The 120,730-nt window shown below is 41.8% G+C and overlaps 9 protein-coding genes and 4 pseudogenes across 35 annotated transcripts; 9 read left to right on the forward strand and 4 right to left on the reverse strand.

The window, feature by feature from the left end:
* Nucleotides 1-2,246: 2,246 nt before the first annotated feature.
* Nucleotides 2,247-3,903, reverse strand: LOC116249955 (GDSL esterase/lipase At5g14450-like). Its single transcript, XM_050076591.1, has 4 exons — nucleotides 3,672-3,903; nucleotides 3,332-3,518; nucleotides 3,081-3,187; nucleotides 2,247-2,524 (listed from the first exon to the last, which is right to left on the reverse strand). Exons 1-4 carry the CDS (start codon nucleotides 3,901-3,903, stop codon nucleotides 2,247-2,249), a joined length of 804 nt encoding a protein of 267 aa, XP_049932548.1.
* A 1,639-nt stretch (nucleotides 3,904-5,542) lies between these two features.
* On the forward strand, nucleotides 5,543-8,277 carry LOC116249966 (uncharacterized). The gene is made up of 3 exons (XM_050076530.1): nucleotides 5,543-5,581; nucleotides 7,222-7,338; nucleotides 7,486-8,277. The coding sequence occupies exons 1-3, from the start codon at nucleotides 5,579-5,581 to the stop codon at nucleotides 7,765-7,767; spliced, it is 402 nt and encodes a 133-aa protein (XP_049932487.1). The 5' UTR covers nucleotides 5,543-5,578; the 3' UTR covers nucleotides 7,768-8,277.
* Nucleotides 8,278-26,556: 18,279 nt separating this feature from the next.
* On the forward strand, nucleotides 26,557-28,384 carry LOC116249960 (uncharacterized). Its single transcript, XM_031623278.1, has 4 exons — nucleotides 26,557-26,890; nucleotides 26,976-27,274; nucleotides 27,366-27,504; nucleotides 27,591-28,384. Exons 1-4 carry the CDS (start codon nucleotides 26,557-26,559, stop codon nucleotides 28,382-28,384), a joined length of 1,566 nt encoding a protein of 521 aa, XP_031479138.1.
* On the forward strand, nucleotides 27,676-59,191 carry LOC116249967 (uncharacterized). 12 transcript variants are annotated; one of them, XM_050076518.1, is made up of 14 exons: nucleotides 27,676-31,968; nucleotides 32,088-32,182; nucleotides 32,278-32,443; nucleotides 32,787-33,364; nucleotides 34,593-34,728; nucleotides 34,865-35,249; nucleotides 40,610-40,724; nucleotides 40,822-40,972; nucleotides 41,083-41,197; nucleotides 41,317-41,444; nucleotides 41,604-41,718; nucleotides 41,850-41,951; nucleotides 42,047-42,221; nucleotides 58,595-59,191. In XM_050076518.1, the coding sequence occupies exon 1, from the start codon at nucleotides 28,409-28,411 to the stop codon at nucleotides 29,411-29,413; it is 1,005 nt and encodes a 334-aa protein (XP_049932475.1). In that variant the 5' UTR covers nucleotides 27,676-28,408; the 3' UTR covers nucleotides 29,414-31,968; nucleotides 32,088-32,182; nucleotides 32,278-32,443; nucleotides 32,787-33,364; nucleotides 34,593-34,728; nucleotides 34,865-35,249; nucleotides 40,610-40,724; nucleotides 40,822-40,972; nucleotides 41,083-41,197; nucleotides 41,317-41,444; nucleotides 41,604-41,718; nucleotides 41,850-41,951; nucleotides 42,047-42,221; nucleotides 58,595-59,191. The 12 variants fall into 12 exon arrangements, with proteins under 12 accessions (XP_049932475.1, XP_049932479.1, XP_049932478.1 ...); XM_050076522.1 differs by having other exon boundaries at nucleotides 40,822-40,953; XM_050076521.1 differs by having other exon boundaries at nucleotides 34,593-34,709.
* Nucleotides 35,259-37,484, forward strand: LOC126409868 (uncharacterized). The gene is made up of 2 exons (XM_050076517.1): nucleotides 35,259-37,013; nucleotides 37,307-37,484. Exons 1-2 carry the CDS (start codon nucleotides 35,978-35,980, stop codon nucleotides 37,348-37,350), a joined length of 1,080 nt encoding a protein of 359 aa, XP_049932474.1. The 5' UTR covers nucleotides 35,259-35,977; the 3' UTR covers nucleotides 37,351-37,484.
* Nucleotides 42,108-49,674, forward strand: LOC116249963 (chaperone protein dnaJ 49-like; annotated as a pseudogene).
* Nucleotides 59,192-62,243: 3,052 nt separating the features above from the next.
* LOC116251626 (U3 small nucleolar RNA-associated protein 18 homolog) lies at nucleotides 62,244-66,922 on the forward strand. The gene is made up of 2 exons (XM_031625996.2): nucleotides 62,244-62,455; nucleotides 64,969-66,922. Exon 2 carries the CDS (start codon nucleotides 65,004-65,006, stop codon nucleotides 66,711-66,713), a length of 1,710 nt encoding a protein of 569 aa, XP_031481856.1. The 5' UTR covers nucleotides 62,244-62,455; nucleotides 64,969-65,003; the 3' UTR covers nucleotides 66,714-66,922.
* Nucleotides 66,923-69,586: 2,664 nt separating this feature from the next.
* Nucleotides 69,587-71,990, reverse strand: LOC116249886 (pentatricopeptide repeat-containing protein At2g02980, chloroplastic-like; annotated as a pseudogene).
* Nucleotides 71,991-75,953: 3,963 nt separating this feature from the next.
* Nucleotides 75,954-79,865, forward strand: LOC116250869 (pentatricopeptide repeat-containing protein At2g02980, chloroplastic-like; annotated as a pseudogene).
* Nucleotides 79,866-79,974: 109 nt separating this feature from the next.
* On the forward strand, nucleotides 79,975-82,982 carry LOC116249964 (uncharacterized). Its single transcript, XM_050076593.1, has 5 exons — nucleotides 79,975-79,998; nucleotides 80,129-80,395; nucleotides 82,197-82,395; nucleotides 82,708-82,868; nucleotides 82,944-82,982. The coding sequence occupies exons 1-5, from the start codon at nucleotides 79,975-79,977 to the stop codon at nucleotides 82,980-82,982; spliced, it is 690 nt and encodes a 229-aa protein (XP_049932550.1).
* A 1,242-nt stretch (nucleotides 82,983-84,224) lies between these two features.
* LOC116250870 (U3 small nucleolar RNA-associated protein 18 homolog) lies at nucleotides 84,225-89,178 on the reverse strand (annotated as a pseudogene).
* Nucleotides 89,179-90,899: 1,721 nt separating this feature from the next.
* LOC116249727 (U3 small nucleolar RNA-associated protein 18 homolog) lies at nucleotides 90,900-99,078 on the reverse strand. 16 transcript variants are annotated; one of them, XM_031622958.2, is made up of 6 exons: nucleotides 98,874-99,074; nucleotides 97,707-97,856; nucleotides 97,318-97,467; nucleotides 96,929-97,078; nucleotides 92,555-94,170; nucleotides 90,900-91,067 (listed from the first exon to the last, which is right to left on the reverse strand). In XM_031622958.2, the coding sequence occupies exons 5-6, from the start codon at nucleotides 94,133-94,135 to the stop codon at nucleotides 91,041-91,043; spliced, it is 1,608 nt and encodes a 535-aa protein (XP_031478818.1). In that variant the 5' UTR covers nucleotides 94,136-94,170; nucleotides 96,929-97,078; nucleotides 97,318-97,467; nucleotides 97,707-97,856; nucleotides 98,874-99,074; the 3' UTR covers nucleotides 90,900-91,040. The 16 variants fall into 16 exon arrangements, with proteins under 16 accessions (XP_031478818.1, XP_049932733.1, XP_049932730.1 ...); XM_050076776.1 differs by having other exon boundaries at nucleotides 90,901-91,061; XM_031622955.2 differs by lacking the exon at nucleotides 90,900-91,067 and adding an exon at nucleotides 91,263-91,690 and having other exon boundaries at nucleotides 98,874-99,076.
* A 1,783-nt stretch (nucleotides 99,079-100,861) lies between these two features.
* LOC116250817 (protein PECTIC ARABINOGALACTAN SYNTHESIS-RELATED) lies at nucleotides 100,862-114,718 on the forward strand. Its single transcript, XM_031624760.2, has 11 exons — nucleotides 100,862-101,305; nucleotides 101,963-102,013; nucleotides 102,154-102,244; nucleotides 103,188-103,264; nucleotides 104,640-104,728; nucleotides 105,331-105,450; nucleotides 112,580-112,696; nucleotides 112,896-113,039; nucleotides 113,153-113,276; nucleotides 113,366-113,557; nucleotides 114,179-114,718. Exons 1-11 carry the CDS (start codon nucleotides 100,988-100,990, stop codon nucleotides 114,536-114,538), a joined length of 1,683 nt encoding a protein of 560 aa, XP_031480620.1. The 5' UTR covers nucleotides 100,862-100,987; the 3' UTR covers nucleotides 114,539-114,718.
* Nucleotides 114,719-120,730: the final 6,012 nt, after the last annotated feature.

The following is a 120,730-nucleotide window of genomic DNA, read 5'->3' on the forward strand; positions in this document are numbered from 1 at the left end:
TCACTTATTGGAGCTATCTTTTTCCTTATCAGGCATGATTTGATCGCCACCAGGGATACAAGATCCAAGGTGATCTAAGATCCATTGGTCTGTCATCCAACACCCTCCTTCTTGGGGTCCGATCACAAAATTCACGGATTGTAGAACTGAAATGCACTGTACTAATCCATATGAATATTTTTGGATTTCAGAATAAGGTGGATCTGCCTTGAAAGGGATATGCATCATCAGTTTGATTCTCGTGGATGCCTGATTCTCGTGGATGCTGCTCCTCTGCACTGCAAATGATGACATATGGAACACTTAAGTTGAAGAGTGTATAGTAAGACCACCTAAGTTTCAAAATTGCCCTGCACCCCAGAGGCTTTCGCCTTTCCCATACCACCACAATAAGACGGATCTCATATCACTTGGATATATATATATATATATATATATATATATGATGGATGAGTAATATAGACATAAGTAAAATGGTTGGAGCAAGTAATATGCAAATAAATCTATTTCGTTAAAATGTGTTAAAATAAACACAGATACAAATCAAGGCGTTCATTGTTGTCTTTAATGTGTTTCAAGGGGTTGTTCGGCAACTGCCCACATGTGGCTCCACCCCTACCATCAAAACACACAATTAGCTCAAAAGAAGACTAATAAGGCAGGGAGACTATTTGTCCTCATGGACTTACAATTGGTGTTAAGTCAGTTTAGTGGTGGAGCTAGAAATTTTTGGTTAAGAAGCACTGTTGTAGAAAGTTTTATTTTTTTTATGCGATACATGTATAAATAAGTAAATAATAGTATGACATCTATATAAAAATAGGGACAAATTGTGTTGCTGTCGTTGGCACAACAGCCTATATGTAACTCTACTACTGAGTCAGTCTCAGATTTGATTCTCATGATCATCAATGTCTCTCTGGTTAGGCAACACAGTCCTATACCCTAGGGGAAAGAAAAAGGTTAATGAGACAGGTAGACCACTTGTCCAATTGCAGTAGCCACCTGGATTAGGGAAGGGTGGTTCGATTCTCATTATCATCAACACCCTTGGTAAGGCGACACAGCCCTATACCCTAGGGGCAAGGAAGAGGTTAATAAGATAGAGAGATTACTTGTCCCATTGCGACAGCCAGCTGGGCTAGTGACAGGTAATACATAGTCTCTAGTTAGATTCCGGTGATCACTATGGACATAATGATCATATTACATTACGGAAACATGTCAAGCTTATTGAAAAATAAGTTATACAAAAGAACTATGATAGGGTTACTTAAGTCCAATGAAGAGGTTGTTTGGACAACACTGACCAGTGTTTCGGTAATTGCATGTAGCTGCCTGCATCATGTAAGTATATTTTAATTGCTTGTGTTAGAGGTAAATTGTAAGTAAGTTACATGTGGTTGTTATCACGTCCCAGTATGTTTATCCTTTGATCCATAAAAGGTCCTTAAGTATGTTTTGTCAACCCTAAAAGAATGGGCACAGGGGGGGCTGCTGCCTCTCCTCAAAGCGGTGGAATGAACCACTCACCTTGAAAAAAAAATATTGAAAATTATAAGTTGGAACATACTGCATCAGACCCTCTCTTATGTGAACATTCAAATCAAACTCTCTCAGCCCCTCTCTCCTTGAAGGAGAAGCCATCAGATGGTTTTGGATTGAAGGGTTTCAGATGGATGGATCCCACCCACCTTCTCATATATATAACATTATTTATTTCATTAAAAAATGTTTTAAATCATGTCACTTAAATATAACAGTTAAGAGTTTTTAGAGTTCTAAAACAAATGGTGCATTATGGGTTATTGACAGTTTTAGGTAAGATATTCATGTCTACACTAAAATTGCACCAGCTAAAATGAGTTTCTACTAAGAAAAAGGATATAAATCATAGAATCATATTATTTAAGAAAAATGATGTTTTGTGAATATTAACTCCTTTTTTATGGTTTTTATTTTAATGTAAAGAAAAAATATATGAATGAAGCGACACCGGCTTAAACGAGCCGAACTAGCGCTCACCTCACAAAGCTCGACTTGAGCTTAAGCTCGATTTCGGCTCACTCGTTGTACATTTCTATCTGTAGCTTCCTGCTTTCTAAAGTATCTTGATTTCTAGATAAAACATCCAACATCAATAAATTTTTGAATTCCAACAAGTATTTAAGTTGTGCTCATTGAATTCTGAAGGGAAAACAAATATAACAAGGACGCAAATGGATCTAGTGGCTCAGGCCTCATATTCAAACATGCACCAGATGACTGTACTCTAGCGGACCCGGTTGCAGGCCAATGAAAAGAGGAATTTGAGGGTCCGATAAGGAGCCATGGATGACCTGCCTGGCGATGAGCTCGTTGGCTCGGTGGGTGTAGTGGGCGCCGTCCCAGCTGATATAAGTCGAGGGGTCACTGCATGAAGTTCCTCGAATTTTAGTGCCGTTCACCAACTTTTCATGCCCGCAATATACGATATGGTCCACGGTTGCATGTCCGCAGCATATCTTGAAAGGATCTACAAAGCCTGAATGAAGAAGGAGTAAGTCTAGAATCATGAGAAAAACTTTCTCTAGTATGTAAAAATTTTCTACATAGCAGCTTGTTTCATGTCATGAGCCGAGGTCAGGCCCAGTTTTCACGTCATGCAAACACATCTAGAACCTAGTTTTGCCTCCAAAACCTGGTTTTGGGTTGTCATCGAAATGTCTTATTAAAATTTTAAGTATTTCCTAAATCGTAGTTAGGCCAGCGGTAACCCTAAATAGTACAATCGATCAGGGACTCTCTCTCTCTCTCTTTGTCAATGATGGTAGTACAACTAGTCAGGCAGGGTGGCGCATAATGGTTGTTTTCCCAGTTCGATATTGAACAATTTAAAAAAAAATTACATGTAAATTTTAGAAAATTTTACTTGTTTTATGTAAAAATTTTGAAAAATTATATTTCGACCCGTGTCAAAATTTATAAACTTTAATTCGGCCCCCTCATGAAAATTTTCTGGCTATACCCTGACCATGTGGTTAAGGAGATGGGTGTTTCTCCCTCCCTCTCTCTCTATTTCTTGACAAAGTCCACAGCACCTTGCATGTTTTGAACTTGTGACATCCTATCAGCTTGGTGGAGTGACTTGCCGTTGCGGTGTCTATCCAAACTTTTGGCAGTCTTTGTTTGGTATGTTACTGTGTATCTTCCGCAAAAAAATGGGACAGATTTATTGAACACTTCAATGGAACACTTTTCAAAGTGTCTAATGAACCTAACCAGTTTTCCGGTTAAATGCATGGACAGTAACATAATGTTACGGTTCCCAAACGGCCCCTTGGTACATTACTCAAAGGGATTCAACTTTACCTTTACAACGAGCGATAATCCGGCAAGAATATCTGGAATGGTATCGCGGACTTGATCATTCGTCATAGTTGAAAAGGCGAGAGACAAATCGTTCTGTCCGATATCAATTGTATACAGAGCATTGGCGAAATCTTCCATCCGCGGAAGCATGCCTGCAAACCAGTATCCTGAAATGCAGCAGCAATATGAGAACTAAAGACAGGTTGAATTCAAAGCAATATTCAAGTAGCCATATTGTATAGTGTTCAAGCACAAAGTGTTGCTAAACTAACCAATTGCTATAAGTGGAACTAAATATCATGAAGGAGTGCTTGATATACCTTCATTGATGGACTGATTGGGTTTCTGCTTCAGCTCTGTGAATTGGTATAACTGAAAGTCAAGAAAGAAAGGGCTCGCACCACCATGAGTAAAAGTCTTATTATTCTGCGGACGGATCGTCGATCCTCCACTCGCAAAATTCGCTCCTCCCCTGAAATTTGGTCCGATCGAGTCCAGATACGGATGCAGGAACAGCGGGCCTAGTTCCATGGCTGCCAATTCAACACGCATGAGTTTTAGGTTAGATTTATTTGATAAGAGGAGAGTTTAAGTTACAGTATTGATGATTCGCAGATACAAATCAAGGCGTTCATTGTTGTCTTTAATGTGTTTCAAGGGGTCGTTCCGCAGCCGAGACACTTTGTAAGTATCACATGAATCTATTTCAAAGATTGGGTCAATTCAAATATTTTGTGAGTCGACTCCAATCTTTAGGATAGATTCACAACACAATCGTGAAATGTTATTGATGTCAATTGAGGCTTGAAGGCTCATTTAACAATATGTTACCATTTCATGTATTTGCCTCCAAAATTGATGTAGATATATAAGACACTATACCTTTACGTCGACCATGCACAAGCGCACGCCGAAGATTTTTTTTTTTTCACATTTCCACGTCCGATTCAATCTCGCTCGTCTCATCCGTATTAATTACTTGTAATATTGGATTAGGACTCATCACTGTCATTTTTAATATCAAATGGTATTCCTTCTTGTTGCTTACAAATAGCAGCTTGGGCATGATGACTCATAACTGTCATTTCACATTTCCACGACCCGTCTTCCCTTTCTTCCTCCTTTTGCCGTTTCCGGAAGACAAGAAAGAGGAAGAGCGACCGATTTTCATCCTCGCAGAGAGGAGGAAAGTGGGGGAGAAGGATAGGAAAAAGGGGAGAGAAGGGAACACGATCAGAGAAGGGAGTCATGGTTTCCACCAGGCGCAGCTCTTCATCGGCGAAGCTTTCTACGCCGTCCCCGGCGCCAAGCAGCAAGCGTCTCAAGGTATTCGGATGAAGCAAAGCTTTCCCAAATCTTGTCCGTTATGGCTGAAACCCCAGCTTCCGATCCAGATGCCTCCGTCGACAAACCGGTCGCGATGCCACCTCCTTCACCAGGTTTGTATCCCGAGTTCTGCGTGTGCCACTTGGGGAGAACGATGATTGTGAAAACCTGCTTTCCTTAATCCTTTTCCGTTTTGCTTACCTGGGCTTGTAGGTTCTGCGCCGATGGAGGTGGAGAAATTGAAGACAGTGCCATCGACATGGAATAATAGGTCGAAGAGAAGGACGCCTAATTTGGAATAGTTGACTGCATGGGGAAGACTTATATCACAGTATCCGCAGGCATGTTCCCCGATCCACTTCCTCATTGCTGATCGAGTACATTGTTTTGTTGATTCTCCTGACTTCGGCTGTAGGTCATGTATAGGGAGGTTTTTTCTGCCGCAATTTGGTCAGATTTCGGTTGTAGGCATCGGCTGGGTCGGTTGCATGTTGTTCTGATTCATTAACTAACATGGACTTGAGGTCCCTTCAGGGATTTCCGTGTTTATAAAGTATGGTGCCTTGATTTGAATTACGCTGTCATGCTCGTCAAGATCGTTAGTCTTGTATGCTGTTGCTCTGGACGGGAAATTTGGAAGTCTATGTCTGTTTCAGGCGAAGCAGTTTCCTCAGTTATCAGCTTAATACTTTTTTTTCTCTGTACTGGATTCAAGAGTTTGAGATTCGCCTTGTAGCTTGGTCCTATTTCACAGTGTAGAAGGTAAACTTTAGGATTATCATTTGTCGTCAGTGTATGAAAATGAGTTCTCTAAGTGGTGTAGCTTGGTTCAGGCCTTTCACAGACCTCTCAAATAGGACGCAAGTCAACATATCCTGCAAATGAAGGGCAGCATAAGGTCATGGTAAGGAGTAGGTAGATGACAGAAATGAAGTCAATTCCATTATGCCTCCATGTACGACGACGTTGTGTTTGGATGTGTTTTGCTAATGCTGTATTAGTTGGTGGTCAAGAATATATTTTAAGTTCATTTATGGCATCTTTCCATGGTCAGCCAATTATATAAACGGATGAGGGCAAGTGAATGATTAGAAACCAGTGTCAGAGACAGTCTTTTACAGTTAATCTAAGAATGTTATCGCTTAGTAGTGTACATCTTCCCAATCAATTTTGTTATTTATATGAGGTTAAGGACCTAAGGTACTTGAGTAGAAAAGAGCATCCTCATTAGCCTATTGTGTTGAAACCTGGCATGTCAGATGAAGCCTGGAAACTGGATGCGACTTATTGTTGTGGTTGGTTCCGAGTATGTTGGAGAATGCTTTCAATGTGCGAATTCTGACGAGTTAGTTACTTCTTACATAGAAGCTCTCAAGGTAATTTATTGTTGTAAATTGCACAAGCTGTTGGGAGTTGAGAGTCTTGAGACAGTTCAATCACCTACAAAATTAGTATTGAGATGCACTAGTGGATAATGCTCACCTACAAAATTAGTATTGAGATGCACTAGTGGATAATGCATACAGTGTTGCCACATTAGTGGGAAGGTTTTAGGATTTTTGATGTATAATGGTTTAAACTCCATTCCCTTGCTTTTATTGCATTATTTCATATTTAAGCAATCTTCAAGTGGCCTAGTGGCTGGCACTTCAAGTCTTCTAATTAGTGTTGGGCTTCTTGGTCCGTCTGGTAGATATTTTCTCCCATATATCCAAAATGAAATTGCCCTTTTTGCTTCTCTTAAATAACCTTGATACTTGAGATGTGATGTTATCCAGCATATTGGCACATAACATTTTCTATTGCTGTTTGTTTTTTGTTTAAGGAGCCAACATGGTGACTCTGGTAGTTAAACAGAAATCTGAAGAAATGTAGAGAAAAGATAATCTCCACTAAGTTAGTACTAAAATACTGATTATATATATTGTGGAAAGTAGAAAGAGAAAACAGAAAAGAGAATCCCCTCTGATGGTCTGACATTGATTGAAACTCGGTCTGGGTCATCAAGTTGACCCGTTAAGTCATGAGTCGTAAATGGACGAGTCGAGTCCCGAGTCACTGAGTTTTAAAACATTGCGCGATATGTGTTTGTATATGTATATATGTACAATAACAGAAAAACATGTGTTTATACATAATGGTATTTTGTCTTTATTACGTTTGGCATTTTAATGTTGTGTTTCCATTCTTTTTGTTTTCTTTTGTTTTAGTTGACCAACTTTGAGTGATTCAAACCAACTAGTACGACTAGGTTTTAGGGACTTGGCTAACTTTTGTGTGATATCATATTCTGAAGGTGAGATTTGGAGACATTTGTCTGCAGGATTAGACTAAAGTTATTGCTCCTTTAAAAGCTAGGAAATCAATTATGTCTCAGTTTATTCCCTCCTCTTTATGACGCTTCTACAGTGCGCATTTCTTTTTGGGCTGTAGAAGTTGATTTAGAAATTAGAATTCCAGATTTGTTACACACGGTGGAAGTATTAGTCAATTGTGTGTTGTTTTTAAATGTAGTCTGAAATTTTGCAAGTTTTATTTTTTCAGAATCCTCATTTGCTCATGTATGGTCCTGTTTTCACGGTTGGTCAAAGTCGTAGCTGCAACTTGTACTTGAAGGATTCATTTGTGAGTTCAGTTCTTTGTCGACTGAAGTTTGTACAGGTAATCTTAATAATCTTAAAATTTATCTTAAACTTATTTGTGACATTATTTGCAAGATAGCATATATTTATCTTGTTTTCTGCAAATACTATCTTAAACTTGTGACTGGCATGTGCTCTCTGGAATCATTATTGGTGATGGGAACAGCGGGAGGAAGGATACACCAGTATATTGGAAAATGCAGGAGCTAAAGGATCCATTGAAGTCAACGGAAAGCCTGTCAAAAAGAACTCAGATGTCATCCTTTGGGCTGGGGATGAGCTGGTGTTTAGTTCATCTGGCAACCATTCTTATGTATCCTTTACTTGCTACTGGAACACACTGTTGCTTACTAAACTTAAGATTTGGTTCTATGGGACTTCATGGTGCTCTCTGCCTCTCTCTATCATTAACTTGGTACTGGACATGTGTCTCTGTCTAACAAACTAGTCATAGTAGCAGAACATTTTGCATATCTTATCAAAATTTTATTTTGTTTTTCTTTTCGCCACACATCTGTTTATTGATAGAAATACATGTGTATGCAGTATGCACAAAATAGTCTGATCTTTGGGTTATAATTTTATGTAGTTAGCTCTGAAGTAGCTGAATTCTAAGGTTCTTTCTTCTAGGCCGCTGCATTATATGATATGGAGGCGTATTGTACGATACATATCATATAGGTTGGCAACTTGGCTGAATATATATCATACACATTTTTCATATGTGTCGTATATGTTTTGACCATATCTTGCCTTGTCTTATGATACGGTGCAATTTTTAAAAAAGGGGCACGATGCACCTTTTGATTGATTTTTTTTTTTAAAACTGCATCTTCTCCATTTCTGACACATTTGAGAGCTTTGGGAGAGAGTTTTGCTGGTTTTGGAGAGAAATTGCCAAATAAATCATCAATTTGAGGGAGAAAGTGTGATTTTAGAGGAAGATTTGCTCATGGGAAACCCGTTCATGTTTGGAAAAAGAAGTCTTTTGTGTTTTTTCTTATATAAAAGATATAGGATCTCTCAATTTCAAGGTTTATATATATTTCTATTGTTTTCTAAAGTTTACCATAAGTTTCTGTTTGTTTTATGAGATATTTTTTTTAATCTTTCAATGTGTTGTTACCATATTGTGGCTTATGAATGATGAATCGTGTATGTTCATTTATGTGTGTGATGAGTGTTTTATATAGAACAAATATTCATGATTTTCTGAAATTTTTTCTGGTTTTTTTTTGGTGAGTTAAAAAATAATTTATGATACACTATGGTATGTTATGACTTATGATATGGTGTATAGGTTATCTTGACCGATATGCGTTACAATAAGCCTTTACAACATTGCTTTTAGGCATTCTTTGCATCCTTGCTTCATGGTATTCCTTAAAATGCGTCTAGATTTTCCAGCAGCTTACAGTTGAGAGTCCTACTGCTGCATCTTCTGTCGGTATTGCAGAGGCTCACAGTGCCCCTTTAAAATGAGGTTCAAGTTGAAGCAAGATCTCGTGATCCATCTGCTTGCTGTGGCAGGGGCATCAATATTGGCGTCTCTATCAAACCTTGGGAATGATCTGTCACTTCTTCCTCCACCTTCCCAAAGCAATGAGGATGCCCAACAAGCAATACGGAGACCAGCATTATCTACTGCCTTTGAAGTACCAGACGATTCTGTTCCCGTGCTTGATATCAATACCTGCACCAGGGTCCAGGAAAGACAGTGCTGATCAAAATTCTGGAACTGATGTGCCACTAGATGATAATGCACCCGCACCAGCTGAACAAACATCCAGAGTAGATCTTAATGTTGGCAACATTGATCGTGGTATGAATGCAGATAATGGCAGATGGAATTTTAAGTCCATTTCACATAAAAAATTTATGCGTATGCTGAAGGATACAGCTGACATTGATCCAAGTGGGTCCTTTTTCAAACAATTACTTGAAGATAGAAAGGAGATGCTTAAGGATTCTGATTCATCAACACTTTTGCCAATGTCTGCTAAATGTCAAGCTTTTAAGGACAACATGCGCGAGGGAATTCTGGCACTCAAGTGTCATTTGATAACTTCCCTTATTATTTGAGGTATCATATTCTATCCATTCGGTTTCTGCAAAAATTCCTTTGTTTTTTGTGACTTTAGACTAGCTTTTGTCTCATGATGTGAGATGTGTCCATGTCTTGTTTTGTTACATATTATAATTGGTTTATTCTTTTGAGATTTCGTATATCAAAATGTGAGATGAGAATCTGTTATGTCTAAGTCACCATATGCCAAGCTAATCTCTCTATTATATAGTCTCTAGAATTACATGCATACAATGTTATTGCTTATATATAATCGAAGTAGAATAGGGACAAGAAAAAGAACATTTCTCTCATGGATCCAACATTGTAAAAAGCATGGCAGAATCAATCTCCAGTATCCTTCCCCAAATTGGGCATCTGGTTGCACCTTGGTATCTAGTATTTACATATCAACTTTACTTGAAGAGGGTACTAGGGAGTAAAGTTGTATGCGATTGTTTCTTTTGCATGATCAAAATGGACCTGGCATATTAGAGTGTGGTGCTTGAGATGAAGAGAAAAAGTTATGGTCGAATTGGTACTGTAGAGATAAAGCTAAGGAAACTGTACTATAAACTATAAGCTGAAGACAAAATATTAATGAAATTGTACAATTCTATACTAGACTTCGTATCTATCTGGATAGCAGCAATTGAACATTATCTTGCCCATGTTTCCGAGAAAGTAGCATCATATATTTTGCAAACATGTTTAGCGTTTCTTGTAGTTGCTTGTTATGATAAGCAGTAATATTATATGCTTATATGCATTGATTTATCAAAACTTTGAGCTACAGTTTGATAATCCTTGTTTTGTTTAGTGAAAACACAAAAAATGCGTTGATTTGTCCTATCTACATACATTTGAAGCGCAAGGAGTTTGCCAAGTTTACCACAGATCTTCCTACTGTTAGTGCAAGAATTTTGTTATCGGGTCCTTCAGGTACTCTTCTTGGAAATTTGTGGGTGTTAAGTGGAGGTTAGTTTTATGTACAAATGCTGTTACCATATGCTGTCATTTCTCTTTTAGGTTCAGACATATATCAAGAGACATTGGCAAAAGCACTTGCCAACTTTTTTGGTTCCAAATTGCTTATAGTAGATGCAAACTCATTACCGAATGTAAGTGCATGATTGTGTTTGCACATGTTTGTCTTGATTTTTTTTTTCAATTTATTTTTCCTTGTTTAATTTCTTTAGAACTTTATTTCGGTCAGAGGCTGTCGGCAAAGGATTCAGATGTTAACAAGGATGGTGTAAGAGTTGAGAAGTTATCCGGTTCTGTTAGACAGACATCGTTCTTCACATTCAGATGCTGTGCAGCAGAAGAAGCCAACTTCTAGTGTTGAAGCAGATATTGTTTGCTCTTCTGCCATTAACTCGAAATCCCCACCGAAACAGGAGGCTTCAACTGCATCATCCAAAACCTAGTCCAGCTCAGTTGGCTAGCCCCAACGACTCCTTTTGGAGCAATCGGACCTAGTCCAACTGCTAGTTCTCTTCTATCTTCTATTTTTTCTTTTTTTATTCCTTAGTTCTTCGTTGTGTATGTACTGCTGTTGTTTTTGCCATTGTGAGGAAGTCATTTTCTACAGCTTTTGGTAGGACTCAATAATATTTTTCATTCTCTATTTTTTTGGTCACATGGCCTTGGTGCTTTTCATGGAGTTTCACTGTATATATGTGACTGTTGTCAGTCACATTTTCATGGTATTAGAGCTCTGGTTTGGGCTTTGATTTGCTGATTGTGAGTACAACCTTTTTGTTGGTTCATAAATACGGTGTTCACCAACTATTTAGTGAAATTACTGAAGCCTTGAGGAATGGTTGCTGCTGCCTTGCATGGAGACTAATACCGTGCTGATTTTGCTGACTGCACACCTTTTGAAACCGTTGGTGACATGACATTTATGGGAACTCATTACCCATCAACTAACCTTTTGTCTGGAAGACCATACTTTGACTAGAGAGCTGATGAAGTTCGTTGCACTACCTAACAGGCCCATCTAGTTTGATAAATACTCCTCTCTTTAGATAGAGGAGAGTTCCCACTTCCGGCAACATACCATTTGATGTCAAGGACATTTTTTGAATGAGGACATTTTTAATTTTGATTAAAAAATTTTAAAAGTGTCTTCTCACACAAATGATATGCCTTTATTTTATTCTTATTTCCTCTCTGAGTAAAAGGAAAATGTTTCAAATTTTTGTTGTCAATCACTAGAAGAGCAAGTCTAGAAAAATCCTAGATATGAACGGTGAGGAAAAATTCTATGAAGCTGAGAAAGTCAAAACTAGGAAAGGTTATTGACTCTACCGATCAAGCGTCTACAAGGATTTAGCAGGAAAATATCCTAAGAGAGAGACTATAATGCCATTTAAAATCTTGGCAGGTAGCAAAATGAGAGTTGAGAGATGGGCTCGGGGCTTGTGTAGTCGTTCCTCTGGGTCAGTAATCGAGAGTACTGGGTAGGCATAAAGGTGATTTATGTCTATGCTGCGAAGATGATGACTTATGAACTTTTGGCATATTGAAAACCCGCAAGGTGAAACGGGTTTGATACGTTACAAACCTACACATAACCACCAAAGTGGTGGAGCTCTGTAGTAGCCTCTGGGGTGGTGAGGTATTCCCTCAGAGGTGAAGGTCGGCCTAAAAAAAAAAAAAATCAAAAGCAAGAAAAAAAAGGCAAAAAGCTGTTACAAAAAAATAAAAAGAAAAAAAAGGGGCCTGCCAAGAGATGAATAGCATGAATGCTGAAGTCATAGGAATTAAATGTGACAATCTTTTGTGGATGTCCAATTATTAGGTCAATATCTGCTCATATTTTTTGATTTCTAAGACGTCGAGGATGATTCCTTTACGTTCATATTTTGGAACTTTAAAGACACCCCTTCTAGAGATTCAACAACATTAATGCCAAATGATTCCTGATGCTTGTATGGTATTGAGGATAAATGAAGGGCATATCATTTGCACAACACGAGCACTAAAGCCTATGATTTAAATTGATGATTTATAAGCTATTTCAAAGTAAAAAACTTGACATCTCTTGTTATGTTTTCCGGCTTCTTAGGCGATCTCCCATCCCCTTTTTGTTCTTCAAGGATGTTGTCATTTTCATTACCAAACTGGTAGTCCGTTCACATAATGGATGAAGCCTCTCAAACATATCCACTCATTTTCAAACGCAATACATTGTGATGATTTATATCTTTTTCATCTCCCGTCTCAAAATACGGGGACCATTCCCTCCCTTTGAGACTTCTTTGAAGACTCCCAACCTCCACTATTGGTGATCATGCTTTATGGTTTCACACATCATGCATAGCATACTTAGCTTAAATCTTTATATTTTTTGATTGTTGTGGAGAATTTCGATTTACGATTATTGCTTTTATTGAAAAAGGACAAATACTTTCCTCTATTGCATGGAGTTTGATCTTGTTTTCTACTGTAAAATCAAGGTTGAGTGGGTTCTTCCTGATCATCATTACATTGGCTCCTTCCAATCATTACATAAATCTGCAGAAGCTTTTGATGATCGCGGAAGCTAATATATTCTGAATTTGGGATTGTGCATGTTTGCAGCTAAGGCACCACTTTTGGCTTACAACAGCTTCATTGAAGTCATTTTCTTGCTGAATGGTTGCAAGGCCCATGCTGCCCACAGTGAATTGCACGAGGTACAACGCCTTTCTCAGTTCGTTGAATGGTTTCTCTTTCTCAGTTCGTTGCTGCAGTTATTTGGGTTGTTAATGAACGTTTTTCCTTCTTAACACAGAGGAGGCAGCGATGACAAAACACAATTGCAAAGGGTGCATATCTATACATTATTACTTAAACAAATGGCACCGGAGCAACTTTTAGCCACTTCTGCGAAGCTTTGTGCTGAGATCTTGGCTGCCGTTGCTGATGGTTTGCTTAATCTCAGGGAACCTGGGGCACAGTCCGTTCTAAAGTGAACCTGGGGCACAGTCCGTTCTAAAGGTACTGGACAGAAAGGTCGTATACCACAATGTTGACTGCAAATATATTGATCATCTGACTATTATTTGCACATGGGATCTGCGATTAGGCTTAAGGAGCAAAATCAGTCATGCAAAACGAAACCAACTAATCAACTGAACGTAATGTGGATGATCACACTGATCAGTTGAGCATTAGTTGCACTTAGCCGCAGCTGTATCTGGGAGTGCTGGTGGACATTAGAGAAGTGGTGATGCTAGCAGGGTGGTATCTGCAGTGGCTGATATAGCTGCCAATTTGCTAATACCGTAATTAAGGATGTCAGCAATGGGGTGCCCACCCCACGCCTGGATTCGATGAGCATACCGAAGGTCAAGTCTGTCTCTAGAAGAAACTGTAGTGGGTTGGAGTCCTTGAGGAGAAGACAGACTTTTGATTCAGACAGTGAAGGCTCATCCACTCTCGCCACATTAAAGATCCTCGATGGTTAAATAACCCCACATAGAAATCGAGTGTCTCGTTAATGGAGGTACCCAGCTCGAAATCCTAGACTGCTAGATCCTCTCCTCCTCCTCATCATCATCCTTGTTCTTGTTGTTTTGAAAATTTTATCGTTTCTGTTGATGGGGATTTTTTGGAATCGATTGAGTGGTGCTTCGAAGTAGACTTGTCTTAACAGACTTTCATATGGGGATGGAGTTCGGTTTAGGGGTGTCATCGAATCTGAGCCGGAAACTTATGTATTGTGATTGGGTTTTTGAAAGTAATATTTTCCTGGTTTTGGTGTTGGTGAAGATGGATTTTTTCTTGTTTTCTATGTGGGGTTACAGTGTGAATTGACTGACCAGGAGGGGTTTTATTTTTTGTCTGTCTTTGTTAGATGGTGAGCGTTCTGTTCATTAATCTTTTTCTCTTTCTCTGTCTGTCTGTCTTCTGTTCTGTTCTTGCCAATAGATACTTATTTTCCTTTATGGCATTTGTGTTCGTTTTGTTGCCGTTCGTACTTCAGAATTGTTTTTTGTTTCTTTTGATATTTTCGTTGTTTGATCGAATTTAGTCCTTGATGATACTTTGGGAGTTATTTTTGGATGTTATTCATGAATCATCTATAATCACCAATGTTTTATGAATATGTATTTAGTGTATAGGGATAGTATGTATTTTTATATTCTTTTTTTACTTTAATTTTTGTATTTTTCCAGCTCAGTTGGCTAGCCCCAACGACTCCTTTTGGAGCAATCGGACCTAGTCCAACTGCTAGTTCTCTTTTATCTTCTATTTTTTCTTTTTTTATTCCTTAGTTCTTCGTTGTGTATGTACTGCTGTTGTTTTTGCCATTGTGAGGAAGTCGTTTTCTACAGCTTTTGGTAGGACTCAATAATATTTTTCATTCTCTATTTTTTTGGTCACATGGCCTTGGTGCTTTTCGTGGAGTTTCACTGTATATATGTGACTGTTATCAGTCACATTTTCATGGTATCGGAGCTCTGGTTTGGGCTTTGATTTGCTGATTGTGAGTACAACCTTTTTGTTGGTTCATAAATACGGTGTTCACCAACTATTTAGTGAAATTACTGAAGCCTTGAGGAATGGTTGCTGCTGCCTTGCATGGAGACTAATACCGTGCTGATTTTGCTGACTGCACACCTTTTGAAGCCAGTTGGTGACATGACATTTATGGGAACTCATTACCCATCAACCAACCTTTTGTCTAGAAGACCATACTTTGACTAGAGAGCTGATGAAGTTCGTTGCTCTACCTAACAGGTCCATCTAGTTTCGTCAAGAAACAGGCATGTAAGGAATAACTTAGTAGGTATGCAAAGATGTCTCAATTTCTTTTGTTGATAGTGTCTTCTAAGACAAGAGGCTCTCTTAAGTCCTGACCCTGTCTTTGTTGCTTTAAAATGCTAAAATCCTTTTCTGCTGACGTGGTTGACAACGCCATGCAGAGGGATTATGTTAAATGGAGAGGTGCCCTCTTTCACCGATTTCTTCTCGCTGTGGTTGATGAGTCAGAGAAGATCCGAACACTAGCTGATTTCCTCTTCAGCAGCTTCCTAAAGAGTGGGTTCTTCCTGTTCGTCATTACATTGGCTCCTTCCAATCATTACATAAATCTGCAGAAGCTTTTGATGATCGTGGAAGCTAATATATTCTGAATTTGGGATTGTGCATGTTTGCAGCTAAGGAACCACTTTTGGCTTACAGCTTCGTTGAAGTCATTTTCTTGCTGAATGGTTGCAAGGCCCATGCTGCCCACAGTGAATTGCACGAGGTACAATGCCTTTCTCAGTTCGTTGAATGGTTTCTCTTTCTCAGTTCGTTGCTGCAGTTATTTGGGTTGTTAATGAACGTTTTTCCTTCTTACACAGAGGAGGCAGCGATGACAAAACACAATTGCAAAGGGTGCATATCTATACATTATTACTTAAACAAATGGCACCGGAGCAACTTTTAGCCACTTCTGCGAAGCTTTGTGCTGAGATCTTGGCTGCCATTGCTGATGGTCTGCTTAATCTCAGGGCACAGTCCGTTCTAAAGGTACTGGACAGAAAGGTCGTATACTACAATGTTGACTGCAAATATATTGATCATCTGACTATTATTTGCGCATGGGAGGAGCACTTCCAAAAAAATTGGTTATTCACTTCCAATCTGGTGTGTGTTAGTTTTTTCAGTTTTAATCGAGCACCTAAAATCTATGAATGTGTGCCTGAAGGTGCTAAAATACTTCAATATCGTCTACAGCTTGCTAAATCTTTTCCTTGCCAGGATGCTCTACAAGTACTAGCATGCAAAGGAATGAGGATTCAACCCATCGAGGTTCAGGAGCAGCGGCTGATACAACTGAGATGGACGAAGAACCAGGGAACAACAATGGAACATTTGTAGCAGCTAGGTCGGGTAATCAGTCAGGTAGCACAGAAGAACCTGGTCATTTCAAAATGGTGAAGAAGCCACGGCTAAGTCGGCAGTTTCAGGGGTAACGTGCAGTGGTCCAAGATCACTCACTCGCCAATATGCTGCAGCTGCAGCTGTATCTGGGAGTGCTGGTGGACATTTGAGAAGTGGTGATGCTAGCAGGGTGGTATCTGCAGTGGCTGATATAGCTGCCAATTTGCTAATACCGTAATTAAGGATGTCATCCATGGGTTGCCCACCCCACGCCTGGATTCGATGAGCATACCGAAGGTCAAGTCTGTCTCTAGAAGAAACTGTAGTGGGTTGGAGTCCTCGAGGAGAAGACAGACTTTTGATTCAGACAGTGAAGGCTCATCCACTCTCGCCACATTAAAGATCCTCGATGGTTAAATAACCCCACATAGAAATCGAGTGTCTCGTTAATGGAGGTACCCAGCTCGGAATCCTAGACTGCTAGATCCTCTCCTCCTCCTCATCATCATCCTTGTTCTTGTTGTTTTGAAAATTTTATCGTTTCTGTTGATGGGGATTTTTTGGAATCGATTGAGTGGTGCTTCGAAGTAGACTTGTCTTAACAGACTTTCTTATGGGGATGGAGTTCGGTTTAGGGGTGTCATCGAATCTGAGCCGGAAACTTATGTATTGTGATTGGGTTTTTGAAAGTAATATTTTCCTGGTTTTGATGTTGGTGAAGATGGATTTTTTCTTGTTTTCTATGTGGGGTTACAGTGTGAATTGACTGACCAGGAGGGGTTTTATTTTTCGTCTGTCTTTGTTAGATGGTGAGCGTTCTCTTCATTAATCTTTTTCTCTTTCTCTGTCTGTCTGTCTTCTGTTCTGTTCTTGCCAATAGATACTTAGCCGTTCGTACTTCAGAATTGTTTTTTGTTTCTTTTGATATTTTCGTTGTTTGATCGAATTTAGTCCTTGATGATACTTTGGGAGTTATTTTTGGATGTTATTCATGAATCATCTATAATCACCAATGTTTTATGAATATGTATTTAGTGTATAGGGATAGTATGTATTTTTATATTCTTTTTTTACTTTAATTTTTGTATTTTTCCAGCTCAGTTGCCTAGCCCCAACGACTCCTTTTGGAGCAATCGGACCTAGTCCAACTGCTAGTTCTCTTTTATCTTCTATTTTTTCTTTTTTTATTCCTTAGTTCTTCGTTGTGTATGTACTGCTGTTGTTTTTGCCATTGTGAGGAAGTCGTTTTCTACAGCTTTTGGTAGGACTCAATAATATTTTTCATTCTCTATTTTTTTGGTCACATGGCCTTGGTGCTTTTCGTGGAGTTTCACTGTATATATGTGACTGTTATCAGTCACATTTTCATGGTATCAGAGCTCTGGTTTGGGCTTTGATTTGCTGATTGTGAGTACAACCTTTTTGTTGGTTCATAAATACGGTGTTCACCAACTATTTAGTGAAATTACTGAAGCCTTGAGGAATGGTCGCTGCTGCCCTTGCATGGAGACTAATACCGTGCTGATTTTGCTGACTGCACACCTTTTGAAGCCAGTTGGTGACATGACATTTATGGGAACTCATTACCCATCAACCAACCTTTTGTCTAGAAGACCATACTTTGACTAGAGAGCTCATGAAGTTCATTGCTCTACTTAACAGGCCCATCTAGTTTGATAAATACTCCTCTCTTTAGAAAGAGGAGTGTTCCTACTTCCGGTAACATACGGACTTTTTTTGAAAGAGGAAATTTTTAATTTTGATTAAAAGAATTTTAAAAGAGTCTTCTCACACAAATGATATGCCTTTATTTTATTCTTATTTCCTCTTTGAGTATAACGAAAATATTTCAAATTTTTGTTGTCAATCACTAGAAGAACAAGTCTAGAAAAATCCTAGATATGAACGGTGAGGAAAAATTCTATGAAAAATTCTATGAAGCTGATAAAGTCAAAACTAGGAAAGGGTGTTGACTCTACCGATCTAGCGTCTACAAGGATTTAGCAGGAAAATATCCTAAGAGAGAGGCCATAATGCCATTTAAAAACTTGGTAGGTAGGAACATGAGAGTTGGGAGATGGGCTCGGTGCTTGTGTAGTCGTTCCTCTGGGTCAGCATAAAGGTGATTTATGTCTATGCTGCGAAGATGATGACTTATGAACTTTTGACATATTGAAAACCCGCAAGGTGAAACGGGTTGGATACGTGACAAAGCTACACATAACCGCCAAAGTGGTAGAGCTCTGTAGTAGCCTCTGGGGTGGTGAGGTATTCCTTCAGAGGTGAAGGTCGGCCTAAAAAAAAAAAATCAAAAGCAAAAAAAAAAAAAACGGCAAAAAGCCACTACAAAAAAATAAAAAGAAAAAAGAAAAAAAAGGTGCCTGCCAAGAGATGAATAGCATGCTGAACTCATAAGAATTAAATGTGACAATCTTTTGTGGATGTGCAATTATTTGGTCAATATCTGCTCATATTTTTTAATTTGATTTCCAAGACGTCGAGGATGATTCCTTTATGTTCATATTTTGGAACTTTAAAGACATCCCTTTTAGAGATTCAACAACATTAATGCCAAATGAATCCTGATGCTTGTATGGTATTGAGCATAAATGAAGGGCATATCATTTGCACAACATGAGCACTAAAGCCTATGGTTTAAATTGATGATTTATGAGCTATTTCAAAGTGAAAAACTTGACATCTCTTGTTATGTTTTCCGGCTTCTTAGGCGATCTCCCAACCCCTTTTTGTTCTTGAAGGATGTTGTCATTTTCATTACCAAACTGGTAGTCCGTTCACATAATGGATGAAGCCTCTCAAACATATCCACTCATTTTCAAACGCAATACATTGTGATGATTTATATCTTTACATTGTGATGATTTATTCGTTGTGTATGTACTGCTGTTGTTTTTGCCATTGTGAGGAAGTTGTTTGCTACAGCTTTTGGTAGGACTCAATAATATTTTTCATTCTCCATTTTTTTGGTCACATGGCCTTGGTGCTTTTCATGGAGTTTCACTGTATATATGTGACTGTTATCAGTAACATTTTCATGGTATCAGAGCTCTGGTTTGGGCTTTGATTTGCTGATTGTGAGTACAACCTTTTTGTTGGTTCATAAATACGGTGTTCACCAACTATTTAGTGAAATTACTGAAGCCTTGAGGAATGGTTGCTGCTGCCGTTGCATGGAGACTAATACCGTGCTGATTGTGCTGATTTTGCTGACTGCACACCTTTTGAAGCCAGCTGGTGACATGACATTTATGGGAACTCATTACCCATCAACCAACCTTTTGTCTAGAAGACCATACTTTGACTAGAGAGCTTTGACTAGAGAGCTGATGAAGTTCGTTGCTCTACCTAACAGGCCCATCTAGTTTGATAAATACTCCTCTCTTTAGATGGAGGAGAGTTCCTACTTCCGGTAACATACCATTTGATGTCAAGGACTTTTTTTGAAAGAGGAAACTTTTAATTTTGATTAAAAGAATTTTAAAAGAGTCTTCTCACACAAATGATATGCCTTTATTTTATTCTTATTTCCTCTTTGAGTATAAGGAAAATGTTTCAAATTTTTGTTGTCAATCACTAGGAGAGCAAGTCTAGAAAAATCCTAGATATGAACGCTATCGATCAAGCGTCTATAAGGATTTAGCAGGAAAATATCCTAAGAGTGAGGCCCATTTAAAATCTTGGCAGGTAGCAAAATGAGAGTTGAGAGATGAGCTCGGGGTTTGTGTAGTCGTTCTTCTGGGTCAGAGTATCGGGTAGGCATAAAGGTGATTTATGTCTATGCTGCGAAGATGATGACTTATGAACTTTTGACATATTGAAAACCCGCAAGGTGAAACGGGTTGGATACGTGACAAAGCTACACATAACCGCCAAAGTGGTGGTGCTCTGTAGTAGCCTCTGGGGTGGTGAGGTATTCCTTCAGAGGTGAAGGTCGGCCTAAAAAAAAAAAAATCAAAAGCCAAAAAAAAAACGGCAAAAAACAAAAAAATAAAAAAAAGAAAAGAAAAAAAGGTGCCTGCCAAGAGATGAATAGCATGAATGCTGAACTCATAGGAATTAAATGTGACAATCTTTTGTGGATGTGCATTTATTAGGTCAATATCTGCTCATATTTTTTGATTTCCAAGACGTCGAGGATGATTCCTTTATGTTCATATTTTGGAACTTTAAAGACATCCCTTTTAGAGATTGAACAACATTAATGCCAAATGAATCCTGCCAAATGAATCCTGATGCTTGTATGGTATTGAGCATAAATGAAGGGCATATCATTTGCACAACATGAGCACTAAAGCCTATGGTTTAAATTGATGATTTATGAGCTATTTCAAAGTAAAAAACTTGACATCTTTGTTATGTTTTCCGGCTTCTTAGGCGATCTCCCAACCCCTTTTTGTTCCTGAAGGATGTTGTCATTTTCATTACCAAACTGGTAGTCCGTTCACATAATGGATGAAGCCTCTCAAACATATCCATTCATTTTCAAATGTTATATCTTTTTCATCTCCCCTGTCTCAAAATACGGGGACCATTCCCTCCCTTTGAGACTTCTTTGAAGACTTCCAACATCCACTATTGGTGATCATGCTTTATGGTTTCACACATCATGCATAGCATATTTAGCTTAAATCTTTATATTTTTTGATTGTTGTGGAGAATTTCGATTTACGATTGTTGTGGGATTATGTTAAATGGAGAGGTGCTGATACGGGCCTGTCTAGGAGTCCGTCGAGAAAGGACGTGGGCGATGCCGTGAGGCGCAGGTCCACTCCGGCCAAGCGACGAGGGAGTGTTCTCTGCCGCCTCGGGGACGAGCCAGGACCGCGGACGAGGGTGTCGTCCAGGAGACAGCTGCGGCCATTGAGCCAGACGAGGACGAAGGTGGCAACAGAGTGCCGTCCGGGACCGGCCACACCAGCGCCGAGGGGCGCCGAAGCTGGCCGCTTACGGCCGAAGGTGGTGCCGACAGGCGCGAGGCAGCTAGCGGCACCAGAGCTACGACTAGGGCTGACCCCATTCCCACCCGCCGTGCCGGGAAAGAGCCGATGGTCGACCCGCGTTTAGACTTATTTATGGCTAACCCTTCTTGTAACAGGTTCGAAGAAGTACCCGGACCTAGCGGGACCAAGGGGCTAGACAACACACGGAGCGTTGGACTGGTGCTGAGGGAGGACGACACGGACTCGGCCACGCTCGGGAAGAAGACCACCATTCCTGAGTTAGGGTGAAGTGGGTTCACGCCCAGCTCGAGCGTCTCGACCGATCTCGCCTTTGGAGCGAGTGATGTGAACTTGGGTGACCGTGCAAAGCGGTTCCCTCTTTACGTTTGTACATGTTTTAAAACTTAAACCCTTGTATTGGTAAGCTATTGGACTTGGAATCGGTTTGGCCATGTAGAACCGGTTCAGTTGCCAAACCGGTTCACTCAAGCTACTTAACGCTTGAGACTCATTGTAAAGGATATGCTTTGGAAATCAGAAAAAATCGATCTCTCTCTCCTCTCTCGCGATTTCTCCCTCCTCCCGCCCGAGGGTTCACCCTCGCCTTGACGAGGCTGTCTCCCCCGCGTCTCCCTCTCTCGCGTCCCTACCTCCTGACGCCTTCCTCACCTTGATCCCTGCTTCTTCTATCTCCCCCGTGCGTCTCTTTCCCCTGGCGCTTCTTCTGCTCTACCCCGTGAGGTCCAAGCAAGGCCAACGCCATCCACAGCAGCTAACCCTTGCTGTTGCGCCTGATTCTTCAACCGCAGCTCCTCAACCATCCAGGCCGCTGATGCACTCTCGGATGACCCCTGGGACGACGCTGCTGGCTCCTGCTCCCCTGGGCGACGCTATGGCTCATCTCTGAGCAGGACCCGACAGCTCAAGAGGTTGAAACCCCACCTGTCGGAATCCTGAACTCGTGAGCTGCTGCCTGCCGCTGTCCCTGCCTCCTCCACCCGACCAGCCTGAAGAACTTCCTAGCTTCACCATGGGAATACGCAGTTGGTCTCTCCACCCCTGGGCGACACCAGGGTTCACCACTGAGCAGAATCCGCCTGTCCACAGCTGCCAAGGACCCCCTTGTCGGAATCTTGAACCCGCCGGCGGCGCTCTATGCGATCTCAGCCTGAACGGCAGCTGGTTCCACCAATCACGACAGCAAATTTGGGGGAAAACCCCAAATCTGGTGAACAATCGCTTCTCCCCTTTCCCTGGTTGATTGTTTTCTGTTCCTGCCTGTGGATTGCACGAACTGAAGGCTGGGATGAACCGAGAAGAAGGAGGAGCTGGGTTCTGTCTGCCGTGAACCCCTGTTCCATGCTGCAGACCCGACCCCAACCTTGTTAACGACTTGGCCATTGGGTGGTCAGTTGCCCCCCAAACTCTGGGCGTCCCCTTGTAATTACCTTGGCCACCATCCTACCAAGTTTCAGCTTCATTTGACGCCATGGTGATTTGCTGTGAATTTTCGAAGGTTGACTGCCCTGTTCTCCCTGTTATCCTCTGTTCCGGGTGACAGTCCAGCGTCTTGCTGAAGGAACGACCTGGCCTTAGGGTGGGCTTTTGCCCCCCATCTTTTGGGCGTCCCTAGATAAATATCTCAGGCACTTGCACACCAAATTTCAGCTCAATCCGAGCTTCGAGTGAATTTTGGTGAATTTCGCAAGATTGAGCTCCCCTGTTCTGCGCCTGAGACAAACCTGAAGCCAGCGACTGTGTCAGCCAGCGCTCTTCCTCAGGGCTTCGACTGAGCTTGGAGGCTCCTTTGCAGCTCATATTTGGAGCGTGTCTTTGTAACTATCTGAGGGAGCTCTCAACCAAAATTCAGCTTATTTGGAGCTTCCTACGAATTTTAGTGATTTTCCGAAGTTGGAGCCACCCTGCGCACACCAGTGAACCAAGGAGCTCTCCTTCGACTGCGGAGAAGCTTGGAGCAATTGCTGCTTTGCAGCGCGCCTACGCCGGCGTTAAACGGCGCTTGCCTCACCCCACTGCCGTCTGCTCCCGGGGTTTATCATCGCGCACGGTGACGCTTCTCTACTCCCTGGAGACTGTACTTGTTATTTGATTAAACATTGACTACATGATTTTCTGCTTGAGGGCTGCTCGATGAGCCGCTAGGTACCAGCCGTGAGGAGCTAGGAGCAAAGGCTGCTTGGCAGCACGCGTGCAGCGGCGTTAATCGGTGCCAGTCTCACCCCTTACGTTCGCTCCTGGGGTTCCTGTTGAAGTCTGGTGAAGCTCCTCTGCATTAGCCTCCTATATTCATGTTAATTGCGTACTTGGTAATTGCCTTGTTGCTTGTGTTTGAGGGTGTGTCCAAGGCGCGAGAGGATTCGTGGAAGAGGCTGGTACCCGCCTGACTCGCCGTCCGTTGCTGGATACCGAGGGCCTTGGTCTTCCGCCCTTGGTCGTGCCGCTGGGCTAGCCCCAGCGAGGTTTGCCTCACTTTCCCCCTATAGAACGGGGTGGGTTTACTCGCTTTCAGCCTTAACTCTGGACCAACCTATGGGCTGGGGAATGGTTTGTACGCATAGGCATGATTGAATGGTTTGTTGAGTGAGGCTGAGGGCATTCTTGTACGCAACGATTGTAAGGCCTTGAACCCATCTGTGTAGTAGGTTCAGACCTAGAATAGGCGGGAAAAGCCCTCCTTGTACCGTTACCCTTGGGCATTCACTGGGTTTGTCCCCAGTGGGGTAGAAATTGGCTTGTAATCTTTCTAACTTGTCGCCGAAAGCATCCGTGAAGAGATCTTGGGAGGTCAGGACAGCAGCGCAGACTGGGTTTTCTGGACAGCTACAGTGCCCGCAGCTTGCGTCCTACCAGTAGGTATCAGAGCAGTCTTCAGGGATCAGTTTTCGGTTTTCTTTCAGAGGTTTGTTCAGTTTGTGTTTGGCAACTATGGCGCCTCGTAAAGATAAACAGGTGGTGAAGGACATCGAGTCACAGGTGGTCTCAGAGGAAGGGGCAGTTGTTGAAGCAGGGGAAGAGGTCACGAGGTCACGCCAGTTACCTTGAGGTCCCTCATGGATATGATGATTCAGATGCGTGAGGATAATCGCACGATTGTTGAGCGCCTGGACAACCTTGAGAGGAGGGTGCTTGATGCTCCTCTAGGTGCTCCACCCTTGCCCTGGCCACAACTAGCCGTGATGTACCGACCACTTCTTATGCGCAGCATGGCGGAGTGACTGAATCAATGATGCAAAAGATGCTCCATCAGATGCAGCAAACGATCATACAGTCAGTCAGGTCGACAGATGGGAAAGGGTTACTTCCCCGCCGCCTAGAGAGGGTCATAGTGCTACTGTTGATCCCACTTTTCATGGTGACTACGACTACGAGGAAGATGAGGGTGAATGGCACTACCCAGGTGGTCGTAGAGTTCGAAATAGGGATGATTTCCATCCCCGAAGACAAGGAGGAATTGACGACAGGATGCCCACGTGGAAATTGGAGTGCCCTATGTTTAATGTTAAGAATACGAGGGACTGGCTCTATAAGGTTGAAAGATATTTCCAGTGTTTGGGAGTGCCCCCAGAGCATCAGCTTACCTACGCTATGCTACTGTTGGAGGGACCTGCCCTCCAATGGTATCGCTACATCACCCACAGGAACCCAAACATTACATGGGCAGAATTCAGGGCTGCTTTGATGCGCAGGTTTGAAGAATCTCGTTTCGCAGATTTTAATGTGCAGCTCAAGTCCTTAACGCAGACAGGATCAGTGTTAGACTATCAGGATCAGTTTGAGAGCCTTGCTTGTTTGGTGACTGGTTGGGATGACGAGGCTTTAGTTGGGGCATTCATTGGCGGGCTTCAGCCAGAAATTCAGTTGTCAGTTTTAGGCCAGCCGTCCCGTGAGCTACAAGAATGCATGCGTGTGGCTAGACATAAAGAGGATAAGATGAAGAGGAAGCAAGAGATACGGAAATCCTACAGGGATGTTCCGAGGGACAAGAAACACTTCGGGAAACCGCCATCACCTCGTGCTATCAAACCTGCCACAGGTAAGACATATGAGGGAAGACCTGCCTTTCAGGATAAGGTGCCCGTCAGATATATCTCTAAGGCCGAAAGGGACGAACTCATCCGAAGAGGCTTGTGTATAAAATGTAAAGAGAAATGGGAGCCCAAACATGTTTGCAGAACCTTCCAACTAGTTGTGGTACTTGAGGAAACCGGTGAGGGAAGTACCGCTGAGACCCCCAGTGGAGAGGTTGAGGAAGAGGCTGCCCTAGAGCAGCCAGGGTCACCTAGCGGTGAGTGTCACACAGTTACCAACCCCAGCCGCCCCAGAGCTATGCGAATGGTGGGGTCCATTCAGTCGACAGGTGTGATCGTTCTTTTGGATTCAGGAGCCTCCCATAACTACATCAGGACTGAGGTTGCTCAGAAAGTGGGGTGCACGTTGTCACCGCACAGACCTCTCACCGTGGTTGTTGGAAATGGTGCCCGTCTCACTTGCAGGCTGTGGAATTAGTGATGCAAGGGGAGACATTTGTGGTTGACTTGTTGGTCTTACCTATTGAGGGGGCTGATGTTGTACTGGGGATTCAGTGGCTGGAAAACCTCGGAAATATCGTGTGGAATTTCGCTAGAATGCGAATGAGCTTCCAGAAGGGAGAGGGAGGTACTACTGTTACACTGCGGGGCATCAGACCTAATGTTTCACCTTCACCCAAGGCAGCGCTCAAGCTCATTGCTGCTCATCATCTTGCTTGTTGGGTTATTTCAATAGCTACAGATGTATCTCCTGCGGCCGAACATGACGATGAACAAGTGCCGCCAGAAATTCAGCATCTCTTGAGACAGTTTGAGGACGTCTTTATGGAGCCAAAGGGGCTCCCTCCCCCTCGATCTTATGATCATCAGATTAACTTGACCCATGGTACTGAGCCTATCAATGTCAGACCCTACCGTTATGGGTACGTGCAAAAGTCAGAGATTGAGAGGTTAGTGAAAGAAATGCTTGAAGGGGGCATTATCAGGCCCAGTAGCAGCCCCTATTCCTCTCCTGTACTTCTAGTGAAGAAAAAAGACGAAACTTGGAGGTTCTGCATTGACTATAGAGCTTTGAATGAGGCTACGGTGAAAGACAGACATCCGATTCCGGTGATTGATGAGCTTTTAGACGAGTTGGCCGGCGCCACAGTCTTCTCCAAGTTAGATTTGAGGGCAGGGTACGTATGAATGCTAATGACGTCCCCAAAACAGCTTTTCGAACTCATGATGGGCACTATGAGTTCCTGGTTATGCCCTTTGGCCTAACCAACGCACCAGCCACATTTCAGCGCTGCATGAATGATATCTTCCGGCCTCACTTGCGAGATTTCATCCTTGTCTTCTTCGATGACATCCTCGTTTACAGCCGGTCGATGGAGCAACACATAGATCACTTGGTACGGACCTTGAATTTGTTGCATGAGCACAGCTTGTTTGCCAAGTTATCTAAATGTAGTTTTGGTCAGCCCTCTATTGGCTACCTGGGGCATATTGTATCTAAAGAGGGTGTGATGACAGACCCTGAGAAGCTTCATGTAATGAAAGAATGGCCGCTTCCCAAAGATTTACGTGGGCTGAGAGGGTTTTTGGGGCTAACAGGCTATTATCGTCGATTTATTCAGAATTATGGTATTATCGCAGCTCCTCTGACTAGTATGTTAAAGAAAGGCCAATTTGCGTGGACGGTTTATTCAGAATTATGGTATTATCGCAGCTCCTCTGACTAGTATGTTAAAGAAAGGCAAATTTGTGTGGACAGACAAATCCAAAGCAGCTTTTGAGCATTTGAAGGAGGCAATGATGTCTTCACCTGTGTTAGCCCTACCTGACTTCACTAAACAGTTTGTAGTGGAGACAGATGCGTGTGATTGTGGTGTGGGGGCTGTGCTCAGTCAGGACAAGCACCCCATTGCTTTTATGTCTAAAGCCCTTACTAGCCAAGCTCGTCCGTATTCGACATATGACAAGGAGCTCTTGGCCATAGTTCTGGCTGTCACTAAGTGGAGGCCGGCCGTATCTTCTTGGCAGACGTTTTGTCATCAGGACAGACCACCACAGCCTCAAGTGTATGCTCACTCAGAGAGTTTCCACCCCCGTTCAGCAGAGATGGCTTGCGAAGCTCCTCGGGTACGACTTTCTGATAGAATATAAAAGGGGTCCTGATAATACCGCAGCAGATGCGTTGTCTCGGCTACCTGAGCAGATGTTGACACTTTCAGTACTAGAGACAGATTTATGGGGGCGTATTGAGACTGAACAGATGAGAGACCCAGAGTTGCGGCTTCTGAGGCAGTCTTTACATGACAACCCGGGGTCCATTCCCTTGTAGGGTCGACCTTAAGGCGTGAACTCCTTCTTCATTTCCATTGTGCACCTGCGGTTGGCCACGAAGGAGTAGCTAAGACCCTCCACCGGATTAAGTCTCAGTTTTGGTGGAAAGGATTACGGTCTGATGTAAGGGAGTTTGTCGGTCAGTGCCAGATCTGTCAGCGTGAGAAGTACGAGGCAACTAAGCCTCCTGGGCACCAGCACCCCTTACCCATTCCGACTAGACCGTGGGCTGATATTTCTATGGATTTTATTGATGCCCTTCCCCGTTCAGAGGGCAAGGAAGCTATTCTTGTGGTAGTGGATCGCCTGACTAAGTATGGTCATTTCGCCCCTCTGCCCAGACACTACCACGGACCTCTTGTAGCTGATGTCTTCCAGGATTTCGTGGGGAAGCTGCATGGCATGCCTAGCACTATCGTTTGTGACAGGGACTCTATTTTCCTGAGTTCCTTTTGGAGAGAGTACATGCGCAAGGCTGACACCACTATAAACTTCAGCACGGCCCACCATCCCCAGACCGATGGACAGAGCGAGGTGGTCAATCGCACACTTGAGACGTATTTGCGATGTTATGTGGGTGATAGACCGGCCACTTGGGTGCGACACTTGTCGTGGGCCGAATGGGCCTACAACACTAGCTTACATGGGGCCACAGCTATGACACCTTATCAGGCTCTATACGGTATTCCACCCCCTCGGATACCGAGATATGAAGGGGGCACTGCCAGAGATGAGGACGTCGATTGCAGTCTTAGGACCCGAGAAGATGTCCTGGCGACGACACTCCGATGAAATATCTTACGGGCACATAATCGGATGAAACAGGTGTATGATGCAGGTCGGAAGGACCGTGAGTTCGCAGTCGGAGACTACGTTTGGTTGAAGCGTCTGTCCCTCAGGCAAAAGTCGTTGCTTGGACAGCCCTATTCGAAGTTACTTCCGAGATATTATGGTCCCTATCCTGTGCTACAGAAGATCGGCCGGGTAGCTTACCGCCTTGCATTACCTGCCACGGCTCTCGTGCATCCGGTTTTCCATGTGACGCGCCTCAAGCTGCATGTGGGAGAACTTCCTGAACAGATTGAGCACGTTCCGGATCAGCTGCCTCGACCCCACAGGATACTTAGGCACCGTTATGTGCAGCGTCAGGGTCGCACACGTCATGAGGTCTTGGTCGAGTGGGAGGGACCAGACCAAGGTACCTCCTGGGAGGAGTTCGACCAGATCGCCCACAGGTTTCCGTACGCACGAGCTTGGGGACAAGCTCAAACTCAGCGGGGTGGATCTGATACGGGCCTGTCTAGGAGTCCGTCGAGACAGGACGTGGGCGATGCCGTGAGGCGCAGGGCCACCCCGGCCAAGCGTCGAGGGAGTGGAGAGGCCCGTTCTCTGTCGCCTCGGGGACGAGCCAGGACCGCGGACGAGGGTGTCGTCCAGGAGACAGCTGCGGCCATTGAGCCAGACGAGGACGAAGGTGGCAGCAGAGTGCCGTCCGGGACCGGCCACACCAGCGAAGAGGGGCGCCGAAGCTGGCCGCTTATGGCTGAAGGTGGCGCCAACAGGCGCGAGGCAGCTAGCGGCACCAGAGCTACGACTAGGGCTGACCCCATTCCCACCCGCCGTGCCGGGAAAGAGCCGATGGTCGACCCGCGTTTAGACTTATTTATGGCTAACCCTTCTTGTAACAGGTTCGAAGAAGTACCCGGACCTAGCGGGACCAAGGGGCTAGACAACACACGGAGCGTTGGACTGGTGCTGAGGGAGGACGACACGGACTCGGCCACGCTCGGGAAGAAGACCACCCTTCCTGAGTCAGGGTGAAGTGGGTTCACGCCCAGCTCGAGCGTCTCGACCGATCTCGCCTTTGGAGCGAGTGATGTGAACTTGGGTGACCGTGCAAAGCGGTTCCCTCTTTACGTTTGTATGTTTTAGAACTTAAACCCTTGTATTGGTAAGCTATTGGACTTGGAATCGGTTTGGCCATGTAGAACCGGTTCAGTTGCCAAACCGGTTCACTCAAGCTACTTAACGCTTGAGACTCATTGTAAAGGATATGCTTTGGAAATCAGAAAAAATCGATCTCTCTCCTCTCTCGCGATTTCTCCCTCCTCCCCGAGGGTTCACCCTCGCCTTGATGAGGCTGTCTCCCCCGCGTCTCCCTCTCTCGCGTCCCTACCTCCTGACGCCTTCCTCACCTTGATCCCTGCTTCTTCTATCTCCCCCGTGCGTCTCTTTCCCCTGGCGCTTCTTCTGCTCTACCCCGTGAGGTCCAAGCAAGGCCAACGCCATCCACAGCAGCTAACCCTTGCTGTTGCGCCTGATTCTTCAACCGCAGCTCCTCAACCATCCAGGCCGCTGATGCACTCTCGGATGACCCCTGGGACGACGCTGCTGGCTCCTGCTCCCCTGGGCGACGCTATGGCTCATCTCTGAGCAGGACCCGACAGCTCAAGAGGTTGAAACCCCACCTGTCGGAATCCTGAACTCGTGAGCTGCTGCCTGCCGCTGTCCCTGCCTCCTCCACCCGACCAGCCTGAAGAACTTCCTAGCTTCACCATGGGAATACGCAGTTGGTCTCTCCACCCCTGGGCGACACCAGGGTTCACCACTGAGCAGAATCCGCCTGTCCACAGCTGCCAAGGACCCCCTTGTCGGAATCTTGAACCCGCCGGCGGCGCTCTATGCGATCTCAGCCTGAACGGCAGCTGGTTCCACCAATCACGACAGCAAATTTGGGGGAAAACCCCAAATCTGGTGAACAATCGCTTCTCCCCTTTCCCTGGTTGATTGTTTTCTGTTCCTGCCTGTGGATTGCACGAACTGAAGGCTGGGATGAACCGAGAAGAAGGAGGAGCTGGGTTCTGTCTGCCGTGAACCCCTGTTCCATGCTGCAGACCCGACCCCAACCTTGTTAACGACTTGGCCATTGGGTGGTCAGTTGCCCCCCCAAACTCTGGGCGTCCCCTTGTAATTACCTTGGCCACCATCCTACCAAGTTTCAGCTTCATTTGACGCCATGGTGATTTGCTGTGAATTTTCGAAGGTTGACTGCCCTGTTCTCCCTGTTATCCTCTGTTCTGGGTGACAGTCCAGCGTCTTGCTGAAGGAACGACCTGGCCTTAGGGTGGGCTTTTGCCCCCCATCTTTTGGGCGTCCCTAGATAAATATCTCAGGCACCTGCACACCAAATTTCAGCTCAATCCGAGCTTCAAGTGAATTTTGGTGAATTTCGCAAGAATTTTGGTGAATTTCGCAAGATTGAGCTCCCCTGTTCTGCGCCTGAGACAAACCTGAAGCCAGCGACTGTGTCAGCCAGCGCTCTTCCTCAGGGCTTCGACTGAGCTTGGAGGCTCCTTTGCAGCTCATATTTGGAGCGTGTCTTTGTAACTATCTGAGGGAGCTCTCAACCAAAATTCAGCTTATTTGGAGCTTCCTACGAATTTTAGTGATTTTCCGAAGTTGGAGCCACCCTGCGCACACCAGTGAACCAAGGAGCTCTCCTTCGACTGCGGAGAAGCTTGGAGTAATTGCTGCTTTGCAGCGCGCCTACGTCGGCGTTAAACGGCGCTTGCCTCACCCCACTGCCGTCTGCTCCCGGGGTTTATCATCGCGCACGGTGACGCTTCTCTACTCCCTGGAGACTGTACTTGTTATTTGATTAAACATTGACTGCATGATTTTCTGCTTGAGGGCTGCTCGATGAGCCGCTAGGTACCAGCCGTGAGGAGCTAGGAGCAAAGGCTGCTTGGCAGCGCGCGTGCACCGGCGTTAATCGGTGCCAGTCTCACCCCTTACGTTCGCTCCTGGGGTTCCTGTTGCAGTCTGGTGAAGCTCCTCTGCATTAGCCTCCTATATTCATGTTAATTGCGTACTTGGTAATTGCCTTGTTGCTTGTGTTTGAGGGTGTGTCCAAGGCGCGAGAGGATTCGTGGAAGAGGCTGGTACCCGCCTGACTCGCCGTCCGTTGCTGGATACCGAGGGCCTTGGTCTTCCGCCCTTGGTCGTGCCGCTGGGCTAGCCCCAGCGAGGTTTGCCTCACTTTCCCCCTATAGAACGGGGTGGGTTTACTCGCTTTCAGCCTTAACTCTGGACCAACCTATGGGCTGGGGAATGGTTTGTACGCATAGGCATGATTGAATGGTTTGTTGAGTGAGGCTGAGGGCATTCTTGTACGCAACGATTGTAAGGTCTTGAACCCATCTGTGTACTTGGGAGGTCAGGACAGCAGCGCAGACTGGGTTTTCTGGACAGCTACAGTGTGCCCGCAGCTTGCGTCCTACCAGGTGCCCTCTTTCACCGATTTCTTCTCGCTCTGGTTGATGAGTCAGAGAAGATCCGAGCACTAGCTGATTTCCTCTTCAGCAGCTTCCTAAAGAGTGGGTTCTTCCTGATCATCATTACATTGGCTCCTTCCAATCATTACATAAATCTGCATAAGCTTTTGATGATCGCGGAAGCTAATATATTCTGAATTTAGGATTGTGCATGTTTGCAGGTAAGGCACCACTTTTGGCTTACAACAGCTTCGTTGAAGTCATTTTCTTGCTGAATGGCTGCAAGGTCCATGCTGCCCACAGTGAATTGCACGAGGTACAACGCCTTTCTCAGTTCGTTGAATGGTTTCTCTTTCTGAGTTTGTTGCTGCAGTTATTTGGGTTGTTAATGAACGTTTTTCCTTCTTACAGAAGCAGCGATGACAAAACACAATTGCAAAGGGTGCATATCTATACATTATTACTTAAACAAATGGCACCTGAGCAACTTTTAGCCACTTCTGCGAAGCTTTGTGCTGAGGTCTTGGCTGCCGTTGCTGATGGTTTGCTTAATCTCAGGGCACAGTCCGTTCTAAAGGTACTGGACAGAAAGGTCGTATACTACAATGTTGTCTGCAAATATATTGATCATCTGACTATTTTTTGCACATGGGATCTGCGATTAGGCTTGAGGAGCAAAATCAGTCATGCAACACGAAGCCAACTGATCAACTGAACGTAATGTGGATGATCACACTGATCAGTTGAGCATTAGTTGCACTTAGTTGAGCACTTCCAAAAAAAATTGGTTATTCACTTCCAATCTGGTGTCTGTTAGTTCTTTCAGTTTTAATCGAGCACCTAAAATCTATGATTGTGTGCCTGAAGGTGCTAAAATACTTCAATATCGTCTACAGCTTGCTAAATCTTTTCCTTGACAGGATGCTCTACAAGTACTAGCATGCAAAGGAATGAGGATTCAACCCATCGAGGTTCAGGAGCAGCGGCTGATACAACTGAGATGGACGAAGAACCAGGGAACAACAATGGAACATTTGTAGCAGCTAGGTCGGGTAATCAGTCAGGTAGCACAGAAGAACCTTGTCATTTCAAAAGGGTGAAGAAGCCACGGCTAAGTCGGCAGTTTCAGGGGTAACGTGCAGTGGTCCAAGATCACTCACTCGCCAATCTGCTGCAGCTGCAGCTGTATCTGGGAGTGCTGGTGGACATTTGAGAAGTGGTGATGCTAGCAGGGTGGTATCTACAGTGGCTGATATAGCTGCCAATTTGCTAATACCGTAATTAAGGATGTCAGCAATGGCGTGCCCACCCCACGCCTGGATTCGATGAGCATACCGAAGGTCAAGTCTGTCTCTAGAAGAAACTGTAGTGGGTTGGAGTCCTTGAGGAGAAGACAGACTTTTGATTCAGACAGTGAAGGCTCATCCACTCTCGCCACATTAAGGATCCTCGATGGTTAAATAACCCCACATAGAAATCGAGTGTCTCGTTAATGGAGGTACCCAGCTCGGAATCCTAGACTGCTAGATCCTCTCCTCCTCCTCATCATCATCCTTGTTCTTGTTGTTTTGAAAATTTTATCGTTTCTGTTGATGGGGATTTTTTGGAATCGATTGAGTGGTGCTTCGAAGTAGACTTGTCTTAACAGACTTTCTTATGGGGATGGAGTTCGGTTTAGGGGTGTCATCGAATCTGAGCCGGAAACTTATGTATTGTGATTGGGTTTTTGAAAATAATATTTTCCTGGTTTTGATGTTGGTGAAGATGGATTTTTTCTTGTTTTCTATGTGGGGTTACAGTGTTATTTGACTGACCATTGGGGATATTTTGGGAGGGGTTTTATTTTTTGTCTGTCTCCGTTAGATGGTGAACGTTCTCTTCATTAATCTTTTTCTCTTTCTCTGTCTGTCTTCTGTTCTGTTCTTGCCAATAGATACTTATTTTCCTTTATGGCATTTGTGTTCGTTTTGTTGCCGTTCGTACTTCAGAATTGTTTTTTGTTTCTTTTGATATTTTCATTGTTTGATCGAATTTAGTCCTTGATGATACTTTGGGAGTTATTTTTGGATGTTATTCATGAATCATCTATAATCACCAATGTTTTATGAATATGTATTTAGTGTATAGGGATAGTATGTATTTTTATATTCTTTTTTTACTTTAATTTTTGTATTTTTCCAGCTCAGTTGGCTAGCCCCAACGACTCCTTTTGGAGCAATCGGACCTAGTCCAACTGCTAGTTCTCTTTTATCTTCTATTTTTTCTTTTTTCATCTCCCCTGTCTCAAAATACGGGGACCATTCCCTCCCTTTGAGACTTCTTTGAAGACTCCCAAGATGCACTATTGGTGATCATGCTTTATGGTTTCACACATCATGCATAGCATATTTAGCTTAAATCTTTATATTTTTTTATTGTTGTGGAGAATTTCGATTTACGATTGTTGTTTTTATTGAAAAAGGACAAAAAAAATTGCTTTGAGAAACATGCTGTTTTCAATCATATTCTTCATCAAAGAAAAAAAATTGTTCTTCATGTTTCAAAAAGCTATACTTTCCTCTATTGCATGGAGTTTGATCTTGTTTTCTACTGTAAAATCAAGGTTGAGTGGGTTCTTCCTGATCATCATTACATTGGCTCCTTCGAATCATTGCATAAATCTGCAGAAGCTTTTGATGATCGTGGAAGCTAATATATTCTGAATTTGGGATTGTGCATGTTTGCAGCTGAGGCACCACTTTTGGCTTACAAGTTACAACAGCTTCGTTGAAGTCATTTTCTTGCTGAATGGTTGCAAGGCCCATGCTGCCCACATCTTTCTTAGTGCGTGAAGAAACAGGCATGTAAGGAATAACTTAGTAGGTATGCAAAGATGTCTCAATTTCTTTTGTTGATAGTGTCTTCTAAGACAAAAGGCTCTCTCAAGTCCTGACCCTCTCATTGTTGCTTTAAAATGTTAAAATACTTTTCTGCTGACATGGTTGACAATGCCATGCAGAGGGATTATGTTAAATGGAGAGGTGCCCTCTTTCACCGATTTCTTCTCGCTGTGGTTGATGAGTCAGAGAAGATCTGAACACTAGCTGATTTCCTCTTCAGCAGCTTCCTAAAGAGTGGGTTCTTCCTGATCATCATTACATTGGCTCCTTCCAATCATTACATAAATCTGCAGAAGCTTTTGATGATCGCGGAAGCTAATATATTCTGAATTTGGGATTTTTCATGTTTGCGGCTAAGGCACCACTTTTGGCTTACAACGGCTTCATTGAAGTCATTTTCTTGCTGAATGGTTGCAAGGCCCATGCTGCCCACAGTGAATTGCACCAGGGACAGCGTCTTTCTCAGTGCGTCAAGAAACAGACATGTAAGGAATAACTTAGTAGGTATGCAAAGATGTCTCAATTTCTTTTGTTGATAGTGTCTTCTAAGACAAAAGTCTCTCTTAAGTCCTGACGCTCTCATTGTTGCTTTATGTTAAAATAGATGTAATGGGTGGGGCACGGGTACCGAGGCCGGCTCGATACCCTAGGCGGCATTCTTCTCTCCCTCCTATATAATCTTCACTTAAGTGTAATTGTGTGATTAAGTGAATATAATTTTTCTCTCTCCTAGGGTTGCGGTGTGCACCTAGGTCAGAGCTTCCCGTGGTTTTTTCCTCTTTCTGAGGTTTTTCCACGTATATCGTGTGTTCCTCTCTTCTTCTTTCGTGTGTTGCATGTTTCTACATGGTATCAGAGCCATGAGATCGTTCGGCTTCGTCTCGTATTTTCGTAGTCGCCCTTGCACCACTGCCGCCTGCGCCGTTAGGGTTTCCCGCGCCGCCGCCATTGGGATCTTCTGTGCCGCCGCCGTCAGACGATCCAGCGCCGCCGCCTGTTGCCGCTTGTGACTTCCGCTGCCGTGGGTGTCTCCTTTTCCGCCGTCGGACGATCCAGCGCCATCCCATCTTTCCGCTGCCGTGGGTGTCCAGTGCCGTCACGCCTCTGCGTCGCCGCCGTCGGGCGATCCAGCGCCGTCGCCGACACCTAAGGTTCCGTGTGGTGCTGGTGTTTCAGCCGCCGCCGTGCTGTCTTGTTGCTGCCTGGTGTTGTGTCTGACTTGACTGCTTGTGATGGCGGAAGAGATTGCACCTAAAAGTGATATGGCCTTTGACGCGGGCAGCGCTCCCAAGAGCGAGATCTTGCCGGTTCAGGTCACGCCCATTCGTCTGACTAAAGACAATTATCTCTCTTGGTCTGCTGCTCTCGAGATTGGGATAACGAGCCGTGGTCGTCTTTCCTATATCACAGGCGACAAACCGGCGCCCAGCAAAACTGATCCTCAATGGGCGACGTGGGTGTTGGAAGACAGTCAGGTTAAGGTGTGGATCATCAGCTCTGTGTCCGCTGATATTCAGCCTCTTATTCTGTGGAAGCCGACTTCGTTTGATATGTGGACTGTGCTTGCAAGGATGTATGGTCGCAAGAAAAGGGTTCTGCGTACGTATCAGATTAAACGCAGTATTTATTCTCTGAAACAGGGTGACCTGTCTGTTGCCTCCTTCTATGCAGCCCTGAAAACTAAGTGGGAGGAACTTGATTATCATGTGAATGATAACTGGGACTGTGGTTCTGATCATGCTCGGTACTGGGAAAAGGAATGGATGGACCGGACGTTCCTCTTCCTTGGAGGCTTGCGTGATGAGTTTGAATCCATTCGGAGTCAAATTCTCAACTGTGATGAGATTCCTGGAATAGAAGATGTTTATGCCAGAGTGGAATCCGAGGAACAAAAGCGTCAAGTGATGCAAATTGACCCCAGTCACGGGACTGGTCCCTCGGCCTTTGTTAGCCGTTCTTCTGTGTCTGGACCGCACCCTGTTAGGCGATGTACACATTGTCACAAATCAGGACATTCTGTTGACTTCTGTTGGGATCTTCACCTTGAGAAGAGACTTGTTCGTGGTCGCCCTCCGTCTAGTCGGCGAGGTCCTCTTGTGCAGGACTCAACTCAGAGTGGTTCTTCAAGTGGTGAAAAATCGAGGCTTTCCCCTGATCAAATCAAGGAACTACAAGCTTACATCAGTCGCCTTTCTACTACGTCAGAGGACACATCTACGTCTGATGGAGCTAAATTAGCTCAGGCTCTTGTTGCTACAAGTGATCAAGGTAATTCCTCTTCCGGTGATTGGATTGTTGACAGTGGGGCTACTCATCATATGACCGGGGACCCTAAGATGTTTCAAGAATACAAGTTGACTTCTGGGCAGCAGCGTGTTTCTATGGCTGATGGTTCTTCTATTTCTGTGGCTGGAAAAGGGAGTTTATCATTACTGAACAAATATTGTCTTCATAATGCCCTGCATGTTCCTAATATTCCCGTGAATTTGTTATCTGTCAGCAGTATTACCAAAGAGCTAAACTGTAATCTAATATTCTCTGCTGATCGTTGTTTACTGCAGGACTTGGGGACGGGGCAGAAGATTGGGATTGGTTCGGCTATTGATGGTCTCTACAGAATGCCAGTACAGGTTGCCTCTGCTTTGATTTCAGCCACCAGTGGACAGTTATCTGACGTGGAGGACAGATCCGCTATTATGCGCTGGCACGAGAGACTTGGTCATCTTCCTTTTCAGTTGATTAAACAATTGTTTCCTAAGATATTTCGGTCTGTTTCTTTGGACACCTTTGCCTGTGAAGTGTGTCAGTTGTCTAAGCATGTTAGGGCTTCGTACCCTATTTCGTTCAATAAAACCAGCCGTCCTTTTGCTTTGGTTCACTCTGATGTTTGGGGTCCTTCGGGAGTGCCCACCGGTCGTGGTTTTCATTATTTCATGACTCTTATCGATGACTACTCTCGTTGTACGTTCATGTACTTGTTGAAAGAACGTAGTGAGGTTCCCGGCATTGTCAAAAACTTCGTTGCATTTGTTGAAACTCAATTCCAAACCCCTGTTCAGACCCTTCGTACTGACAATGCTCGAGAGTATGTCTCCCTATCCCTTGATGACTTCTTGCGAAGCAAGGGTATTATACATGAAACATCCTGTAGCTACACACCTCCTCAGAATGGCGTGGCTGAAAGGAAGAACCGTCATTTGTTAAATGTCACCCGGGCCATTATGTTTCAACGTCATGTCCCTAAGCGGTACTGGGGTGATGCACTTCTCACTAGTGCTCATCTCATTAACCGTATGCCTACTCGTGTGTTGAATGGTCATTCCCCTTATTCTGTTTTGTGGCCTAATCAGAGTCCCTGGCCTTTGACCCCTCGGGTCTTTGGGTGTGTTTGCTTTGTCCATGATCATAGTCCCACTCTCAAGAAACTTGATCCTCGGTCCATCAAAGCGGTCTTTTTGGGGTATTCCTCCACTCAGAAGGGATACAAGTGTGTTGACCCTAGCACTTCCAGAGTCTATGTCTTCAGGGATGTTACCTTTCATGAACACGAGGCATACTTTCCTGCGAATCCTCTTCAGGGGGAGTGTTTAGGTGAGAGAGTGGACGAGTATTCTTCGCATCAGTTGATTCAGTTCACAGATTTCTTGGATTACACGGCTAGTTCTCCGAGTGTGAGTGTGGTTGACACAGTCAGTGAGGACAGAGACAGTCAGATGGAAGGGGGCCCTGTGGAAGAACAGTCCCGTGATCATTTGTTTGGTCAGGTATACAACAGGAAGAAGAATGATGTGATGGAGGTTGTTGATGTTACCAATCCCGATCTTGTGAGCTCCCCGGATGATCCAAGTCCAATGAATGAAGATCTTCCCATAGCCCTACGCAAAGGCACCAGGTCATGTACTTCTCACCCTATTCAGAGATTTGTCTCGTATGCTAAACTCAGTAAAGACTACAAGTGCTTTATTACCTCTTTATCTATGGCTGTTATTCCCAGGTCAGTGGAGGATGCCAGGGAGGATCCCAAATGGCTACAGGCCATGACAGAGGAGATGGACGCCCTGGCAAAGAACAATACGTGGGAAGTTGTTGATATTCCTAATGGAACTCACTTAGTTGGTTCCAAGTGGGTGTTTACTGTGAAGTACAAACCTGATGGCACTGTAGAACGCTATAAAGCTCGTCTTGTTGCAAAGGGGTTTAGCCAGAAATATGGGATTGACTATCTTGAGACGTTCGCTCCCGTTGCTAAACTGAAGACAGTAAGGGTCATCTTAGCTCTGGCAGTACAAAAGAAGTGGAGCATGGACCAACTTGATGTCAAGAACGCCTTCTTGAATGGTCACCTTGAGGAAGAAGTCTATATGAGCATGCCGCCTGGATATGCGCAGAAAGGAAAGTGTTGTTATCTCAAGAAAGCATTGTATGGCCTCAAGCAGTCCCCTAGAGCGTGGTTTGAAAGACTAAGGGTTGTGATGAAGACTAATGGATATAAACAGGGAAATGGTGATCACACCCTCTTTATCAAGCAGAGAAATGGTCTGGTGAGCCTCCTACTAGTATATGTTGATGATATGATTGTCACAGGTGATGACGAAGAAGAAAAAAGGAAGATGAAAGAAACGTTAGCTGCTGAATTTGACCTCAAAGATTTGGGTAAACTGAGGTATTTTTTGGGAATTGAGATTGCTAGATCTGAGACTGGTCTTGTTATGAGCCAAAGGAAATACACTTTGGACCTTCTAAAAGAGACAGGTAAACTGGGATGCAGGCCCTTTCTTACTCCAATGGAGTCTGGCACAAGGATAAGTATCAAAACTGGGACGATCTTGGATGAGGAAGGAAAAGGGAGGTATCAGCGGCTGGTTGGTAAACTCATTTATCTCACCCTTACTCGCCCGGATATTACGTATGCTGTGGGTGTGTTAAGTCAGTTTATGCATGCCCCTACTGATTGTCATTGGAAAAGTGCTGAAAGAGTATTGGGATACTTAAAGAATGACCCAGGGAAAGGACTGCTCTATACTCGACAAAGTCAACTCAGTATTGAAGGATACTCAGACGCCGACTGGGCAGGTTGCACAGATACTAGAAGGTCTACCACAGGATACTGCATCTTTCTTGGAGGTAACCTGGTGGTATGGAGAAGTAAAAGACAAGAAGTTTGTTCCAGGTCTAGTGCTGAGGCTGAATACAAGGCGGTTGCCATGGGGGTTACAGAAATGTTATGGCTCAAAATTCTGTTAGCAGATATTGGGGTGAAAATGGAAGAGAAGATGAGGATGTATTGTGACAACAAGTCGGCTATTAACTTGGCAAACAATCCAGTCTTGCACGACAGAACCAAACATGTGGAGATCGATCGCCATTTCATACGGGAACGCATAGATTCTAAGGAGTTGATCCTGCCCTACATGAAGTCTGAAGATCAAGTTGCTGATGTTTTAACTAAGTCTTTATGTACATCTCAATTTGAGAAAAATGTTAGCAAGCTTGGCATGTTTGACATGTATGCCAAGCTTGAGGGGGAGTGTTAAAATAGATGTAATGGGGAACCGGGTCCATTTCTGGATCCGGTCCCATGGGGCACGGGTACCGAGGCCGGCTCGATACCCTAGGCGGCATTCTTCTCTCCCTCCTATATAATCTTCACTTAAGTGTAATTGTGTGATTAAGTGAATATAATTTTTCTCTCTCCTAGGGTTGCGGTGTGCACCGAGGTCAGAGCTTCCCGTGGTTTTTTCCTCTTTCTGAGGTTTTTCCACGTATATCGTGTGTTCCTCTCTTCTTCTTTCGTGTGTTGCATGTTTCTACACTTTAAAATGTTAAAATCCTTTTCTGCTGACGTGGTTGACAACGCCATGTAGAGGGATTAAGTTAAATGGAGAGGTGCCCTCTTTCACCGATTTCTTCTCGCTCTGGTTGATGAGTCAGAGAAGATCCGAACACTAGCTGATTTCCTCTTCAGCAGCTTCCTAAAGAGTGGGTTCTTCCTGATCATCATTACATAAATCTGCAGAAGCTTTTGATGATCGCGGAAGCTAATATATTCTGAATTTGGGATTGGGCATGTTTGCAGCTAAGGCACCACTTTTGGCTTACAACAGCTTCGTTGAAGTCATTTTCTTGCTGAATGGTTGCAAGGCCCATGCTGCCCACAGTGAATTGCACCAGGGACAACGTCTTTCTCAGTGCGTCAAGAAACAGGCATGTAAGGAATAACTTAGTAGGTATGCAAAGATGTCTCAATTTCTTTTGTTGATAGTGTCTTCTAAGACAAAAGGCTGTCTCAAGTCCTGACCCTCTCATTGTTGCTGACATGGTTGACAACGCCATGCAGAGGGATTATGTTAAATGGAGAGGTGCCCTCTTTCACCGATTTCTTCTCGCTCTGGATGATGAGTCGGAGAAGATCCGAACACTAGCTGATTTCCTCTTCATCAGCTTCCTAAAGAGTGGGTTCTTCCTGATCATCATTACATTGTCTCCTTCCAATCATTACATAAATCTGCAGAAGCTTTTGATGATCGCGGAAGCTAATATATTCTGAATTTGGGATTGTGCATGTTTGCAGCTAAGGCACCACTTTTGGCTTACAACAACTTTGTTGAAGTCATTTTCTTGCTGAATGGTTGCAAGGCCCATGCTGCCCACATTGAATTGCACCAGGGACAACGTCTTTCTCAGTGCGTCAAGAAACGGGTATGTAAGGAATAACTTAGTAGGTATGCAAAGATGTCTCAATTTCTTTTGTTGATAGTGTCTTCTAAGACAAAAGGCTCTCTCAAGTCCTGACCCTGTCATTGTTGCTTTAAAATGTTAAAATCCTTTTCTGCTGATGTGGTTGACAACGCCATGCAGAGGGATTATGTTAAATGGAGAGGTGCCCTCTTTCACCGATTTCTTCTTGCTCTGGTTGATGAGTCAGAGAAGATCCGAACACTAGCTGATTTCCTCTTCAGCAGCTTCCTAAAGAGTGGGTTCTTCCTGATCATCATTACATTCGCCATTACATTCGCTCCTTCCAATCATTACATAAATCTGCAGAAGCTTTTGATGATCGCAGAAGCTAATATATTCTGAATTTGGGATTGTGCATGTTTGCAGCTAAGGCACCACTTTTGGCTTAAGAGTTAGAACAGCTTCGTTGAAGTCATTTTCTTGCTGAATGGTTGCAAGGCCCATGCTGCCCACAGTGAATTGCACGAGGTACAACGCCTTTCTCAGTTCGTTGAATGGTTTCTCTTTCTCAGTTCGTTGCTGCAGTTATTTGGGTTGTTAATGAACGTTTTTCCTTCTTACAGAGGCAACGATAACAAAACACAATTGCAAAGGGTGCATATCTATACATTATTACTTAAACAAATGGCCCTGGAGCAACTTTTAGCCACTTCTGTGAAGCTTTGTGCTGAGATCTTGGCTGCCGTTGCTGATGGTTTGCTTAATCTCAATGAACCTGGGGCACAGTCCGTTCTAAAGGTACTGGACAGAAAGGTCGTATACTACAATGTTGACTGCAAATATATTGATCATCTCATGCAATACGAAACCAACCAATCAACTGAACGTAATGTGGATGATCACACTGATCAGTTGAACATTAGTTGCACTTAGTTGAGCACTTCCAAAAAAATTGGTTATTCACTTCCAATCTGGTGTCTGTTAGTTCTTTCAGTTTTAATCGAGCGCCTAAAATCTATGAATGTGTGCCTGAAGGTGCCCCACGCCTGGATTCGATGAGCATACCGAAGGTCAAGGCAGTCTCTAGAAGAAACTGTAGTGGGTTGGAGTCCTTGAGGAGAAGACAGACTTTTGATTCAGACAGTGAAGGCTCATCCACCCTCGCCACATCAAAGATGTTAAATCACACTGTAACCCCACATAGAAAACAAGCGAAAATCCATCTTCACGGACACCAAAACCGTCATCGAACTAAGGCTTGATTTAAACTGAGAGTCAAGTTCACGGGGGTTTGTCGGATTGGGGCTTCATTGGACTCACAGATCGGAATTTTGATCAGTTTTGGAGTTTTAGATCGTCCCCGATTCTGTTTTCTAGAAATTTATTTCATTTTATTGAATTTTGTTGGTTACTTTTCCTGGGTATCCCCAATTTTTCATGGGCTTCATTGTTTCTGTTCGTACCATTGGTGACCTTCTTTACTTAGAGGAACATGGTGGTTAGATGTGTCCAGTGAATTTTGGTGTTCTTTTCTGATCTTGGTACCAAAATTAGGGGGTTAATTTTGTATAGTCGGTGTAGAAATCGATACCAATAGGGGCGTGAAGGATTTGGTGTGAGGTACTCGGATGGTTTCATCCATGGATGGTGTAGAAACACGAACCACAAGGAGAGAGTAGAGGAAACACACACAGTATACGTGGAAAACCTCAGAAAGAGGTGAAAAACCACGGGGAAGCTCTGACCTAGGGGCAAACCGCAACCCTAGGAGAGAGAAAAAATCACATTCACTTAACTCAACAATTACATGTAAGTGAAGAATATATAAGAGGGAGAGAAAGAGTGCCGCCTAGGATACCGAGCCCGCCTCGGTATCCGTGCCCCATAGGACCTGGTCCAGATATGGACCCGGTTCCCCATTACAATATATTCTAACACTCCCCCTCAAGCTTGGCATACATGTCAAACATGCCAAGCTTGCTAACATTTTTCTCAAACTGAGATGTACATAAAGACTTAGTTAAGACATCTGCAACTTGATCTTCAGACTTCATATAGGGCAGAATCAACTCCTTTGAATCTATGCGTTCCCGTATGAAGTGGCGATCAATCTCCACATGTTTAGTCTTGTCGTGCATGACCGGATTATTTGCCAGGTTAATAGCAGACTTGTTGTCACAATACATCCTCATCTTCTCTTCCATTTTAACCCCAATATCTGCTAAAAGAATTTTGAGCCATAGTATCTCTGTAACCCCCATAGCAACCGCCCTGTATTCAGCCTCAGCACTGGACCTGGAACAAACTTCTTGTCGCTTACTTCTCCAGACCACAAGGTTACCTCCAAGAAAGATGCAGTATCCTGTGGTAGACCTCCTAGTATCTGTGCATCCTGCCCAGTCGGCATCAGAGTATCCTTCAATACTTAGTCGATCTTGCCGAGTGTAGAGCAATCCTTTCCCTGGGTCATTCTTTAAGTATCCCAATACTCTTTCAGCACTTTTCCAATGACAATCAGTAGGGGCATGCATAAACTGACTTAACACACCCACAGCATACGTAATATCTGGGCGAGTAAGAGTGAGATAAATAAGTTTACCAACCAGCCGCTGATACCTCCCTTTTCCTTCCTCATCCAAGATAGTCCCAGATTTGATACTTATCCTTGTGCCAGACTCCATTGGGGTAAGAAAGGGCCTACATCCCAGTTTACCTGTCTCTTTTAGAAGATCCAAAGTGTATTTTCTTTGGCTCATAACAAGCCCAGTCTCATATCGCGCGATCTCAATTCCCAAGAAATACCTTAGTTTGCCCAGATCTTTGAGATCGAATTCTGCAGCTAACGTTTCTTTCATCTTCCTTTTTTCCCCCTCGTCGTCACCTGTGACAATCATATCATCAACATATACAAGTAGAAGGCTCACCAGACCATTTCTCTGCTTGATGAAGAGGGTGTGATCACCATTTCCCTGTTTATACCCATTAGTCTTCATTACAACCCTTAGTCTTTCAAACCACGCTCTAGGGGACTGCTTGAGACCATACAAAGCTTTCTTGAGATAGCAACACTTCCCGTTCCGAGCATATCCAGGCGGCATGCTCATATAGACTTCTTCCTCAAGGTGACCATTCAAGAAGGCGTTCTTGACATCAAGTTGGTCCATGCTCCACTTCTTCTGCACTGCAAGAGCTAGGATGACCCTTACGGTCTTCAGTTTCGCCACGGGAGCAAACGTCTCAAGATAGTCAATCCCATATTTTTGGCTAAACCCTTTAGCAACAAGGCGGGCTTTATAGCGTTCTACTGTGCCATCAGGTTTGTACTTCACATTAAACACCCACTTGGAACCAACTAAGTGAGTTCCCTTGGGGATGTCAACAACTTCCCACGTACTGTTCTTTTCCAGGGCGTCCATCTCCTCTGTCATGGCCTGTAGCCATTTAGGATCCTTCCTGGCATCTTCCACTGACCTGGGAATAACAGCCAAGGAGGTAACAAAGCACTTGTAGTCTTTGCTGAGTTTAGCATATGAAACAAATCTCTGAATAGGATGAGAAGTACATGACCTGGTGCCCTTGCGCAGGGCTATGGGAAGTTCTTCATTCATTGGACTTGGATCATCCGGGGAGGTCACAAGATTGGGAAGATTGGGATTGGCAACATCGACATCTTCCATCACATCCTTCTTCTTCCTGCTGTAAACCTGACCAAATAAGTGACCTCGAGACTGTTCTTCCACAGGGCCCCCCTCCATCTGACTGTCTCTGTCCTTCTTGACAACGTCTTCCACACTTGGAGAACTAACTGTATAATCCAAGAAATCCATGAACTGAATCAACTGATGCGAAGAATACTCTTCCCTTCTGTCACCTAAACACTCCCCCTGAAGAGGAGTCGCAGGGAAGTATGCCACATGTTCATGAAAGGTAACATCCCTGGAGACATATACTCTGGAAGTGCTAGGGTCAACACACTTGTATCCCTTCTGAGTGGAGGAATACCCCAAAAAGACCGCTTTGATGGACCGGGGATCAAGTTTCTTGAGAGTGGGACTATGATCATGGACAAAGCAAACACACCCAAACACTCGAGGGGTCAAAGGCCAGGGATTCTGAGTAGGCCACAAAACAGAATAAGGGGAATGACCATTCAACACACGAGTAGGCATACGGTTAATGAGATGAGCACTAGTGAGAAGTGCATCACCCCAGTACCGCTTAGGGACATGACGTTGAAACATAATGGCCCGGGTGACATTTAACAAATGACGGTTCTTCCTTTCAGCCACACCATTTTGAGGAGGTGTGTAGCTACAGGATGTTTCATGTATAATACCCTTGCTTCGCAGGAAGTCATCAAGAGATTGGGAGACATACTCTCGAGCATTGTCAGTACGAAGGGTCTGAACAGGGGTCTGGAATTGAGTTTCAACAAATGCCACAAAGTTTTTGACAATGTCGGGAACTTCACTACGTTCTTTCAACAGATACACGAACGTACACCGGGAGTAGTCATCAATAAGAGTCATGAAATAGTGAAAGCCACGACAAGTGGGTACTCCCGAAGGACCCCAAACATCAGAATGAACCAAAGCAAAAGGACGGTCGGCTTTATTGAATGAAATAGGGTACGAGGCCCTAACATGTTTAGACAACTGACACACTTCACAGGCGAAGGTGTCCAAAGAAACAGAATGAAACATCCTAGGAAACAACCTTTTAAGCAACGGGAATGGAAGATGACCAAGTCTCTCGTGCCAACGCATAATGATGGATTTGTCCTCCATGCCAGGCAACTGTCCACTGGTGGCTGAAATCAAAGCAGAAGCAACTTGTACGGGCAGTCTGTAGAGACCATCAATAACCGAACCAATCCCAATCTTCTGCCCCGTCCCCAAGTTCTGCAGTAAACAACGATCAGCAGAGAAAATTAGATTACAGTTTAACTCTTTGGTAATACTGCTGACAGATAACAAATTGACAGGAATGTTGGGAACATGTAGGGCATTATGAAGACAATATTTGTTCAGTAATGATAAACTCCCTTTTCCAGCCACAGAGATAGAGGAACCATCAGCCATAGCCACACGCTGCTGCCCAGAGGTCAACCTGTACTCTTGAAACATCGTAGGGTTCCCTGTCATATGATGAGTGGCCCCACTGTCAACAATCCAATCACCGATGGAGGAATTACCTTGATCACTAGTAGCAACTAGGGTCTGGGCTAACTTAGCCCCCTCAGAAGTAGAAGCATCATCCTGGGTAGACAAACGACTAATGTATGCTTGCAACTCTCTAAGTTGATCTGAGGAGAGCTTGGATTTTGCAACATTGGTCGACCCTGGACTAGGCTCGGGCACAGAAGGAGCACGGCGATGAGGAGGAGGACGACCTCGGACGAGACGCTTCTCAGGATGAAGGTCCCAACAAAAATCAACAGAATGACCCACTTTGTTGCAATGGCTGCATCGGCGAGTAGGACGCTGCCCTGTCCCTGAAGTATGGCTCACAAAGGCTGCTGGAGAGCTCCCCTGATGGGAGTCAATATGCATAATCTGGCGCCGTTGCTCCTCAGACTCAATACGAGCATATACCTCTTCGATTCTAGGAATCTCATCACAGTTAAGAATCTGGCTCCGAATGGTTTCAAACTCATCACGCAGGCCTCCAAGGAAGATAAAGGTGCTGTCCATCCATTCTTTTTCCCAATACAGGGCATGATCTACACCACATTTCCAGTCATCATTCACATGATAGTCAAGTTCCTCCCATTTGGTCTTCAGAGCGGCATAGAAGGAGGCAACAGATAAATCACCCTGTTTAAGAGCATATATGCTACGTTTGATTTGATATGCACGTAAAACACGTTTTTTACGACCATACATACGTGCAAGAACAGTCCACATATCATATGCAGTCGATTTACGCAAGATCAAAGGCTGAATATCTGCGGAAACCGAACTAATAATCCATACTTTAACCTGACTATCTTCCAAAGCCCAGGTCGGCCATTGCGAATCAGTTTTAGAAGGTGGAGGCTTCTCCCCAGTGATATAGTGCAGGCGACCACGACTAGTAATGCCGATTTCTAGGGCAGCAGACCACGAGAGATAGTTATCCTTGTTCAGCCGAATGGAGGTGACATGAACAGGCAAGTTCTCACCCTTGGTATTGCTGCCCGTGTCCAGGGCATCATTAAGCTTGGAAATCACTGCGTCAGCCATGGCAATCCCCAAATAAGGTCACAACTGGCCGGCGGCGAAAACAAGACAGCCGGCGGCGACGCGGAAGAAGAGGGCAGCGGAGAAAAAAAAAACAGTCGACGGCGGCGCTGGGACCTGTGACGGCAGCAGGGCAGGGCGGCGCTGATAACGACGGCGACGCTGGGAGCGGCGACGGCAGCAGGGCAGGGCAGGACGACGCTGGGAACGGCGGCAGCAAAGAAGAGATCCACACCGGCGACGGCAGCAGGGCAGGGCAGAACGGCGCTGGGAACGATGACGACGGCGGTGCCGGACGGCGGCAGTGTTCCTGGACGGCGGCAGCAGTAGAAACAACGACGGCAGCGGCGCTGAGAACAGTGTCGGCGGCGGTGCTGGAAACGGCAACGGGGGCATCACGTGAACGGCGGAAAAGCACTACTTGCACACCAACGATCTCACACGCGGTGGCTCTGATACCATGTAGAAACACGAACCACAAGGAGAGAGTAGAGGAAACACACACAGTATACGTGGAAAACCTCAGAAAGAGGTGAAAAACCACGGGGAAGCTCTGACCTAGGGGCAAACCGCAACCCTAGGAGAGAGAAAAAATCACATTCACTTAACTCAACAATTACATGTAAGTGAAGAATATATAAGAGGGAGAGAAAGAGTGCCGCCTAGGATACCGAGCCCGCCTCGGTATCCGTGCCCCATAGGACCTGGTCCAGATATGGACCCGGTTCCCCATTACAATATATTCTAACAGATGGTAACAAGGATGAGGCATTGAGATGCATCAGTATTGCAAAAGAGGCACTCGCTTCTGGTGTTGAATCCCGAGCGCTGAAGTTCATTCGAATTGTGCGGCGTCTAGATGGTAATTTGCAGGTTGATGATCTTCTGGCTGCTTGTGAGAGAATGAATCGTGATTCTGAAGTTTCTAAGGAAGAAATATCTCAAGGGAAACGAGACTATGAATGAGAGGGGAATTTGAATCGGCAAGAAAAGAAGGCACGCACGGGTTCTTCGAATGGTAGATGTGATTTCACCGAGAACATGCTGCATTGATTCGGCAAGTCGCGAGGAGCAATGATTACTATGAAATTCTTTGCCTTGAGAAGACCTGCTCTGTGGAGGAAGTCAAGAAAGCCTACTGGAAATTGTCCCTTAAAGTTTCATCCAGATAAGAATAAGGCCCCCGGTGCCGACGAGGCATTCAAGATAGTATCAAAAGCTTTCAAGTGCTTGAGTGACGGTGAATTGCGGAGGCAGTACGAACCAAACAGGTCTGGTTGTCAGTTTAACCAGCAACACCATATGAGGAGGAAAAGAAGAAGAGCCAGGAATGACTTCTTTGATGAGGATTTCGACCCAGACGAGGTCTTCCGTTCGTTCTTTTTCGGTTCACAGGAAGAAGTCTTCCACAATGTGCACATTTACAGAGCCAGGCACAGGACTAGGGAACAAAGAGGAATTTTTGCACTACTATATTTTGTCTGACTTCAATCACTCAACACTAAGGTCAGGAGGTCAGGCTGTTTCTATTGTTATGGAGTTACTTGAAAGCGAGTATTGAAATTCAGACTCCTGTTGTCAACCAATCGATGAACAAAACAAGATCAATCTGTCTGAAGTGTCTTTTGACAGAAGAATGTTACCTTCTTCAGGTGGGACTACGTTGAGGCTTCATTGAATAGAAAAGAGTCCGTGACCAAATTTTTCACGATCCGTATCAGGAAGTTTGTAATCGTAGTCCATCAACCACGATATTTCAATTACATCAGAAGATCGCTAATGGGTGGGTGGTCTGATATTTATTCGCTACCAGGGGCAACCACATTTCAACTCCTTTATCTCAAAATACGTGGACCATTCCCTCCTTTTGAGTCTTCTTTGAAAACTCCCAACATCCACTATTGGCGATCATGCTCTCAATGTCCCCTCCTAACCTGATCCATTCAGTCTTCCTCGTGCATTTCAAAAGAGGAATGCTTCATCCACTTCACTGGTTTGTGAGCAGCAGAGTATTCATCAAAGGAAGTGTAGCATTACATTAGTTTAGATAAAACTTTATTCATCAAAGGAAGTGTAGCATTGCATTAGTTTAGATAAACTTTATGGTTTCACACATCATTTTTTTATTATTGTGTAGAATTTCGATTTATGATTGTTTTTTTTATTGAAAAAGGGTGACCTCTCTCTTTGACTGTGATAGATGTCATGATAAGTGGGAAAATCGGGGCGTCCTCTTCCATGGCAATTGTGGAAGAAGCTGCATCATTTTTTTTTTCTCTAGGAAAGCCTCATTTGATATCTTGCATGTGTGCTCCTAATTTTGCTACAGATGATCAAGACAAGAAAAGGGCTAGAATAAAAAAAACTCAAACTTCCTTGGTGGCTTTGTGGAAACAGAGCACTTTCTGATTTTAGTTTGTGAGCTTTTCTTTATACCCAGCATGATAAAAAACTAGGCCTCTTTTAGAATCACAGTTCAGGGAGAGAATTATCTTAGCCTTTCCTTTATTATCAAGGGAACATAGAATTTCTTACCCTCTCCAAATAAGATGTCATGTTTCTGTCCCCCAACACCGAAAGTGGAGAGAGCTTTGTATAAAGCCATCATCTGTTCAGAGCAAGTACGGCTGGTTGTCAATTTCTGCTAGATGTTCTTCAACAAAGGATAAAATATTGGCTCTTCTAAGTATAAAACGTGATGCAGTTCTGTGCAAAGCTGGTGTCCTGAGCTCCCTATGCCTGAGATATTGCATGGTTTGCAGGTAGGCTTTCATGCATGTTATACAGTTCAGAGTCATGTGCTTGTTGATTTTTATGGAGATTTGTTGCCATGTTTGTCTGGTTCTCCTTCATTTTTGCTGGCCATGACCAGCGCCTGTTACGGTCAGTGGCGTAGCCACATTGTGGCTGGTGTGGGCAAGTTGCCCATAGCAGCCTCACATAATTAGTTTGATACATATGTTTGATATATTTGATTGTTATACAGGTGTCCCAAAAAAATTAAAGGTATTGAATGGTGCCCCCACCAAAAAAAATTTTTTTGGCTCCTGGCTCCGCTAGTGGATACTGGGAGTAGCTTTTTTGTGCACTACTATATTTTGTCTGACTTCAATCACTCAACACTAACAGGGTCAGATAGTTTCTATATGGAGTTACTTGAAAGCGAGACTTCAAGTATAAGAAGTTGAATAAGAAACTGAAAGTAAACGAGATTTTTGCAGGTCAATGGATGATGGTTTTTTATGCATTAAGAACAAAATTGTTCAAATTTGTTTTTGTCGACACCATGTGCTTGGAAGACTAGGAAAGTTGTGATGACTTCTTCCTTTTAATTGCGTACTGTGTCCAAAGGGCCTTATGGTCAGTTGGAACACGAATTTTGGAATGAGTAGGGGCATCGGCGTTGGGTCTTCCTTCATAAACAGCAACACCAAGGAGAGAGAACACAAAGGAGAGAGAAAGTAGTCCGGATGAATAGGGGCATCGGCGTGAAAAAATTAGTGGACAAGACCTTGGTTGGACTTTCCAGTGGGACAGAGTTAAGAGTCTTTCCCATGTTGGACATGCTGCATTTTTCTTCTAGTCCCCTGAGAGAGCTCTCACAATTTCTCCTTTAGTTGAACCCTTGGCAGTCCAATAACGTTAGACATTCTTACCCCTTTAAACATCTTGGCCATGCTAATTATTTTTTCGACACCATTGGGATACATGATGATCTAGGGCTTAGACCTTTGGCTTACATAGGACTGGAAGGAGTCAAGGGGATATCAGAACAGCCATCTGATATCTAGGCTTTCAGCTCTACTCTTGTGATATTTTGTGTATGCAGGCTATAGCTGCAGTTAAGTCAGTAGAAGGCGTCGAGTTAATGGACTTTGCTCGTTTTCCTGAGCTCACAATGCCTGAGATTGCATGGTTTGCAGGGAGGCTTTTATGTATGGTTATACAGTTTTAGAGTCCTGTGGACCCCTGTAGTTGGATGAAAGATTCATGCAGTCAAGGATGTGTGATGCATTGGAGCATGTGTGATGCATTGGAGCGCAGCCGCATGGAGATGTTGTCGACCCCAGAAGTCTTCACGCTCCATAGATACCCTTGAAGAATTTAGGGTTACACAAAACTTGGGTTATTTGCAATATAAGTGGCAGACCTGTTATCACAAAACATTGTCATAGGTAGTTGAACTGGAATGTCAAGGCTTTCAAGCATGGATTTAACCCATGTTAATTCTGCTGCCGTTTTGGCCATGGCCCTATATTCTGACTCAGCACTAGACCGTGAGACCACATTCTGTTTCTTGCTCCTCCAAGATATAAGATTCCCTCCTACAAAAACACAAAAGCCAATGGTGGATTTTCTATCTTCAACAGATCCTACATAGTCTGCATCACTATAGGCTTGGACATCAGGAGAAGACTTTAAGTATTTGAGTATCATCAATGCAGCTTCCCAATGAATCTTCCTCGGTTTCTCCATAAATTGACTCAATTTTCCCACTGCAAAACTAATATCTGGTCTTGTAACTGTCACATAAAGAAGTTTTCCAATTAACGATCTATACGTCTTGGACTCTACAAGTTCTAACTGCTCATCATGTAGGTGCAATCGTGGATTCATGGGAATGGTGGCAGGTTTTGCCCCCAACATTTCAGTTTCTTGCAAAGTCTAAAATGTACTTTCTTTGAGAGAGAACTATTCCTTCTTTACCACGAGCCACTTCTATTCCAAGAAAATACCTCAAGTGTCCAGGATCTTTTGTGACAAAATGCTTTTGCAGAAATTCTTTGGTCTCAGATATACCTTGTTTATAGTTGTCGATCAATATAATATCATCAACATATACTCCAATATCATCAACATATACTGCCAAGATGACCATATCCAACTCTCCCTTCTTAACAAACACTGAATGATCAAGAGGTGACCTTTGGAATCCACTCTATGAGACAATATCAGATAGTTTATGAAACCACGCACAGGGACTTTGTTTCAGTCCATCTATGGCCTTTCGCAATTTGCACACGTTCCCACACTCCCCCTGAACCTCGAAGCCAGGTGGTTGTTGTGGTTGTTGCATATAAACTGTCTCCTCAAGATCGCCATACAAGAATGCATTTTTGACTTCCAATTGATGCATCTGCCAGTCATAGTGAACTGCAAGAGAAATCAAGAGGCGAATGATACCTAGCCGAGCCACCGTGTCAAAAAAATCAACACCATAGGTCTGAGTATACCCTTTTGCGACCAGCCGAGCTTTATAGCGTTCAAGGGTACCATCTGCATGGTATTTGATAGTGAATACCCATTTGGATCCAACAATATCACAACCAGAAGGAGGAGCAATAAGGTCCCATGTATTGCGTTCCTGTAAAGTATGTATTTCCTCTTCCATAGCCTGGCGCCAATTAGGGTCTAGTAATGCTTGTTGATGACATGTCGGAGTAGTATAAGTAGACAGAGCATGAATGAATTATTGCACCTTGTCACTTACATATTCAGACATCACAAACTGTGAAATTGGATGAATGGTGCATTGACGTTTACCCTTCCTCAAGGCAATAGGAAGATCTTGCGAGTCATAGATAACCGGAGGTGAGGAATCAGGTACACTTACCTCAGGAGAGGATGATGGAGGAGAGCCATGTGAGAGACCCTGTCGGCGAGAGTAGACTAATGGAGGATCCGAAAAACGACTTCGAGGTGGTGATGAACTCGGAAGGGACATAAGCGGGAAAGGTAGGATTTGCAAAGGGCATTGAGGGAGACTCTCAGGACAAGAGGTTGATGGTTGTGGAAAATATGGACGGGACTCAAAGAATGTGACATCCGCACTGACTTACTCTTTCTGGGTGAGAGGGTCAAAAGCATTTATAGCCTCGTTGGTTCTTGGGATGACCAATGAAGATACATTTTCGGGCTTGGGCAGCAAGTTTATCTCGCTTTGGTCCAAGGATATGAACGAAGCATGTGCATCCAAACACACGAGGTGGAGTTTGAAACAATGGACGATCCGGGTAAAGCATTTGAACTGGAATTTTGTTAAGTATAGATGAAGATGGTAGGCGATTAATGAGGTAACAAGCAGTTAAGATCGCATCCCCCCAAAAGTAAGATGGGCAAAACTTTTTGTTTACATTGTAATTTTGTTTTTACCCTAATTCTCACCCTTAAGTAAGGGTTAGGGTACGTGATGAATAATAAGTTGGACGTGTTTTCTTCTCTCTCTTTCTCTCACAACAACATGGTATCAAAGCCAGCGGCGTGATCACTTCAGGCTGCCGGCGACTGGCAGATTTCCGGCGATCTCCTTTCCGGTGACTGTCAGGTTTCTAACCCCCAAACTCTCTCTTCCTCTCTCTTCGGTTGATGGGCAGAGACTGAATCTCCCTCTCTCGTTCTTCCTCCTCTCGTTCTTCCCCCTCTCTCGTCTCTCCATCTCTTTTATCATCTCCTTCTTCTTCTTCCTTCTCTTGCTCGTTGGAGGGTGGAATCTGATCACGCCTATGTGGAACGCGTGATCAGATCCACTAGTGGAACATGGTGTGGCTGCTGGGATCCTGTCGCTGTTGCTGATCAGAAATTGCTTGTTGCTGTTTCTGGTTGTGGATAGCTGCTGCTTTTCGGGGAGATGGTTTATTGACGTTGCTAATTGTGGAACAGCAAGATGTGGACTTGCTGTTTGAGAGTTGCGAGGTTGAGAACAGAAAAAGCAGCGGCAGTCTTCGTCTGTAAGTTTGTTTTTTCAGCAGTAATTACTGTCCAAGTTTCCTACTATTCAGGGACGTGAAGGAAGTGTCACTGCTACCTACTTTGAATGCATGTTAACAACATCTAGACGTTAAAAATCTGTGACTGGATTTTTCTGCCTGCACGTTCATTTTTTTTCAGCAGTCTATATTAAGTGTGCAGAGATTTTATATTAAGTGTGCAAAGATTCTTTTCTTTGATCTTCACTATGGAGCAGAGGGATAGTATTGTTGATACACAGGGAGAATATAAAGTCTCTGGGAATCTTCTTTCATTTGGGTCTACCGTGAAGTTAGATGGCTCAAATTATGAAATTTGGTGTCGCGTATATATGATGTCTGTTAAGGGGCATAGAAAGAAACATGTTATTGAGGAGGAAGAACCCCTAACTAAGACCGGAAAATATTCTACATGGGAGGAAGATAACAATATTGTGATGTCATGGATTATGAATAGTATGCAGACACACATCACTCCTACGATTGCTTATTATACCTCTGTGAATAGTGTGCAGACACACATCACTCCTACGATTGCTTATTATACCTCTGCCAAGCATATGTGGGAATTTCTGAAGCAAACTTACTCTCATGATAAGAATATGAGCAAAGTCTTGCAGGTTGAAGAAGAACTTCTTAAACTTCAACACAAATGATGCAGCTGAAAAAAATTGTGGCGCTTTGGGGAAGAGATTGATATGCGTGGATACAAAAAGAAAATAAAAATTGCAGAGATTGACAGACGTGTATACAAGGATACAGACTGATGGTGGAGAGAAGATGTCTGGCAGCACTCTGCAGGTTGACTGGCATGTCGTGACAGGTACTCCATAGTCTCGACTGGCTCTAGCAACTCTCATCATGACACCTCAAATCCTCCACGTAACCCAGGTATGAGTTCACCCTTGCATCGACCTCCCAAAATGGAGTTTGACCTCTCGGCATAGTTGAGTTTAGTTGTGGGAGTCGTTTCATAGAATCGGGTTGGGGAGGCATCTCGGTTTGAAGAACTGAGGGAGTGACGTATCGGCTTTAAGAACCGGGTCGGGGAGCAACTCAGTTTCAAGAACCAAGTTGGGGAGACATCTCAGTTCGAGTTGAGGAGCCTCTCGATTTCATGAACCAGGTTGGAGACTGTTACAGTCTAGGGTTCGGATCAGGAATCGGGTCTACTGGACTGATCCAGAAGATCACTATAAATAAGGGAATTGTGGGGGTCATTAGGGTTATCGATGAACTAGGGATTTTCCTCAGGTGAGGGTTGCTCTAACAGGGTTAGGCAGTGTGTGTGGGTGAGTGTTTTCTTGTAGCAGGTGGATGTTAGCAGGTGGTGGCTAACAATGGTATCAGAGCCGGTCGTCTTATTCACCAAACCAGACCACCTCTTTACATTGTCTGCTGATGAGGATGAGGATCCTGCAGTTCTTGAATCTTTTTGCAAGCAATTGGAGGAAGAGCACCAAATGATGGACAAGTTCACGGAGGCGATGGAAAGGAAGGGTGGGAAGATCGAGCACGAGAATCCATGAATAAGAGATTGGGAATGATAATGGCACGACAAAAGACTTTCAAAGATCTGCTGGAACAATTGCTTAACAACTTAGATGGTAAGGTGATCAGAACTGAGAACATTCTAGAGTTGTCATACAAGGATGGAGAACAAATAGCAAAGGTAGTGTCCGCCTCTCAAGACAAAGAGATGGTTAAGGTCTGTCATCAACTGGATTTTTATGGTAGCAACAATAATTTCCCTTGCGTTGAGGTCATGAAGCAAGAGATTGCAGGAAGTGAAGAGAACCTACAAGAAAATGGCCATAAAATCGTTAACGTTGATGAAAAAGGAACGGGCCAGATTGTATGAAATCTTGGATGTTTGTTCATACTTCATGCCGATTCAAGTTGGAAAAAGAAATAGTTGGAATTGGGAAGCACCATTTAGGCCATAGGGGCACATTCGTTCGATCACCCAAGAAAGGCACCATTGCCCTATCGCCAATAGTCAAACGGCAAGGTACGCAGAGCGCCAAGTTGCTTTGCTGGAGGCCTCACATGCGAATGGAAGGAGTGCAAAGCAGCCATGGAAACCACCATGGCGGAATGGCATGAATAGTCAGGCGATCAAGGAGGAGGTGAGGCTGGCGACTCAAAGCAAGATGCAGGGACGCGAGGGAACGGAGATCTCAGGCACCACTATTTGATATTACAGTTGGTGACATTTTTCCCTTGGTGATTTGCTATCATGTTCCAAAAAGGGGCAAGTTCAACGTTGGGCATTCTCTTACCAATGGCAAGTCTATGAGAATAAGGGAAAAGCCTCATAAAGGTCCGAAGGGTCCTTTGAGATCCAATTGCAAGGGTTTTGAGGGATATCAGACCATTGGGGATGAAATCGTAGGCCGATTACAAGGAGAGAGAGAGAGGTTGCATACCAGTGCCCCAGTTCTTGGAGCCGGAAATTGTCACTCCCAACCTTAACTGGATTGCCATTGCAAGTTTGAAAATCAGTCCTCTAATGTAGTCAGGGAAGCACCTTGATGACGCTGACACTCTTTGGCATGGGTGTCTCCTCGATGCATTCTTTCATTTCCTTCACAAGAATAGTCTTGCAGTGCGGCAGCTTTCACAAGGCCAACCAGACTACTTGGAGGAGAAGGATAAAATCATGGTTGGTATGGGAGTTCCTTACTCAAAAATTGATAGGGAGAAGGTCCTAGTGGCCATTCCTAATGCAAGACGGTACGTACAAGGAATGGTAAAGAATGCATATATACTGATATGGAGGGCCACTCTTAAGCTGTGGTGAACCAGGCAGCGGGCTTAGAACAGTTCATAAATTCCGACATTACCTCTGAAATTCGGGTCAATTAGTAAATGCCCCAAATTGGTAAGTGAAAATGTTGATTTGCACGTGCTGAAATACCAAGGAAACCCATCATTGATTTACACAAGTACTAAAGCAGACAAATCATTTCTGTCTTTAGAAAGAAAGGTTAGTTCAAATCCTTGTTAAATTATAGAAATTGCTTTAGTTTTGATTGTGCCATATATGAACAATGATTTTGAAGTAAAGCTTGTGGAAAGTTCAATATTCAGCTACAGACAAGCTTGGCCATGATTGTACACATTTTACTTAGGGGAAGGATATGCTCTAGAAAAACATTTTTCCTTGTTGGTAACAATGATTAGTAATCACATATTGGAACCATGATACACCAATGTCCGACATTTCTCTTGAATTTCTGTGCAAGAGACTGCTTTCATTAAAGAGAAACCTATGTGTTTCCTCATTGATGTTAATGATCATTAATCGCATATGGGAAGCTTGAGAGATCATTTCCCCTCATTCTCATGAATTTCTGTGCAATGTTTAGCTTTCTTACAGACAAAAAGCACATTGTATCTCATAAAACCACAATCACATACAGAAACCTTGAGAGTGCATTTTCTAACTTTTCATGTGTACTTACTGCAAGACATTGTTGTACTGTCTCTCTCTCTCTCGCTCAATCTATAGAAAGTTGTAGACTGCTTTCATTGGACACTGATGTATGTATTTATGAATCCATGATGCAATTCCTTTCATTTATGCAATTGTCTAGACGTGTCATAATAGGTCTCCAGTCGTAAACTGAGTGTAAAATTTTTGTCAAAGCTATATAGATGACTAAACAAATGCATCAATTAGATTTCGTCACTTTCATGTAGCTAGCACGGACTGCATGTGACTGGAAATTAGATGAACAAGTTAGGTTTTGAAGAGTGCTTAAACCTAGTTGATATGTTGGAGTATTGCCGAAGAGAGGGCTAGGTCTGAATACAGTATTGTAAAGGAGGCTTGGTAGAAATGGCCATGCTGCATTCACCTTATTGCATTCTTAATTGTGCTTCTTTCAGAGTTGAAATTATTTGTTACGGAACTAGGTATGAATGCATTAACCTTTTAAGGGAGTATTATGCATGAAAATATAAGCTGAAAAAATAACAGGTCGAGCTTCTTCTATGGCGCAGAACTGTGTATGCCGCATTTGACATGCTAAAGTGTCTTCTATATTCATTTTGACCTTTGATCTCCTCAACGGTACATTCTACATTCTATAGTTGTAATGTCTCACATGATAGCAAATGCAGTAAAAGAGAGCAAAGAGTTTTGTTCCTTTCTCTGTTGCTGCACTTGATATGAACATCTCATTTTATCCTTCTTCAGGAAACAATATTGGACGAGGAAGAGGTATAAAATTGGTAGCTATCCTACGTCCAGTGGTCAGCCATTATCAAGATTCTTCTACTTTCAGTGAGGGCAAACTTATACAAGTCCTTCTAGCCAGTTTAGGTTAACCTTCTTAAGCTTAATATTCTTGTCATGTAAGCCTTTTTTTTTTTTTTTTCAGATCAACCATTTCCAGTCATTCATGTAAATCTTCATTTGATGCCTTCTATTTTTTTAGTTTGTCAACATCCTCTGTGCGGTATAAAGTTTGTCAACAGCCTCTGTGTGGATGAAAGACCTGTTTTCAAGTAAACCCAATTTTGCTTCCTTATCCAACACTACCTCAGAATTAATTTTTTTGTATAGAGTAAACAAGACTGTGTTGTGGTTGATGTCCATTTTAAACTTTAAGCTGGTCTATGGTTTTCCCATCATTTTTGTTACTTCTTTAATTCTCTTGTGCTGAATACATTGGTAAGTCTTGTTGGTCTTCTTGTTGGCTGATTCAGGTGTTACGAGACTGAGTTTCTTTGGTTCTCTGTATGTTGTTTTGACCCCTGTTGCGTTGCGTTGAAGTGGACATTATTGATGCAATATTATATTTGTTTCTTTAACAGTCCAGTGAAGTGAATATTATACTGTCATATATTTAAAGCCTGGATACTACCATCGTGTACTTGGTATGTTCTTTTTTGTCGCCATTTCTCTGGTAATTCAAGTGAGATTTGTTTGGAAATGGAACCTTGTTACCTTTTCTCGTTCAGATGTATTTGTTTGCATTTTAGAGCATCTACAATTAAATTTCTAATTGTTTCATATAATTTCTTGGCCTCCCGTTGGCGTCCGGGCCGGCCCGGGCCCGAGGCTGGGCAGGAAAAAACCTGGCTCGGGTCATATTGTTTTAATAATATATATTTATTATTAATAAATATATTTTATATTTTAAAAATGATTTTTAAATTAAAAAATTATTTTTTTAATTTTAAATGGGCCGAGTCTATCGGGCCGGGGCGAGACCCGGGCTATTGGGCCGGGCTTACCGGCCGACCCGATGCCCACCCTTGCGGTGTATTAATTAGTTCAATTAAAATGAAGGTATGAGGACCGACCGGTTTTACTATTACTAACATATGAGATAGAAATAACATCCAAGACATCGTGCTGAATTGTCAACACGAAATATTTTAAAACTCCAATTCAGCACGTGACTACAAAAGTAACAAAGAAACTAAAATCTCTATAAACCACACGCAAAGCAAATCCATCCTTTTAGGGCCATCCATTGATGAACAATGAGTCATGGGCGTCTATGATGCATCAACCAAAGATTTTGATAATACCAACATACTACTGAAAAATATGTTAGTGGAATTAAAGGGGTTGCCGCGTCGTCTCCTCGCTCGGTCTGGGTTTGGGAAGGATTATCTCCAGCTGCCTAACCAATTATCTCTCTTAGTTTCCTTATTCATCCATAATCTTGTTGCCATGTTTATCCATTTTGTAAGGCAGGGATATTACAATTTATTATTTGGTCCTTTCTAGAAATTTATTATTTGGTCCAAAGCATATTCGTATATCTAAAAGGTAGAGGCTGCTTCGGAAGATCTGACTGTTTGTAATTTGGCGGTCAATTTGGACTATCAGGAATGATATTCTTTATAGGAATGCAACATACGATCGTTCGGCCATTGCATCCTTGGTTTGGAGTGAAGTCTCTCTCATCGTAGAGCTAGCCACCTTCAGGATTTGATGAATTTGTTTCGACCTTCCATCGTTTCTAGTTTCTACTTTTCTAGTTTCTACTTAATTTCTGTTTTGAAGTTTGTTATTCCCCTCTCAACACTCATTGCGAGCTGGTGTATCTTTGTACATTGGCCTCCTTAATTAAGTTCGTTTTCAGCTCTCTCTCTCTACTGCTGATGTTTTCACCAATGCGGGGACCTGCAAGAAACTGGAACATTAGCTATACGGAAGCACTAAGAATACCATAATAGATTCAAATGCCCCATAAAGAAAGTTTTTTCTAGAGGGCTCTACACTTGTGTAGCGTAATTAGTTCGAGCCCATATTTCTACATGTTTATGCCGAAGATATTCTAAACAAAAACAAAAAAGTAAATTAAACAATTAGAAAAATGGATCGCCGAAGCACCTAGCATTTCCCTCTTTTTTTCTCGACTCGCAAGCTGGGGCTAGGCAGCTGCGGGTCTCAAGCAAGAGATATGTAAATTGCATATCATCTCTATAGAGAAACCAATTCAGCAGCTTAAAGAAACTGATCGATAATAAGTTTTGACTTTTGAAGTTTGCTTGTTTAAACGCCTCAACTTAACTTTTATAATCATGCCTTACCAGAAGAGAAACCATTTGGTATAGAGAGAAAAATTGTGAAAAGCAGTGAAGGGAAAAATCAAGGATATGCTGAAGCACTATATATAAATAAAACCGAGGATAATCCATGACATATATCATGCAACTACTACTCGCGTCACTTCTCCTAAGTTGAGCAACCGAAAGGTAAACAGAACAGTAAACTAGAAAAAATAGTTCAAATGCAAGCGTCTGTGGCAAGGGGCTTTAGCAGAAAGTTGGAAACCGGGAAAAAACAGTCTATCGTTTCAAGATTTTTTTTTTTTTTTGTTGGATCTTTGTGAAACTAATTTTAAAATTTGTCTGCGCAGATTAACTTTAGCTAGCTGTCCATGTAAAATTATTGCCAATTTAAAATTAAATACATAAATTTGTGATGAAATATAAAAAAAAAAATTGTTTCAAACATATTCTTGCATTCACTAAACTCTCATGCTTCCAGCGACATACGTTCTATCATAAATGAAGCAGAATCTCTCAAAAGGATCATGAATGCTACTAACATAAAATAGTTGAAAAACTTGGTGAGGAGGTTTGTTCGACCCCTATGAATCAAAATAGAGAAAATGAATATGTCAAAACCAAAGCATAGTTGATTGTCTTTTTCCAAAATCTCATGACATTTCCAAAGGCAAAAACTTGGTGGCGCACAGAGTTAAAAGACCTGGCAGGTAATTCTATTCAGCGTATGATTTCCGGTGAGATTGATTTTGAGAGGATGTCCTTGGAAAACTTGGAAAGGAAGAGGAACTATTATGCAATATAGCCAATAAGTTAAGGACCTTCATGAAAAATCCATTTTTTTAACCCTTCATAACATCTCTGTCTTTCTATAAAGCACCATTAATGAATATTAACCCCTTCCCATTCCACAAAGCACTAAAGTTTATTTCAATGTCTCTTACTCTCTTTAATCAATTTAGCACTCCACCCCTTCTTAAAATCTCTCTCTCTCTCACTCTTTCTATAATTAATTTAGTTAACTTTGTAACTCTCACACACACTTTTTTGTCTTTCCATTTATGCGTATTATTTTTTCTTTTTGGCTCCGTCGAAACCTCTGATTCCTGACTTTCAAAAGAAACTCTGCCACAAAATCAGGTATATTTTTTCTTGTTATGACAAAAAAATTCTCTGTGGTATTTCATTGCAGAAACTTATCCCACATGAGTCTCATGCGGATAACTTATCTCTATCTTGAAGGTACCTAAGGCGCCGTTTGATTGTCGGGGGAAAGACTGTGCAGCAGGTGAAATCGGGAAAAAACGTACGTTTTCAACCGGTGTTATCAAACGCCGTTAACTTTTCCTCGGTAAAAAATGAAATCCAGGGTAAACTTCTCCGGGAAAAAAGTCGGACCCCGTTGAGGGCTTGCTCGACTCCTCCTTCGACTCTCTGCCTTCTTCTTCGACCGCTCGCCCGACCGCTCGCCGTGCGCCACTGCCGCCACTCTGCATCCAGCCATTGCCGTGGTCCTTCGGAAGTTGAGGTACGCCAACCTCTCTCTCCCTATTGTGCGTTCTTTCTTTTTCTATTCGTCGCCGTGGTCCTTCAAATGGTCTGTACATTTTATTTTCTGTTTTTCCCTTCATGCGGCTTCATGGGGAGCCTCGCAAGTTGAGGTCTTTAAGCAGTGTTTTGATATTGTTCTTGGTTGGTGGCTCGTGATGATCCATGTCTTCAAATGAGTCTCTTGATAATCGTTTCTCGGTGTAGAACCAAGCTTCTGTCAAATGAAAAAGGGCCGAGGGCAAGGGCAAGAACGTAGGGAAGGGGAGCTTCACGAGAGTGAAAAGCCGGTGACAGATCGAAAATGTCGACAGCGAGATGAGCTTCGGGGGAGCGTGATTTTTTAGTTTTCGTGGGAGGAGTGCTAGGTTTTCCTAACGCAGAGACATACTTCGTTAGAAAATGTGATAGGGATTGCAGAACTACAAGGCAACTATAACGTAGTTGATTTGATTCGATATTAAGTTTATTTCTTTGTCTGTGAACAATGTTTTGAAATTTGCAACTGTGAGTGCAACTTTCCTGAGCATTTAATCATGAATGTTTTAAGTGAGCACTGTCTCGAGCAATCTGAATCAATGTATGCCAATATTCGTTGATTTTTGGAATGCATGTAGTGCCTTTGTGTGGTAGGAACACAATTAATTTTTATCTCAAGCTTTTGTCTTTGATCTGAAAATGGGCCTGTACCCAAATAAAACTTTAGAAAAAACTCAAGTTTCAATGTATGGGAAGTGCTTGTTGGAGTTTCTGTTGAGGAAACTACTGTTTAGAAACTGTAGTTTGGCCTGCTGTTCATTACACTGTATCTCGCGATGTCCCTGTATGCAAAGTAAATTCATCCTTAGACCAAGAACAAGTGAGCAGGGGAGTACAACAAAGAGAAAATGCATCTAAGCAACAAGTTTCTGTAACTAGCATAGTGAGATGGACTGTGGTCTGCCTTGCCATTTATACATATTGACAGCATCTTATGTTTCTTCCTTTTATAAATGTATTTCAGATGAAGAGATTGGTTGGCAATAAAGGCTGCTACTAGGCACCAAGAACCTTAGTAATCAGCTTAGAATCCAACTAGGAAATGAACCCCAAAATATGAATTAACGTGGACCTGTTGAAAAGCTTTCTGCAGTTCACTGTAAAGACAAAATTCAGAACACAAATGGACAGGATCTAGCTTGGCAACATTCTATAGAACAGAAAAGTTTGAACAATTGGCAAACGAGCCCTGGTCATTGTAAACTGAACAAGCACCTAATACAGACCAGGTTTGTTAGGAAAACTGCACAAAGGGCCAATATACGAAGCATGGTTGCAACTTTAGCAAATTGATCAGTTAGTCCATGTGAACTTGAGTTATTTCATCTCTATTCTTAACATTGACGTCAGTCTGCTGTTCTAGATCACTTTTCTTTTTATAGCGAATGTATAAGAGTCAAGCTTTTCAATTGGTTAATTAGTTTTTGTTTTCAACTTCTTCGAAGTGCAACTTCCAACTAGCTTGAATTTTTTACCACCTACATCCATACCGATGGTGGCCCTGTTTTGTCCTGCTGATGTGATTTTCAACTTCCATCCATCAGGAATCAATAATTTTGATATTCTGCGATATCTTTTGGTCACTCAAATCGACGGGCAAATGAAGTACCTGAAGTTGCGGAGGTAGAGAAGATTGTGCGATCCTAAAATTGTTAATGGGATCAATAGGGATGTGTCTGGCAGCCTCACTTCCCACATATGAAGCTGTTTATGCAGAACCCACAATGTAATCGAACACCATGGATTGTCTGACCTCAAATCCAAGGATTTGAGATTCCCTGAAAATGGTCTGTACCCGTACTCACACCTGCACCGGTACCCGTACCAGCACCTGTAACCGTACCTATGTGACATAGGTTTAGGCGTTTAGGTCAATTGTTGTCATCACACTGCAAACAAACAAACTTCAAAAGTCAAAACTTGTTATCGATCAGTTTCTTTAAGCTGCTGAATTTGTTTCTCTATAGAGATGATATGCAATTTACATATCTCTTTGTTTGAGACCTGCAGCTGCCTAGCCCCAGCTTGCGAGTCGGAAACAAAGGGGGGGAAATGCTAGGTGCTTCGGCGATCTATTGTTCTAATTGTTTAGTTATTTTTTTGTTTTCATTTAGAATATCTTCGGCATAAACATGTAGAAATATGGGCTCGAACTAATTACGCTACACAAGTGTAGAGCCCTCTAGAAAAAAGCTTTCTTTATGGCGCGTTTGAATCTATTATGGTATTCTTAGTGCTTCCGTATAGCTAATGTTCCAGTTTCTTGCAATTACATTTTTCCATTTCTTGGAATGCATAATAAGCATGCTGGAAGATGGGTTTGACATAGATTTTGTCATGGAAGCATGCATGGAAAAAGCACTTTTCTTTTTTGTGTCTACTGATATAAGGTCATTCTAAAGGTTTTCTTGCAATTCAGGGGAATTGATGCCAAATTTTTGTTTCTCTATGCAGATACACGTGAAAGCAGGGCAAGTTAATAATTTGAGATGGGTTTGGTATCTCAGAATGCTCTATCTAGGAAGCGGTCAAGTGACAATAATCAAGCTAACCTCAATCAAGATAATGCTGGAGAAACTGGTGATGCTTCTGCAGATCCAAAAAGTCAAAGAAGGAAACAAAAACGTGATGCTTCTGCCAAAAAGAAGGAACATAAAGTTGCCAGTGAGATGCAGGAGATGAAGAAGCTGGAGGGCTTCCTGTTTGGCCCTCTTCATTCTTCTGTTGGATTTGGTAAAGAGGCGGCAAAAGATACAGGAGAAGATATGAATGAGGATGGTGTTTTTTTGTCTAAAGATTGGTCATCTGCTACTGATGTTATTCTTCATGAGGGTAATATTCTTCATGAGGATAATGAGGTAGACAGGGAAGCTTCCATGAGTGATGAAGAGAGAGAGCCACACGAGACAAGGAAACCTGTATGGATTGATGAAGAAGAACAAGTAGCGAAAATCAACATAGCCAAAACCAACAGGCTAAGAAAATTAAGGGGAGAAGAAGGTGAGATATTGGTCAGTGGAGCTGATTATGTTGCAAGATTAAGGTCACAGCATCTTAAGCTGAACCCCAAAACTGAGTGGGCGGAGCTTGGGTGGAGGTCTGAGAGAGATGCTTTTGATGACGAATCAGATGAAGAGAATGAATCAGTCCGAGCTCAAGGTCATGGTGCCAATGGCAACAACATCCTTTTGTCGAGTGAGGATGCAGTAGTAAGGAGCACAACAAAATTATTGCCTGGGCTCCTTGAGTTCTCAAGATTGATAGATGGCAATGCAGAGGACCCTTCAAATGGCCCCATTACATCAGTTGAGTTCCACAGGAATGCCCAGTTGTTGCTTACAGCTGGACTTGATAAAAAGCTTAGATTCTTTCAGATCGATGGAAAGAGAAACACTAAGATACAAAGCATTTTTCTTGAGGATTGTCCCATTCGTAAAGCTTCATTCTTGCCTGATGGATCACAGGCCATCATCAGTGGAAGAAGGAAATTTTTTTACAGTTTAGATATAGTAAACGCCAAGGTTGACAGAGTAGGCCCATTGATGGGCAGAGAAGAGAAGAGCTTGGAATCGTTTGAAGTATCCCCTGATTCTAGTACTATTGCATTTACCGGCAACGAGGGATATATTCTTTTAGTCTCTTCTAAATCTAAGCAGCTAATTGGAACTCTAAAAATGAATGGAACTGCCCGATCCTTGGCATTTGCTAATGATGGACACCAGCTGTTGAGCTCGGGTGGAGATGGGCATATCTACTCTTGGGACCTTAGGACAAGAAAATGCTTCCACAAGGGCATTGATGATGGTTGCATTAATAGCTCTGCTTTGAGTGTTTCAAAAGATAGTACTGTCTTTGCTGCAGGTTCGGATAGTGGAATTGTTAATGTTTATAACCGGGATGAGTTTCTTGGAGGCAAAAGAAAACCAATGAAAGCTCTTACCAATTTAACTACTAAAGTGGACGGGTTGCAGTTTAATCATGATGGTCAAATCCTGGCCACCTTTTCAAGCATGAAGCGTGATAGCGTAAAGTTGGTTCATGTACCATCTCTGAGTGTATTCTCAAACTGGCCCCCTTTGAAACATAACCTGCAGAATGTGCAGTGTTTAGATTTCAGTCCTCGTGGAGGTTTGATGGTCCTAGGAAATGCTGCTGGAAAGGTGCTGTTGTATAAGCTTCACCATTATGAACATGCATAATTTGATAGTAATCATATAAATTTTCTTCTTTGCAATCATATGGCTCATTTGAATTATGTCTTATCCTTGAATACACATTGTTCTAAACATTTTTGTCATGCCACAGCCTCCCTTTGGAGTTCTAATGTGTATGTGGTAATAACAATGCATGTCTTTGCAAAATATTGCTTTAATTGGAAGAACTTTGCAATAATGCTATTCTTACATTATGTAAGGGCCTCCTTGCTTGAGTGAATTTCATTTATTCTTGCTAGATCATTTGAGGTTTTGTCGACAAAGGGACAAGGATTTATTTCTTCAAAGGGTAGAAGAAAGAATAAAAGTGGTATGGATTGCTTCTATCACTTTATTAACCATAAATCCAGTCCCTGTATGTGCCAACTCCAAGGTGAAACCAAAGGAGAAGCCTAACTGCCTTCAAGATCTCCATTCCGTCTTAGGTCTGAAACTTCTCAAACTCTTCATCTTCCTGTGAGGCCATCTTGGGATTCCATATTCCCTGCACTTCTTCTTCAGTACTGTCAATCCTACGTCCATTTTCTTAGCTGCCTGTGTTATAGGCATGTAGAAGTACTTAGACAACTCGACAAAGTGATCTCCTTCCCTCTTTCACTGCCATACTTCTTCTTTCTCAAACTCTCGTCATTCTTCTTTTCACCATTTTCAAAGAGGCCATTTTGTACAGTGCTGCCACTGCTGCAATGCTCCACCCCTCTGTTCTCGAAGCAACAAAAAACATCACCTGGGTCAGGGAGCAGGGTATCTCCTTTCACTTGTTCACCAATTAGAAGCCCATGTTCACTGAATAAGCCTATAAAATAAAGTGCAGAAACCGTTAGCTAGAAATGTATTGTATAGACTAAACGTCTCAGATGAGTAAAAAACCAAGATTCTTTTTGGCAGACAACTAAGACATTTTGTTGATTGGTTGATAAAGGGACAACAGACACTGATAGTGTTAATAAAACTTTATGTACATAGAATATTAAAAAAAAAGATGCATTTAGTCTCTCCAGACTGCAGTGTTCAATCGACTTCCACATTGCTATTTCAGTTCTCAGAAATTCTTACATTCTTTTCCACAGAATTTTCCCCATCACTTATGCTCACGTTATCTAAGAACAAACAGGAAAGAAAAAAAAAATGGTCCCCCAACATTTTTACTTACAAAGAAAAGGAGCCTACCTTGAAATTGGTAACGTTGAGATGACACCAGTGAACAATTGCAGCGCAATATTTCTTCCCACGAATCGAAATCCTCTATCAGTGGTGGTAGATCGACTATGTTTTCAATGTCTACTTGAGACTGCTGCTTCTCATATATCATCGGCAGTTGCCTTTATTAATACCCACAACATGAATACTTGTTAGTATGAGCAGTTTGATGCACATTTTCTATGAAAGAATCAACGCGATAGTAAACTACAGTATAAGCAAAACAAATCAGATGAAAACGTGAAAAGTGAGAGAAATGGAAGAAAAGAAAGATGAAGATGAACACTTCAATTTCTGAAGAGTGAGTTGATTGCAAAACCAAAAGACGTGGGTGGACGAGCAGAGTATCGTTCCATCCATGGAACTTTTTCCATTAAAGAAACTGTTTTGAGCAGGAGAAAGTCATTACATCAGTGCATAAGAGCCACTGAGGAATGATGAACGGAAAAATAGCAGCATATGACGAAAGAAATAACTCATTACTTGGGTACGTGGGTTGCTTTCTTACTCATATTTCACTGGCGCTATCTGCAGCATACGGTATGTTCTGTTGAAATCCTTCATTGCTCAACATTTCAAAAACCATTCTCTCCGCCATCTGTCTTTCCAGTTCATCCATGTACGCCACGAAGAGAGAGAGGGAGAGAGGGAAAGAAATAGAGAGAGAATGAGTTATTTCTCCTATGACTGCCGAACAGAAGGATCTATTATAATACGGGGAGGAGATTGAAAACGGATGGAATGGAGAGTGAATGTCGTCGCGGCTTCATGGCCGCCGTTTCCAAGATACTTCTGATCCTGTTTCGTTATCTTCAACCCAGATTCTCCAATCCATCATATGTGACAAGCATGTCTTTCTTAGTGGAGATCAAGTCATTAGCTCACGGTTGTTCCATGCTCTGGTACTTACAATTGGAATCTCATGGAGACCCATCAAACGACAAATTGATGATGCAAAGCTATTGCGCTTCTGTTCTCTAGATCCTCATGCATTTTTTATGTTCTTGTTTCAATGTTTTTTCAGGAGCATTGTCGCTATTAACTGCTAATATAACCGAAATGATCACATAAAGTCGAGCAGTTTATCGAGTTCAGATGGAGCCCATGGTGGCGTCATGTTATGCAGCCACTTCTGCTAATCATATCTACTGATGGAAGGGGGTTGGAGGCTTTCCTCATTATTGGCACACGTTCATATAATCAATAAAGTTAATTGAATGCCCTCCAACGTGGCGTCGCAGTTTTTGTTTCAGGTAGGCGAGTTTAAGAAACTCCCTTGTTTTGCTCGTGCTACCTTCCACCTCTGTTAAGGTATGGCTTCTGTTAAGAAAGAGTTTGTGCCCATTAGGAACCAGTGAAAAGATCAGGTAGAGTTAGATGCAGCAAAAGCAAGTCTGCGGACACGACAGCCAGATGAGCAAAAGCTTACTATCAGGTCCACAAAAAGGGCCAATTGCTTTTTTAATATATACATAAGTATCTCAATGCCTACATTTGTATTTGGTAAACACATATAATAAAATAGATATCTCGAACGGTGGGCAGTTGGGAAAATCAAGGCTCAACGACATTAGGGTCAACCACTATTCGCATTGCAACCTTTGGCATTCCTGAGCAGAGCAAAGGATATGTCAATGAAAAGAACACCAGCATTACCACCATAGCTGACCATTAGATAAACGAAATAGATACAGCAACAAAATCATACTTATTGACATCAAGGATGGGAATTATTTCAAAAATTTCCTCATCCAGTCAACATTTTCCACTCCTTTTTATTCCAAAGTACCAAAATATGAAGAATAAAAATGACCCTATTGCTTGCAGTGAGGCAGAAACAACATATTGAGCTCCATTTTTATTCTAAATTACACGAACAAAGAACACAAACAAACTCTGCTTCTCTCAGCAGTATTTGATCTGCAGTACCTTCAGAAGCCACAATTAAAACATCAAACTCGCTTCAGGACTCAGGAGATATGCATGGGTAACGGTGCACTGAGAGTTGCAAACAATAGAACCAGCCTCAGCTGATCTACCAGTACTCTCCACATGAACAAGTTCCAGTCCTGAAGTGATGGGATCTGTTAAGATCCCTTAAAACGATCTCACGGTTAAAGATCAAGGAGATAAACTTTGCGGCAGAATGGCAATCCCCACAAACACGAAGATTTTTTACAACACGAATCGTAGTCCCAGGAGGGGTATTCAGCAACCCATAAGCAATTGCCAGTTTCTCAGTATGGTACCGAAGCGTTGCCTCCTTTTCCTCCTCCTCCATATCTGCATGGTACAGCTGGGATGTGTCGGGTACATATCCTACCAATTTCAATTGCTCAACCAATTGATCTAGCATCCCATGAAGCTTTCTGGAGTGAGGGTGTTCTCCGTCCCCTGAGAAGAACTAATGAACTGCGTTCTCGATCTCGATTGAACTACAACCAGTGAACCAGGTACTTTAGTAATACCCCCTCTCTTTCATAAGCTTCCTAATTGCCTTCACATCGTCCCATCTTCCAGCAGCAGCAGCACATGTTCGATAAGATCACATAGTCTCCACTGTGGGAGAGTTGTACTTCAAAAATATGGTCGACCACGTGTTTGCCCAACTCTACATTGCCATGAACAGCGCAGGCAGCTAGCAAAGTGCGCCACAGTATAAGTGTGGGCTTGATCGGTAAGCTTCGGACAAACTCATATGCTTCGTCTAGAAGCCCTGCTCTACCATAAAGATCCACCATGCAGCCGTAGTGTTTAATTCCTGGCTCGATCCCATACACTCTTGACATGCTATCAAAGTACCGGCGACCTTCCTCCACCAAGCCAGTATGGCTACATGCCATAGAGAACGCCGAGGAACGTGATGTTATCTGGCAGCATGCCTTTTCTCTGCATCTCCTCAAAGAGCAAGAATGCACTTCTTCCATGCCCATGAATAGCAAAAGCCACAATCATGGCAGACCAAGCCGGTGTATCTCGCTGCGGCATTTCCCCGAAAACCTGTTTTGCGTCATCTATGCTCCCACATTTGGCATACATGTCAATCAACCTGTGTTGACCTTTACATACACATCAAATCCATTCTTCTTAACATACTCATGAACCCAATTTCCAAGCTGAAGGGTACCCAACAGGGCACAAGAGGAAAGCATGCTAAGCAGAGTAACATACGTTGGCCTCATGTCATCCCACGCCTGCATTTCCCGAAACAGTGCCAACGCTTCATTCGGCTGGCTGTTCCGAGCGTAAGCAGTGATCAAGGAGTTGAAAGAAACAATTTCCCTTCTCCCAGGCATTTTATCAAACACTTTGCGTGCGGACAGAATCTGTTCACAATCTGCATACAAATTGATCAAAGTAGGAAGAATGTACACGTTGTCGTCCACCCCAAGCTTGATAACAAGGCCATGAGTGGCCTCGCCTTCTTTGAGGGCAGTCGCATTGGCACAGGCCTTGAGTACAGAAGGGAAGGAGTAGTGATCAGAAAGCAAGTCCGATTCACGCATACGGGCGAAGAGAGAGACAGCACGAATGAGGGGCTGGTGCGGGCGTAGCCACCCATCACTGTGTTGAAGAGGATAACGTCTGGTTGGGAGATTTGCTCGAACAGGTGGACGGCGAAGTCCAAGGCATCGGGAAGCGTGAAGGAGAAGAAGCGGATGAGCCTGATGACGGATGGAACATCGCTCTGGAGGTTGGTCTTGATGATGGTAGCTTGAATCTGCTTGAATTCTTCGATGGTTTTGCATCCTTTCAAGAGACAGAGTGTCCTTTGGTGGGTTTGGCCGTTCTGCCCTTCGAGTTTCGGCTGGCCGAGGGAGGACGGAGGGTGGCATGGCAGAGTTGTGGACACGGCCATTCCTAGTTGTAACTCTCATTCGAGTAAACTCGGCCACTCTTTTTGTATTTGGCTTCTCTGAAAGGAGGAGCTACGGCATCACGAGTTTATCGCCAATAGCCAGCTGAAGGAGGTATCACTATCATGTCACCCTGCCGCCAACGTAAAACACTTGGCTCGTTGTCCGTCGATATTGCGTTAATCATTTTTCATACGTACTTGATGTCATTTATCACCTTTCATGCATACTTATGGGACAAGTGGGCTCACTCGATATAGAATTTCGAGTGAGTGACCGACCTGAGTCCATTTATAACAAAAGGTCTTGTGCCCATTTTAATCAGTTGAGCTAACTCGAGCACACTCAAAATCGTTAAAAAAAAAACTTTGGCCTTTCGATTTTTTGTTGTCTCTCTCTTTCATCGACCATCCTCAGTCTTCACTGCCAGTCTGCGAACTGCCAGTCTGCGAACTGCCATTGGAATCATGTTCCCTCTCTTTCGTGCACTCTTTCTTTGCCTCTCCCTCTCTCTTAAACTCTCATGGCCTCATCCTCATAGGCTCTCTGCCGCACGGCCTGCACAAGCACGGCAGCACCATCTGCATTTCCTCCCTTTTTACTTTTACAAGCAAAAAGACAATTAACTTGGCTTTAGTTTTAACATATTCACTTTTTTTATTTTGATTCTGAAAAAACCTTCTTACCACAAAAAGATGAAGGCACTGTACACGATGCCACACCTAAGTATCAAACACTTTCAAAATGGAAAGTGATGACGAAGAAAAGCATGTCATTCCAGATAACCATGTTTTACCAAACTACTTGCAATTTCTGAGCAGAAAATAAGTATTGAAGAACTTTAACCACTGAAATAAGATTATCGAACTAAACATGATTTAAGATCAAACGACATAAACAGATAGATAACTTTTTAAACATCAAATAACACTAAATAAATTAGGGCAGAAAACAGTAAAAACAATTATATATGGAACAAAATCCCATGATAAATGCAAAGTACTTTGAAATCACAACCTGAAAGTAGACTTCCTACAAAAGAGTAAAACAATTCTAAATCTTAGCTTATTAGCCAATACAAGAAGAACCAAAAAACATGAAGTAACAAACTCTGCCAGAAAGGTGTTTGTGACCAATGAAACTGAGGTGCTCATTGATCTGGCCCTCGGTGAGAAGGGATATTTAGAACATTGTGTATTCTAAGATAAGACATAATTCACATATGATTGCAAGGAAGAAAACTTATATGATTGCTATCAAATTATGCATATTTATAATGGTGAAGCTTATACAACAGCACCTTTCCAGCATCATTTCCTAGGACCATCAAACCTCCATCAGAAATAAAATCTAAGCACTGCACATACTACAGGCTATGTTTCAAAGGGGCCCAGGTTGGAGAGTGCACCAAATAAGAGGTACCATGTCAAATTTGTGAATTAAATAATCATAGTGCCTTCAAATATTATCACATATTTGATCATGCATATAAGCCTCGTGATATGCCCAAGCCTTTGCTACTATGAAAGTTTTCGATCCAACTGATCAAGACTGGTTGCCCGATACGGAAGCAAGTTTTCATGTGATCGATGATCCCGGTAAACTCAAGAGTTGTGTTCCCTATAATGGAACTGAAAAAATTATGATAGGAAATGGTCAACATCTTGTTATTACACATATTGGTACTACTGATATTCATGTGGGCAGTCACACGATACCTCTAAACAATGTTCTTGTTGTGCCCGATATTAAGAAGAATCCTATTTCTGTCAGCACCTTACTTATTCTATGCCCTATGTGTTTGAATTCTCTTCCAATTGCTTCTTTATTAAAGACAAGGAGACCAAGGAGGTGATTGCAATGGGGTGTAGAGAATAGGACTTATATGTGTTCAAGACATTGGTGTATATCTCTCCAAAGCTCCAATTCTTCTTTGCGATAATATCTCTGCTCTATATACTACCATCAAACCTGCATTTCATTCTCACATGAAACATTTAGAGTTTGATTATCATTTTGTTTATGAACAAGTAGCGTTGGGCAACATGAAAACTCAATTTGTTACAACGGAAGGCCAGCTCGCTGATCTCTTCACTAAGCCGCTGCCACTACACTGTCTCCACAACATGAAATGGGCATCTAAGAGTTCGTCAGCCACCTTATCTTTGGTTGAGGGGGAATGATAACGCATGAAAGGCTTACATGGATTAAATTTATTCTTCAAGACATTGGTGTATATGTCTCCAAAGCTCCAATTCTTCCAAAGCTGCAGAGATTAAATGGATTACATTTATTCTTCAAGACATTGGTGTATATCTCTCCAAAGCTCCAATTCTTCTTTGCGATAACATCTCTGCTCTATATACTACCATCAAACCTACCTTTCATTCTCACATGAAACATTTAGAGCTTCATTATCATTTTGTTCATGAGCAAGTAGCGTTGGGCAACATGGAAACTCAGTTTGTTACAACCGAAGGCCAGCTCGCTGATCTCTCTTCACTAAGACACTGCCACAACACCATCTCCACCTTCTCATTGGGCATCTAGGAGTTCGTCAGCCATCTTACCTTCGGTTGAGGGGGAATGATAACACACGAAAGGAGGATGCTAACGCACGAAATCAGCAACCGACGCCAGCTTTTTCCATGTCCTCGACTCTGTTTACTTTGACTTGAAACTAGATTCAATTTTAAATATAAAATAGGACATAGTTATATGAATATTTACATGTAATCCGAAATTCAGATGTCCAAGAAAATAGAATATGAATTACTGGTAAGAAGAATTCTATACCATATATTTTGGAAAATGAATTTTCTTGTTCCAATGTTCCAACCAATATTCCAACATCTGTTAGTACGAAGCCGTTAAAAATTCCAAGTGACACACACTGGTAAAAGTTTAATAGGATAAAATTTTTAGTCTTTAGATGCAAATTAGCTTAGGGAATGTAAAGCTGAATATAATCTAGAAGATGAACACTGCAAGAAAGGATCTGTTAAATTAAGGAAGAATCAACACGGGCTAATGCTATAAGAGTAAAAGAGACCACGTTTCGATCTGAACGTGAAGAAAGATGGCCGTTTTCTTCAACCAGCCGAAGGGATGATCTTCATATACAACTGACCATATTGACAGTTGTCTGTTGAGATTGTTCTTGAGAAAAAAAAAAAAAAAGTTGAGACGAGGCCGCAACTTTAATCTTTTCTGCCCCCCTCTCTCTGCACTAAATAGAGAAAGGCAAATAAATATTTTCTGCTTTCATCTCCATTCTTAACATTGACGTCAGTCTGCTGTTCTAGATCACTTTTTTTTTATAGTGAATGTATAAGAGTCAAGCTTTTCAATTGGTTAATTAGTTTTGTTTTCAACTTCTTGGAAGCGCAACTTCCAACAAGCTTGAACTTTTTACCGCCTACATCCATATCGATGGTGGCCCTCTTTTGTCCTGCTGATGTGATTTTAAACTTCCATCCATCAGGAATCAATAATTTTTAGATTCTGCAATCTCCTTTTGGTCACTCAAATTGAAGGGCCACGAACTACCTGAAGTTGCAATGATAGAGAAGATTGTGCGATCCTAAAAATATTAATGGCTGATAGAAGCAAGAAATCAGCACTAGATCAATAGGGATGTGTCTGGCAGCCTCACTTCCCACATATGAGGCTGTTTATGCAGAACCCACAGTGTAATCGAACACCAGAGGTTGTCTGACCTCAAATCCAAGGATTTGAGATTCCCAATGATCTCAAATCACATCGTATCTCAGATTCAAGGTAAACAAACATCCCCTGAGTGAAAAATTGGTGATTGTTCATCTCTGATGCAAGTTGGTAAGGCACGCAACAAAGAGATTGAAGTATCAACTTGAGAAGCAACTAATCAACTCAAAACTTGGCTCTGATAGCATATAAAAATAAATCAAAAGGTTGGAAGAAGAACAAAATAGAGACGAGTAAGAACATATATACATATATAAAAGATGAATTGAAATTTATTGCAGATATCAGACTTGAGGGATGAGATGGAGGAGTGGCCATCTCTGTCATGCCCAAGCGGCGACGACACCAGCTTTTGGTCCCACGAGTGGGAGAAGCACGGGACTTTTGCTCGGAGCTGGGCCAACACCAGTTCTTCCAAGCTGCGCTCAACCTCCTCCACATCCCTCAGAGCGCAGGTAGATCAGCTCTTACGTGACCTGATACTTAAAAGATGAAACAACCCTACTAGAATCACACGCTTCGAGTTAGTCATTTTGTTTCTGCTCTTCTGTCGAAAAAGTTAACAGCTAAATTCACTTGTAGTCTCTGGTATCACTTGAGGATTTATAATTGTTGGCATCAACATGTTCCGTTAATGATCATGCCCAGGTGTTCACCCGGATGACGTAATGTGTAGCCTGGAAAGCATCAGAAACGCCGTAGAAGAAGCAACAAACCAGGAATAGAATGCATGGCGATGAGAGCAGGCAGCGTCAACTGTACCAGATCTTCGTGTGCGTCGACACCACGGCCTCCACCTTGATCGAGTGTCCAGTGCTGCCAAGGGGAAGGTGTCCCCTTCTGATTGAGTTTCCTGCCTTCTGATCATTAATCACCTCCAAATTCCAACAGAAATAATGCTACCCCTTTGCAGCCACGCAGTGATCGCTAGCCAGATTCTCCGAAACATATGTTATCAAAATATAGTAAAGCTCCATTTTCACCTGTAAGTTCTTCGATCCAAGATGAAGTTCTAAGAAGCAGCAATATTCTTTTGCAAGACGCTAGATCAACGAGCCTCAAATATCTGATTTACCTTATACCTGCGGGCCTGCGGCGCCTGTGACAAGAACTATCAAACTTGGGGCTTAATAAGTTGAATGATCGAGGAAATGTGAAACTACCACTATTCTGATCAATTGTGACACACTAGCTTCCAAGTACCGGGCACGTTTCCCTAACTACTGCAACCAGGCATCTATGGGCATGAGTTATGCATGATTTTACATATATATGCCGCAATTGTTAGATGGCACGGCACCAATGGAGTAAAGACGTAGTCAGATGGCTTATGACTTATTTGGCCGCTCCTGAATGTGAAACCAAGAATATTGGGTATTTTACGGCATTTAAGAAATGATATTAACTGATGAAAAAGGATAGTTTTTCAAAAGCGCATCTCATGAAATCTTAGGAATTAAAAATAGATAAAAAAAAAATGTAGTTGTGATGCCAACCATATGCTTTAGACCACAAGATTTTGAGTTTCAAGCTTGTGACCCGGGTCTTGATGGAGACGAGGACATCAAAACTAAGATGGTTTCGAAAAGAAAAAGAAAAGAAAAGAAGAAAAGGACATCAAATCAAGCTTTCTAGAACACTCTTCACCACATAGGAAGATCTGTCAAAAGAGGGGCCTGTGCCAACTCAAGCTAAACAACTTATCTTTGAACTTGGTAAATCAGAAGGCATTACTACCATCATCCTCCCAAATGCACACAAAGGCTTTCCCTCTTCAAACCATTCTCATGCATTTTTGCATTTCCTAATTTCCACATATTCCAAACTGTTATGGGAAAAGCCATATTTCAAACACTGCACAACCATTTCAGACGAAATTTTTTTCTTCCACCACCATGTAGAAGCCTCCCCAACTGAACCCCGATGGCTGATCCTCACATTGAATTTGTGTGCGTATGTGTATATAAATATCATAGGGGAGTTCAATGCTACCATGCACCAGAATGAGAAATTGCAGTCACCCTCTCTTTCTCTCTCTTGTGCAGAATACTCGCTGCTATAAAGGATCACGCAAGGCATCATCCTTAGGAGCAGGGTACAAACGCCTCTTCCTCTTCTTCATCATTTTCTCTCTTCATTCTATCAAGTTTGGTGGGCGGTGACCGCGGCCGTGGTTGGTGGGCAAAGATTGATCCTGCATCAGGTTCTCTGAAGATGACGATGGTGGTCGTCATCTGGCTATTGGCGATAAACTCGTGATGCCGTAGCTCCTCCATTCAGAGAAGCCAAATACAAAAAGAGTGGCCGAGATTACTCGAATGAGAGTTGCAACTAGGAATGGCCGTGTCCACAACTCTGCCATGCCACCCTCCGTCCTCCCTCGGCCAGCCGAAACTCGAAGGGCAGAACGGCCAAACCCACCAAAGGACACTCTGTCTCTTGAATGCATGCAAAACCATCGAAGAATTCAAGCAGATTCAAGCTACCATCATCAAGACCAACTTCCAGAGCGATATTCCATCCGTCACCAGGCTCATCCGCTTCTTCTCCTTCACTCATCCCGATGCCTTGGACTTCGCCGTCCACCTGTTCGAGCAAATCTCCCAACCAGACGTTATCCTCTTCAACACAGTGATGGGTGGCTACGCCCGCACCAGCCGCCCCATTCGTGCGGTCTCTCTCTTCGCCCGTATGCGTGAATAGGACTTGCTTCCTGATCACTACTCCTTCCCTTCTGTACTCAAGGCGTGTGCCAATGCGACTGCCCTCAAAGAAGGCGAGGCCATTCATGGCCTTGTTATCAAGCTTGGGGTGGACGACAACGTGTGCATTCTTCCTACTTTGATCAATATGTATGCAGATTGCGAACACATTCTGTCCGCACGCGAAGTGTTTGATAAAATGCCTGGGAGAAGGGAAATTGTTTCTTTCAACTCCATGATCGCTGCTTACGCTCGGAACAGCCGGCCGAATGAAGTGTTGCCACTGTTTCGGGAAATGCAGGCGTGGGATGACATGAAGCCAACGTATGTTACTCTGCTTAGCGCGCTTTCCTCTTGTGCCCTGTTGGGTACACCCTTCAGCTTGGAAAATGGGTTCATGAGTATGTTAAGAAGAATGGATTTGATGTGTATGTAAAGGTCAACACAGCGTTGATTGGCATGTATGCCAAATGTGGGAGCATAGATGACGCAAAACAGGTTTTCGAGGAAATACCGCAGCGAGATACACCCGCTTGGTCTGCCATGATTGTGGCTTTTGCTATTCATGGGCATGGAAGAAGTGCGCTCTTGCTCTTTGAGGAGATGCAGAGAAAAGGCATGCTGCCAGATAACATCACGTTCCTCGGCGTTCTCTATGCATGTAGCCATACTGGCTTGGTGGAAGAAGGTCGCCGGTACTTTGATAGCATGTCAAGAGTGTATGGGATCGAGCCAGGAATTAAACACTACGGCTGCATGGTAGATCTTTATGGTAGAGCAGGGCTTCTAAACGAAGCATATGAGTTCGTCTGAAGCTTACCGATCAAGCCCACACTTATACTGTGGCGCACTTTGCTAGCTGCCTGCGCTGTTCATGGCAATGTAGACTTGGGCAAACACGTGGTCGACCATATTTTTGAACTACAACGCTCCCACAGTGGAGACTATGTGATCTTATCGAACATGTGTGCTGCTCCTGGGGAAGATGAGACGATGTGAAGGCAATTAGGAAGCTTATGAAAGAGAGGGGTATTACTAAATTACCTGGTTGTAGTTCAATTGAGATCGAGAACGCTGTTCATTAGTCCTTCTCAGGGGACGGAGAACACCCTCACTCCAGAAAGCTTCATGGGATGCTAGATCAATTGGTTGAGCAATTGAAATTGATAGGATATGTGCCCGACACATCCCAGGTGTACCATGCAGATATGGAGGAGGAGGAAAAGGAGGCAACGCTTGGGTACCATAGTGTGAAACTCGCCATTGCTTATGGGTTGCTGAATACCCCTCCTGGGACTACGATTCGTGTTGTAAAAGATCTTCGTGTTTGCGGGGATCGAGCCAGGAATTAAACACTACGGCTGCATGGTGGATGAGGTCAATATGTTGTTTCTGCCTCACTGCAAGCAATGGGGTCATTTTTATTCTTCATATTTTGGTACTTTGGAATAAAAGGGAGTGGAAAATATTGTTGACTGGATGAGGAAATTTTTGAAATAATTCCCATCCTTGATGTCAATAAGTACGATTTTGTATTCCCCCACATTTTTCAGCTCAGGCCTGCCATGGGCTTGCAGTTCTGCTTTAAGTTCGGTGTGCTTGAAACTTTAACCTGACGTAAATGCTATTCTTTAAGATTTTGATTTCTTTTACTTCGTTCAGCAGGTTCTTTTTTTCTTTCATGAAAAATTTTCGTTATTATGCCATTATATACAGCACCAGTAAAGAGGGAAATTGTGGAGGGTACAGTAAAGACTTAAGATGAAGGCCCTGAATGAAGATTCGGTCCTGCCATTCTGCTGCCTAATTAGTTTTAGTTTTGTTCATAGTGTTTCCCTCGTGAGGCATGGTAGCCGGGGCTCCTTTGGTGGTTTATGAACAAACCCATTGGGATTGGGCGGTCTGATCCTTGAAGGGCTCCAAGGAATTACCAAACCAGATTAGAAGTTGTCAAGTTGATGATTCATATTCTTCATTGTCATATGATAGTCTGACATTTGGATCATCAGTGTGCATCTTCTCTCGTGTTCTGCGCAGTGGTCAGGCGCTTATTGTGATACCAAATTCGGCGAAGACAGGCAAGCCTGCTGTGGATTTCGGCATTCATGGCCTCTGGCCCAACTACAACGACGTCGGCTACCCTTCCCACTGCGACAATGGCAGCCCATTTCTTCCTTCCGAGGTTTGTATTTTGCCCACACAAGTCACAGATGTTCTTCTCCAATTTTCTTGGCAGATAGAAATGTCCGGATATCTTGTGTGATTGGTTTACTTCCTCATATCTTTCCATTGGGAGGTGATCTTTGAAAGGGCAGTAGGACCCTCGCTTTTCTAAATGCTTTATTATGCCAAGTAAGGGCATCACCTGTTCGATGTTGAGGCCCTCTCTAACTTCTACTGTCATTCAGGTTCTTCTTTTTTTTGAAAAGCTTTGCGTACGATTCTTTTTAGAAACTTGTGAAAAGAATTCACGACAGAAAAGTCTACGAAAAATATTTATTATAGAATCTTAGGCCTCTATGCTCGAGAGAGACACATCTATAATAATTATTGGTGTCCAGATGCTTCATGGGATTCACTTGCATGGTAAAGAATCCTTTCCCAATAGCACAGGCATCATAATATTTGAAGGGAAGGGATTCACGTGTACGATACTTTTACAGGCAGAAAAGAGACCAATCTTAGTGAATCTCACTAAATGGTCCTATTTTCCTCATGCCCGCCTCCTCTTAAACATAATTATTAAGAAATTATACATAGTTTTAAAGCTAAATTAAAAGTAGGCATAATTCACTATTAAAATGTGAAAAATTGAACGGAGAAAAGTTTGAAATGAAAAAAAGGAAAACATGAGAAGCTACTTTTAGCACGCCTAACTGTGAAAAACGACGGCACTTCAAAAGGGTAGCTGCTATTCTTTAAATCCCATGCTTCTATTTGGACCATGGTATCGATTTATTTGAAAAATCTCGGAACACCACATCATTTTGATCTCGTCGCCCGCTTTTATGACTTTGTTGATGTCATTTATCTGGATGAAAGCTGTTTTAATGAAAATAGGTTTCACTTTTTTTTTTCATGATTGACAAGTTAATTATGATTATTATAGATACACAGCCTTTCTTGGATCCGGTATTTTCTGGGCAAGTGCAGGCCGGCGTCCTTCATGGTGGTTGTATTTTTTTTTGCAGTAATTCGTCATTTTTCACTCACAAATTAGCAGCATCCATATTAATTAAGGCAAATTCAATTTCTTGCGGTTATTATTTCTAGTGTTTGAAGAACATGTTACATATGTGTTATGTCCGCGGTTATTATTTCTAGTGTTTTCAGAACATGTTACATATGTGTTATGGTCCCTAACAAAAGACTCAGCAGCAAATAACCAAAATGTCTCTACTGCTTAAATGGAAGGCATAAGCAAAAGTGAAATTTTCCTTATACGAGGGACGTTGTTGCTCACATCATGGCCATTTTCCCCATTCTCTCATAAAGGCATGTATCGGCTTTTGCAAGAGAAGAGCAACACTGGGAGTTGAACCAGCGACTGGTGGCTTGGCAGCCACTAGGCACCCCACTGGACAACATGGAAAGTGCTTTCGCTCCCATATTTTTCTTTCACCTTCTCGCCCTCCATACAAGACAAAGACAGGAACCGTTTGGTGTTGATGTGTGCCTTGTGAATGCACGCCATAGAGATTAATCCTAATTTTAAAATTAAATCTCGGTTGCTATATACTTAAAAAGTTGAAGTTGCTAGGACTGGTACAAGTCTCAATCATTTCGAGCTATTGGAACAAACGCACAAGCACAAAATGTTTTTGAAATTTGACATGTACTTTGGTTTTCAGATTTCTTTTTGAACATGGCGCTTGTTTTTTGCATTCATCATGATTCGTCACTGTCTACCTTTCTATATATTTTTGGTAAGGCTTTCAAAAGATCAAAGAAATATATATTATATAACTTGTAATTTATTGCAGATATCGGACTTGAGGGATGAGATGGAGAAGCAGTGGCCTTCTCTGTCATGCCCAAGCAGCGACGGCACCAGCTTTTGGTCCCACGAGTGGGAGAGGCACGGGGCTTGCTCTGAATCGGTGCTGGACCAGCACCAGTACTTCCAAGCTGCGCTCAACCTCAAAACCCAACTCAACCTCCTCCACATCCTAACCAAAGCAGGTAAATTTTACGTTTCACACCTTGAATTAACAAAAAAAGTCGTTTAATTAGTTGCCACTTTTCAATCTTGGGTCTGTTATCTTATGCCACCGAAATTTATTGTGGGGGCGTGCGTGAGACAACCGGAGATATATATATATATATATATGTGTGTGTGTGTGTGTGTGAGAGAGAGAGAGAGAGTATATTTCTATATATAGTAATCATATGTAATCATATATATATGAAAAAACATGCTTCTTTATGCATAGATATGATTCTATAAGGATTTTGTAAGCTATAAAATCTCAAATAGTTTATTACTGTCGTTAGGGAAGGGATGGTTGAGCCCATACTGCCAAAGAAGCAGAGCTGCAGCTGCCGGATCAGACTCAAACCTATGCATCAGGAAACATAATTTTGCTGCTGGACCAAGAAAGATCACATCCATGTCATTAGGTAGCAAAAAGATACATGCACCTTACTGCACTCAAGTATATGCAATAAAAAATAGTCATACTTGTGAGCATTTCTATGTATGTATTTTCTATTTAATGTTGACCTTACAGATATCTTTGCAAGATCATCAGCTAGAAAAGACAACTTGATTTTTTTGGGCTTTTTAATTAAAGCATGACTTTAAAGCATGGAGTGACATGAAGTCTTCGAATTCATCAACTTTTAAGATTGAAAAGACATGATATATTTCACCATGGAATGACTGTAGCGGTAGGTTCCTGTAAAGTCAATGGTGAATTCAAAGTAGGTCATTCCAAAGTCAAGCAATGTAGATGACATACGAAGCGCTTAGCAAGAGCATAATGTGGACTCGTTCTGCCAGCACCTGATGATGTATATGAAGTTCTAGGTGGTATTTAAACTTGGTTTCCGTGTCAGGTCACTGTTCAACCTTATCCCCTCATCCTCCCATTCTACCAATTCCATCAGCCTCTGAGGTATGTGAAAGACAGGAGATAACAGATCAAGTCTACCAGAACCTTTCTCGAGTAGGAATCACATATGCTACATGGGCTTGTCTTTGTTTCTGAACCTGTGACAATTTATTCGATGCAAATATTAAACCAGAGGAAAGAAAATTGATCTTATGAAGTGCAGATATTCTTACTGTGTTACTGTATAAGAAAGAAACACACGCAGTGCATAGCTCTAAAAGGTTTGCAAAGGGTGTGCAGGTTCCACTAATTAGCGACCTGTAAACATATGGAGAAAGAAAATCTACAGTTCACCTTTTCTTGGTCATTCCCTGGACTTGGAAAAAGGAGAACTAAGCGACTTCTTTTAACCTGGCTACCATCAAAGTGAATGTTTGCCAACACATCTTGACACCATTTCAATTGCTTGGTGGAGACGATTGGCTATGCGAGAACTCTAGCAACAAGCCTCAAGTCAATTGAGCAACACAAACATCCAACCCTGTACCAGCCATGAAATATAATTTACATTACTGCCTTAGCTGCAGTAGATTGTGCTAAACCCACTTCGTACATTGAGGAATTGAACCTCACGATATCATGGGCCTTCCACACCACCTTCTTAGTACAATATTTAATCGACAAGCATGTAAGTTGGAGTACCATACATTAAAAACAACTATACATGGAACAGAATCTCACGATGAATGCAAAGTACTTTGGACTTCCAACAAAGAGAAGAAAACAATTCCAAATCTTAGCTTATTACCCAATACAAAAAGGACGAAAACAAGAAGCAACAATCTGTGACCAAAGATACTCAGGTGCTCATTGATCTAGCCCTCGGTGAGAAGGGACATTTAGAACAAATTACAACGTGTATTCAAGGATAAGACATAATTCAAATGAGCCATATGATTGCAACGAAGAAAATCTATATGATTGTTATCAAATTATGCATGTTCATAATGGTTTAGCTTATACAATATCACCTTTCCAGCAGCATTTCCTAGGACCATCAAACCTCCACCCGGACTGAAATCTAAACACTGCACATACTGCAGGTTATGTTTCAGAGGGGGCCAGTTTGAGAATACACTCAGAGATGGTACATGAACCAACTTTACGCTATCACGCTTCATGCTTGAAAAGGTGGCCAGGATTTGACCATCATGATTAAACTGCAACCCATCCACTTTAGTAGTTAAATTGGTAAGAGCCTTCATTGGTTTTCTTTTGCCTCCAAGAAACTCATCACGGTTATAAACATTAACAATTCCACTATCTGAACCTGTAGCAAAGACAGTACTATCTTTTGAAACGCTCAATGCAGAGCTATTAATGCAACCATCATCAACCCCCTTGTGGAAGCATTTCCTTGTCCTAAGGTCCCAATGGTAGACAAGTCCATCTCCACCCGAGCTCAACAGCTGGTGTCCATCATTAGCAAATGCCAAGGATCGAGCAGTTCCATTCATTTTTAGAGTTCCAATTAGCTGCTTAGATTTAGAAGAGACTAAAAAAATATATCCCTCGTTGCCGGTAAATGCAATAATACTAGAATCAGGGGATACTTCAAACGATTCCAAGCTCTTCTCTTCTCTGCCCATCAATGGGCCTACTCTGTCAACCTTCGCGTTTACTATATCTAAACTGTAAAAAAATTTCCTTCTTCCACTGATGATGGCCTGTGATCCATCAGGCAAGAATGAAGCTTTACGAATGGGACAATCCTCAAGAAAATGCTTTGTATCATAGTGTTTCTCTTTCCATCAATCTGAAAGAATCTAAGCTTTTTATCAAGTCCAGCTGTAAGCAACAACTGGGCATTCCTGTGGAACTCAACTGATGTAATGGGGCCATTTGAAGGGTCCTCTGCATTGCCATCTATCAATCTTGAGAACTCAAGGAGCCCAGGCAATAATTTTGTTGTGCTCCTTACTACTGCATCCTCACTCGACAAAAGGATGTTGTTGCCATTGGCACCATGACCTTGAGCTCGGACTGATTCATTCTCTTCATCTGATTCGTCATCAAAAGCATCTCTCTCAGACTTCCACCCAAGCTCCGCCCACTCAGTTCTGGGGTTCAGCTTAACATGTTGTGACCTTAATCTTGCAACATAATCAGCTCCACTGACCAATATCTCACCTTCTTCTCCCCTTAATTTTCTTAGCCTGTTGGTTTTGGCTATGTTGACTTTCGCTATTTGTTCTTCTTCATCAATCCATACAGGTTTCCTTGTCTCGTGTGGCTCTCTCTCTTCATCGCTCATGGAAGTTTCACTGTCTACCTCATTATCCTCTTGAAAAATAACATCAACAGCAGATGACCGATCTTTAGATGAAAAAACACCATCCTCAATTATATCTTCCCCTGTATCTTCTGCCGCCTCTTTACCAAATCCAAAAGAAGAATGAAGAGGACCAAACAAGAATCCCTCCAGCTTCTTCATCTCCTGCATCTCACTGGCAACTTTATGTTCCTTCTTTCTTGGCAGAAGCCTCACGTTAGCTTGATTATTGTCACTTGACCGCTTCCTAGATAGAGCATTCTGAGATACCAAACCCATCTCAAATTATTAACTTGCCTTGCTTTCACGTGTATCTGCATAGAGAAACAAAAATTTGCATCAATTCCCCCGAATTGCAAGAAAACCTTTAGAATGACATTATATCAGTAGACACAAAAAAATAAAGTGCCTTTCCATGCATGCTTCCATGACAAAATCTATGTCAAACCCATCTTCCAGCTTGTTTATTATGCATTCCAAGAAATGGAAAAATGTAATTGCAAGAAATTGGAACATTAGCTAGACGGAAGCACTAAGAATACCATAATAGATAAAACGCACCATAAAGAAAGCTTTTTTCTAGAGGGCTCTACACTTGTGTAGCATAATTAGTTCGAGCCTATATTTATACATGTTTATGCCAGAGATATTCTAAATGAAAACAAAAAAATAACTAAACAATTAGAACAATGGATGGCCGAAGCACCTAGCATTCCCCCCCCCCCTTTTTTTTTCCAACTCACAAGTTGGGGCTAGGCAGCTGCGCGTTTCAAGCAAAGAGGTGTAATGTGGACATCAATGTCGAGAGCTATATCAACTTGATCTGAAATAATTCAAGTTCACATGGACTAATTGATCAATCTGCTAAATTTGCAACTATGCTTCGTATATTGGCCCTTTGTGCAGTAACAAACCTGGTCTGTATTAGGTGCTTGTTCAGTTTACAATGACCAGAGCTCGTTCGCCAATTGTTCAAACTTTTCTGTTCTATAGAATGTTGCCAAGCTAGATCCTGTCCATTTGTGTTCTGAATTTTTGTTTTTACAGTGAACTGCAGAAAGCTTTTCAACAGGTCCACGTTAATTCATATTTTGGGGTTCACTTCCTAGTTGGATTCTAAGTTGATTACTAAGGTTCTCTGTGCCTAGTAGCAGCCTTTATTGCCAACCAATCTATTCATCTGAAGCACATTTATAAAAGGAAGAAACATAAGATGCTGTCAATGTATATAAATGGCAAGGCAGACCACAGTCCATCTCACTATGCTAGTTACAGAAACTTGTTGCTTAGATGCATTGTCTCTTTGTTGTACTCCCCTGCTCACTTGTTCTTGGTCTAAGGATGAAAATTACTTTGCATACAGGGACATTGCGAGATACAGCGTAATGAACAGCATGCCGAACTACAGTTTTCTAACAGTAGTTTCCTCAACAGAAACTCCAACAAGCACTTCCCATACATTGAAACTTGAGTTTTTTCTAAAGTTTTACTTGGGTACAGGCCCATTGTCAGATCAAAGACAAGATCTTGAGATAAAAGTTAATCATGTTCCTACCACACAAAGGCACTACATGCATTCCAAAAATCAACGAATATTGGCATACATTGATTCAGATTGCTCGAGACAGTGCTCATTTAAAACATTCATGATTAAATGCTCAGGAAAGTTGCACTCACAGTTGCAAATTTCAAAGCATTGTTCACAGACAAAGAAATAAACTTAATATCGAATCAAATCAACTACATTATAGTTGCGTTGTAGTTCTGCAATCCCTATCGCATTTTCTAACGAAGTATGTCTCTGCGTTAGGAAAACCTAGCACTCCTCCCACAAAAACTAAAAAATCACGCTCCCCCGAAGCTCATCTCGCTGTCGATATGTATAAATAAATGGCAAGGCAGACCACAGTCCATCTCACTATGCTAGTTACAGAAACTTGTTGCTTAGATGCATTGTCTCTTTGTTGTACTCCCCCCCTCACTTGTTCTTGGTCTAGGATGAAATTACTTTGCATACAGGGACATCGCGAGATACAGCGTAATGAACTGAAATAATTCAAGTTCACATGGACTAATTGATCAATCTGCTAAAGTTTCAACTATGCTTCGTATATTGGCCCTTTGTGCAGTAACAAACCTGGTCTGTATTAGGTGCTTGTTCAGTTTACAATGAGCAGAGCTCGTTCGCCAATTGTTCAAACTTTTCTGTTCTATAGAATGTTGCCAAGCTAGATCCTGTCCATTTGTGTTCTGAATTTTTTTCTTTACAGTGAACTGCAGAAAGCTTTTCAACAGGTCCACGTTAATTCATATTTTGGGGTTCACTTCCTAGTTGGATTCTAAGTTGATTACTAAGGTTCTCTGTGCCTAGTAGCAGCCTTTATTGCCAACCAATCTATTCATCTGAAGCACATTTATAAAAGGAAGAAACATAAGATGCTGTCAATATGTATAAATGGCAAGGCAGACCACAGTCCATCTCACTATGCTAGTTACAGAAACTTGTTGCTTAGATGCATTGTCTCTTTGTTGTACTCCCCTGCTCACTTGTTCTTGGTCTAAGGATGAAAATTACTTTGCATACAGGGACATTGCGAGATACAGCGTAATGAACAGCATGCCGAACTACAGTTTTCTAACAGTAGTTTCCTCAACAGAAACTCCAACAAGCACTTCGCATACATTGAAACTTGAGTTTTTTCTAAAGTTTTACTTGGGTACAGGCCCATTGTCAGATCAAAGACAAAATCTTGAGATAAAAGTTAATCATGTTCCTACCACACAAAGGCACTACATGCATTCCAAAAATCAACGAATATTGGCATACATTGATTCAGATTGCTCGAGACAATGCTCATTTAAAACATTCATATGGTTAAATGCTCAGGAAAGTTGCACTGACAGTTGCGAATTTCAGAACATTGTTCACAGACAAAGAAATAAACTTGATATCGAATCAAATCAACTACATTATAGTTGCGTTGTAGTTCTGCAATCTCTATCGCATTTTCTAACGAAGTATGCCTCTGCGTTAGGAAAACCTAGCACTCCTCCCACGAAAACTAAAAAATCACGCTCCCCCGAAGCTCATCTCGCTGTCGACATCTGTCACCGGCTTTTCACTCTCGTGAAGCTCCCCTTCCCCACGCTCTTGCCCTTTCCCTCGGCCCTTTTTCATTTGACAGAAACTTGGTTCTTCACCGAGAAACGATTATCAAGAGACTCATTTGAAGACATGGATCATCACGAGCCACCAACCAAGAACAATATCAAAACACTGCTTAAAGACCTCAACTTGCGAGGGTCCCCATGAAGCCGCATGAAGGGAAAGACAGAAAAGAAAACGTACAGACCATTTGAAGGACCACGGCGACGAATAGAAAAAGAAAGAACGCACGATAGGGAGAGAGGGGTTGGCGTACCTCAACTTCTTCGAAGGACCACGGCGATGGCTGGAGGCAGAGCGGCGGCGGCGGCGCACGGCGAGCGGTCGAAGAAGAAGGCAGAGAGTCGAGCAACGGGCAAAAAAACTTTTTTCCAGGAGAAGGAGAAGTTTACCCTGGATTTCATTTTTTAGCGAGGAAAATTTAACGGTGTTTGATAACACCGGTTGAAAACGTACGTTTTTTTCCGATTTAATCAAACGGGGCCTAAGGGGAACTGTGCACATTTTTCTACTGGGGTGACTTGGGACTAAGCTTTTGCTTATTTGACTGATTCAAATTCCGCAACCTTCAACCTCACATCAAATCGTCGTCAAGCCCCACAACCTAAGTATCACATAAAGCCCAACGCACTTGGGTTCTAGACTTGTGTTTCCAGTTTTAATGACAAACCAAAATCAGTTTTCCAGGCAAAACTCAAAACCTGTTTTTACTTATAAAATAAGGTTTCATCAAAATTGGGTTTGGAAAAAATGCAGTTTTGACAAAACCTAATTTCATAAGAAAGAGTGAAAAAGCTTCCAATCAAGTTATTCATAAAAACCAGGTTCTCAAAACCAACAAATCCAGTTTTTAAAATTCATTAACAGACTTAAGTTTTATAAAACCAAGTTTTTGGTGTCTCTCGGTGCAGAATCCCATTCACCTGCAACTCACAAGTAAGTTGAACGTCGAGTAGAAGAAACCGTGTGCAGTCTTGAGTATTAAAACCGTCTTCTTCTCGTCTTGAATGATTTGGTAGGTCACCATTGCAGTAAGAAGATAAAGCAGTCAAGACATTGGGTTTTCACCTTTATCCTTCCACCAACCTTTCTTTTTTCTTCTTTTTTTCTTTTTTTGGCTGTGTTTGCAGTTGAGTTTTATTTAAGTATGAAATTATTTTTAAAACATATCATATTTAAACATGAGTGTCTATGTGTTAAGGGGTTCAAAATCATTAATTGGCGATATCTTTTTCTCGAAAAATTTTAGAAGTAATCTTGTCTAACTAGAGGTGGAACGGACGCAAGGAAGGAAAGAAGTCAGGAGACCCCCAGAAATTCTTGGATTCCTCCCAATATGAACGTTATTGAAATCACACTTAAATTTTTTATGGTTAACCAAAAAATCAAATGGTTAAAGTAGGTAGGGAATGTAGCTTTTTGTCCATAGAGCATAAAAACACCAAATGATTCAGATTTTCATGAGAGAGAAAGAGATAAATATGAGTTGTAAAATCGCGAAAAGGTAGTAAAAATTTTAATTTGAAAAAAATAGAAACAATGGCAACCAATAGGTCAAGAGGAAAATGAGGGTGTCCTAGAGAACTTACTTTTGACTTAAACTATGTTTCTATTCGGTAGATGGAAAGGAAATGATTTTAAGGACAACCAAGATTAAGCTCAGTAAATCTTTTACATAGACCTATTTTAAAGAAATAAATTTTAATCGGAACATTTAATTGGTCTCACCAAACGTGGCCCACGCTAAACTTATTTGCAGAGACAGGACTGTGAACTTGGAATCGGTATTGCTTATTAGCGAAAACTTTTCCCCTTCTCAGACAAGTTCCCCAGGCAATCAAACATGAATTTCATCACTCTTACACCGCCGGACAGGTGAACTTCGAAGCGTTTTACTGACACAGCAAAATATAAAGATTTCAAACAAACTGTTTTTTCTTTTCCATTTCTTTTTGCGATTCAAGCTGGAGCTAGGCAGTCCCGTCACAGTACAAAATATGAAACTACAAGAAATTTCCACCTTAGATGCCCTTTCAAAGTTCTTCCTGATCTTCAGGTCTACTGCTATGTTTCCATTAATAGGACAGTAAAAGCCAACTAAAAAACACTCGTGTATGAAAAAACATGCTTCTTTATGCATAGATATGATTCTATAAGGATTTTGTAAGCTATAAAATCTCAAACAGTTGATTACTGTCGTTAGGGAGGGGATGGTTGAGCCCATACTGCCAAAGAAGCAGAGCTGCAGCTGCCGGATCAGACTCAAACCTATGCATCAGGAAACATAATTTTGCTGCTGGACCTAGAAAGACCACATCCATGTCATTAGGTAGCAAAAAGATACATGCACCTTACTGCACTCAAGTATATGCAATAAAAAAATAGTTATACTTGTACGCATTTCTATGTATGTATTTTCTATTTAATTTTGACCTTACAGATATCTTTGCAAGATCATCAACTAGAAAAGACAACTTGATTTTTTTGGGCTTTTTAATTAAAGCATGACTTTGAAGCATGGAGTGACATGAAGTCTTCGAATTCATCAACTTTTAAGATTGAAAAGACATGATATATTTCACCATGGAATGACTGTAGCGGTAGGTTCCTGTAAAGTCAAAGGTGAATTGATGAAAGTAGGTCATTCCAAAGTCAAGCAATGTAGATGACATACGAAGCGCTTAGCAAGAGCATAATGTGGACTCGTTCTGCCAGCACCTGATGATGCATATGAAGTTCTAGGTGGTATTTAAACTTGGTTTCCGTGTCAGGTCACTGTTCAACCTTATCCCCTCATCCTCCCATTCTACTAATTCCATCAGCCTCTGAGGTATGTGAAAGACAGGAGATAACAGATCAAGTCTACCAGAACCTTTCTCGAGTAGGAATCACATATGCAACATGGGCTTGTCTTTGTTTCCGAACCTGTGACAATTTATTTGATGCAAATATTAAACCAGAGGAAAGAAAATTGATCTTATGAAGTGCAGATATTTTTACTGTGTTACTGTATAACAAAGAAACACACGCAGTGCGTAGCTCTAAAAGGTTTGCAAAAGGTGTGCAGTCCACTAATTAGCAACCTGTAAACATATGGAGAAAGACAATCTACAGTTCACCTTTTCTTGGTCACTCCCTGGACTTGGAAAAAGGAGGCCTAAGCGACTTCTTTTAACCTGGCTACCATCAAAGTGAATGTTTGCCAACACATCTTGACAACATTTCAATTGCTTGGTGGAGACGATTGGCTATGCGAGAACTCTAGCAACAAGTCTCAAGTCAATGGAGCAACACAGACATTCAACCCTGTACCGGCCATGAAATATAATTTACATTACTGCCTTAGCTGCAGTAGATTGTGCTAAACCCACTTCGTATATTGAGGAATTGAACCTCACGATATCATGGGCCTTCCACACCACCTTCTTAATTCAATATTTAATCGACAAGCATGTTAGTTGGAGTGCCATACATTAAAACAACTATACAAGGAACAGAATCTCACGATGAATGCAAAGTACTTTGGACTTCCAACAAAAAGACGAAAACAATTCCAAATCTTAGCTTATTACCCAATACAAAAAGGACAAGAAGCAACAATCTGTGACCAAAGATACTCAGGTGCTCATTGATCTAGCCCTCGGTGAGAAGGGACATTTAGAACAAATTACAACGTGTATTCAAGGATAAGACATAATTCAAATGAGCCATATGATTGCAAGGAAGAAAATCTATATGATTGTTATCAAATTATGCATGTTCATAATGGTTTAGCTTATACAACATCACCTTTCCAGCAGCATTTCCTAGGACCATCAAACCTCCACCCGGACTGAAATCTAAACACTGCACATACTGAAGGTTATGTTTCAAAGGGGGCCAGTTTGAGAATACACTCAGAGATGGTACATGAACCAACTTTACGCTATCACGCTTCATGCTTGAAAAGGTGGCCAGGATTTGACCATCATGATTAAACTGCAACCCGTCCACTTTAGTAGTTAAATTGGTAAGAGCTTTCATTGGTTTTCTTTTGCCTCCAAGAAACTCATCCCGGCTATAAACATTAACAATTCCACTATCCGAACCTGCAGCAAAGACAGTACTATCTTTTGAAACGCTCAACGCAGAGCTATTAATGCAACCATCATCAATGCCCTTGTGGAAGCATTTTCTTGTCCTAAGGTCCCAAGAGTATATATGCCCATCTCCACCCGAGCTCAACAGCTGGTGTCCATCATTAGCAAATGCCAAGGATCGGGCAGTTCCATTCATTTTTAGAGTTCCAATTAGCTGCTTCGATTTAGAAGAGACTAAAAGAATATATCCCTCGTTGCCGGTAAATGCAATAGTAGTAGAATCAGGTGATACTTCAAACGATTCCAAGCTCTTCTCTTCTCTGCCCATCAACGGGCCTACTCTGTCAACCTTGGAGTTTACTATATCTAAACTGTAAAAAAATTTCCTTCTTCCACTGATGATGGCATGTGATCCATCAGGCAAGAACGAAGCTTTACGAATGGGACAATCCTCAAGAAAAATGCTTTGTATCTTAGTGTTTCTCTTTCCATCGATCTGAAAGAATCTAAGCTTTTTATCAAGTCCAGCTGTAAGCAACAACTGGGCATTCCTGTGGAACTCAACTGATGTAATGGGGCAATTTGAAGGGTCGTCTGCATTGCCATCTATCAATCTTGAGAACTCAAGGAGCCCAGGCAATAATTTTGTTGTGCTCCTTACTACTGCATCCTCACTCGACAAAAGGATGTTGTTGCCATTGGCACCATGACCTTGAGCTCGGACTGATTCATTCTCTTCATCTGATTCGTCATCAAAAGCATCTCTCTCAGACTTCCACCCAAGCTCCGCCCACTCAGTTCTGGGGTTCAGCTTAACATGTTGTGACCTTAATCTTGCAACATAATCAGCTCCACTAACCAATATCTCACCTTCTTCTCCCCTTAATTTTCTTAGCCTGTTGGTTTTGGCTATGTTGATTTTCGCTATTTGTTCTTCTTCATCAATCCATACAGGTTTCCTTGTCTCGTGTGGCTCTCTCTCTTCATCGCTCATGGAAGCTTCACTGTCTACCTCATTATCCTCTTGAAGAATAACATCAACAGCAGATGACCGATCTTTAGATGAAAAAACACCATCCTCATTTATATCTTCCCCTGTATCTTCTGCCGCCTCTTTACCAAATCCAAAAGAAGAATGAAGAGGACCAAATAGGAATCCCTCCAGCTTCTTCATCTCCTGCATCTCACTGGCAACTTTATGTTCCTTCTTTTTCGGCAGAAGCCTCACGTTAGCTTGATTATTGTCACTTGACCGCTTCCTAGATAGAGCATTCTGAGATACCAAACCCATCTCAAATTATTAACTTGCCTTGCTTTCACGTGTATCTGCATAGAGAAACAAAAATTTGCATCAATTCCCCCGAATTGCAAGAAAACCTTTAGAATGACATTATATCAGTAGACACAAAAAAATAAAGTGCCTTTCCATGCACGCTTCCATGACAAAATCTATGTCAAACCCATCTTCCAGCTTGTTTATTATGCATTCCAAGAAATGGAAAAATGTAATTGCAAGAAATTGGAACATTAGCTATACGGAAGCACTAAGAATACCATAATAGATAAAACGCACCATAAAGAAAGCTTTTTTCTAGAGGGCTCTACACTTGTGTAGCATAATTAGTTCGAGCCCATATTTATACATGTTTATGCCAGAGATATTCTAAATGAAAACAAAAAAATAACTAAACAATTAGAACAATGGATGGCCGAAGCACCTAGCATTTACCCCCCCCCCTTTTTTTTTCCAACTCGCAAGTTGGGGCTAGGCAGCTGCGCGTTTCAAGCAAAGAGATATATAAATTGCATATCATCTCTCTCTATAGAGAAACAAATTCAGCAGCTTAAAGAAACTGATTGATAACAAGTTTTGACTTTTGAAGTTTGCTTGTTTGCAGTGTGATGAGAACAATTGACCTAAACGCCTAAACCTATGTCACATAGGGTACGGGTGCAGGTAAATTTTCCTTTTTCTTGTTTCAGGCCATGTTTGATATGGCCTGGAATTTTTTTGAAGGGTAAAAAATGTATAGTTTGATAGACAGGAAGATTTTTTCATGGAAAATTTTTTTTACCGTTCAAATTTTTTGCTATGAATGAAGGTCAACTTTTAATGTGGACAAGAGCTATATCAACTTGATCTGAAATAATTCAAGTTCACATGGACTAATTGATCAATCTGCTAAAGTTGCAACTATGCTTCGTATATTGGCCCTTTGTGCAGTAACAAACCTGGTCTGTATTAGGTGCTTGTTCAGTTTACAATGACCAGAGCTGGTTCGCCAATTGTTCAAACTTTTCTGTTCTATAGAATGTTGCCAAGCTAGATCCTGTCCATTTGTGTTCTGAATTTTTGTCTTTACAGTGAACTGCAGAAAGCTTTTCAACAGGTCCACGTTAATTCATATTTTGGGGTTCACTTCCTAGTTGGATTCTAAGTTGACTACTAAGGTTCTTTGTGCCTAGTAGCAGCCTTTATTGCCAACTAATCTCTTCATCTGAAGTACATTTATAAAAGGGAGAAACATAAGATGCTGTCAATATGTATAAATGACAAGGCAGACCACAGTCCATCTCACTATGCTATTTACAGAAACTTGTTGCTTAGATGCATTGTCTCTTTGTTGTACTCCCCTGCTCACTTGTTCTTGGTCTAGGATAAAATTACTTTGCATACAGGGACATCGCGAGATACAGCGTAATGAACTGAAATAATTCAAGTTCACATGGACTAATTGATCAATCTGCTAAAGTTGCAACTATGCTTCGTATATTGGCCCTTTGTGCAGTAACAAACCTGGTCTGTATTAGGTGCTTGTTCAGTTTACAATGACCAGAGCTCGTTCGCCAATTGTTCAAACTTTTCTGTTCTATAGAATGTGGACAAGCTAGATCCTGTCCATTTGTGTTCTGAATTTTTGTCTTTACAGTGAACTGCAGAAAGCTTTTCAACAGGTCCACGTTAATTCATATTTTGGGGTTCACTTCCTAGTTGGATTCTAAGTTGACTACTAAGGTTCTTTGTGCCTAGTAGCAGCCTTTATTGCCAACCAATCTCTTCATCTGAAGTACATTTATAAAAGGAAGAAACATAAGATGCTGTCAATATGTATAAATGGCAAGGCAGACCACAGTCCATCTCACTATGCTATTTACAGAAACTTGTTGCTTAGATGCATTGTCTCTTTGTTGTACTCCCCTGCTCACTTGTTCTTGGTCTACGATGAAATTACTTTGCATACAGGGACATCGCGAGATACAGCGTAATGAACAGCATGCCAAACTACAGTTTCTAACAGTAGTTTCCTCAACAGAAACTCCAACAAGCACTTCCCATACATTGAAACTTGAGTTTTTTCTAAAGTTTTACTTGGGTACAGGCCCATTGTCAGATCAAAGACAAAATCTTGAGATAAAATTTAATCATGTTCCTACCACACAAAGGCACTACATGCATTCCAAAAATCAACGAATATTGGCATACATTGATTCAGATTGCTCGAGACAGTGCTCATTTAAAACATTCATGATTAAATGCTCAGGAAAGTTGCACTCACAGTTGCAAATTTCAAAGCATTGTTCACAGACAAAGAAATAAACTTAATATCGAATCAAATCAACTACATTATAGTTGCGTTGTAGTTCTGCAATCCGTATCGCATTTTCTAACGAAGTATGTCTCTGCGTTAGGAAAACCTAGCACTCCTCCCACGAAAACTAAAAAATCACGCTCCCCCGAAGCTCATCTCACTGTCGACATTTTCGATCTGTCACCGGCTTTTCACTCTCGTGAAGCTCCCCTTCCCTACGATCTTGCCCTTTCCCTCGGCCCTTTTTCATTTGACAGAAGCTTGGTTCTTCACCGAGAAACGATTATCAAGAGACTCATTTGAAGACATGGATCATCACAAGCCACCAACCAAGAACAATATCAAAACACTGCTTAAAGACCTCAACTTGCGAGGCTCCCCATGAAGTCGCATGAAGGGAAAGACAGAAAAGAAAACGTACAGACCATTTGAAGGACCACGGCGACGAATAGAAAAAGAAAGAACGCACAATAGGGAGAGAGGGGTTGGCGTACCTCAACTTCTTCGAAGGACCACGGCGATGGCTGGAGGCAGAGCGACGGCGGTGGCGCACAGCGAGCGGTCAAAGAAGATGTCAGAGAGTCGAATGAGGAGTCGAGCAAGACCTAACGGGCAAAACAACTTTTTGCCAGGAGAAGTTTACCCTGCATTTCATTTTCCACCGAGAAACGATTATCAAGAGACTCATTTGAAGACATGGATCATCACAAGCCACCAACCAAGAACAATATCAAAACACTGCTTAAAGACCTCAACTTGCGAGGCTCCCCATGAAGCCGCATGAAGGGAAAGACAGAAAAGAAAACGTACAGACCATTTGAAGGACCACGGCGACGAATAGAAAAAGAAAGAACGCACAATAGGGAGAGAGGGGTTGGCGTACCTCAACTTCTTCGAAGGACCACGGCGATGGCTGGAGGCAGAGCGACGGCGGTGGCGCACAGCGAGCGGTCGAAGAAGATGTCAGAGAGTCGAATGAGGAGTCGAGCAAGACCTAACGGGCAAAACAACTTTTTGCCAGGAGAAGTTTACCCTGCATTTCATTTTCCACCGAGAAACGATTATCAAGAGACTCATTTGAAGACATGGATCATCACAAGCCACCAACCAAGAACAATATCAAAACACTGCTTAAAGACCTCAACTTGCGAGGCTCCCCATGAAGCCGCATGAAGGGAAAGACAGAAAAGAAAACGTACAGACCATTTGAAGGACCACGGCGACGAATAGAAAAAGAAAGAACGCACAATAGGGAGAGAGGGGTTGGCGTACCTCAACTTCTTCGAAGGACCACGGCGATGGCTGGAGGCAGAGCGACGGCGGTGGCGCACAGCGAGCGGTCGAAGAAGATGGCAGAGAGTCGAATGAGGAGTCGAGCAAGACCTAACGGGCAAAACAACTTTTTGCCAGGAGAAGTTTACCCTGCATTTCATTTTTCACCGAGAAACGATTATCAAGAGACTCATTTGAAGACATGGATCATCACAAGCCACCAACCAAGAACAATATCAAAACACTGCTTAAAGACCTCAACTTGCGAGGCTCCCCATGAAGCCGCATGAAGGGAAAGACAGAAAAGAAAACGTACAGACCATTTGAAGGACCACGGCGACGAATAGAAAAAGAAAGAACGCACGATAGGGAGAGAGGGGTTGGCGTACCTCAACTTCTTCGAAGGACCACGGCAATGGCTGGAGGCAGAGCGACGGCGGTGGCCCACAGCGAGCGGTCGAAGAAGATGTCAGAGAGTCGAATGAGGAGTCGAGCAAGACCTAACGGGCAAAACAACTTTTTGCCAGGAGAAGTTTACCTTGCATTTCATTTTTCACCGAGAAACGATTATCAAGAGACTCATTTGAAGACATGGATCATCACAAGCCACCAACCAAGAACAATATCAAAACACTGCTTAAAGACCTCAACTTGCGAGGCTCCCCATGAAGCCGCATGAAGGGAAAGACAGAAAAGAAAACGTACAGACCATTTGAAGGACCACGGCGACGAATAGAAAAAGAAAGAACGCACGATAGGGAGAGAGGGGTTGGCGTACCTCAACTTCTTCGAAGGACCACGGCAATGGCTGGAGGCAGAGCGACGGCGGTGGCCCACAGCGAGCGGTCGAAGAAGATGTCAGAGAGTTGAATGAGGAGTCGAGCAAGACCTAACGGGCAAAACAACTTTTTGCCAGGAGAAGTTTACCCTGCATTTCATTTTTCACCGAGAAACGATTATCAAGAGACTCATTTGAAGACATGGATCATCACAAGCCACCAACCAAGAACAATATCAAAACACTGCTTAAAGACCTCAACTTGCGAGGCTCCCCATGAAGCCGCATGAAGGGAAAGACAGAAAAGAAAACGTACAGACCATTTGAAGGACCACGGCGACGAATAGAAAAAGAAAGAACGCACGATAGGGAGAGAGGGGTTGGCGTACCTCAACTTCTTCGAAGGACCACGGCGATGGCTGGAGGCAGAGCGACGGCGGTGGCGCACAGCAAGCGGTCGAAGAAGATGGCAGAGAGTCGAGTGAGGAGTCGAGCAAGACCTAACGGGCAAAACAACTTTTTTCCAGGAGAAGTTTACCCTGGATTTCATTTTTCACCGAGGAAAATTTAACCGTGTTTGATAACACCGGTTGACGTTTCTTTCCGATTTAATCAAACGGGTAAGCTCTTGCTAAGGGTGACTTGGGTAAGCTTTGATTTATTTGACTGATTCAAATTCCTCAACCTTCCACCTCACATCAAATCGTCGTCAACCCCCACAACCTAAGTATCACATAAAGCCCAACGCACTTGGGTTCTAGACTTGTGTTTCCAGTTTTAATGACGAACCAGAATCAGTTTTCCAGGCAAAATTCAAAACCTGGTTTCACTTATAAAATAAGGTTTTTCCAGTCTTTGAATGTCGTCAAAATTGGGTTTGGAAAAAATGCAGTTTTGACAAAACCTAATTTTATAATAAATAGTGAAAAAGCTTCCAATCAAGTTATTAATAAAAACCAGGTTCTCAAAACCAACAAATCCAGTTTTTAAAATTCATTAACAAACTTAAGTTTTATAAAACCAAGTTTTTTTATTTTAATTCATAGGGGTCGAACAAACATTCTTACCAAGATTTTCAACTACTTTATGTTAGTAACATTCATGGTCCTCTTGAGAGATTATACTTCATTTATGATAGAACGTATATTGCTGGAAGCATGAGAAGCATAGTACAACCATGCAATAAGGCGGTTTATACTTAAGGGGGGTTTGAGGTTTAAATCCCATTATTATTGTCTCGTTCCATGTATTTTCTCGTCTTTGTTTATTCAAACAAAAACATTTGCCATAAAATTAAAGGAAAAAAACTTTTTTATTTTTATTGACAACATCATGGAATATTCACATCAGCCTCGCTCTTGGAAGGAAAGACTGCTGCCTTTACCCTCTCGGTAGACCTAGAGTTGCCAGAACGTTTTGGATTGAATGGTTCCGGAAGGAAGGATGGATCCCCACAGCCAAAAAACAGGCCTTGGCTTCCACTTTCTCATATACATAACATTATTTATTGTACTAAAAAATATTTTAGTTAATGTCATTTAAATATAACAACATGAATTTTTAAAGTCTAAAAAAATGGTGCATCATGGACTACCGACATTTTTAGAGATTAAGATTTTCATACCTACACTGAAATTGCCCTAGCTAGGATGTGTTTCTACTAAGAAAAGTATATAAATCAAAAACCATAAGGTTGGATGCACAAGAATCATATTATTTAAGACAGATTTTTTTGTGGGTACTCTTGGAACTAGTGACTGAAGAAGAATTTAAAAAACTTTTATTAACTTTTATTGATATGGAAAGGTGTAGCGACTTATTGGGTATATTGATGTAGACTATATTGAAGAAGGAATAAGCTTTTATGAACATAGACAGGAGTCAAGATGCTTAGTCAAACTCTTCATGGTTATATTGTTGACAAGCATTTTAAAACAAGCTCACTAGCTTATAACATGAAGGATAGATGATAATATAGGGTTCTTAAAGAGACTAATTAGGTTCCATATATGATATATGTGCACCATCAAAGTTTCGACAAATCAGTGACCGTTAAACTCAAATTTTTATCATTTGAAAAGTGCTTCACATAACAAAACCTGAAGGTTGAAATAAAAAAAAATGCTCATATAAAAGCTTGCTAAATCTTTGAATAACTGCTTTCATGAACTTATTTGATATTTTATTTTTGGTTAAGTTAGAGTATGTTGAAGAGGTCGAAACCCTTCCTTCCTCCATCTCAAGATTTCAGGTTATTTCAAGACCTAGGTGAGACTTCAAGATTTCGAGCTATCTCAGAACTTATAAGTGAAAACCAAAATACCTGACAAGTGGAACATGGTGCATAAAACAATCAGCTATGGACGACGTATTACATCCCGAAAAGCTTCCCACATCCAAGTTGAGGCATTTGGGTAATTTAATTTTCATCCCCGGAGGCACTGGAGGGAGTGGAGAGAGAGAAGAGGGAGAGAGTTGCCAGTGACCGTCGTTCCTGTCTGCGATGGCGGAGCTGAGGCACCAGTCGTCCAGCGTCCGGTCGAGCAGTTCGCCCATGAAGCGCGACGAGGATGCTGCTGCGAAAGTTAAGGAGGAGGACAGGCCGGAGGACGAGGCGGAGCCGTACCGCCCCCACCGGCACTACCACATAAGGGAAAGAACCCGCTCCTTCGTCTCCAGGCTGCGCTCGTCGCTACCTTACGGGAGGGACCAGCTCTTCCGCTTCTACTCGCCCGAGCTCTTCGTCAAGCTGTTCTTCCCCGTCGCCGTCATCTTTGTCTTATTGGCCTTCATCTCCGCACCAATCCTCTGGAATCGCCTCGTGGGTTCTTGATTCTTATTCTTATACCCTTTCATGGTTTGGAGGTTTGAGAATTGAACCGGATCTGATGGGTTTATCGTCTTTCACTGCCTGGATTTTGGGGGATTTTGTATTTTTTTCAGTTTTCTGGGACTTTTTTGATGTTTTGGCATCCGATTTTTAGTGCATTGTCTTCCTATTGGGTATATCTCTCAATGGTCTTCTTTCTTGCTGATTCTTTCTCATTTGTTGGAAGTTGGTACTTCTTTTGTGTGATGTGCATTATCATTTTATGCTGAAGTCGAGAAGGAACTTCAGTTTCTTTTGTTCTGTCGATTTACTGTCTACCAATATGATTACTACTGCACCGACAGTTATAAGTTTTTTGAGTTTTGATTTTCATATGATACTTCGTGGGTGTCTTGCTGTCAATGACTTATCTCTGTTCTGCTCTCAATCATGATCGGATGTTAACTTAAATCACTATCCCATCCAATTGCATTTTTTCTTCATATATTTCATTAAAGAACTCATATCGTGATGTTTTTCCTTGTCAGAAATGAACTTTTATTTTGTGTGACCTTTCTACACTACTAACCTCCTCTTGTTATTGTCAGTGAAGGGTCTCTTGTATTGTATCGTCACTATGTTTTTAAACTTTTTTTGTTTGTGTTGTAGACTGCCCCATACTTATGCACACGAGAAGATATTGTTCTTCGTTGCCCGTCTGTGAGTATTTGCTCTAACTTCCTTGTTTTATTTGATCAACTTATCCGCAATTTATGTTAAACTTATTCCCTTCCCTTTTTGGGCGACCAACTTATGATACTGATTTAATCCAATATCCCGTGTTTGCTTCTTGTTGCTAGGTGAAAGAGCCACCTTCACTTTGGGAAAATCCCCACTCAGCTACCACGTCATGGAAACCCTGTGCAGAGAGAAGACCAGATGAAGTATCTTGTGAGACTTTCTTTTTCCTGAGTCTGTTATGCATTAGAAATTTCTGCTAGCTTGAGGACCTTAAGTCCTTTTCCCTTTCCTTGCAGAACTGAATTATAAGATTGAGCTACAGACTTCCTTAGAAATTATCCATCGGGTAGCAGTTTATTATTTGTAACTGTTTTTTATGGCAAAAAGAAAAAAAACAAGAAGACTGTCCATCATCTCTAACTAATGATTTTTGTATTAATGCTTGCTATGGGCATAAAGGTGACAGTTTGCTATACAGGGTTTTGGCATAGAGTTATTTGGCTGATGAGTTTCTTTTTTCTCGTTGTCTCTTTCCCTTTCATTTTCTCCTCTAAAAGATTGTAACAGTATGTGTTTTTGATTTGACAAATATGCTGGTCCAAATTTGCTTAATTTTGAAATTTTAGTCATGTAAAGAATGAGGACTTAGAAGCTTCAAGTGTGGACCCTTTTGTAAGTTGCTGTCCCTTATCCATGAAATTCTTAAGCTCTTTTTCTGCTTGTATAATTTATAAACTATGGTCCAAGCCATCTTGTTATTGTAAATTAAGAAAAAAACTCCACATGTACTTGGACATGAACCTGAACAGAGATGTGCCATGGTGTGCGTTGCAGATGATATATATTCCCATTTACTCTCCTCTGCTTGGATAAAAATGAAACAATTGTGAGAGCAGAGTGAATTAAGGAACGTAAAAAGTGGTAATTGCAAAGCTTGGTTTCCAGTAATGGAAGTAAAGCTGTTTGTACCGATCCATCTTCCATGTGAACATGTTGCATTTGTCGGGATTTCTGTTGTTGGAAAAAATATTTTTTTGATTGTAGCGTAATGACTTAGTATGGCTAAACAGGCACTTGTAAGATTTGTTGAATACTGCACCTCCTACTACTTAATTTGTATCATGTTCATGACTTTGTCCATGCTATTGTACAGTTCTCCCACCTGAAAATGAGACTACTGGATATATACTGGTCCAGGCTGAGGGTGGACTAAATCAGCAGAGAATAGCTGTATGAATATTTCTTACTTCTATTTTTCACTTCCAAATGTCTTTTATATTTATGATGTATGCATTTCTTCTTTTTCTTTTCATTTTTTTCTTCCTCCATTTCAGGGTTGTATATTCTTGCACTGTATATGTCATGTGGACATGAAATATGGGGAACACTAATTGCAGACGTGCTCTTTTCATACACTAGCCCAATCAATTTGTGTAAGGACAAGTTGAAATTGAAATTTAATGCAAAAGACAAGGCTAAAAGGCAAATTCGATCTGGATATGCTAAGGCTAGAAATGAAGTTGAGTAGCAGGTTCATTGGTAGCAGAACACTTGTCTGTAAAAAGATGTGTTTTTCACGTTCTATCTATAACATGATTTCCCAAAACCATTGACCAGTATATAGATTCTAGACTAAGTTGTTAGATGGAAGGTGATGAACAGAAAATGAAGAGTTAAAAGTCTTCCTTTAAGGAGTTCATAACTCCTATTCACACCAAATGTGCCCCCTTCACTAGCATATAAGAGTCATTCTAGGATAGATGTTTGCAACTATCTACAGGACCTAAGTTGCAAACAAGTTCTCCAGGAGTACTAACATTTTGTTCTCAAGTGGCCTTGTCATCTGGAACACTTAAAGAGCTCCCTTGCCATTTGCCAATCATCTCCATTCATCACATCAGCCCATCTCTAGTGCTCATAGCCACATCTCTAACTCTATTATCTCTTAGGATCTGTTGTATACACTCATAACACTTGACAGACGATCAAGGATAGATATCTGAAAGCCTCATGCCTAGCAGTCCGATAGACAGCTGGGCAAAATGTTTATGAAGTCTGAACCAATATACCTCATCTTACCATCTTATTTTGATGATGGAAAGAATGAGAAAGTTCTTTGGATGTCCTCAACTCAGACTGTGCAGGTGCATATTTTTTACATTTTACAATGGCTTGTTTTAGTTTCTTGCTGTAAAAACCCATGCATCCCTTCCTTGCCCACCAGATAATGTCCCTAAATCTTCTTTGAACTAGTTGCTCGATTGCTTACTTATTAATTTACAAAGAGTCCTGTTATTGTCTTGCTAGGACAATATTCTTCAAACTTTCTGTCATCATATTCATATTTTGTTGCAATTGCTTAAAAGTTTCTGTCTGGTTATGCTTGCCCTTCTTTCAACTTGAACTGTTTTATGACTCTTTGATTATATCTCAGCTAAGACCTAGGTATTTTATTGCCTGAAATATCCTGGATGGTAGCATGAATTTATATTTTGATTAGAATATGAATCTCAATGAATTTTTGGCACAAGTGAAATTCCTTTAGAGGACAGCTGAAACATATTATTAATGTGATTTGTTACAGTGACCATTTTGTGTTTTACAGATATGTAATGCTGTAGCCGTTGCAAAAATAATGAATGCGACCCTTATTTTGCCACTTTTGAAGCAGGACCAGATCTGGAAAGATCAAACGTGAGATTCCATGTGGCTAAGCTTCCTTCTGTTCTTCTCTAGATTGATAATTGTCATGTATGCTTTGTCTTATGTGTTTGACATCTCAAGCTTTTATGATTATTAGTATTTATTTCATAAGCTAAGTTGAAAAGGCTCCTAATTTTTTGTAGTAGTTTACTGTGATGCTTGTTGCAAAGTGATTACTATTATATTCTTGTCATCCTTGATAGCTTAAAGCTGCTCTTTTGGTGTAACTAGTGTAAGATGAGGTTAGGATGTCTATGTTGGTTGTACGGGTAGCTTTGTTAATTTGTGTTGCCTAATCTAAGATATGTAGATATGTCCACACACATGTGCATGTATGTTTATGTCTCTTAATATAAACATGAAAATGCATTTGCACACTTTGGCAGCTTTTCATAATTAAATGTACAATCAATCACCCTATTTGTGTTATTTTTCACATAAACCTGAACCTTTCAGAAGTGGATCCACTATTGTGAAGCATTAAGTTCTTGTTTTTCTGATTAGGTAGTCCCATCTCTGTTTTTGCAATTGATTGTAGTGGTAATTTTCTTTTTGTGTATGCCTGTGATGCCTGTATTGCCTTGTTTGCGCAGGAAATTCGAAGACATATTTGATGTTAATCATTTCATTAAGTATTTGAAGGATGATGTACGAATTGTACGTGATATTCCCGATTGGTTTCCTGAAAGAGCAGAGCTGTTCACAAGTATAAGGTTCTTTCTCCTGTATTTATTTCCTCTTGCTTGGTAATACATACACTTCAATATAAAGATAAATCTGTGTGCATTAGATGCCTGAGTTGGATAAATTTTAGATGCTTAAATTTTTAATTTTGAAGTTCTGAAGGTGAAGATCATGGATATATCACAATCTATCACACGGACGTGCCAAAACATGCACAGTGCCTGCATCGATGCAATGCAGGTGTGGGGGCTGATTTGGTTCTGAAACTGCACCCAACTTGGTCCATGCAAGTCGGGTTATGATGATTATTGCACCTGATACTTTTTCCGGCAAAAAAAAAAACTTTTATGTCAAAATGAAGAAAGAAAAAAGGAAAAAAAAGTGTTCTCTTCTTTCACCCATACCATTCTTTTCAGCGACTGCCGGCCTGAAAATGTCAATGGTGTTTACCCACTCTTTCTTCTTCTCTCGTGTTCCCATTGCTCTTGTTCTTCTTTTTTTGCTCTCGTGTTCCCACTTCTCTTGTTCCCATTGCTCTCGTGTTCCCATTGCTGCCGTCGAAGACCATGGAAACATACCATACCTCTAAAATAGTTGGATGCAATGAGGGAAGCATCAGTTGTACGCTTACAAGGAATGAAAAGTACCATTTCATAGAAGCAGTTGACTACCACAAGAATATGATCAAACCCCCTAACGGTCTTGTTTAAGCCTACCACAAAATCCATAGATACATGCTCCCACGGCCACAGGCAATCAAGGAGGGGAAGTGGAGTATATAAACCAACATTTTGCTTTGACCCTTAAGTGGTTTGGCACGTATGGTGATTCTTGATAAAACGAGATACATCACAACACATTTTTGGTCAAAAATATTGTTCATGACCAAAATGACCAGATAGACCACTGGAATGTAACTCAGATATAAGAAAAAGCCGAAGAAAAGAATCAGGAATACACAACCAGTTCCATAAAAAAGATAACCATCACGGATAGAAAACTGAATATCACTTGGAGATGACATAAAAACAATTTTCCCAAACAGTTTTGAAATTTAAGTCGGTGGGGTATAAGTCTTCGCAAATTTCAAGCCCTACAACCTGGGTGGTTATGACACTCAAAACATGAGTTTTACGGCTGAGGGTGTCGGCTACCTTGTCCAAAGTTTTTGCATGATGCTTGATGGAAAAAGAGTATTTTTGCAAAAAGACAATCCACTTAGCATGAAAGACCAACCTTCTTTTAATTGTTTAAAAAACGTAATGCTTCATGATCAATATAAAAAGCAAACTCTTTATAAATCAAGAAATGTCTCTAATCTCGAAGAGCCTCAACAACATAAATTCAAGGTCATAGGTAGAGTTATTGTGCTTTGCCGTCTAGCTTCTCACTAAAGAAAGCAACAAACTGGCGGTTTTGGCTCAAAACTCCCCTTATGCCTACATTTTTGAGGGATCACACTCAACATCAAAAACTTGAGAAAAATCAGGAAGTGCCAAAGTTGGGGCTCACGTCATCTTTCCCTTGATGGTGTTAGATGCCTGACCCATTTCAGAAGTTGAAAGAAACTTAGTACCTTTGAGACACTTTGTAATGGATGTCATAATTGTACTCAAGTTTTTAATAAAACGACAATAGGAAGTAGCCAACTCATGGAAACTTCGGGCTTCTCCTACAATTTTTGGGGTTGGCCAATCTATGATTGCTTGGACCTTTGACGGATAGGCCTTTACACCATTATCAGAAACCACAGAACTCAAAAAATCAAGACTGGGACAAAAAAACACTTCTTAGCATTTACAAAAAGCTTTTTTCAAAAGACTGTAGTACTTGTTTCAAATGTGTCAAATATGCTGACCCTATGGAATTGTAAACAAAAATAAAAAATGTACAACCACAAACTTCCCAAGGAATGGTCGCAGAACTTGTCTCATGACATGCATGAATGTAGGTGCATTAGATAACCTGAAAGACATCAGTAACCACTCATAAAGCCCATGTGTAGTTCTAAAGGTTGTTTTCTATTCATCCCCTTCCCGAATACGAATCTGATGTTAGCCACTCTTAGGGTCAATGCTGGAAAAGACATGGGAACCGATTAACTAGTTTAACATGTTATCTAGCCTAGGGATGGGAAATCGGTACTTGATCATGATTTTATTTATGGCCTATTATCGATGCACGTGTTTCGATCCGTCCTTTTTAAAGGTAAGTAGGGCAAGCACAATGCAAGGACTGACACTTTTCCTAATGGACCCTTTTTTCGGTAACTCTCCTACCTGACATTGTATCTCTGCATTGTTTGTTGGGTTCAAACGATGGATAGGCAAGTTGGGAAGACTAGACCCTGGGATAAAGTCTATGGCCGCATGGTCCGTAAGGGAGGGAGGCCAACTGGGAGATCCATAGACATGATGCTAGCAAACTCCTGGAGAAGGGGATGAATGCTCATGGGTATGTCAGTAGGGACAATCAAGGTGTGTTTGGCTACCAAGGTAGACAATAACTATCACTCCTCAAGAATCTAAGAACTCCTTTTGGGAGAGGCTAGTAAACACTACTGCCTTGGCCAGTTTTCTTGTTGTGCAGTTCCCTAACTCTTTAAGGGGAAGCAGCTTAATGTTTGTTCCATACATCTTAAAAGCGTAGGTATTGTTGCACCCATCATGGATATCCTTCCTATCATACTGTCAGGGTCTCTGTAACAACACATGACACATATCCATGGGAGCTACTTCACGCCACATATTTTACTTATAATGTAGTCCCATAGAAAACTTGACTAAACATCAACTCATAGGACACTCATTCTTCTTTTTAAACCACAACATTCTGTAGGGATGAGGATGGTTCTCTACTACCTTAGGTTCAGAAGTTCAACTAAGGAGGCCGACACCATGTGCTCACATGCCCCACTATCAATCACCACATCGCAAATGTGACCCTCACACTTACAATGCGTGCAAAATATGACGTTCTGCGACCACTTGCTATTATCTAGGGCACACAAAGCAGACATAACAAATTTGATGGAGTTGACATCACTCCCATCAAACTTTACAAAGTCACCATCTCTCTCAGGCCACTCACTCGATGACGACTAGGACTGCCCATCCATGTCATGATCATGATCATCCTGTGTATGTTCTTGGTTTGCTAATAACGGTGGGACACTGAGATGCAATATGTCCAGACCCAACACTTAACTATTAGAATTTGAACTTCGGGTTTTAGACCTAGTGTTAAAGGCAAGACAACTGTCATTCTTGTTTGAGTCTTAGACTCGGACTTTTCTCCGAACTTTAGGAAGCTTGGTCCCCTGGCTGGAGAACCTGATTTATAATTGTTTGTTTCAATAAGTTTAGTAGGACGCTCACTATGATGCTTCAACTTGTCCTCCATATTCAATGCATATGAGATAGCTTGATCTAAAGACATAACATGAGCACAGCAAATTCATAAAAAATAACATGGCGAAGTCTAGCAGTATACTTGGCAATATGCTGCTCTGGTGTCTCTTGGATCTGAAGTTCTAAACCCAAAGGGAGAGTTGGTGGAAGTCCTCGGTGTACCCCTACATGGTGCTAGTTCCCTGATGCAGATGAATGTACTGGCGGTAGACTAGCTGCGCATGATCAGAAGGAACAAACTTGGCATTCATCAACCGCTTCATCTTTTTCCAAAGATGAAGCACAATAACTTTATCTATGGCCTTGAGTTTTATGTTGTTGTCCTTTACTTGGTTTATAAGGAGTTTGTTTTTATACTGATTATGAGGCATTATGTTTTTTAAATAGTCAAAAGAAGGTTAGTACTTGTCATGCTAAATGAATTGCCTTTTTGCAAAAAAGACTCTTTTTCTATTAAGCACCAGACAGAAACTTTGAACAAGGTAGCCAACGCCCTCAGCTGTGAATCATGTTTTGCCATAACCACCTAGATTGTAAGGTTTGAAATTTGCAAAGACTTATATCTCACTGATTTAGATTTCAAAACTATTTGGGAAAATTATTTTTCTAAGCCATCTCGAAGTGATCTTCAATTTTTTACCCATGATGGTTATCTCTTTTATGGAAATTGGTTGTGTATTCCTGATTCTTCTCTTTAGCTTTTTTTTAATATACAAGTTACATTCTAGTGGCCTATCTGGTCATGATAAAACATTTGCTTTAGTGTCTAAATGATATTTTTGACCAAAAATGCATCGTAATATATTTCGTTTTGTCAAGATTTGTCATGTGTGCTAGACCTCTGTAAGGCAAAAGTAGAATGTTTGTTTATATACTTCACTTCCCATCCCGGATCGCCCGTGGGAGCATATGTCTATGGATTTTGTGGTAGGCTCACTCTAACTCAAGACTGTTAGGGGGTTTAATTCCATTCTTGTGGTAGTCGATCGCTTCTTTAAAATTGTTCTTTTCATTCCCTGTAAGCATACAACTGATGCTTCCCTTATCACATCCTACTACTTTAGAGGTGCAGTATGTTTTCATGGTCTTCCTCGGTCTATCACTTCAGATAGGGACATTCACTTTTTACATTTTTGAGATTTTTTGTGGGCTTTATTGAAAAAGTTTACAGTTTAGTAGCGCCTACCATTCCTAGACGGATGGATAGACTAAGATAGTTAATTGCAATCTAGGAAATCTTTAGCATTGTCTTGTTGGGGACCATGTCAAGACATGGGATGTTGCCACAGGTTGAGTTTGCTAATAATAATTTTGTTAATAGGTTCACTGTATGACTCCTTTCCAGATTGTCTATGGTAGAACTCCTGTTTGCATATTGTTGATCTTGCTCTCACCTCTCAAGTTAATCCGTCACCACCTGTCGTCATTGAGTATAATATATATGAAGGAATTCATGCTTTGGTGAAAAGAACTCTAGAGGAAAGCTACAATGTCTACAAGGCCTGAGTCGACCAGTCATGTCATTCTTGAGTTCTGAGGTTGGGGATTTAGTCATGGTCTACTTATGTCCAGAGCGTTTCCCTGTCGGAACATGTCACTATTGAGTCTCCACAAGTATGGTCCTTTTAGGGTCATCCAAAAGTTTAGTGACAATGCATATTTGATTGATTTGCCAGGTGATTGGAACATATCACCAATCTTTAATATTCAAATTCGTCGGAGTCGAATTCTTTCCAGCCAAAAGAGAATGATGCAGGGCAGAACTAGAGGGACCAGTAGATCTAGTCTCTCTTGATGCATCCAGACGAGAGTGTTGATCGACAACTCCATCGAGAATCCGTGCATGGGTCGAAGCTCAGGACCAGAGGAACTCTGGAAGTGTACGTAAGGAGGTCCGCGCGTACAACCAAGGGGCAAAGACGGCGAAGGTTTAGCCCTTCTCGGGCTAGTTAGTCATTTTGAGATTTTATTTAGACACTTGGACCTTTGTTCATATTTTGGATTCAAATCTCATGTTTTGGACCCATTATTCTTTTTGTTTTGAGTGGAGGTATAAATAATTAAATACCCCCCATGTTAAGTCATTAAAGTTAGTTTTGAGAATTAGAAAAAAAAAGAAGAAAAAGTGGGTTAGAGAGAGATTATATTAACTCTTGTTGATTTTCTGTTGTTTATCTTTTTTGTTCTTCAATCAAGGGTCATTGATTCATGATGCGGAGTGGGCGATCCTCCTTACCACTGTATAAACTTTCCTTACATGCACTTCCCTAGTTTTGAGCTTCGACTCGAGCACGGATATGTGATGGAGTTGTTGATCGGTGCCCTGGTTGGGGATGGATCCCTTGATGCATTTGGCGAGTCTGGATCTATCGAGTCCCTCTGGTTCCCCTTGCATCAAACAACCACACCAGGTCATGCTATAAAGGATGACCAAGGTGACGTTTTTTGAAGACGCCCCCCTGTCGTCCTTTAAGAAGGATGACAGGTGGTCTGCCAACATTTTAAAAATGATTTTTTTTTTATTTTATGTAATGTAAATTTTAAAGATGGATAAAGTAAGCTTTGAATGACCTTCGACTTACAGCCAAAAGAAATATAATCATATAACACACACACTTGCGGTAGGTGCACCCAATTTTTTTTTTTTTTTAAATTCTTGTACTTACACCTGCTTCCACACCTGTACCAATGCCCATACAATCATTAAGTCATGAAAGATGATAACTATATGTTTTGAACTTCTGAAATTGTGATGTAATCTAAGTCCTAAGACTCTAAGTCCTAAGATTCTATAAAATTTTCAAGTTTAAAATTATAATGGATGCTTATTATGTTATTTTGAATCTCTGATTTCTTATTTTTGAATGTGTTGTCGATACACATGAATGTTTCTTATGTATGATGATATTTTTTATATTTGAATACATTTTTCTTGATTTCTGATTTTTTGTTTATTTTTTCAGATTTTTCTCTATTTTTTAATTTTTTTTATATTTTTCAATTAAAAAAATTAATTTTACGATACGGCGTATAGGTCGGCCCGACCGATACGCGATACACTACGCCTTTTATAACATTGATTACCACAATGTCTTCCAATTTTGTTCTGCTGTAGCATAACATGATCTGGCCTTTCTTCTTGTTGTTATCACAAAGTAAATTTCAGGGTTATTTTCGTTTTTATCTTTTCTTTCGTGTGGTATCTACACGATCTATATAAACATAAAACATGCTTAATAATTGCTATATAAGATACTGCATGACAAATGCTGATGAACGGCTGGCATCTGATTGTTTAGGTGCATAGTGCTTACGTCCATCTGCAAAGTGCAAACTCTTCCAAGCTTTACTGAAGAATAATGCTTTCTTTTTACCTTCATTATGTGTTGTTGGAGTTGCCAGTCTAGCATGTTTTCTTCTGGTTTTCATCTTAGCAGCTTCTTTTTATTGCTTCATCTTGCTTAGGTGACTTTTTGTTGATACAAAGAGTTTCAGAGCTTTCTTGGTTTCCTTTTCATCATTGTTATTCTTGGTATTAATAGAACATATTGCATTCTTGTAAAAGTCTTTATTATTGATTACCATTTGCACCATATATTTTTTCTAAATATGTAATGAACACATCAAGTAAAAACAGTTATTGCAATGACTTATTACATATATGGGTCACCTAACTTTAGGTTAACGGCAGTGGCATCTTCCATCAGATATGTAGTTCATTCTTTTAATGAATTTCTTTATTTTGCAGGCGTACGGTGAAAAATATTCCAAAATATGCATCAGCACAGTTTTATATTGACAATGTACTTCCTCGCATTAAGGAGAAAAAAATTATGGCTCTGAAACCTTTTGTTGATAGATTGGGGTAAGTATTAGTTGCTTCTTGGATGTCCAGTGCTTACTAATGAATTCTGCATAAAATGAATTGGTCTCTCACTTTAAACGTCCTTAGATCCTGCCATGTTTTATGCTTACCTCTTCTCATCTGATTGCACCTGTACATGTTTGAATGACAAAACCAAGTTCATGTAAAATACTAATATTTTTTTTTTCTCTGGCTTCAGGTATGAAAATGTCCCGCCAGAAATCAATCGCTTGAGGTGCAGGGTTAACTATCACGCTTTAAAATTTTTACCTGACATTGAAGAAATGGCTGAAAAGATATATGCGAGGATGAGAAATCGAACTGGCAGCCCTAGTCCTTACATGTAATGCCTGTTTACTATTTCTTGATCATCTGAATTTTCCTGTTTTGAATGCTTAATACTGCTGTTAGGCCCTTTCATTGCCAGGCATCATCAGTGGACTCTTTGGTTAACAGGGCTCTTCACCTAAGGTTTGAGAAGGGTATGGTCGGGCTGTCATTCTGTGATTTTGTGGGGACAAGAGAGGAAAAAGCCATGATGGCAGCATATAGAAAGAAAGAATGGCCTCGTCGCTATAAAGTAAAGAATATTCAGCTTCCACCTGTTAATTTCGTTCAGCTAAAATTGAAGTACCACATCAGTAAATTTGTTCCTTTCTTTGTACACAGGATGGATCCCATCTTTGGCAGACAGCACTGGAGAAGAGAAAAGAAGGGCGCTGTCCTCTTGAACCTGGTGAAGTTGCTGTGATCTTACGAGCCATGGGTTACCCAAAAGAAACACAGATTTATGTAGCTTCTGGGCAGGTCTATGGTGGGCTCAACAGGATGGCTCCCCTCAGGAATATGTTCCCCAATTTGGTAAAAATTCTCCTTGAAGATTAGACAGATACATGATTTCTTACTGGTGGATGACTTTTTAATAATCAATATGCTTAATTTTGGCAATGTGGTCTGCAATTTATATGAAGTGAAAAATCGACTCACCATGGTCTTTTATCTAAGAGTTCTATTGACATAGGTTTGAACCAGCTGTAAGCTTTACGCAGGATTCTCATGCATTCTCTTGATGAAGAAAAGAGAAAAGAAGAATTAAACTTTTGTTCTCTCCTCAGGGTTGGCAGTAAAAGTCCCAGCCTCTTAGAGAGACTGGTTGCAGTGTTATAAAAATCAGTTTGCTTCGCCGATTGGGTGAATCTGCCGGTTCCCCTGTTCTGGTGAATCTGTTATGAATCAGCCTATTAAAGAAAGCATTCTAAAAATATAAATGGAAAAATGCATAAAAAACTTAAAATATATCAAAAAATTAGTTAAACTCAACATGGGACACCCTTGAATCAACCACAAAATGGAATCTGTTAGCCATCAACTCAAATCGTGTCAGCTGATTCAGGCCCAACTTGGACCAATTCTGATAACACTGATTGGTTGTATCTTAGTTCAACCACTCTGTTATATATCATTTGACCCTTGCATTTTCAGGTAACCAAGGAGGATCTGACAAGCAAAGGCGAACTGGAAGGGCTGAAGAAACATGTAACAAGTCTGGCTGCACTCGATTTCCTTGTATGCTTGAAGGCTGATGTCTTTGTAATGACTCATGGAGGAAATTTTGCGAAGCTGATAATGGGTGCTCGAAGATACATGGGTCACCGGCTCAAATCCATTAAGCCAGACAAGAACATCATGGCCAAGTCACTGGGTGATCCTTTCCTTGGTTGGGCCAACTTTGTTGAAGATGTTCTCATTGCACATGAGACAAAGACAGGGTTGCCTGAGCCTTCATTCCCACAATACGATCTATATGAAAATCCTCTAACCCCATGCATGTGTAGAACATGAAACACATTGTTTGTTCATGCTTCTACGTTGTACCTTATTGGATCTCGTCTCCTTTTTATGGTCTTCTCTTTCTGGTAGGAGAGTCATGTATATCAATTTTTGTCCAAATAATGTTGTTGTTAGCTAACTGTAGTTCAACGGACAGCTGTTGCCTTTATAAGAGCAAATAGCTTTCACCTATGTGCTTGTGGGTTTCTCTTGGCCATTTTTGAATTTCGTTCAACGTTAACTCCATGCTGGGCTTCTAGTTGAAAAGCTAGATGCAGATGATGACGCATGCAAACTCAGAGGTTTGATCTCATTCAGTAAACAGAAGGAATCTTGATCATGGAACCAGAAGGGAATTCAGTTATGGCTCCAACTGTTCCGAGTAGCAATTAATATGTGTCAGCATCAATCACAAATATCTCCAATATCTTGCATAACGATCCCATGATTTTATTTTATAGGTTGAATAAAATGCTAAAAAATTGTATGTTTATCATTATTGATGTGTAAATCAGTACACTTGGTTATATTCCTTTCATCAGTTTCATGGTTTGGCATTCCCATTTCACTAAGCACATGGGCATGGTAAACCGCTAGTCAAAGTTTAATATGAAAATGGTTGGCTTCACTTTGGAAACGTCAGGGACGTTTATCGCTCACCAGGGGGTGCCAGGTCAATGTTTGTAAGTTAGTGACAAGAAGTTGGTGATTCATATGTTTGCGAAGAATTTGGTCAAAAAAAGAAAAAAAAATACATTTAATGTTCAAATAGTTTTCTTTTCCGGACAGAATTTGGAATAGCTCGCTGGCCCTTTTGGCTTATGCTAAAGCAATTACAAAAACCTGGTTTCAGAAGCACAAGATCGCTGGTCCCTTATGCCTATATCTAACTCTTCCCTTCACTTGACCACACCTCAAGGTATGCCTCCTCTTTCTATTTCAGTTTATCATTTTTCCCATCTACAAGGTCATAGTGAAGAGGGAGGGCATGACCTCCCCCAGGCTTCATTCAGCTACATGCTTCCCAATTGACTAACCAAAGATGGGGTTCCTCTAAATCTCAGAATCAGGCCCTTTAACAACAATTAAGTCGATAATATATCATCATCATCCAGATAGGGTTAAGAGTGGGGATTCGTGCCATTAGCTTAATCACCATCTCAGAAGCAATGCAGGATTGATGGATGAGAATTGGAAGGAAACAACGGAAAAGACTTGTGCAGCTTTCCTTGCAAAATAAAATTGATTTCTTGGTGAAAAAGGGAAGACCTTGCGGCTATGAAAGAGGGAGAGTCCAGTGTTGGGCATGAATATAAATACCATGGCTAACGACGTGCCTTTTGTGGCATCAATCCAGTTTGACCTCATCTCCCTCCTAAAAAAGGATATGTTCGATATTAGTTTCTTACTGGATGTGTGAGTTAAGGATATGGTGATTGAATGTATAGCCAAAAGAAGTGGTTGTTCATGGTGAATTCTAGCATTGATATTTTTAGATGGCCTAGCAGGGGTATTTTGCCTCTGGAATCCCAAACATATCTTCCTTTTAAGCAGTATGAAATCCAGGCAGTAGTTTGATGGATCATTCTCTATCTTAAATCTTGGTCTTAAAATTTAATGGTTGGTGTGCACCTCCCAACTACCCTTTTCACAGAATAAAAGGTCTCACAGAGCTTGGATAAAGGTTGTTTCCTTTACTTTTCCCTGACTTTAATGCAATGTGAAAGGTTCTGTGGCAAAACTAAAAGACCCCCAAACCCACCCTTGTGCAGGGCTTTTAACAGTTTTGTTGATAGATGCTGGCTAATGTAGATTGAACACCCTTTAAGTCTTTTCCCTTGATATATTTGAAGGAGCAAAAGGGACATTTTCAATGTAAACTTAATTGGTGTTTTCTTGACCAAGCACTGGTGCCCTCCAGATGCTTCATGGTCTCCCATGCCAAACCCATTTTAGAACATAAGGCTTTTACTTTCCATGCTTTCAATACTAGCAGTAGCTCGAGGTCTCAAAACTACCATTCCTTTATTCATATATCATGGAAGAAGAGTGTATGTAGATCAATAGCAGAGGCAGGTGTGGGTTGCTGTGGAAATTTGCCCATACCATTCTACACAAATTGCCTTATTTATATATTGCTATAGCCATATGCTTTATTACTTATATGCAAGCGCCTCTTAAAGTTTAAAATTTGAATGATTAGTCTCTTAGGAAAAAATTCTGGCTCTACCACTCGTGTAGATCCATCATTATGGAGGAATAATATAAAAAGGATGGTGGTTGGCCTATGGTAAGTAAAGTCCTGTCAACTTAGAACAAGGACTCTTTTGGAAATCTTAAAATCAAATAACCTTATAAGGATCTCACCTCACTTCAAGAATGTATATAACAAGATATGACGAATTTTATTGAAAGAGACATTGAAATTAGTAACTCTTGGAAGAGAACGCTTCCTTGAAGAAGTAAAGGAGCAAAACTAAAGTGTGGGCGAAGAAGGATACCTGAAACACAAAGTGTTTTCAAATGACAAATAAAATTGACAGCCTAGAAGTTGCAGGAGACATTTATCATGATCCTAAAGGCCTCTTAGAGGTCGTTTGATTGCTGTCCATTGGGACAAGACAGACAGAACGTCCTGTCCATCAGACTACTGTCCTGTTCTTATGGACAATGATGTTCATTGTCCACCGTTTGATGATCTTAAGAACAAAACATTATGTTCCTCTTGTCCAGCGTTTGTTTTGCATATGTCTGTTCTGTCTGTTCTATCTGGCGTTTGTTTTTGTTTTGTCCGATCATCCGTTCTGTCTGTTTTAACTTTTACCTATATGAATAAGAATTATAAGCCCTTTTAAATTGACGTGCAATAATGAGATAAGATGCAGGCTATGCACGAACTTAAGATATCGAAAACAAGGAACGATGAATAACCTCCACAGTTTCAGACTACATCAATAGCTTGTGCTTTCTATTAGTTTAGAAGTACAACAATAGATAAGAAAATTTTAAGTACTCCAACTTGGTCGAATCATACCATCTCATAAATTGAGAAGTTGAGATATGCCCTCATCATGAAGAGGGAAAAAAATAAAAAACAAAATCAAAGCAGACATCCAAAAAAGAAGACTTTTTATTCATTCTGTATGAACATATCTTAATCTTCCTTTTTACATGATTCTTGTACATGTCTTCAAATTGCCATTACAAAATTAAAACTGAAGAGAGAGAGAGAGGGAGAGAGAGCTCGATGGAGAGCTATGCCAGGAGTCAACAGTTGCCGACTGAGAGTCTAGTCTGGCCATGGAGGCTGCGATGAAGAGGGTGATGCAGGGGGAATGACATCAAGGTCATTGCATGGCAGTAAAGATGAGGACGATGGTGATGGTGATAACGGGGAGGAGGGCAGCTTCCTTTTGCACGATTGAGCTTGAATCCCCTCTCCTACTTGCTCCACCACCTTCTTCCCAACAAGATAATCCTTCAACCTCTTCAAATCAGAGGGCTTCACCGGCTTCACTATGAACTCCTCTGCCCCTTCCTCCAAGCACCTACTTACACATTCACCATATGCTTAGAAGCAGACTCAATAAATACAAACTAGAAACTGATAATCGAAAAAGAAATATTGAGGGGCTGGTGTCATCATGTATTCTTTCAAAAAGTCAAAAGTTGTATCTGCACACCAAATTACCAAATGCATGCCTACACTTGCATGCACTAAGGACATTTGGTGTATGAAACATAAAACTGCATATAGGTATCCTGAACGTAACTTTTATATAGCAAGGACTTGGTATGCTCCAGGTTTTGGAGAGCTGCTTTTTACCAAAAGTGGTTATACATATCCTCAAGAGGATCCTAGGTTCACATATTTCAATCGTTTTATGAACTTTCCAAAAGGAAATTGAAATAATGTTGTACATGAAAAGGCAACCACACATAAAAGGTATGGCGGTATGGTTATGCATATCAAGAATCACAATAGAAGGATCTCAAGGATGTATAGTTAAAAGGATGTATAGTTAATGGTAGTCGTTCAAACCAAATGATCTATCTTTGCATAAACCACACTTGAGCCTCAAGCACCATGATTCCATGAATTAGTACTTAATGCATCATCAAACATTTTGTAAGCATGATCAAATCAAGAAGAAGACATAATCGTACAGAAAATTTTGAACTACCCATGAATCTGCTTCCCTTTCTTTTCATTCATGACCTTTTATATTTATAATTACTAAGTCGGAAAATGTAAAGAAAAAGTTCAGGCAGAAAAATCCACCACGGCGAAGTGGCTCTATGCAGAGAGAGAATGAGAGAGAAGGAGAGAAAGGGGGATGAAGATTACCATGATTATGGCTTTGATGTTATCTCTTGTGAGCTTTATAGAGAGGGCAGCTTCATCCGGCGCATCCCCTGTTCCTGCAAAGGCAACATCTCCAATAAAGGCTAGAAGCTCGTCCACCTTGTCGGGGTGTTGGTCAGCTTTGCTCCCCATCCTCGCCATGTGGTCATCAATGATCCGGTCGACCAAATTAGATAATGTAGATCGAACTCCCCAACAGATTATATAGGAAAGAAATTCAATGAGATCCAGAGAACAACAAAACAAAATGAAGAGGAAAAGATTGTGATGTTGCTAAATAGAACGAATCTTCAAAAGAAAATAATAGGCAAAAACAAAACTGACCAAAAGGGATCGCTTTTATTTTCCAGATGGAAAAAAAATCAGGAAGAAGTTCCAAGACTAAGAACATCAACTAAAGACTCCTTTTCGTTCTCCACCAACACATACTAAAAGGGGAAACCAAATACTACAAGCGAAAGACAAACTGGAAATAGAAACAGCCATTTCTTTCATCGGTTTTAGGGGCAATAGTCACTCACTCGTTGGAAGAATGAAAAGAAAACATCGGTGGAAAAAGGAACTGATTCAAGATCGCACCGAATCACAGATTTAAAAACGAAAAACCTAGATTGAATCATTAGAAAACAATCTAACGAACAAAGACATATAATCAGAAACGAATATCATAACTTCCTTTTAATCAATACCTCGGCTGCGAGATACTCGAGCATGGAAAAGAGGTAGAGCGGCGCACCCGCACCAACTCGCTCAACATACTTTCCGGCTTTGAGAAATCGGGCGATCTACCCACCGGAAATTGCAGACTGGCCTTCTGCGACCGAAATACCGACTTAGATGACTTCAGTTTCCCATGCCCGCCCTTGGTTCCTATAGAACTCATCCTCCTTTTCCTTGCGGAAGACGATAACATAAGATGCAGGAAAGCCGAAGACGATGGAGAAGGAGAGCAAACTAGATTGATCGGTGACAGATTTCGCAGCTAAAATATACAGTGATCTTTCGACGAGGGCGAGGGTGAGGGCAGCTCGGGGGCAGAGACGGAGAAGAAGGAGAGAAAGAGAAAGGGTGACCAGCTCGCCAAAGAGACGGAGGAGGAGGAGAGAAAGCGAGGGCCGATCGGGGGCAGGAGGCTGTTCTGTTCCATGCTGTTCCGAGGGTTAGCTCGAAACAGCATGGAACAAAGAATAATTTATAGTCCCTGTCCAACTGTCCGTCGTGTCCATCCTGTTCTGTGGACGGTGTTTGATGTAAAACTCAATGGAACAGAACACGCGTGTCCTGTTCCGTGTGTCCTGTGACCATCAAACGCCCTCTAAAGGCCCCTCTTATTTTCTCTCTTCACCTCTCTCTCCGTCCAAAGATCGAACAAGAAAACAAAGGTCTCTCGCCTCTCTCGTTAGGAGAAAAAGAAGGAAGAAGGCAACGCATTCTCTCTCTCTCTCTCTCTCTCACACACACACACACACACAGAGAGAGAGAGAGAGAGATCGAAGAAGAAATCTCTCCCTCTCTGTCCTCAAAGATCGAAGAAGAAATCTCTCCCTCTCTGTCCTCAAAGATCGAAGAGAAGAAGAAGGAAGACGATGCATTGTCGCCTCTCTCAGCTCGTCCCTCCTCTCTCTCCCCTCAAAGCTGGAAGAACTGTAGATTTTGCTTCTCTCTCGCCTCTTCGATTTTGTTTTGGTTAATCATATCCAATTGATCCGATGTGCACATATTTGGATCAAATAAGAATGATAAAAAACTAAATCTGATCCAAATCCATTATTTAAATTCACAATTACATCCAAATCCAACCTTAAGTACTCAAGCAAATCCGGACTGTATTATTATAT

The sequence above is a fragment of the Nymphaea colorata genome, chromosome 3 (assembly GCF_008831285.2).
Source record: "Nymphaea colorata isolate Beijing-Zhang1983 chromosome 3, ASM883128v2, whole genome shotgun sequence".
In the NCBI taxonomy this organism is placed as follows: Eukaryota; Viridiplantae; Streptophyta; class Magnoliopsida; order Nymphaeales; family Nymphaeaceae; genus Nymphaea; species Nymphaea colorata.

Coding starts and splice junctions, on each gene's coding strand:
- LOC126409868 (XM_050076517.1), top strand. CDS start 35,978: ATGGCGGAAGAGATTGCACCTAAAAGTGATATGGCCTTTGACGCGGGC. Junction 37,014..37,306: donor TGTTGCTACAAGTGATCAAG/GTAATTCCTCTT, acceptor TGTTTACTGCAG/GACTTGGGGACGGGGCAGAA.
- LOC116249955 (XM_050076591.1), bottom strand. CDS start 3,903: ATGCGTGTTGAATTGGCAGCCATGGAACTAGGCCCGCTGTTCCTGCAT. Junction 3,519..3,671: donor CAATCAGTCCATCAATGAAG/GTATATCAAGCA, acceptor GCTGCATTTCAG/GATACTGGTTTGCAGGCATG. Junction 3,188..3,331: donor GTAAAGTTGAATCCCTTTGA/GTAATGTACCAA, acceptor TTTTTGCGGAAG/ATACACAGTAACATACCAAA.
- LOC116249967 (XM_050076518.1), top strand. CDS start 28,409: ATGAAACAGGTGTATGATGCAGGTCGGAAGGACCGTGAGTTCGCAGTC.
- LOC116249960 (XM_031623278.1), top strand. CDS start 26,557: ATGAATGATATCTTCCGGCCTCACTTGCGAGATTTCATCCTTGTCTTC. Junction 27,275..27,365: donor TCACTAAGTGGAGGCCGGCC/GTATCTTCTTGG, acceptor CCCGTTCAGCAG/AGATGGCTTGCGAAGCTCCT. Junction 27,505..27,590: donor AGAGACAGATTTATGGGGGC/GTATTGAGACTG, acceptor ATTCCCTTGTAG/GGTCGACCTTAAGGCGTGAA.
- LOC116249727 (XM_031622956.2), bottom strand. CDS start 94,135: ATGGGTTTGGTATCTCAGAATGCTCTATCTAGGAAGCGGTCAAGTGAC. Junction 91,691..92,554: donor TAGGAAATGCTGCTGGAAAG/GTGATGTTGTAT, acceptor AAATTGTCACAG/GTTCGGAAACAAAGACAAGC.
- LOC116251626 (XM_031625996.2), top strand. CDS start 65,004: ATGGGTTTGGTATCTCAGAATGCTCTATCTAGGAAGCGGTCAAGTGAC.
- LOC116249964 (XM_050076593.1), top strand. CDS start 79,975: ATGAAGGCCCTGAATGAAGATTCG. Junction 80,396..82,196: donor GCCCATTTCTTCCTTCCGAG/GTTTGTATTTTG, acceptor AATTTATTGCAG/ATATCGGACTTGAGGGATGA. Junction 82,869..82,943: donor ATGCACCTTACTGCACTCAA/GTATATGCAATA, acceptor TTGACCTTACAG/ATATCTTTGCAAGATCATCA.
- LOC116250817 (XM_031624760.2), top strand. CDS start 100,988: ATGGCGGAGCTGAGGCACCAGTCGTCCAGCGTCCGGTCGAGCAGTTCG. Junction 105,451..112,579: donor GAGCTGTTCACAAGTATAAG/GTTCTTTCTCCT, acceptor TTTATTTTGCAG/GCGTACGGTGAAAAATATTC. Junction 113,558..114,178: donor GGAATATGTTCCCCAATTTG/GTAAAAATTCTC, acceptor TTGCATTTTCAG/GTAACCAAGGAGGATCTGAC.
- LOC116249966 (XM_050076530.1), top strand. Junction 7,339..7,485: donor GTCGACTGAAGTTTGTACAG/GTAATCTTAATA, acceptor TGATGGGAACAG/CGGGAGGAAGGATACACCAG.